General features: G+C 36.1%; 3 protein-coding genes across 6 annotated transcripts; 2 read left to right on the plus strand and 1 right to left on the minus strand.

Annotated features, from left to right (window-relative positions):
- The first annotated feature begins 3056 nt into the window (after positions 1 to 3056).
- On the plus strand, positions 3057 to 26749 carry ACTR6 (actin related protein 6). 2 transcript variants are annotated; one of them, XM_032416602.1, is made up of 11 exons: positions 3057 to 3183; positions 5191 to 5308; positions 5720 to 5788; positions 7376 to 7499; positions 8782 to 8917; positions 9009 to 9065; positions 16917 to 17015; positions 17110 to 17188; positions 22275 to 22446; positions 23902 to 24040; positions 26061 to 26749. In XM_032416602.1, exons 1-11 carry the CDS (start codon positions 3116 to 3118, stop codon positions 26188 to 26190), a joined length of 1191 nt encoding a protein of 396 aa, XP_032272493.1. In that variant the 5' UTR covers positions 3057 to 3115; the 3' UTR covers positions 26191 to 26749. The 2 variants fall into 2 exon arrangements, with proteins under 2 accessions (XP_032272493.1, XP_032272494.1); XM_032416603.1 differs by having other exon boundaries at positions 3092 to 3345.
- A 6148-nt stretch (positions 26750 to 32897) lies between these two features.
- On the minus strand, positions 32898 to 57939 carry DEPDC4 (DEP domain containing 4). Its single transcript, XM_032416906.1, is given in 19 exon segments — positions 32898 to 32995; positions 39686 to 39736; positions 39739 to 39763; positions 42631 to 42756; positions 42843 to 42901; positions 44165 to 44295; positions 44297 to 44347; positions 44349 to 44385; positions 45812 to 45814; positions 46662 to 46838; positions 53306 to 53338; positions 53809 to 53954; positions 54526 to 54581; positions 54583 to 54756; positions 54759 to 54909; positions 54911 to 54932; positions 57167 to 57223; positions 57226 to 57382; positions 57745 to 57939. Coding segments are annotated over 19 exon segments (1749 nt in total).
- On the plus strand, positions 57403 to 114406 carry SCYL2 (SCY1 like pseudokinase 2). Of its 3 annotated transcripts, none has more exons than XM_032416347.1 (19): positions 57403 to 57646; positions 71087 to 71291; positions 78771 to 78928; positions 82794 to 82938; positions 88380 to 88529; positions 90092 to 90313; positions 90758 to 90874; positions 91462 to 91587; positions 92517 to 92693; positions 93998 to 94009; positions 94123 to 94245; positions 97315 to 97428; positions 100719 to 100851; positions 102643 to 102761; positions 106619 to 106719; positions 108512 to 108578; positions 109334 to 109429; positions 110419 to 110538; positions 111560 to 114406. In XM_032416347.1, the coding sequence occupies exons 2-19, from the start codon at positions 71115 to 71117 to the stop codon at positions 112202 to 112204; spliced, it is 2802 nt and encodes a 933-aa protein (XP_032272238.1). In that variant the 5' UTR covers positions 57403 to 57646; positions 71087 to 71114; the 3' UTR covers positions 112205 to 114406. The 3 variants fall into 3 exon arrangements, with proteins under 3 accessions (XP_032272238.1, XP_032272240.1, XP_032272239.1); XM_032416348.1 differs by lacking the exon at positions 57403 to 57646 and adding an exon at positions 57668 to 57751; XM_032416349.1 differs by lacking the exon at positions 93998 to 94009.
- The last annotated feature ends 13437 nt before the right edge of the window (positions 114407 to 127843 follow it).

Below are 127843 nucleotides of genomic sequence, written 5' to 3' on the forward strand. Positions count from 1 at the left end.
CTGGGTGGCTCAGTTGATTAAGCGGCTGCCTTTGGCTCAGGTCATGATCCCAGGGTCCTGGGATTGAGTCCCACATTGGGCTCCGTGCTGAGTGGGGAGCCTGCTTCTCCCTCTGCCTGCCACTCCCCCCTGCTTGTGCTCTCTCTCTCTCTCTCCCTCTCTGTTAAATAAATAAATAAATAATCTTTAAAAAAAAAAAAAACTTCCATTTTTGTACAACTCCTCTCCTAGGAGTTCCCCTCTAGTTGGTAGATTAGATATTGCCTGGGTCATGAATCTTTCAAGAAAGCCAAAAATTTTTTTTAGGAAAGCCAATTAAATCTTCAAATTTACTCAATTGAATTGTATTTTAATAAAAGTAACACATGCTTGAGATTACTTGTGCTAAAATCTGGCAGGGAAGAGTGCATGGTGTGAAGGTGAATAGACTCAGAATTTTTACTGAATAGTCTTGTGCTGAAAGTTGGCTCACACTGGCTCATGAGAACCAATTACATATATCTCTTCCCAACTCTGTGTTCAGAATTTGGTGACTTCAGGATAGCTGGAAATCAGCCATTGTGACAGTATTTATAACACATAAAGTGATAAGCCCTACAAATCAGGGCTTCCCCCCCCCCAAGATCTGGTTGTTGAACATTTACCAGCACACACTGTAAGATATAAGATTGCAAATATATGGACATTTTATCTGATTTAGAAAAATACTTGCTGATAATTATGCTAGCAGTACAGAAGACAGATCAGAATGAGAAGAGAACGGAGGCAGAAAGGGCATTGAGAAGGCAGTGGCATTATTTCATGTGAGAGATAAGGCAGTATCAGGAGAGACGAAAGGCCAAGGGCAGATTCCAGAGAGTAAGTCTGGGATTGGGGTTGAAGGTAATTGAGGTATTTAGCTTGGGGTTTGGAACACACCATTAATATAGATAAGTAATTAGGTGGAACAAACTGTTTTGGAGAAAAAATTCAGTTTTGGATTTGTTGCTATTAAAGTTATCTTAGGATACCTGCGTAGAAACATTCAGGTTACAGTTGGGGGTGGAAATTCTGCTTTAGGATTTGTCATTATTTAATGGCAGCTGAAACCAACAACAAAAATGATCTTGATCAAGGAGCATGTAAATGTTGAGGAAAGCAAAAAGAGAAGCTTAAAGGAGAAAGGGCTGATAACCAGAAGGAAAGAGCATATTTTAAAAGACGAGAGCTGGACAGAAATGATGGCAGCTCTATGACATAAGTTTTATAAAACACTCTTTACATGTTTGTAGTAAGAGATCTTATCGATTTAAAAATAAATTAGAGAAAATACAATGACTAAAATTGGACATAATTAACTTTGGACATTCAATGACTTTTTAATACAAAGGATAGACACCAATAGAATAGAGTGCTTGACTTCAAGGAGTTTGCCATCTGTGCATGTTAAGAGACTGATTATATGTGGGCACCTGGCTGGCTCAGTTGGTGGAACGTGCGACTCTCGATCTAGGGGTTGTGAGTTCCAGCCTCACCTTGGGTGTAAAGATTACTTAAATAAAATCTTTAAAAAAAGAGAATGATTATATGACAACAAGATGACAATGATGATGATGATTACTACTACCAGGGACTTCACTTTTGTCATTTGCTATTCATAAAACAATTCTGCAAGGGAGTGTTATTAATATTACTCTATTTTACAGATGAGGAAACTAAGGCATAGAGAGATTAAGTAGCCTGGCCACAGCATCTAGTAAGAGCCAGCATTTGGCCCAGGAGTTTGAATGCAATGACTGCACTATTAGTCACTATCTCTTTGATTTCAATACTAGTCCATAAATTTAAAGATTAAGTTATTTAATATATGTATAAACGTCTTAGAAAGTTTACTCGCAGGTATTAAGCACTTTGTGTTAACCATTATCATCTTCATCTCGCAAGGTTACACAGCCAATTTGTGGTGGAGTCTGTATTCTGATAAAAAATTCATTTTCTTATCCATTATTATATATAGGAGTTAACCCGGGGCATTACAAGAACACATAGCAGCACCTAATTTTAAGAGTGAGAACAAAGTAGTGTGAGATGGCAAGAAACCTTTTTAGATAGGAATGATGGAGCAGTGTTATGAAGAACAAGTAGGCAGAGGAAGAATATGAATGAGTAGAAAAGCAAGGCAGTTGATGGAACAGCATGTTTGTAATTTAAGGGTGGCTGGACCCTACAGTCGAATGGGCATTGGCGGGAATGAGGCTGAAGAGACTTCATGTCCAATTCCATGCTGTTTATGGTTTTGCACTTTATTCCTTGGGAAATGTCACTGAACAATACGACTCGAAAACACACACACACACACACACACACACACACACACAGGCACAAAGCTATAGGTTCACCACGGAGATTAGAAGAAACTTTTTTTTTAAAGATTTTATTTATTTATTTTTTAAAGATTTTATTTATTTGAGAGAGAGAGACAGAGATAGCCAGAGAGAGAGAGCAGGTGCGGGGAGGAGAGGGAGATGCAGACTCCCCGCTGAGCAGAGAGCCTGACATGGGGCTTGATGCCAGGACTGCGGGATCATGACCTGAGCCGAAGGCAGAGGCTTAACTGACTGAGCCACACAGGCGCCCCTTAAAGATTTTATTTTTGACAGAGAGAGACACAGCCAGAGAGGGAACACAAGAGGGGGAGCGGGAGAGGGAGAAGCAGGCTTCCTGTGGAGTCAGGACCCCGATGTGGGCCTCCATCCCAGGACCCTGGGACCATGACCTGAGCCGAAGGCAGACGCTTAACGACTGAGCCACCCAGGCGCCCAGATTAGAAGAAACTTGTAGGAGCGAGTCAGTATACGAAGTAGAGGACAAATACGCAATGCAATGGGCGAAAAAGCACTGAGCTGTTTCCACTCTTGTTGGATCTCTCCCCGACGTAAACCGTTTAGACTGAGAACTGCACAACCCCCAGACCCGCAGCCAGAGAGGGGAGTCTCTGGCTTCCGGCGTCCTCAGTTGCTAAGGGAGACCGGAAGCACCCTTACGCTCCGCCCCGCAAACCATAGAGTACCGGAAAAAGCGGGAGCGGAAGTGTCAGGAGGAGAAGGCGGCGGCCGGCCGTTTGGTTCACGTTAAAATGACGACCTTAGTGCTGGATAACGGAGCCTACAATGCCAAAATCGGTTACAGCCATGAAAATGTGTCGTAAGTGTTCTCTCGGTCCTTAGGACAAGACAGACGCCTAGTGGTTTCACAGACTACCCTTCATCTCAAGATCACAGTAAACTGCAAATGTCTCTACTTGGCCCTAACCTGCGCCAGAGGGATGCTCGGGTTGGAGCTGGCCGACTGTAATGCTTTCAACTGGTACTTTGGTGTTAATTTAGGCTACGCGGCGCCGGAAGTGGGACATACGTTTCCTTTCGTAACAGGAAATAGCTCAGGAAAATAGGCTTCTAGAGAAGCGGTTCCTGATGGAGGGTTGCGTACAGAGTTGATGAACCCTCAGGAATCGTGGACATTTATGTGTATATACATATTCTTGAGGGCGCAGTTAGGGCTTTCATCATATCCTCAATGGGTTCTGTGACCCCCAAAAAGTTAAAAACAGTTCTTACTGGTTGGAGACGTTGAAGGCTTCGTGTCTAAGCCTTTCGTAGTGCTCATTGGCTGACCCGGTTGATAGAGTTGATTTAACAGAGTTACTACAATGGCATTCATTAAATATATATGTTATATATGTATATAGAGAGAAGAAAAGATGCTTTTCTTCTGTAATGTTTACAGAGGATTCCCCCCTTCCTCCTTTCCTTTTTTTCTTTTTTAAAGAGGACAATCAAACCGCGTAGGAATGTAAATTGTTAGTCTTCTGGAAATGTTTTGGCAATGTGTATCATTGTTTTTATCCTTTGACACAGTAATTCTGTTATCAGTCACCTAAGGAATAAGTTAGAAGTGTTTGATAAGAGTAAATACAGGATGCTCTATATTATAGGCATTGTGTATGGTAAAAAAAAAAAAATGGAATGCAAGCTGAATAATCAATAGAAATTTGACTAAAATTATAATATAACCATAAGATTGACTACAGTGCAGTTTTTAAAAATCACGTCCCCCTGTCGCCGGATGGCTCAGTGCATTGAGCATCAGACTCCTGATTTCGGTTCAGGTCATGATGTCAGAGTCTGGGATTGAGCCCGGTTGGGGTCTGCACTCAGAGGGGAGTTGGCTTGAGATTCTCTCTTTTCCCTCTGCCCCAACCCCTCCTCGCCCCTGCACTCTCTCACTCTCTCTCTCTCTAAAATAAATCTTTAAAGAAAAAATCATGTCCTCAAAGAATATTTAAACATATAGAGAAATGACAGCATAGTAAATGAAATAAGCAGATACAAAACATTTTTACGTTATCCCAGTATCCTTTCCCTTTCTCTCTCCTCTCTCTCTCCCCCTCCCTCCCTCCTGCCCTTCCTCCCTCCCTCCTCTCTCTCCCCCCCCTTCCCTCCACACACATGTGCACATGTATGGTTGATGATGACTCTAGTTTGTCTTCCTAACCAGATTGTAAGCCTATGGTGGGCAGCAACCATATTTAAAACTACTTCTTACTTCTGTAGCCTGTAGTGTCTGCTAATTGAAAATCTTTGGCATCCTAGAGACTTAGTTTTAATGGCAAGAATTTTGAACCTGTAAATCTTTTACCAGAGTGGTATTAAGATTTCCACATTAGAGGGGTGTCTGGGTGGCTCAGTCAGTTAAGCATCTGCCTTCAGCTCAGATCATGATCCTGGGGTCCTGGGATCAAGCCCCACAGGGCTCCCTGCTGGGCGCAGAGTCTGCTTCTCCCTCTCCCTCTGTGTGCTTGCACTCTCTCTCTCAAATAAATAATAAATCTTTAAAAAAAAAAAATTTCCACATTAAAGCCAGAAAGACCAGGAACTTTACCTAAGCTCTGACTGTCATCTGTGTGATAGCAGGATCAATACCCACCTGGAAGGATTTCTTAAGGATTACTTGAGAAAGATAAAGGGTCCAGTGTAGAGTCTAGTGCATATTAGAACTTAAAAAAAAAAAAAAGACATTTTTTAATTATTCGAAGACAAAGTGGGAAACACTGGTTGTGGATATTTTTTGTCACGGAGGGGGGTGGTTAAGTAATTGTATTTTTTGGAAGTGAGTATTTAGGGAATAATTATATTATTTCTTTGTTTATAGGGTAATTCCTAACTGTCAGTTCAGGTCAAAAACAGCACGTCTTAAAACTTTTACTGCTAACCAGATAGATGAAATAAAGGACCCTTCTGGACTCTTTTACATCCTTCCTTTTCAGAAGGTAATTCAGTTATATGTCATTTCTAGCAATGTAGACCTAAATGTAAAGACAGTTTTTAAATGTATAATTAGGATTTTGTATGTATGGAAATATTTTTAGATCTCTGAGAAAAAGTTATTTAAATTTTAAATAAGATCTTATTAAAACCAAAAATTGAAATTAAGTTGTCTTCTTAGCAATAAATGACCATGACTTAGTTACTGATTGTGGGTACTGAATTTTACTTCTTTATGTTAAAGCTAAATGAGATGAACACATTAAAAAAAAAAGTAAGTATGGAGTGGCATCTCCTTAAACAATGTTTGAGTAGTGAACGTAACCATAAAGAGAAATTAGTGGTTTAGACTCTATTAATATGATTTTTAAAAACTATTCAAATATTTGTGATCATTTATACAAGAATTTTTTTAGGGCTACTTGGTGAATTGGGATGTTCAAAGACAAGTTTGGGATTACCTTTTTGGAAAAGAAATGTATCAGGTAACAAATTGGAGTATGTATTCAAATTTCTATTTCCATGTCTTATTCAAATGAAAAGTTACAGCAATAAGAATTAGTAACTCATGTTAATGCAAGAACCAACAGGATAGGATATAAAGCTAGTTTATGCCTTAATATGACTTAAATAAATCTGTTGCACATGTTCACTGTGTATTTATATTGGTCATATTTTTAACTTTTAAAAATTATATATACTGCCAAAATATACATATATATGAAAAGTAGTACATGCTTGAGATTACTTGTGCTAAAATCTGGTAGGGAAGAGTGCATGGTATGAAAGTGAATAGACTCAGAATTTCTACTGAATAGTCTTGTGCTGAAAGTTGGCGCACACTGGCTGATGAGAAGCAATTACATGCGTTTCTTCCCAACTCTGTGTTCAGAGTTTGGTGACTTCAGGATAGCTGGAAATCAGCAATTGTGACAGTATTTATAACACAGAAAGTGGTAAGCCCTACAAATCAGAGCTTTCCCCCCGCCCGGAGATTTGGTTGTTGAACATTTACCAGCACACACTGTAAGGTGGGTTGAAGGGGGGGATGAGATTGCAAATGTATGGACATTGTTTCATAGGCAACGTCAAGTCATGGAAGGGAAGACTTCTGTGGTGAGAGATACGTTTGGGGAGGATGATCAGATTTCTGATTTAGAAAAATACTTGCTGATAATTATGCTAGCAGTACAGAAGACCGAATGAGAAGAGAACGGAGGCAGAAAGGGCATTGCGAAGGCAGTGGCATTATTTCATGTGAGAGATAAGGCAGTATCAGGAGAGACGAAAGGCCAAGGGCAGATTCCAGAGAGTAAGTCTGGGATTGGGGTTGAAGGTAATTGAGGTGTCTAGTTTTAACTTTTGAATATGTTTCTAGTATACATTTAAGTCCCTAATATACTGTTCTTAGTTTTGATTTTTTAAATATTAAATAAGTATAAATGAATAGAAGTGGAATTTGAGGTTAAGGGAGTTTGTGTGAAACTCAAGATTATTCATGTCTACTAGTAGACCAATTCACTATCTCATTTTTATTTTCACAATAAAATATTTTTGTCCACATAGCTGAATTGTGAATATTATGTGAGAATTTTGTGCTTTTAATGTCTGTAGTGTAACTTTAGGTATAGTGAATGAATATTCAGTTTTTAATGCTTCTTAAGAGTGTGGGAGAGAATTATGTAAACATTAAATATGCTAAAGCTTCTGGCCTTTTAACTTTGAAAACAAAACATCTAATGCTTGAAGTTATATTGTTCATTACGTTTGCATACTGATCTTCAAACAATCTGATAGTACCATTTTATTAATGCTATCATTAAGAGACTTAAAATTAAATAATAAAGTGATGAATTCTGTAATCAGACTTCTGGGTTCAAATCCTAGCTATGACCCTAACTAGTTACATGAACCTTGGTAACTTACTCAACTCTTTTGTACCTCAGTTTGCCAGTTAAATGGGGTTATTGTGAGGATTATTGTGAGGATTTAATAAGTTTGTTTATATATGTAAAACAAGTGTTTTATAACTACAAAATTATAAAACTTGTGGGATTTTTTTTCTCTCATAGGTTGATTTTTTAGATACCAATATTATTATTACAGAACCATACTTTAACTTCACTTCAATTCAAGAATCAATGAATGAAATCCTATTTGAAGAATATCAGTTCCAAGCAGTCTTAAGAGTAAATGGTGAGTTAAAGTTTTGATTGGAGTTAATTAATGGGAATATGGATATGAATAGGGTAAAGAGAAACACTTAAAATTGAAGAATATTGGGTGACATTCTTTTAGATTTCAAGAAAATAAAACATGGAATTTAAAAATTAGATTGACTCTTAGAGATTATCTAATCAGACTTTTCTTCATCTTAATACTAGTACAGTATTTTCTCCCTAATGCAGTTACTAGCCACATATATATTTTTTTAAGTGATCTCTATGTGGGGCTCAAACTTACAACCCTGAGATCAAGAGTCACATGCTGTACCGACTGAACCAGCTAGGTGCCCCACTAGCCACATATTTTTAATTTCTAAAAGATTATTGTTTCTGAGGTAGTTACCTCTTCTGCCACTGATGTGTTTGCTATCATTATTATTATTATTCATTGAAATAATGTTAATAGCTCAGCCTGCCACTATGTGGAAAAACAATCTGAAAATAACATCCAGAAGTAAGTTTATGAAAGACTAGAACTACATTACATGACTGTACAATGAAAGTATTCAAATATTTAGCTTGCATGATTTAAGTCCATATGAGTGATATTATACTAAATGGTTAAGAGCACAGTCTCTAGAACAGTGTTCTTCAAGGGTGATTTTGCTCCTTGGGGACATTGGCAATGTCTGGAGACATTTTTTGTTGTCACAACTGGGAGGGTGCTATTGGCATCTAGTGGGTAGAAGACACAGATGCTGCAAAACATCTTAAAATGAACAGGAAAACCTCCAGCAACAAGGAATTACCTGGCCCAAAATGTCAGTAGTTTTGAGGTTGAGAAGCCTTGCTCCAGAATCACACTGCCCAGGTTTGAATCTTGGCTCTGTTGCTTTCTAATTGTATGACATTGGGTATATTATTTAACTTCTCTGTGCTTCAGTTTCTTCATCCATAAAATGGAATTGTTGTGAAGATTAAAACACAAATACTCGTGGAGTTTTTAGCATAGTGCCCAGCATGTAATAAATGCTCATAATTAAGTTATAGTGTTAAAATAATTAAGTCATGAATATTTACCTTTAAAGATTGATCACAAAATTTTAAAAATCACATTTACCACAAAAATGTGATGTTTTAGTTTAAATGCTTCAGAGGGTTTGTGACAATTATGAATATTATTTTAAATTAGCCTATAGAAATAAAGGAAAGTTTTTGTCTTTGTGCTTGCCGTAATTTGTTGCCATTCTTTATTGCTTTAAATTAAGTACACTTTTATTTAATGCAGTTTTTTTTAATCTTTTTCTAAATAGCTGGTGCTCTCAGTGCACATAGGTATTTTCGAGATAATCCTTCCGAATTGTGCTGTATCATTGTAGATAGTGGATATTCCTTTACACATATAGTTCCTTACTGTAGAAGTAAAAAGAAAAAAGAAGCAATTATTCGGTGAGTTGTATTCAATTTTCATGTTTTTCTTAGGTTAAAACCGAATGAAAGGTATGATAAACTGAACCAAATTTGAATTCTCCCTTTTTAGGATAAATGTGGGAGGAAAACTCCTAACCAATCATCTAAAGGAGATCATCTCTTACAGGTAATACATAGCTTTGATTTGGGGGTGGGGGGGCAGGGTTTGGGTTGACTGCTGTTGATGAACTTTTTAGTAATTACAATTATTCTTTAACCATTAGTTGTAACTTCAGGCAACAATTCTATATTATTGCTTTAAAAATCACATCACATATATAAATGCAAATAAAGTTCAAATTGAAAAGCTTTCTAGTCAGGTGCCTGGCTGGCTCAGTCAGTGGAGCATGCAGCTCTTGATTTGTGGGTTGTGAGTCTAAGCCGCAGTAGGTGTAGAGCTCATTAAAAAAAGAAAAAAACAAAAAACAAAAGCTTTCTAGCATATAAAATGCTAGTGTCCACCAAAATTTGGATATTTCCGAATTCTAGGGAGTTTAATATGTTTAATATTTTAAAATTATAGAAGTTATAAATATTATACATTATAAAACAAATTAAAAATGCATTTAAGGAAATCAGGGTTTCAAAGGAAAATAAATCTACCTCCCCTTTCTGTCTCTCATGTCAATTCCATTCCACACAAAGTATGGTCTTTACACTGTATTTATCTATTATATTTTTAGTCTCTATGAGCCTTAATAATATTGATATTTCTGTTTGTGAATTAACCAATATTAGTTGACTATCCATCGTTAAAAGATGAGGAATTAGTGTACTTAGCCACATCCCAACTCTTCTCCCTTTCCTAAATTTTGTTTATGCTATTATTTTAATTTTGTTTAAAAACTTAAGTGAGATTTTTTGTTTTGTAAGTAAAATTCTTAAATCTCAATTTTTCACTACATTAACTTTGGCTGGTATGACCCCGTCAGTATCTCTTAGCTCCCCTCTATGTCATGTGAGAAAATAAGTGAATCTGCATTTCCTTCCGCCTTTCCTTCCACGTTTTCCTTCTTTCTTCTGTCAGATGTACCATTATTTTTTGAACAGCTCTATTGAGATATAATACATATCCACACAATTCACGTATTTAAAGTGTACATTTTCAATGGGTTTTAGTGTATTAGAACATTTTCATTACCCCCAAGAAAGACCCACTCCCCTTATCCTTCCTACCCAGCTTTAGCACATTGTAAAAAACTTTTTATTTTGAAATAATTACAGACTCAGGAAGTTGTAGAATAGTACATAGAGCCTTGTGTAACCTGAGTAACATGTTATATAACTAATACAGTATCAAAATGATAAAATTGACGCTAGTATAATTGTTTCCAGTTTTCACCATTTTTTACATGCATTTGTGTGTATTTCTATGCAGCTTTATCCCATGTATAGATTCATGTAAACACCACCACAGTTAAGATGTAGAACTATTCCATCACTCCAAAGGAACTCCTTTGTGCTACCCCTTTATATTTGCTTCCCCACCACGTCCCTCTCCCCTAGCAATCTCTAATTTGTTTTCTACTTCTGTAGTTTTGTTATTTCTAGAAACAGAATCCTATCATATGTAAGCTTTAGACAGTGACTTTTTTCATTAAACATAATGCTATACCATTTCTTCTTAATTATTGAGATAACATTTGCATATGATTTTTTACTGTAGTTAAGTCTTGCCTTGCTTATACATTAATTCTAAAAATGGAAAGCTCATAAATAGCATATACAGTGTTAAGGTTATATGAATGTTATTCATTGTAGAACCAAACAGAATTGGGCTCGGTTTTAAAAGGTTTAGATACTTAGTTCCTGTATCCCCATCAGATTAAAAGCAGCAAATTTGAAAGGCAGAGAAAGTTGAGACAGATGAGAATGTTAACCAAAACCCAGGCAGTCTGAGACTAGAGCCTGTGCACTAAATCATTCATTCTTCCATGCTGACTGAAAAAAAATTCATATATATTAAAAAGGGTAGGTGTTGAAGTTGAACTTGGAAAGAACAACCTGGCAAGAATACTTAGAAATAGTTTTGGGAGGGGCGCCTGGGTGGCAAGGTCGGTTAAGTGTGTCTGACTCTTGATTTTGGCTTAGGTCATGATCTCAGGGTCTTGAGATCAAGTCCTGTGTAGAGCCCTGTGGTGGGCTCTGCGCTGAGCATAGAGACTGCTTAAGATTCTCTGTCTCCCTCTCCCTTTGCCCTCCCTCCCGCCCCCCACCGCTCACACACTCACACTCTCTCTCTCTAAAAGAATAAAAATAAAAAGTTAAAAAAAATAGTTATAGGGTGCCTGGGTGGCTCAGTCGTTAAGCGCCTGCCTTCGGCTCAGGTCATGATCCCAGGGTCCTGGGATCGAGCCCCGCGTCAGGCTCCCTGCTCCGCGGGAAGCCTGCTTCTCCCTCTCCCACTCCCCCTGCTTGTGTTCCTTCTCTCACTTTGTCTCTCTGTCAAATAAATAAATAAAATCTTAAAAAAAAATAAAAAATAAAAAAATAAAATAAAAAAATAGTTATGGAAAAGAATAATAGTGAAAGGAGACTTTCTCTAGTGGATGATAAAGGATTTTAAAATTGTAATAATTAAAGTGATACTTAGATGAGAATTAAATAATAGATCAGACAGACTGAATAGTTAATTCTGAATCAAACATTGTAAAAAATATGTATATAAATATTGATAATTCAGGAAAGGGTACAGGGAAAGTTGGTTATTTGGAGAAAAATTTTCCTTTGCCTCATACACTAAAGTCCAAATGGGTTTAAGACTTAAATATAAAAATAAAACCACAACAAGAAAATATTTAACTGAGTTGTTAAGAATAAAAATAGTAGAAGCAATAATAAAGGATATAATTTTCCTACATCTTTTTTTTTTTTTTTAAAGATTTTATTTATTTAGGGGTGCCTGGGTGGCTCAGTTGTTTAAGCATCTGCCTTTGGCTCAGGTCTTGATCCCAGGACCCTAGGATAGAGGGAACCTGCTTCTCCCTCTCTCTCTGCCTCTCCCCTCTGCTCATTCTCTCTCTCTCTCTCTCAAATAAAAAAAAAAAAACTTTAAAAAATATTTATTATTTGAGAGAGAGAGAGAGAGAGAAAGTGGGAGCGGTGGGGAGGGGCAGAAGGAGGAGAGGCAGAGAATCGAGCAGACTCGGTGCTGAGCACAGAGCCCAATGTGAGGCTCGATCTCATGACCCTGAGATCATGACCCAAGCAGAAACCAACAGTCACACGCTCAACCAAGGCACCCCGGTGCGCCCCACATACAACTTCTGGCTTGGTGATGGAGCACTGGGTGTTATACGCAAACAATGAATCATGGAACACTGCATCAAAAACTAATGATGTCCAATGACTGAGCCACTCACGTCATGATCCCAGGGTCCTGGGATCGAGCCCCGCATCGGGCTCCCTGCTCTGCGGAAAGCCTGCTTCTCCCTCTCCCACTCCCCCTGCTCGTGTTCCCTCTCTCGCTGTGTCTCTCTCTGTCAAATAAATAAATAAAATCTTTAAAAAAAACCCAAACTAATGATGTACCGTATCGTGACTAATATGACATAATAAAATTTAAAAAAAGAAAAAAGTAAACTTTTTATTAAGGTAAAACATACAGAAAAATTTACAAACGTTGAATGTACAACTCAGTGAATTTTTAAAAACCGAATACACCCAAGTAACCAGAACACAGCTCAGGCAGAATATTACCAGCACTCTAATCCCTCTTTGTCCTCTTCTAGTCTGGAAAACCACTGATTTCAAGCATTCGTGAACAAAAGTAATATAAACCTGAGAAATAAGCTTGAAACAAATATGACACCAGGTTGTTAATCTTTAATATATTAAGGGCTCTTATCAATCCTCAAGAAAAGCACTACCTTGGTATACAGTGGCTACTAGATGATTCTCAGAAAACAAATGGCCAGTGGCACAGATAGATAATCATTAGAATTACATACAGTCAAAGGATATAAATGGATAATTCTCAGACATAAAAAATGTTAAACATCTGTACTAATTACAAATTCAGTTAAAATATTGAGCATTTATTTAGGAGGTTGGGATATACGAGTTAACAAATAAGAATTTCTCTTTTTTCATGGCACTTCCTAGTAGAAAAATGCAAATTAAAATACCACAACTTTTACGATCCAAATTAATAGAATTTTTTTCAAAAGATGATGTTGCAAAAAAAGATAATGTTGCAGATTGTGATGCTGGCTGCTGATTAGAGCATAACTTGAAATAACTTTTCTGGTAAACAGTTTGGCAATACACTAAGATACTAACAGTATTTCAAATTCTGTGTCCTAGAGTATGAATAAATAATGAGATAGTCTGAGATACAGATAAAAATACCTGTATTGCATCAATTTTGAGTTTTCTCACATCTCTAGTTGGGATGGATCTTCCAGTTGTTGGTACCTTAGAATTGTCATAGTTAAATTATCATCTTTTCTTCTCTTTGGTGCAATAGTGAATCTTGCGGTAGAATATGGCGTATATGAAGATAACAAAAAGCAAAAGGAAGTAATAATGTTTTTTACTTAGTGTAAGGACTATGCTAAACACTTTACATGTGTAATTAGAATCATTTACTTCTTACAGATGTGTTAAGTTGGTGATCTTATTATTATTACCCTTTTAGAGTTGAAGAGATTGAGTCCCAAAGAGGTAAAGTAACTTGGTTGCTAGGTTGTGATTCAGCCAAAGTCTCTGGGGCACCTGGCTGGCTCAGTCGGTAGAACATGTGACCCTTGATCTCAGGCTCATGAGTTCAAGCCCCATGTTGGGCATAGAGCCCACCTAAAAAAAACCAAAAAACAACAAAACCAAAGTCCACGTTTATAAACACACAAGTATCTTTCCTCCCTGATCTAAACTTCCAACACTAGGAACATTAATAAATACATTTTAATAGATCCTCTAATAAATATTATGGGGCAGTAAATAACCATATTTTTAAAGAACGGTAGCATAAGAAAATGTGAGATGATATTGAGTCTAAAACAATAAGTATATGTAGTATATATGTGTAGAAATAAATATTCAGAGGGAATAACTTCACATTTTTGTTGTATCTTTTTTTGTATGTTTTTTATTGAAGTATAGTTGATACAATGTTAGATTAGTTTCAGGTGTACAACATAGTAATTTGACTACTCTATACTTTATGCTGTGCCTGCTATGAATGTAACTACCATCTGTCACCAAAAAATGCTATTACAATACATTGACTATATTCTCTATGCTGTACCTTTCATCCCTGTGACTTACTCGTTCTGTAACTGGAAGCCTATACCTCCCACTCCCCTTCACCTATTTTGCCCATCCCCCTACCCTCTCTCCTCTGGCAATCACCAGTTCTCTGTATGTATGGGTCTGTTTTTGCTTTGTTTTGTTCCTTAGATTCCATATATAAGTGAAATCCTGTGGTATTTGTCTTTCTCTGACTTACTTCATTTTGTATAAAGCCTTCTGGGTTCATCCATGTTGTCACAAATGGCAAGATCTCATTCTTTTTTATGGCTGCTTAATATTCCATTGTGTGTGTGTGTGTGTGTGTGTGTGTGTGTGTGTGTGTGTGTGTACATACCACATTTTCTTTATTCATTTACCTATCATTGGACACTTGAGTTGCTTCCATATTTTGGGTATTTTAAATAATGCTGCAGTAAACAGGGGTGCATATATTTTTTCAAATTAGTGTTTTTGTTTTCTTTGGGTAAATACCCAGTAGTGGAATTACTGGATCATATAGTAGTTCTATTTTTAATTTTTTGAGGAACCTCCATACTGTTTTCCATGGTGCTTACACCAGTTTGTATTGCCACCAACAGCACATGAGTTTTTCTTTTTCTATATTGTTACCAACACTTATAATTTCTTCTTTTTTTGATACCAGCCATTCTGACAGGTGTGAGGTGATATCTCATTGTTTTGATTTGCATTGAGAAGATGCATTGAGCATCTTTTCAGGTGTCTGCTGGCCATCTGTATGTTGTCTTTGGTAAAATGTCTATTCAGGTCCTCTGCCCATTTTAATCAGATTATTTGTTCTTTTGGTATTGTGTTCTAAAATTTATGTATTTTGGAGATTAACCCCTTATCAGATAAATATTTCAGATAAATCATTTGTAAATATCTTCTCCCATTCAGTAGGTTGTCTTTTCATTTTGTTAATGGTTTCCTTCACTATGTGAAACACTTTTATTTCAGTTTACTTCCAATAGTTTATTTTCGCTTTCATTTCCTTTGTGTGAGGAGACATATTTAGAAAAATGTTGCTAAAGCCGATGTCCAAAAGATTACTGCCTATGTTTTCTTTAAGGAGTTTTATGGTTTCAGATCTCACATTTAGGTCTTTAATCCATTTTGAGTTTGTTTTTGTATATGGAGTGAGTTTTCCCAGCACCGTTTATTGGAGAGACTATCTTTTCTCTGTTATATATTCTTGCCTCCTTTACTGTAGATTAATATAAGCATGGGTTTATTTCTGGGCTCTATGTTGTTCTGTTGATCTATATGTCTGTTTTTCTGCCAGTACCATACTGTTTTGATTACTATAGCTTTGTAGTATATCTTGAAATCTGGAATTACGATACCTCCAGCTTTGTTCTTTTTTTTTTAATTTTATTTTATTATGTTATGTTAATCACCATACATTACATCATTAGTTTTTGATGTAGTGTTCCATGATTCATTGTTTGCGTATAACACCCAGTGCTCCATTCAGTATGTGCCCTCTTTAATACCCATCACCAGGCTAACCCATCCCCCCACCCCCCTCCCCTCTAGAACTCTCAGTTTGTTTCTCAGAGTCCATCGTCTCTCATGGTTTGTCTCCCCCTCCGATTTCCCCCCCTTCATATTTCCCTTCCTACTATCTTCTTTATTTTTTTAACATATAATGTATTACTTGTTTCAGAGGTACAGGTCTGTGATTTCAACAGTCTTACACAATTCACAGCGCTTACCATAGCACATACCCTCCCCAATGCCTATCACCCAGTCACCCCATCCCTCCCACCCCCCACCACTCCAGCTACCTTCAGTTTCCTGAGATTAAGAATTCCTCATATCAGTGAAATCATATGATACATGTCTTTCTCTGATTGACTTACTTCGCTCAGCATAATACCCTCCAGTTCCATCCATGTCATTGCAAATGGCAAGATGTCATTCCTTTTGATGGCTGCGTAATATTCCATTGTATATATACACCAGATCTTCTTTATCCATTCATCTGTCAATGGACATCTTGGCTCTTTCCATAGTTTGGCTATTGTGGACATTGTTCAGCTTTGTTCTTTTTCAAGATTGCTTTGGCTATTCAGAGTTTTTTGTTGTTCCATATGAATTTTAGGATTATTTGTCCTACTTCTCTGAAAAATACTATTGGCATTTTGATAGGGATTACATTGAATCTGTAGATTGCTTTGGGTAGTATGGACATTTTAATAACATTAATTGTTCTAAGCCATGAGCATGGAATATCTTTCCATTTGTTTGTGTTGTCTACAGTTTTTAAAAGTATCTTTGTTTTGCTTATTAACCTTGTGTTTCTTGGGTTCACTCATCAGATATTTATTAAACATCTAATATGTGTCAGGTACTGTGTGCTAACTCACTATTATGATCAGAAAAGAAAGTGCAGAGAGTTAAGTCATTTTAGCAAGATTCTATTCAGAATGGTTGGAGGAGGAAAAAGTTTGCTCTCTAATAAATGTTACCTTATTTAAAGCCTTTGTTTTAGTTTCTTTCTGCAAACTGGATTAATATTTGCCCTCAGAGGGATAATGTGGAGATTAAATATAGTGGAAGTGTGATTATTCTATAAAGTTGAAAATATTTTACACATTCAAAAATTTAATATTTTAAAAAATCAGTTACCCAAAGATTTAACTCCAGAAAAAATATTTTAAGTAATTGTAAATTATACTTACATTTTTCCATTTCAAATTTTACAGTTTTTATTTCTGTTTAGGCAGCTACATGTTATGGATGAAACACATGTGATTAATCAAGTGAAAGAAGATGTGTGCTATGTGTCTCAGGATTTTTATAGAGATATGGATATTGCAAAGTATGTATAATAGTAATCTAAGAATTAGAAAGTTGATTCTTGGGTAATGCTATACATAGTTAATTATTTCACAAGTCTCTATTTTATTTTCCAGGTTGAAAGGAGAAGAAAATACAGTAATGATAGACTATGTTTTGCCTGACTTTAGTACAATTAAAAAGGGCTTTTGTAAGGTAATTTTAAAAATCCTAAATGACATTGCTTGAAGTGACCACCTCAGTCAGATCTGAAAAACATCTAGCTGGATTTGGTAGAGTCTAACAGAGTTGTTGATAATTGCTTTTCTGCTGACCATTTCTCCAGACACAAGTGTATAAATAATTAATCAATATCTCATTAAAGTTATTTAGAGAAAGAACCATCAGCTGAATGATAGCACATGGGAAAAATCTGGAGATAGATAGTATCATTATTTATATTATGGTTAATCCTTTTCTGTTTTCTTAAGAATTAGTTTAAATCCAGTTAGAAGTTGGTTATTTGCCAGTTGTGAAAGTTATTGACATAGCTGACGTGGCTGAATTTTACTTGTTTGGTCTGATATGATCAAATTATAGTTGAAAAGGGCAAAATCCAGTGTACTTTCAAAGTGTTGAGAAGCAGTTTTTCTTGGATGTCAAAATAATTTCTCCTTATCTTTGATCAGCTCAGGTAAACTGTCAGTTCTGTTTGGGTAAATGTGAAGTTTGCCCTTTAGCTGACTTGTTGGAGGACTATTGGGAAGTTAAAAATCTTTGGTCAGAAATGTAAGCATGTTTCCATAAGGAAATGTTTATGATATCATTCATTGTGGTATATTTTAAAAGAGTGAAAAATTGAGAAGAGCCCAAATATCCACTAATGGAGGAAAATAAATAAATTTTGATATATTCATATTATAAAATAAGCGGTAGTGAAAATGAAGTGGAGCTACATGATAATCATGTATACATCTCAAAAACATGTTTCTGTCTAAAATATCTAAGACATGATGATGTCTTTAAGCAAGTTTTAGGAAGATATGTATATTTTCAGGCTGTATGGAATAATTTATGTTGCTTAGAAATAAAGTATGAAGTAAAGGTATAAAACTGTATTGTGAGTGATAACACCAAATTCAAAGGGGGAGTGTTAATTTATAAAGTTGTATCAAACTAGTTGATGAATACATGGGTTTTATACTTCTTTAATTCTATACTTCTTTTAATTATACTTCCTTATATGCCTAAAATTAAAAAAAAATTTTTTGGACATATTATTGAGGTGAAATACAAATCAGAATTCTGAGGAGGCCTCATAAAATTAAAATCACTCTGTAATGTACTTAGAGACAGATACTTGTGGAAGGACCTAGGTTGGGTTTCAAAAGTGGGTGTTGGGACAGATTATGAGATCAGGTTGCCTGTTCATGAACGGGAAGCCCAAGTCCTCTGTAAGATATTGAAAGTATATATTTTTTCTTTACAGGACAATGAAAACTGCAAATAATAGATAATACCATCTTCATATATTATTGCTCATCAAAACACTCCAGTTATATAAAACACCTTATGGATAATTTGCAGCATTTTGTAGAGATAATGGTGGTAATCTGTATTTCACAGGGATGGGCCCTGAGTAAAGTCTCAGTGATTCCCAATTTCTCCAAACCTGACTGATCATTGGACTCACCCAGGGTACTTGAAAAATAATCTGTATCTATGTTCTCAATTCCTGTCCCTGGAAATCCTTGTTTGAAAACTTAGTCTTAAAAATCTCTTCCAGATAATTGTACTGTCAGCTAAGTCTGGAAATTTTTTTTTTTTTTTAATGTAGTTCCCTCCTGCCCTGCAAATAACACCTTATCAGTTTAGTGGGCTAAATGCAGCCAGTTTTCTCCTTGCCAAAGTATAAACCCTGTTTTCTCAAACCTGTACCTTACATAGTGAGCCAGTAGGAATGTGGTTATTCCTCCAAGTGACCATTGTTTTATTCATCATCTTTGGAGAAAAAGGGCAGAAGCCACATAATATTGTTTGCAGCTCTTTTATTGGCCTTTGGCTTTGTGATCAGTATCTGGTTATAGGTTAAGCTTCATTAACTCAGTGTAGACTCCTTGTTATCAGTTGAATGAACAGAGTCAGTTGGCCTGGACTTTTGCCAGATGATGGAATGTTACATTGCGTTTTTATTTCAAAAATAATAGTTTAATCTTTACTTTGTCAATTAATGTTAAAATTTATAATTTTTTCAGTGTCCTTGACCTTGAATAATGTGGCAGTTAGAGGTGCCAACCGACATCCCTCCCCCCCCCATGCAGTTGAAAATCTGCGTATACCTTGACACCCCCCACCCCCACAAAAAACTTTACTACTACTAGCCTACTGGTGACTAGAAGCCTTACTGATAACATAAAGTTGATTAACACATATTTTGTATGTTATATGCATTATATATTATATTCTTGCAATAAAGTAAGCTGGAGAAAAAATGTTATCAAAAAAGTCATAAGAAAAAGAAAATACATTTACGGTACCATATTATAAAAAAAATCTGTGTATAAGTGGACCCATGTAGTTCAAACCCATGTTCAAGAGCTACCTATACATGTTAAATCATGTGTATATTGAAAAAAAAACCCCAAAAAATACAAACAAAAAAAAATCATGTGTATATCTTAATAATTTTAAGATTTAGAAACAATTTTATTTAGTATATGTTAGGATTAATCCTAAAATGTGTAATTTTCAGAAGAGTAAAAAAAAAGTTATTTTGAATTTAGTACTTCATTAACTTCATTTTTGCCTGATATGCAACAACTCTGATGAAAGTTGATATATGTTTATGAAATTAGAAAAACAATAACTACATAAAATGAAAAAAATTATTATTTGAGTGCCCTTATCCTTAGGATATTGTTAAAACTTGGATTTTGATAGTTTATTCAAGAATATTTTTAAACAATTGGGAAAATGTACAATCTTCATTTTCTAGTACTTATGATAGTAACAAAAACAATAATAAGCTCTGTAATATTGTTACTGATTACAACTGATACAAATTTCAATTTTATCTCTTATCAGAAAGGGGATGCCTACTGAAATGTAATGTACTTGATGGACTTAAATTGAGAAAATCTGGCTCATGATTAATGATTACAGGAACAGTTTCTGCAGAGCCATTGTAATTTAAACTGATCATTTCTTTTATAGTACTGGGCCAAATTTATGAGGCTGTGTAGTAATCATGGCCTACATTGACTAACATAGCAACTCCCAGTAGCCCTTATAAATTCCTTCTTTTGTCTATGTCTAAAAAAATCTTTTTTGGAGTTGTACTCTTAAAACAGAAACTGCTTGTAGTTCCACATTATATATTGATGATTAATGGTTTTAGAGCCAATATTCAACAAGGATATCTGGTTCTGGCTCTTTCCCCTAGTTTAGATATTTGAGCCTGGGACAATCACATGATCCTCTTCTGTAAAATCTGGGTAATGGACTATATAATCACTAATGTTTGTCAACTGAATTTCTCCCAAGTGTGCATCTGTTTCAACTTATTTTGAGTGTTGACAAAGTGAGTTATATCCTTTAAACTCAAGCCAGTATCACTTTTAAGTGAATTTATAAATTTATAGGAGATATTTTCCTTTCTGTCCAAGAAGGAAGAATACTCTGAGAGGATACTTTCCTCTTTGCTACTGTAACAGTAGTTTATTGGGTTAAAAGTTTTCCTTTCTCTTCCTTAAGTATTATGAGAATTGTGTAATTTTTGGATATTCTTGTTTAAGAATAATGTTTCGAACTTGGACTTTCCAGATTCCAGATGATAGAATTCAGAATTATAGCCAGGTTAAGAGAGGCAATGTAGTGGAAGGAATATATTGTATGTGCTTTTGATTATTAGATGAATGATCTCAAGCAAGTCATGTAACCTTGCCAAACCCAATTACATCATTAATAAAAGGAAAATAGGCCTACCTCACGGGGTTATGTGAGAGTTCAATGGGATAATGTATATAAAATGCCTAATACAATGAATGGCACATTGTTGACTTACATGCTGTTATTCAAGAATTTATTGAGTACTCATTATGTGCTAGGTAGTAGACATGTGATGGTGAACAGTATAAACTGTGAAGGATAATATAGAGTGATAGTGGAGAATAATGGAGGGACCGCTTATTTGGAAGTCAGCAAAAGCCTCTTTGAGGAAGCAGAAATCTGGACAGAATAGATGACTGATTATATTAAGGGATCTGTAATATTCTTTAAATACATTACTCTTTAGTAATTATTAATATTTTTATATATTTTAAGTATTTTTTACTTATATAAAAGATTGGGTTATGTGCTGTTTCAGGAAGAAAATTGCATATATAATTGCAAGTGAATGTCTATAATTGAACCTAGAAGAGCTGATGATTCTTAGTAAAATTGGAAGGACCATTATTTTAATGATGTAGAGTGTTGTAGAAGATTATTTTTTCTGGCCCCTCAGGAACACAGCTCAGCAGAATATAAATAACAAGAAAATTGCATTGATGAAGTCCATGGATTTCAAAATTGATTTCTGAAGATTGAATAAATGAATTTAAATATTTAGGTTTTTTGTACAAGGGAAAAGGGAAATCTTTTGGGGGGACAGGAAAGCAAGGTTTATTAATAGCAAAGTGATAGTACAAAGCTCCCAAGGAGGGAGGAGACCTGAAGGGCTTGCCTGGGAAAGGGGAAATCTTGATAGAATACAGCCACAAGATCCACTAAACATCTAGAACAGGAAAGTGGGGGTACCTGGCTAGCTCAGTCTGTAGAGTATGCAACTTTTGAACTTGGGGTCATGAGTTCAAGCCTCATGTTGGGCGTAGAGCTTACTTAAAAATACATACATACATACATACATACATGCATACATAGGAGAGTGAAAGTAGGTAGTAGTGATAGAAATGTAAGACATACTACATGTTTTTTGGAGTATGTTCTTTGTTCTCTAGGACCTGAAGTTGGTCTGTTATTATAGGCAGGTTAAGAAGTTCCCTCTCCTCTGTTCTCCTTTCTTTCTGTTTTAAAATGTAAGGAATAAGGCCAGATCATCTTTTGGAGAACAGCTGCATTAGAATGAGCAATTATTTATTCGTGTGGTTTAGGCAACAGAGAAGGCCACATTTTTCTAACTTTTGAGAATCCTGAAACTTCCAAGAACATGGTTAATACATTAGTAATAACATGTTACTAAATGTTATTAGTCATATGGACTAGATAATGTAGCTTAAACTTTTTTATCTTATTTTTCTTTAAGCCAAGAGAAGAGATGGTGTTAAGTGGAAAATATAAATCTGGGGAACAAATTCTTCGTCTGGCCAATGAGAGATTTGCTGTTCCAGAAATACTCTTTAATCCTTCTGATATAGGCATTCAAGAAATGGGTATTCCAGAAGCTATTGTCTATTCAATTCAGAATTTACCTGAAGGTACATGAATAAAGTATTGAATGGGAATGATATTTCTAAAAAAACTCATAAGCTCTGTGAACTATAGAGAAATCACCTGAGTTTTCTAAGTAATTTCAGGCACGTGGCAAGCCTGTTTTATTTGCAGAGATTTCAGGTCCCGTAGTGCACTTGAATAATTCTTTATTGGTCCTAGATTAGAAATTTGATACAGGTAAAGTTATGGTTTGCTTAAACTTGAAGAAATTAATCTCTTCATGACTATTAAAGTGCTGTATCTGTTTTAGAAATGTTTTGATTTAACTCAAATTACACGGAATAGAAATTTATGATTTAACAAAGTGATGGTTTTTAGCTATTGATGGGACTGGTTTGTCTTTTCAGTTTTATTTGGACTAATATACAGGAAGTTAATTTAATGAGGCTGAAGTATGGTGCTTCTCAGTGATGTGTGGGTTCTCCTGAAGCAGGATTCACCTAAATAATTTTCTAGAGTGCTAGAGAGAACTTTTATATCTTGAAAGTGTCTTCCTAGTTCATAAGGAACAGTGCAGGCGTTGGAGAAAATCTAGCTCCTGCAATTTTTTAATGTCCCATTAAAAAAAAGAAAAAGAAAAAGAAAATCCCATAATGCCATCACCTTAATGTAGTTATTTCACAACTGTTTTCGTATTAATGTCTCATCAATTTCGTGTGTTATATGAAGTTGTAGGTGGTGCTGTACAGCATTTTATACTGCACTGCTTTAATGCCGTGAGACTAAGTGTCAGTATAAGTGGACTGTGTGCTGCTTTTGTGAACAGAAGCCTTAGGTGTGGCAGTCATTACTTATTAATTCCTCATAGATTTCCCCATGGTGGCTTTTAATACCAGCTAACCATATGGCACCTAATAAGGTTTGCCATCTTGTAACTTTGAGTGTAGAACATAAGCTCCTTTATTATTATGGATCATGAGTATTTTTCACTGTCAAATGTAATGTTGCACAATAAATAGGTCTGTCTCAGTGAGATCACATGGAAGTTTGGGCTTCCAAGTTAAAATGCCTTGAAGGCCCTCCTTTTTAACCTTACCTTAGCTCACAGTCTCAGCCTACAGACAGACCTCCTCCATTTTAGGGAAGAACAAGTATAATTACCAAACTTCTGCTGCTAGAATGTTACTCATTTATGTATTAGCTTACATGTGTATATAAGTAGTCAGTAGTTCAACCTCTTCACCTTAGCCTTTCTTTTAAAGATCTCTGAGGTCATATTTCACTCTGTTTAATGGGTCAATTTTTGTAAACTTTAACTTCATTATAAAATCTTATAAATTATAAATAATTTCTATGGTTATTAAAAAGTTATATGGTTTCCCAACTGGTAACTGTAACTGTTTGCTCTTGCCTAAGCCCTCATATCTATCTTTCTGGAAAGATAAGTAAACAGGTTTTCTGATGCCTTTTCTTCTTCTTCTTTTTTTTCCCTCTTAAAGAAATGCAGCCGCATTTTTTTAAGAACATTGTTTTGACAGGAGGAAATTCCCTTTTCCCAGGATTTAGAGATCGGGTTTACTCAGAGGTTCGATGTCTCACTCCAACAGATTACGATGTTTCAGTTGTGCTGCCTGAAAAGTAAGTGTTGGCTGATACAGAAATAAAACATGCAAGTCATTTTGTAGATAAAATGGTCAATAGGTAGACTTGAGTTTAAAGCCTGGTTCTAGCAGGTTTATTTCACCTTTGGAATCCTTATTTTCCCTTTCTCAAAAATTAAAATAATAAACCTGACATTTCAGTGGGCAGCTTGATGCTAAGATGCTGAGTGTAGTTCCTGAGGAAGGAGCTTAGTGGGGCCACATCCTGTTCAACGTTTTTACCTTGTAAATAAAGAAACAAGGGCTCATGACTTGGCAGAGGCCTTATAATAAGTTATAGGCCTTAAAATAAGTTAATAGCAGTGACCAGGCTAAAATCTAGTTCTCTTTATCTTGAGTTGGGAACAAATACATGTCTCTTACCAAAAATATGTCTAAATAACACCCCCCTCACCGCTGTCCCAGTCTTAAGTTGCCAGGCAGAGTTGCAAATAAGACTCCATATACCTGACTTTTTTTTTTTTTGAGAGAGAGAGCGTGAACAAGGAGAGGTTGTGGGGAGGGGCAGAGGGAGAGAGAGAATCTTAAGCAGGCTCCATGCCCAGCACAAAGCCTGACACAGGGCTCGATTCCTTGACCCTGAGATCATGACCTGAGCCAAAATCAAGAGTCAGACACTTAACCGGACTGAGCCACCCAGGCGCTCCCCATATACCTGACTCTTAATTTTAGAGTTTTTTTTTTTTTAAGATTTTATTTATTTATTTGAGAGAGAGAGAATGAGAGAGAGAGCACATGAGAGGGGGGAGGGTCAGAGGGAGAAGCAGACTCCCTGCCGAGCAGAGAACCCGATGTGGGACTTGATCCAGACACTCCAGGATCATGACCTGAGCCGAAGGCAGTCGCTTAACCAACTGAGCCACCCAGGCGCCCTAGAGTTTTGTTTTAAAGTAAAGTAGAATTTTTCTAAATCAGTAGCTGTAAATAGAAGGCCCTCATCTGCTCACTTAATTTATAGCTATCAGATTAAAGAATAAACAATTGTTGGAATAATATTTGTCAGCATTAATGTTCATTTACTTTGTAGAAAATGAAGCATACTAGATTTTTATCCTGTGTATTTAATTATTATTTTTCCACCATGTTTCATTATTCCCCACGAATATTTTTTTTTTTTTTTTGCTTTCTTTTCCCCCCCTACACACTTTTTATCCTGCATTTGAAATGCAAGTCATGCATACATTACAGGCCAAGGGATCCACAGAAATAATTTTTATTCTTTTATTCATCAAATCTTTATTGTACAACTGTTTTATATATGTATGTATGTTATATGTACATAGGTAAATATATGTTTAAAGGTTAGGAAATACAATGAATAAAAACATTTATTAACTTTTCATTATTTTTCAGATTTTAAACTGATTTGGAGGAGAGGAACAGTAGAAATAGAATTGAGTCATAACACAAAGTATAACCTTGGTTGAAGATAAAACCAAACTAAATGTTTTATGTGTTCTAGTTTTACTTACCATGTCCTATCATGTAAATGTTTCATTTATTAGAGGTAACAGTGTAGCAGCAAAAGCACAGACTAAAAAAAGTTCTGGGTTAAAACGTAGTCCCACACTTAACCTTTCTGAACTTCATTTTCCAAATCTGTAAAAAGGGAGAATAGTTGTAGTTGTTTCATGGGTTGTTGTGCAAAATAGATGACATATCTTTGCCACATACAAAATTTAGGTCCAGTTATGACAGTGTTTTTCCTTTTATGCATTTTTGACCTATTGTATTCTTGTTTTTAATTAGAAGTAGAGGGTCTATAAATTCAGGGCACAGGGGAAAAAAAGAACACTTAGTTGTACTAGTGACCAAGGTTCTTTTCTTTCTTAGTTTACCTTATTCCTATGAAGCTTATGCTTATTTTCACACTTTAAGTGATTTTCTGTTAAATCAGGTTGGGTAGAGATTGCCACGTTTTAGTTACTAATGAATGTTTTCTGGCATTTCAGTTCTGTAAAATCATCTGGGTTCACTTATTTTAACTTTATTTTTAGCCCTATTACTTATGCCTGGGAAGGTGGAAAATTGATATCAGAGAATGATGACTTTGAAGATATGGTAGTAACAAGAGAAGATTATGAAGAAAATGGACATAGCGTCTGTGAAGAGAAATTTGATATTTAAGAAACATTCTGAATTAAAGGTTTAATTTCAATTATCTTTTCAAAGTAGGTTAAGGACCTGTGTTACCTTTGATCCTAAGATAAGCTCTTAAACTTATGTAAATACTTTGATCCTTGGCTAATTTTCAAAGGTTTCTTAGCTACGTTATTACAGTAAACTGTATCTCAGCCATATTTTCATTTAGGAGTTAGACTACCATAACAGTGCTTACATTGTTCCTGAGCGTAGGTTATCTTTCATTAGAAGATGAAAGAGTGAATGTATTTTAAATTTAATTCCTTATAGCTGAGAGCATGAACATACCTGTCTCACTGGTCAGTTTTCCTTGGAAGGCTGTTTTGTGTGACTTTGAGTTGGGAGGGATTGGCTAAAGTGTTTTCTGGCTGATATGATTTCTCTTTTATAACTACGTATTTTATCTAAAAATTGTCATTTTTATTTATACATACTAAAGTTGGGAAGACTAATCTTATTTGTGTTTTACATTTATTTTTTATTTAGAATAAGTTGGAAAGGGTGGAAACCAAAGCCAATTTATTAAAGTGCTTTTTGATCAGTACTGTGTTGGCAGAAATGTATTATTTCATTCATAAAAATACTGTACCGTTTTTTAGGATGAAAAGAAATTTGAAGTTAACTCAGGGTTGGTCAAAAACTCTTGAAACAAATGTTAGTGGTTTGTTTTAAAAATGCTTATACGGGGTGCAAAAAAAAAAAAAAACCCTCATATGACTCACAGTAGACACAGTAAGGTGTTAAAAGCTACAGATTTCCCATTTAAGGGAACAGCTGGTAATGACGTTAATGAATGGAGCAGGTAGGCTTCTGTGCTTGGCAAACAGTAGGAACTCATTTGGGCTATCCTAAGCAAAACAAAATTTATCAGTAGGACAGAGTTTGTAAAATTAGAAGAAAAGACTGGACCAACAGCCTTAGGAAGGATAAAAAACCAGGATAACCTTAGGAATCTAGGTTACAGAAATTGAGAAACAGTCCTTTTAGAGCCCTGCCATCAAAATAGCTTCTCTATTTTCTATCTTAATGTCATTATGTTCATGAATCAAATCCCTGCCAGTTTCTTTATCCTAGTTAGGATCATGCATTTACCCCATGCCTTCAGGGACTTTGATAGTGCTACTAAGATAGCATAGAGTAAAAGCAGGTAGTTTCCCAAAGGAAAATTAAGGTGAAGAGACAGATGCTGATCAGAGTGAAAGAGATGTCAAGTACAATTTCACTTGGATTTTGTTGGGTTGGGACTTGGTCAGTCCTTCCTAGACTTAGGCTGGAAGTTGCAAATTAAGTGTGTGTTACCCAGTTACTAGCACTTAATCTGTGGGCAGTGTAGCAAGAAGGTGCTGATAGCATAAAATAAGGTTTTGCAGCCATTCGGTGTAACTGTTAGAATTTCAAGATGATGTGGTGGAGGTAAAAAGGTAAGTCCCTATTTAAAGGGCTCTCCTTGACTTGGCAGGATCTCATGTTGGACAGGCAGAATACTTAATCATCACCAACCAGGTGTTTTTCCTGTGAGGAGCAAGCATTCCTCAAAGCTGCATTCCCAAAACATGCCCCGGCCTTGAAGTCTTCTGTTACATTTTGCTGAGAATGATGTGTGTGTGTGTTCACATGCTTACGACAGTAAACTAATTTCTGTATGCAGTGTGCGTCTCATAGTGGTCATCTTTGAGACACAAAAAATTCATTTCTGAAATTAATGAACATAGATCTTTATCCTCTGTCTCTAGAGCATTAAAGCTCCCATCCATTTCAACACCTATCTAATTTAGAAACTTTATTGCTAGGGATTTTATTTTAATATTATACAGTAAGTTGACTTTAAAGGGAACATTTACCATTAGTTATAAATAATAACATTGAAGTGATATATTAAAGATATCAATTATTTTGGAAAGATACTGATAAAATCCTAATTTAAAATTCATTAAAAGTGGGGTGAGAACTTAGCTACATTAGAGTTCATAATTTTTAACTGTAAATTGCATACGTGGAAATATGTTCCAGTGTTGGCCATGCATTGTATACCCCTTAAGACAATAAATAGTTAGGATTTACATCAATGATTAATTAAGACAGAGCAGTCCTCTCAAACACTTTTCTATCTTGATTTTGGAAATTTTTTTTTTTTTTTTTAAGATTTTATTTATATATTTGAGAGAGAGAATGAGAGACAGAGAGCACGAGAGGGAAGAGGGTCAGAGGGAGAAGCAGACCCCCTGCTGAGCAGGGAGCCCGATGTGGGACTCGATCCCGGGACTCCAGGATCATGACCTGAGCCGAAGGCAGTCGCTTAACCAACTGAGCCACCCAGGCGCCCCGATTTTGGAAATTTTTAATTTAGTGGTGTTTGGCTTGGAATAGCAAACTGATCATATTCACCTACTTCATGTCCCAAATCCCTTTAAACAATTCTAGTAGAGAAGGGAAGAAAGTAAATGAGATCGGGAGGAATACACAGGGAACACTTCAGTGCTATTTGTGATAAATTCTTTCTCAAGTTGGATGATGGGCACATGGGTGTTCATTGTAGTAGAATCTATACTGTGTGCGTGAAATAGTTCATACTGTATCTTGATAGAAGAGTAAATCCTTAAGTGACTCTAGGAAACACAAAGGGTGCTATTGATGAGCAAAAGTGGAGGAATTTCTAAAAGAAGAAAAATAAATGAGGTTAGATTGTTAGAGAATCAAGAACAAGAAAGCCCATGTCTCAGATCAGAGCAGGAGAAAACTACTAAATACATAAAAATTCCAGAGATATTTTAATCTTAGGACAAATACAGAGAATAGGAGATCATGGGCGAGCCATTAAAAGAATGAATTGGAAACAGCTGAGCCTTACTTTCTTGGAATTGAGGATCAGCAGAAAGAGTTGAAGTGTAAGGGTTGGACAGGGAAACAATCTAAAATAGTTTTATATCCACTAAAGACATCAGAGTAAAAAAAAAAATCTTAAAGGGAACAGCTGATTGTGGCACTGATCTCAGGCTAAAAATAAGAGCTCATGCTTCATTAGAAAGAATTCTGACAAGGCAGGACCCTAGGGCACTTAGCACCATAGGTGCTCCTACCGAGGAAAGGCACCATAATTTGATCTTAGATTCAACAGGTAAACAGGAATTTGTAAAAGAAAAAAAAAAGGACAACCAAACATTAAACATTTGAGGGATACTTAAAACACCACAATGGTACACCAAATCCAACAAACAAGAATGAGCCCCTAAGGGAATAAAATAAACTTTGTAATAGTCTCTAAAAGACTAATGAGGCAATTGCATCTATCACAACAGGTTACTATAACAAAGACAGATCCTAGAAATTTAAAAATAGGATTACTTATGCTTAGTTGATGGGCTGAATAGCAGAATGGACACTACCAAAGACTAAAAAGCCGAGGGAACTTTCCCAGAATGTAGCACAATTGAGCAAGCGCTAGGATGGCTGGGGCAAGAAGCTAGCCAGCATTCACGGTATAGGCTACGTTGTCCCCTTGATACCAAGAGCCTTCCCTATAGAGAGGCCTTTTGATGAGATTTCACATAAAACACAAATATCCTCACACTTGGGGACTATTCTGAGACATCCATCCATATACTTCTTTCCTAAAGTTTCTAGTTGCCAGGTTTCTTGTAGTTGTCGAGTGTCTGATCCTCTGGTCAAACCATTAGACATCATCTCCATACATATGTTCATGCAAATTGAACAAGAGAGACTGCTCTCGGTTCTGCTGTCTGGGCTCATTGCCCTGCCCCGCTGCAGGTTAAGCATGCACAGCAGCACGTTAGTGTCAAGAGGAAGTGGTATCTACAAGATTAGACTCAGGCTGGACAAGTACATTTCATGAGCTCAGGCTCAGAGCACTTACACTGCACACACTGTTTACCTTCCCTCAGCCCACATCTGTGACCTTATGGAGGTTACCTAATAACCAGAGAAAAAATTCAAACCTCGTTTACAGGTGGTTCCCTGTGGTATGGCGGGTCCCAGCCAGAAACAGAGTGCTGGCACAGATCAATTATTATTATACTCATGAATAAATCAGGCAACAAAAGAGTTGCCTAGTATCACTGGTCAGAGTCAAGTGACAAGAGCTGGGGTTGCGATACTAACATTTTGGATTTTATGGTCAAAAATCTTTCTAGCACATAAGCAATTGTATACTAAAAACACTTCCAAAAACACTTGTAGAGAGTACAGGGAAGAAAGAATGCCAGAGAAAAAGGTCTCAAGAATGCCTTTTCAGTCTTGAACGTTCTTTATGTATATAAATTATGAGAGAAAAGTTTTGTCAAAACATTTATTTCTTCCAGTTAGAAAATCTTTCTTTTTTTTAGAGAGAGAGAGATTGGGGGAGGGGCAGAGGGAGAGGGAGAGAGAGAATTCCAAGCAGGCTCCAGGCTCAGCAACACGGAGCCCAACATGGGATCCATCTCACGACCCTGAGATCATGACCTGAGCTAAAACCAAGAGTTGGATGCTTAACCGACAGCCACCCCGGCACCCCAAAAAAAAAAAAAAAAAAAAAATCTTTATTTACGTGGGTAGTACCTGAGAATGTGCCTGAGAAGTTTAAGCAGAGTCTTAAGCACTAATGAATCAGGCTGTTAATTTTCACAGAAATTTACTGAATATTCTCACAGGAGGTAATCTTTTTGATGACTGGAGCTGGACTTTATTTGGGGGGGGGAACCCTTTGTTTATAAGTCCTCCCTCAAAAAGGAAAAAGGTTTAACCTAAAAATGAATGATAATACCCTTGGGAATTCTTAAGCAGGGTAACTGTAATTTGTGCACCTGTCACTAGGGGGAGCGGAATTGTTGGGTTAGGAATTCACGCCTCAACTTCCAAAGACCATTCAGTAGAAGTCAATTTTTCTTTGTAAACAAGTTTAATTGAATAGTAGTATATATATGTTGATCAAATAAGTTTTATTAGGGAGTGTTACAAGAAATTTTCATTAACTTTATACAATAGTAAAACATTTCAAGCATTGCTGAACAATTCTTAGTAATTCTAATTCTAAATTGGATTTCACCAAATCTAGGGAGCTCATTTGCTAACATTTTCCCTTTTGAACTCAAATAGGGCAAGTAGTAAATCAAAGTCTCTGACACCAGACCCCACATCCTCATGTTACCTACCATACCACACACCACATTCGCCTTTGTATCTTTGATATTTCTGTTCCAATCTTAGAAATACAAATCTATGCATGTACGTTTTTATTCTAGAAATTAAAAACAAAACAAAACAGGCTCAGAGGGAAGATGTTTCCTTAAGGTTGTATATAATCCTCTGAGCAGCAGATTCGAGGACATGGTGATATCCTTCATGCATTTCTCAAAGTACCAGCCTTTCACAGTGATGGTGAGCAATCCTCCTACCTGATTCACATAGAACATTAAAATGGAGACTTTCCTAATAAGGAGACTCTCCCCTGTACCCACTCCAATAAAGAGTATTTGGCTCCATGTTTCCAGTGTTTTCCTGATCTCTCTAGAACCATCCTTTCAGGTCTTCTAGTGGAGGTATATTAATTTCCTCCTCAACTCAAAAGAACCACACACAGATTAGGGTAGTTATATCTTGTGTGTCATGAAATTATTTTACTTTGTTTTTTGTTTTATTTTAAATTGGCAGGAACTTAGAATTCATCCAGCTAATACCCTTATTTTAACATAATATCTGAATGTTGAGAATAATGGTTTAGCCACAAAGCAAAAGCAAAATTTGGAAAACATATAAATATATATCAAAAAGGCCTTTAGTATATTCTCTGAAGACAGAATCGATAGTGTTGATTTTCTAATTTGGTGGTTCTTAATGTGCTTAGATCATAATACCCTTTGAGAATCTAGTGAGGCTATGGATTACTTCCTAGAAAAACACCATAAGCACATATACACAAAAAAATTGCACATGATTTTAAAAAGTACACTGTATTTCAGCCCTCTGAAACCTTTTCATGATGAATTAAGAGAGAAGGCAAAATCATGGTTTTAAATATTGAAGAATTTTAAATTTGTGACTTTTAAAACATTCTACTTTAAAAAATCTTACCCTATCTAGATGATTCACAGTAGCCTAAAAGAGTAACTTAAAAATAATACATACTAAGGAAAAGTGCATGTTTTCTTCAGAGAACAAATGCATGAAATGATCTATTCTGTGGGGAAAAAAAATTAAGAAAATTAACTGTACCAGTCCCCCAATAATAGCACATTTAGTGAGTGATTTTAATGGCATAATAATTAAGTGAATCAGCATACATGAACTTAATTTGTATTCCTCTGTAAAGTTAAAAACTTTCTTAACTTTTTAAAGGTATACTCTCTCAGCAACTCTCAAATGTGCAATACAGTATTATTAACTATAGTCACCATGCTGTATGTTATATCCCTGTGACTTATACAAGTAGAAGTGTATACCTTTTGTCCACCTTCCTTAACATATTTTAAGCATAATCACACTTACAATCTTTAGGCTACCCTGTCTCTGAAGTTTAAGTATAGTAGTTTGAGACAACCACCAGAGAGTTGTTTATATTTACAAACTGTAGTTTCTTGCCCCAGAAATGTTAAGCTTCTGGAGTGTGTTTTTGAAAGCTTCTGGAGTGTATTTTTGAAATTCCTTAATTAATTTCTTTTTTTTTTTTTGCTTGTTTCAAAGAGATGCTGAGGTTACTATTAATCTGAAGAGCCAATTGGTGAAGATACTGAACTGTCCTTACTGTCCTTTCCTTTTTTCTCCAAACTCTTTGTCAAGTGTTGGCAAAATGTGAAACCTTAAAAAAAAAAAGGTTGGAAAAGCAAGTAAAAAAAACAAAACAAAAACCCTGAAATGTACATATCCAAACTGGCCTTATGCTGGACTTGTTTTTTTCCAGAATATGGTGGATGATATTTCTTATTTCTTCTTTGCCTCAGAGTAATAAAACTGCTTCTTTACAAAGTGCTTCATAGCAAAACACATACTGTCTTATTTTACATACATTGTTTCATTTGATCTTCAAAATGTCTCCATAAAGTAGGAGAAGCAAGGAACTCCTACCCCAGTTTCAAGACAAATACACAAGGAATTTAAGTGATATGGCTAATAAATTGGAGGTATATGGGAGGAAAAAGTTTTCCTTGACCCTCTTAGGGTCCCTGGGCTGGGTCTCAAAAGTAAACTGGTGAAGACAGATTAAGAGGAGAAAAGCATACAAATTAAGTTTTGTGTGCCACAGGAACCTCCACAAGGAAATGAAAACTCAAACAGTCCTCTGCACTTTTATGCTAGGTTTGATGACAAGTGGACCATTGTGGAAGAATATGATAGGCTGAGTATTAGATAATTGTAATAAACTGGGGAAAACTTAGCACAGCCTGTTTGTTCCAACTCTTCTTGGTGTCCCTTTGTTTTCAGAGATAAAGATGCTCCTTACCTTGAATGTAAGGAGGGCACCTCTAACAGGATGGTTTTATGGCTTTTATCAGGGGAGATGGGCAAGGGGGGAGGAGGTCAGGGTGACTTTCGTGCTTCTGCCATGTTCTCAGACTCAGTGTAAAGTATCCAATATGCCAAGTGTCATATTTTGGGGTGGCATGTCATGAACCCCATCAGAGGCATGATCAAAACACAAGTAATTTCATGAACATGAGCCGTGCTTTTTTCACTATTCTGTGAGCTGTCTTAGCATGTACAACTAAGCCTCTCCTGATGCTCATCTACAGGTGAGGACACCTTTGCCTCGACATACACCAAAGCAATTCTCAATCAGAGTAGGCTTTGAACTCCTGAAGGTCATCAATTTTAGGGTTTTTATCTATCTTCACTATAACGGCTTTTACTTAAACACACCTATGGTGATACCCTGGAATTATACTGCCTTTGAAAATTTAAACTCCTGCACCCAACTCTCTATCCAGAATCTACTGTCCTTCAAATAACAATATAGTAGTAGCTTAAAATGAGTGTATACCATGTGCCGAACTTTTTGTACTTTTTCCTCATTAAGTCTTCAGTAACCTCAGTTCTAGGTGTGTAAGTATTACTAGTATCAGCCCTACCGTAGTTCCCACTATTATATACTGGCTTTAGAGCTGTCACGATTCTTGTCATTCTCAGAATGTCAAATCCTCACGTGCCACCTTTCTTTGTCCATCACCTCTTCTTTCCTCTCCCGAGTTAGACACAGAATCGAACATTTGAACCACTTTCTCACGAACCCATGTGCTCCTGTCCTGCAACACCTGATGACCCAAAATCCCAGCTCTTCATCAATGCTTGAATCTGCCTTTTCCACTCTGGCATTCAAGTCAGTAAGTGCTGCCGACAAAATCATACTGTACAAAGTGGCACCACTAAAATTTGTAATCTATGTCATCCGGGTGCTTAGAATTCCTCATCAGTTCATTTACTTGTCCTTTCTCAGCTGCTTTTCCCATTCGCCTGACTATTTCATACCATCCCCCTCTTCTCACAGGATCCATTCATTGGTCCAACTCCTCAGACAATATCTCCTCTTCCTACTTTGTCAAGGAAAATGAGTGCATCACTTGACGATCTCTCTCAACTTTCCACCTTGAACCTACACATTTATTTACATCCACACGCACTGTCATCTTTATTCCAATATCACTCCTCCTGTGCCAGGCACACCCATGGTCTGTGCCCTTGAGCACATGTCCTCTGCTCTCTTCTCAGCAGATCAGTTTACTGGAACCTCTGGCTTGACTCAGCACCACCCCAATTATTGTCCACTTTTCTCTCTTCCCCTTATCATACACCCACTCTTAATTTCTTTATCCATTCATTCCCTTTCATCCCACTACAGCCTGGTTTTTGTCTCTCAAACTGCTGAATCAGCTCTCCACTAATTGGCTCCAGAGAGTTGGTGCAGTCCGAATCTGCCACATGGAGTCCTCCTCCTTAAAATGCTACATCTCCTTGGTTTTATGGGCATGACTTCACTCATTCCCCTCCTCACATTGCTTCTCTGTCTCATTCATAGGTTCCTCTTTACTCACCCCTTGACTATTGGTATTCCTTAATGTTTTATTCTTGGATCCCTATTTTACCCAATGTACTGCAAATGACCTCAGTTTCCACATGCTCCCAGGTATTTAGTTTTAGCTCTTATCTCTCCCCTGAGTTTCAGTGGTGCACATCCAACTACCCTGCTGAAAAGCTCAACCAGGATGTCCCACACGATACGTATCTTAAATCAAAAGGCCAAGCCGGATTCAATCATCTCCCTGGGGGTGCCTGGGTGGCTCAGTTGGTTAAATGTCTGCCTTCAGCTCGGGTCATGATCCCACGGTCCTGGGATGGAGCCCCACGTTGGGCTCCCTGCTCAGTGGGGAGCCTGCTTCTCTCTCTCTCTCCACAGCTCTCCCTGCTTGTGCTTTCTCTCTCTGTCAAATAAATAAATATATAATCTTTAAAAACCATCTCCCTTAACACGTTCCTCTTCCTGTTTTTCTGTCTGGATTGGCAGCAGTCACCCCACCTGGAAGCTTGAGAGTCATCTTTGAGTCACCTTTCTTCCTGAGCCCCAGAAGCAGTCAAGTATTGCCAATTATACTTCCTATATATTTCTCAAACCTTTTATTTAACTTCAACTAGCCAACATATAGTACATCATGAGCTTCAGACGTAGAGTTCAGTAATTCATCAGTTGCATATTACACCCAGTTCTCATCACATCACATGCCCTCCTTAATGCCCACACCCAGTTACACCATCCCCCTACCCGCCTCCCCTCCAGCAGCCCTCAGTTTGTTTCGTAGTTAAAAGTCTCTTATGGTTTGTCTCCCTCTCTGATTTCATGTTATTTTATTTTTCTCTCCGTTCCCCATGATCCTCTTTTGTTTCTTAAATTCCACATATGAGTGAAACCATATGATAATTGTCTTTCTCTGATTGACTTATTTCGCTTAGCATAATATCCTCTATTTCCATCCATGTCGATGTAAATGGTACTATTTCATCCTTTTGATGGCTGAGTAATATTCCATTGTGTATATATACCACATCTTTATCCATTCACCCGTCGATGGACATTTGGGCTCTTTCCATTGTTCGGCTATTGTGGACATTGCTGCTATAAACATTGGGGTGCAGGTGCCCCTTTGATTTATTACATTTGTATCTTTGGGGTAAATACCTACTAGTGCAATTGTTGGATCATAAGGTAGCTCTATTTTTAACTTCTTGAGGAACATCCATACTGTTTTCCAGAGTGGCTACACCAGCTTGCATTCCCACCAACAGTGTAAGAGGGTTCCCCTTGAGAGAGAGAGTGTCTTAAACAGGCTTTACGCCCAGCACAGAGCCCTTGCAGGTCTCTGTCTCACAACAGTGAGATCATGATGTGGAGATCATGACCTGAGCTGAAATCAAGAGTCAGACACTTAACCAACTGAGCCACTCGAGTGCCGCTAGCCATGTCACTGTCTTAAAAATAAGTTTCGGGGCGCCTGGGTGGCTCAGTTGGTTAAGCATCTGCCTTCAGCTCAGGTCACGATCCCAGGGTCCTGGGATCAAGCCCCGCATTGGGCTCCCTGCTCAGTAGGGGGTGTGCTTGTCCCTTTCCCTCTCCCTCTGCCTGCCACTCCCCCTGCTTGTGCTCTCTCTCTGTCAAATTCTTTAAAAAGAAAATAAGTTTCAATGCCTCCCCAACTGCATAGTGAATTTTTTTTAGAACTTTTTTTTTTTAGATTTTATTTATTTATTTGACAGAGAGAGAGACAGCGAGAGAGGGAACACAAGCAGGGGGAGTGGGAGAGGGAGAAGCAGGCTTCCCGTGGAGCAGGGAGCCCGATGTGGGGCTCGATTCCAAGACCCTGGTATCATGACCTGAGCCGAAGGCAGACACTTAATGACTGAGCCACCCAGGCGCCCCTGCCTAGTGAATTTCTTGGTTGCTAAATGAAACCCTTCAATATCTGACATCTATCTGTTTCTCTAGTTTCAATTCTTCCCACCCCTTGGCTGCAGTTACTAGCACTTACCTATTTTTGTTCACAATGTTCCATTGTCCAGAATATCCTTCCCTTCTCTACTCTTTTGGTTTAATTAACATCTAATTATTTAAGACTCCTACTAAGCACTATCTCTTCCACAAATCTAGCCTGATCCCCTCAAACTAGATCAGGTAATCCTCCTCCAGTCTTCCATGATTTCCTCTGGCTTGACCATATCCCTATTATATTTTATTGTGATTGATTTATAATGGTTATCTCTCTCATACATCAATTCTTTCACTGAATTAATTTATTTGACAAATATCTAGAGTATCTACTATGTGTCAGTTACTTTAAACAATGGTACATGAGCTTATTGCAAGCAGGGACATTATCTTACACATCTTTGTATTTTTTGGTGCTTATACAAAGTCTGGTACATAGTAGATAATTCAAAAAATGTTTAGTGAATAATTGAAGAGATGGATGCGTGAATATTTGATATCAGGAGCATTTTAAAATAACACTCATGGGGTGCCTGGGTGGCTCAGTCAGTTACGCATCTGGTCATGATCAGGTCTTGATCCCAGGTTTCTGGGATCAAGCAACATGTGGGGCTCCCTGCTCAGCGGGGAGTCTGCTTCTCCCTCTGCCCCTCTACCCATGTGTTCGCTCTCTCAAATAAGTAAATAAAATCTTTAAAAAATAATAAAAAATAAAACAACACTCATGAATTTAAGTAATAAATTCAAGTATGGGGAAAAGAGCGTACAACATAAAACAGAAAGACAATTTAAAAATTCAAGGGACACCTGGGTGGCTCAGTCAGTTAAGCATCTGCCTTCAGCTCAGGTCATGATCCTGGGGTCCTGGGATCGAGCCCAGCATCGGGCTCCTTGCTTGGCAGGGAGCCTGCTTCTCCCTCTCCCTCTGCCTCTCCCCCTGCTTGTGCTCTCTCTCTCTCTCTGACAAATAAATAAAATCTTTAAAAAAATTCAATTAATTGTATAATGATATAATCTGACAGTTTTACTCAACAAGGGATAAACTTCAAGAAGAGACAAAACAGTTAAGCTATTTGGGGGAAAATACTATGAAATCATTTCTCATTTTCCAAATGTTTGCAGCACATAGCACTGTGCGAGCACTTATATTCATTATCTCTCTTCAAAGCATGTTGTTGAACAGAAATAAATATTAAATGCCTACAACTCCTCCACTTCCCTCAAAAGCCAAAAGTAATGAGAAATTGAATGTAAATAGCTAATGTAGTAATGGCAGCCAAATGAAGTTTAGTAAGATATGATTGAATTAATCCCAAAAGATTCCAGATGCTAAGTTCAGAATACTTCCTTAGTATTGCTGTTTAACTGCATCCAACAGACAGGATCCATGTGGCAATATACCTGTTGTCATATACTTTGTGTTCAAAGAAGGGAATGAGAGAAAATCCGTTAGCTGAGAAGTTCCAAGTAAGTCAGGCAAATAAATTTATGTCCTACTCTATAAATGCTTTTCTAAAAGTTAGTAATGCCTCAGAAAATTTTTTTAAGGAAAAAAATATTAACCCACTTTTCTAGTTGGCCAAGTTAATTAACTTCTCTCTAAAGCTTCAGTTACCTTACCTATAAAAAGGGGTAATAATAATGCCTACAGAAAATATTGTGTAGAAGAAATAATTTTATAAGTCCATGTTAGTGCTCAGCACAGTGTCTGACACGTAGTAGGACTCAATATTAGTATCAAGTAATAGTAAATGTTAATAGTATTTAATATTTAAATAATAATACAATTTAAATTTTTGTAATATTTTAAATTTACAATGTTAATATTGAGTATAAATATTAAATATTTAGTAATTACCCAGTGGGGTAGATGCCATTATTATTCCCATTTTGTCAATGAGGAAGCTGAAGCACAAAGAGGTTAAGTGACTTCCCTGGGCAATTTGGCCCCAGCACCCACAGTTAGATAGATCTATTATGTTATTTTGTCTCTCACATGACAATCTTAGGAAATTCATACTGAAAATATTTGATAGTTTAAAGAAAATCTAAACTAAGGAATTAGATCAATTGCCACAAGACATCAAGTGAAACAATTCATGGCATCTATTCAACTGGGAAGGTCAGGTTCCTCTATAAAACTAGGTCATTTCCTAGAGAAGGGAAGGGGAGAGAGAGAATGACACAGAAGAGAAAAAATCTGAGAGAGTCAGAAAAAGAGACGAGAAAGAGCCCAGGAGCAAGGAAGCAGGCAGGTAGGTAATAGGCAGAAAGGGAGGTGAGACTTGGAAGCAGCATTGAGAGAGAAAATTTTCACCTTTTTAGATGAAAGGTAATCAGACAAAGGGCTTTCAAAAAGAACTACAGAAGAACTTGCTCTGGAGATCAAAAAAATAACCTTCATGTAACTACTTTTTATAACATTATATATTTATTACATACTCACCCTTGGCTCCTTTCCAACTTACTTGGCTATAATAGTCTCCTAATGATAAAGAAGGAAAAAATCTGAATCAATACCTGATATGGCATCTGGATCTTCTCCATGTAGAAGCTTCTTAAGTTTCTTACAACCAGATCCAATAAAGTAACTGGATTCTACACAAAAACAGGTATTTTCAAATATTTAATATGAATTTTTTTCTAGCCAGGAATCCAACATAAAAAAACTCTCAATATTTTTGACCAATGAGTAGGGGAAGAGGATTGCAGATGGGGAGAGGGGGCGGGTAGCAGAAGGCCTCTGAATTATAAAGGGTATAAATACTTGAAACTTTTTTAGAATTCTTCAAATTCTATTTTCTACTTTCATGTATGTACTTTAACTGAAACTAGGTTAACCAATCCTTAGTGTAATGCTCTCCTATAATAGTGAAAATTATTTGTACTTCCATAATAACAGTGGTCTAAATAATCTTACATTGTAATTACATGGTCCATATATAAATGGTTGCTTTAAAATACATTAAAACTTTATTATCTTAAAAAGATAAATATCCTTTTTCAGTTTGGGTTACACAAAAGTAATCCTAGATTATGTATCTGGGGTAAATAATCCATCAGCTAATATTGTTATACAGGGCACTGTCTAGACATACTAATGCTGAACCTCCATGTCCACGCAGCTCTTTTATCCTGGACCCTGGAATACCTACCCATTAGCTTCAAGTATACTGCCAATTTCCAGTCATGGAGCTGTCCCCATTAATTCGTTCTGTCATTCAGTGAAAATTCCAGGCACTGTCCTAGGTGATGAATAAACAGACCAAGTTTCTGAAGTAAAAAAAAAAAAGGAAGAAGAAAAAAGAAGAGCTTCTGAATTCATGAAACTTACATTCTCTTGGGAGAGAAAGACAATTAAAAAAAATCAGCAAATACATAATATAATTTCAGGCAGGGTTAAGTGCCATTAAGAAAGCATAAAGCAGGGTAAAAAGCTAGAGCGAAGAAGATGGGTAGTTTAGGGAAGGCTTCTGTGTTTCTGAGAGGGTAACATTTTAAGCAGAGGCCTTAACAGGTGTGAAGGAATAAGCCATAAGAAGGTTCGGGAGAAAAATGTTCCAGACAGAGTAGACAGCATAGGTAAACCATGTAACAGGGAAAAGCTTAGCATGTTTGAAAGCCCCTATCATAAATAGCCCTATCTCAGCCTCCCTGAAATACCCCATCCCCGGTCTCCAGAAGCCCTTCCCCCTGCTTCCTGAATCCCACCCCCACTTCCTCCAGCCCGTGTCAAGTTCTTTTGTGGCTTGTTACAAAATTTGAACCAGTGAGTTTCTCTATGACACTGCTAGTTCTGACAAGACGGGGAAGTAAAAAATGAAAAACTTCTTTTGTACTTCTCGGCCATAGGTAGGAAAGATAATTTATTTGCCCAGAGGAGGAGGCAGGGTGAGAAAGAAGAACGTGCAGAAGTTAAGTGATAAGGAAGAGGAGGGCAGAGGAAAATTTCATTCTAAATTCCTAGTTGGAATCTGGGGGCTATTTTACAAGTAAATCATACACATGAATTTTGGTTTAGTGACAGTAGAATTAAAGATTTATGTAACCTGGGCCCTAACCTCCCTTTGTTATTATTTTGATGAAAAACTAGGTGCAGAATAACAACTGACTTAAAAATGAGTTTTTAGAATATATTTCATTCAAAATTCATAAATGGGGTGGGGCACCTGACTGGCTCAGTCAGCAGAGCATGCGATTTTTGATCTCAGGGTTGTGAGTTTGAGCCCCACACTGGGCATAGCATTTACTTAAAACAACAAAATTCATAAATGGGGGACAGCTTCCATTATATATACTTAAAACCATCTTTTTCTCTGAAATAATGGGAAAGAAGCTTCAGTTAAGGTTGACAGAACTGCTACAAAATTTGAGCTAACAGAATTTGTTTAAACAGAGAAATTGAAGAAGGAACAATTCTTGTAGAGGCTTTAGAGACATAACACCACTAAAAGTGTCACTGCCTGGTACTAAAATACAGAGTGAGGCTAAAAGACAATCTTTTTCTAAGATATTTCAAAAGACATCAAGGATCTGACCCTATCTTACTAACTCTATTGCTACTCTTCTGCTTCAAGTCACCGTATCTCTTGCCAGATTATTACAACAGCCTCCGAAAAGGTGTTCCCACTTCTACCCTTGCTGCTGTACAACACATTCTCAACATAAAAGACAGGATTATCTTTATAAATGTCAGTCAAATCAGGCTGCTGTTCTGCTCAAACCCTCCAGTGATTCCCCATTTTATTCCAAGCAGAAACATCTCTCCAGTGACTTATAATGGCCCCCACCTCTCTGACCTCATCTCCTACTACTCTCCCCTCTGCTCACTGCTTCTTGCTGTTCCTCAGCACCCAGGCATGCATCACCCCCAGGTCCTCTGCACTAAGAACCATTCTCTCTGCCCAAGGCCACTATCCTACCCTCCCAGCCATTTGGCTGATTCTCTCTCCCCCTTCCAGTCTTTGCTCAACTCTTACTTTCTTAGTGAGGTCAATCTTGGCCACCCTAATACTGTAAGTTCCTGCTCACCCTCACCCTAGCACCCTAAATCCCCTTAACCAGCTCTTTTCCCCTTTTTGTTGCAAGTATTGCCTTCTATAAACTATGACTTGATTTATTGTGTGTATTTTTTTATTGTCTGTTGTCCCTCACTTGGATATAAGCTCCTCAAGGGCCTGCATCATTGTGTTTTGTATGCTTACATATTCTAACCACCTATAACAGCATCTGGCACATAGTAATGCACCAGAAATGGGTTGAAGAAATGAATCAATATGCTTGCAAATATTGATAGTGTTTTAAGTCTGCTTCCTTCTTTTTAGTGGGTATGGGAAAACAGCATTCCTTCAAACTTTGCACATTACAGGCACTCAGTAAATTATTTATTTAAGTGAATGATTTGCCTTTTTGCTGGACGAAAATAGCTTAGTAATAAATGTGCCCAGGCAAAATGCCAGAGATACCTTGAATATCTCAGAGTGATACTTCAGTAAAAACCAGACTAGTTGTTCTGCCCATACTTTTAATAATGATCTCGTTTGCAAAACTGCTTTGACAAGAGTTTTCAGGACCACTGTTTTGTTATCATACTGTAAACAGAAAGATTAACCTTAACTTGAATGATTTTTTTAAAAAGACCAGAAAATTGTAAAACTGTTATTGTAATTTTTTTCACCTGTTTCTGTAACTTGAGGGTATTAGGTTCTGATACAATAGGCATAAAGGTAAGTAGCCCTCATAATTCTCTAATGTTCTCTAATGTAACAATCTTAGATACAGTATGTTGCTTCAAGTGTTTCAAGTTGCTTCATGGGATACAAAAAAATGGAGATTGTAATACTTGGTAGTCAATTATAACACTATGATGCTATATTTGGTTTGTGGATTCTTTTTTCACTAAGAAGTTTTTATGGTGAAATATTTCAAACACACAGGAAATTATTTTTATAATTCTATAGGCCAGGGGTGCCTGGGTGGCTCAGTCGGTTGAGTGACTGACTTTTGGTTTCGGCTCAGGTCATTGATCTCATGGGTCATGGGATCGAGCCCCCTGCCCGGCTCAAGCTAGGCAAGAAGTCTGCTTGGGATTCTTTTCCTCTTCCTGTCTGCACCCCCAGACCCCACCCCACACTCTCACACGTGCCCACACACTCTCTCTCCTCTCTCTTTCAAATAATAAATGAATAAATCTTTATAATTCTATATACCAAACACCTGCATAATTACATCCAGCATTATCAAATAGTATTTTGTTTTTAACATGAAATTACATGGCTACCTACATAGCTAAAAAAGTGACATGATTTATGTCACTCAATTTTTATTTTGGTAAAAGATCGCCAAATTAATACTTCAGAAATTAATATTTCCAAATACCTCAGCTCTCTAATCCTATGCTATATTAAAATATGTTTCTTACAATGCCCCTGTGATATAGTTACCTTAGATCTAATGTCCTATACTACATTAGTTACATTTGATAGTGCAATTTACATGGCAGATAACATTAGTGAAGTGAAAAAAGACTTCATGAAGCACTTGGACACCACTGAAGAAAAATATTAAAATGTAGTACTCAGTTTCTTAAATGTTCTGCTATTTGTTTTTGTTGTTGTTGTTGTTTGTTTGTTTGTTTGTTTTTTTAAGTAAGCTCTACGCCCAATGTGGGGCTTGAACTCATGACCCTGAAATCAAGATTCATATGCACCACCGACTGAGCCAGCCGGGTGCCCCATGAAACTTGTATCTTTAAAAATATTTTAGGCACACCTGCGTGGCACAGTTAAGGGTCTAACTCTTGGTTTCAGCTCAGGTCATGATCTCAGGGTCATGAGATTGAGCCCTGCGTCGGGCTCTACGCTCAGCTCAGAGTCTGCTTGTCCCTCTCCCTCTGCTCCTTCCCCCACCCCTGCTCTCTCTATCTCTAAAATAAATAAATAAAATCTTTAAAAAATATTTTATTATACAAAAAACTAAAGTTTAAATATCTTCTTTTACCTAAAAGTTCAATAATTCCTAACTGAATATCAGAATACTCATCAGTTAATAGGCAATCTCTCTCTTGATTATAGTATTTTACTACAACATCAAAGATTATCTTCTTCTGTATACTCAATCCTGTCTTTTCCATTTTGTACTAACTGCTGAATAACTGTAACTATAACTGGTCAGGGAAATAGCCAAACATTTAATTGCTGCATTAATAAACCAGTTGTCAACTCCAGAGGTAAAAACAAAACAAAACAAATCAATAGTTAACATTTCCATTTAACTACCTAAAAACTGTTTGATAAAATATAATAAAGTCTAGCTTATATTTAACCAAATCTAAAGAGACTACTTTTGAGAGAATAATTTTAATAATTTTTGCTGGATGATTACAGGAGTAAATTAGAGGGAATAGCTTTTTTTCTTCACCAAATACCACCACAGCTTTGTGCACCTTTATTTTCAAGGAATTAAAATATTTTTTGCCACCTTTTCATTATTTCTAGTTTTCTTTTTTTAAAGATTTTATTTATTTATTTGACAGAGAGAGACAGCGAGAGAGGGAACACAAGCAGGGGGAGTGTGAGAGGGAGAAGCAGGCTTCCCGTTGAGCAGGGAGTCCAATGCGGGGCTTGATCCCAGGGCTCTGGGATCATGACCTGAGCCGAAGGCAGACGCCCAACGACTGAGCCACTCAGGCACCCCTCTAGTTTTCTTAGATTTTGTTCAGAGGAGTTCATCTGCACTGTTCAATTCCATGAGTGATTCCCTTGCTTTTCCCACTCCAATAATTAGGTGCATGTGGTTCTATTACCATTTGAAATAAAGATACCAAATATTTCCCCAATCAAGATGCACTTCTATTCCACCACATACTGTTTTCTCTTTTTTATCTCCCCACATGAGTAAAATAAGAAATTCAGAATCCTTTCACTCCTCCCTCTCTTCAGTGATGCCTTTAATTCCTCCTTTTCCTCATGGGCCACTATCTGAACACCAGCTTTTATACAGATAGGTTGGTGTTTATTCTAATTTCCTTTAATACCAGGTCCCTTTTGTTTTGGCTTCTTATTTAGCACTTGTATTTTATACATCCTTCCATAGTCTTACCATGTCAACTTGGAATTAATGTGTGTGTGTGTGTGTGTGTGTGTGTACACATACCGCATGTGGGTACACAGAGAAGACAAAACAGTAGGAGGTCACAGATTAAAGTTCATTGCCCACGCTGTTTTCTTCCTTCTCCATCTGTCTCCATTTGCCTATTCTTTGCAGTCTGATTGAAATCTTTTCTCAAATATTTTCTTAGGTGTGACTAATTATCTTCTAGATCCTCATGTTGCAGATGAAAAGATTAATGGCAGTTGAATTACCTTTCTCTTGCAGATAGCCTACCCTTTCTGCCTGGAAGTGCCAACTGATATGAGGCCAACTGACTGGTCTTCCCTGCGGAGGTGTCTAAAGAAATCCTGTTTCTCTGATGGTGTCCCTATACTCTCCCTGTCTCAAGGGCTAGGGAAGACTCAGTCATTTGTGTGGGTCTTTCTTGGCCTATTGTGAATTAGGGAAACCAACCATGTGCAAATAGGACCACAGCTGACTTTATAAGTGGGCCCACAGGTCCCTGATCACCGAACTCCTCCCAGGATCTGAAACTTTCTGGTTCTCAGCCTTGGAGTCTAATGTTCTTTTCTTGTTTGGCCCATGTGGGAGAAGGCATCAGATATCAGGGTCTCCCTGAACAGTACCCAAGGTTTTAGACTTAGAATTCCTAGAAGCTGGTTTGTTCAGGAGCGACAAATACTTTGGAGATAGGAAGGAAGGAGAAGGGAGCCTCATTCAGGTTATATGGTTCCCTGAACATCTCTACAAATGAGGCTGATTTTATGATAGGGCTTATCTCATTGGACTGTAATGTTTTGTTCCATGAATATCACTCCTACTAGATGATAGATTCTTTTAGGGCAGGGATAAACAAACTGATAGAAACTGATGGTTATATTATTTTAGGGTCATAAAACAAATGATGAAACTTTGGAAAACACTCAGGGTGGCGCAGGGAATAGATGATTGACAAGTCATTACTGAATTCATATGAATTAAACCACTCTGATTTTCAATGATCGTCTCACAGGTCATAACCAGTGATTTTCTATGTTAGATCAAATGAGAATTCACAGTGATTAATTTATAAAACAGAGATGTCAGCTTATATGTATGGATATGTTCTTACAACTTAACATATGAAGGGCAAAATATGTGAAAGGATTTCTTAGTTATAAATTATTTAACAATAAAAATGATCACTTACAGGGGCACCTGGGTGGCTCAGTCGGTTAAGTGTCTGCCTTCGGCTCAGGTCATGATCCCAGGGTCCTAGGACTGATCCCCACATCAGGCTCCCTGCTCAGCAGAGAGCCTGTTTCTCCCTCTGCCTGCTCCCCCTGCTTGTGCTCTCTCTCTCTCAAATAAATGAATAAAATCTTTTAAAAAAATGATCACTTACCAGGTAAACATAAGCTTAGAATAACCTCTTTGTCTAGACAAGTGTTTGAGAGAATAAGATCCTCCTCTTCACTTAATTGAAGATTTTGTGTTTTAACGGGAGGCTTCAAAATATTTTCCAAGAATGGAAGGTGAATGGGTCAAAAAATACATAGAAATGTCTGTTGTTTCCAAACATCTTCCACAGCTTAGAAACAAAAGTAAGTAACCATCAGATTGATAACATACACAAGTTCAACCAATATTATAAAATTCTTCCATATCTAAATAATATAAAAGAAAAGTTACCTTAATATGATATAATGGATGAATTTAATGGTAGGATAATTTAAATTTACTAAATTACAATTTTTCTTTTCGAAATTAACCTTTAAATAGACATCAAAGTCATGATGCCACACTGTTAGGGGTATTGATTTTATTATCTTTGTTATAAAATAATATGATCTAGTTTTTATTTATTTATTTATTCATTTATATTTTTCTTAAGTAGGCAGCATGCCCAGCATGGAGCCAAACATGGGGCTTGAACTCACAACCCTCAGATCAGGAGTTGGCTGCTTAACTGACTGAGCCACCCAGATGCCCCTGATCTAGCTTTTAAAGCCAACAGTAGGTTAATTCCAAATACAAAAAACTGCTAGTCAAGCTTATGAATTATTGTACCTGAGAGAACATGAGATTACTAATTACAATTTTATTCAAGCAGCACAGATAACTGTATTTCTTATTTTTAAATTAAAATATACTAGTAGGTTAATCTTAACTTGGGTTTTTTGGTCATTCCTTTTAAGAGTTAATGAAATTTTTCATTATCCTAATCATGAGATCATAATTGATGTTTTGTTTTTCCTATAAATCAAACAAAATTATAGAAGTAGTAGCTATAGTAAATCTCTTGCAGAGCTCCCAAGCTGGTAGCCTATGCATTAAATTTGGACCACAGCTATGGTTTGTTTGGTTATAAAGTATTTTGAATAAAATTAACTTGTATAAAAATGACAGATTTCATGTAAAATGTTGAGTTTCAAGCTTCCCTATAAAAAAATCGCAAGATCTCATAAAACATTGGGCTTGAATTCAAATGCCTGACCACAGAGAGTTGATATGAATTAGTGGATACCCCTTTTGGATTGGCATGTCATTTCCAGTTCACCACAAACCCTACCACTCCATTGTACCCCTAATAGTGTGGCAGGGTCTCAGTTACCATTTTCTTGATACTTTCCTGTTGGTTTTACTATAGTAAAAATCAATTTCCCTATACATATTTATATCTTTGTGTTAAGTGGGAAAAGGAAAAATAGCCTGAGAAGGCCATACATTTCAAGCAAAACAATGGTACATATATATTTACATGTTTGATAATTAAGTACTCCCTGGATCTCTGATCTGTCTGGCTCCTAAAGGCATCTCAGTTTGCTACCTTCGAGTTAATGACCAAAAATAAATCAAATTAACAATCTTTTAGTAAAAACTTGAGATCATAAATAGCCTCTAATCAATCAGTCCACGTTTGTTAGTACCAAACTTTCGGCATGGCACTGAACAAGTGTTAGAAAAAAATACATAAAAACTAGTGGACCTTCAGCAGCCATACCGTCAGTAAGGAGGCTAGGATAGCCACTTATGAAATGGGCAAAGGCAAATTTTATGAAGTCACCGAGAAATACAAATAGATATATTATAAATAAGTCCAAATCTGGAAAAAGGAGTATTCGGCAAGAGCATCAAGGCAGAACATTAATTTATTCAACAAATATTTATTGAGACCTATTTTGTGCTTGGCACTGTTCTAGGTACCAAGGATATAATGGTAACCCAAACAGGCAAAAATCCTTGCCTTAATGGAGCTTATATTCTATGGTGGGGAGGGGGGCAATAAACAAACAAACAAACAAACAGAAAGTGAAATATGTAGTGTGTTTGTTAGTGGTAAGTTCTATGGAGAGAAATTGAGCAGAAAAGAAGAGAAGCAGTGCAAGATGGGGTAGTATTGTAATTTTAAATAAGATGTGCAGGAACTATCATTGGGAAGATGATATTTAAACAAGGATCTGAAGGAGACAGAGCAGAGAAATGTGCATGTCTAGAACATACTAGCCCAATGCAGTGATGATAAACAGAATAGCTAGTTCTGTGTAGAGAAATCAAACTCAAGATGGATATATTTTTTTAAATATTTATTTATTTATTTGAGAGAGAGAGCAGGGGGGTTTGGGGAGAGGGGCAGATGGAGAGGGAGAAGGACAAGCTGACTCCCCACTGAGGACAGAACCCAACACGGGGCTAGATCCCAGGACCCTGAGATCATGACCTGAGCCAAAATCAAGAGTCAGCTGCTTAACCAACTGTACCACCCAGGCCCCCCCCGCAAACTCAAGAAGGATATTGTGGCAACACATACCATCACCATGGTTATCTTTATGAAGCACGTCATCCTCAGTGATCATTGTGCTGAGTGGAGGATACAAGGGGGGATAGACTCTGCATTTGATGAATGTATGATCTATCCAGTGTTTAGGATAGCCTATATACATACGTATATATGTGCATATAGGTATGTATGTATAGAATGTATATATAACTCTGAAAAACAAACTGAGGGTTCTAGAGGGGAGGGGGGTGGGAGGATGGGTTAGCCTGGTGATGGGTATTGAGGAGGGCACGTTCTGCATGGAGCACTGGGTGTTATGCACAAACAATGAATCATGGAACACTATATCTAAAACTAATGATGTAATGTATGGGGATTAACGTAACAATAAAAAAATTAAAAAAAAAGAATGTATATATAAAAAGAAAATATTTATTCAATGAGGAGACTGTACTTGCACCATTCATCCATTAAACATTTACACACCTTCCAACAGCTAGGCCCTGTGCCATTCAATGGGGATACAATGGTGAACAAGAAAAGGACTGTCCCTAAGTACCTCATACTCTAGTGGGAATAAAGACAAGTAAGTAAACAGGCAATTTCATTAAGTGTGCAAATGTTTTGGTAGGAGGAGTACAGTGTGTTCAGTAGGATGCAAACTGTTTCCACTGAGGAAGCCTTTGTCCAAACATATTCCGGAAGTCAAGTAAAACATATTAACAGTGGAGTTGCTCTAGCTGATACACGCATTCCTGAGACCTACCCCACAGAGATGAGGGAGAAGTTCTATTCTGCACCCTAACATTTCTAAAACAACACATGAAATATCAGTCATGATATTATTAGTAAAAAACCAAATAACTGTAAAAAGCAAACAAATGTCAGCAAAGGTGGTTCACCTTAACTGTTCATGCCAAACAGATGCAAATTTGCAATGAAACCTGCAGGGATCACACTGCTTTACCCCTGCTGGCAGTCCTCAACTCAAGTGAAGTAGTTTCTACAGTTATTTGGAAATTAAGAAATGGCTTTTCTCAAAAATTAGAGGAACTAATACTTCTATTTCTTGGATGAAATTTATATAGGTGCATTGCCAATTGCATACCTTTAACCAGCCTTTCTTTTTTTTTTAATAAGTTCTACACCCAACGTGGGGCTTGAACTTACAACCCTGAGATCAAGAGTCACATGCTTTATTTATTTATTTATTTAGATTATTCATTTATTTACTTATTTGAAAGAGAGAGCGAGCGCGAATGAGAGCACGAGTAGGAGGGGAGGGTCAGAGGGAGAGAGAGAAGCAGACTCCCCACTGAGCAGGGTGCCCAATGAGGGGGGGGCTCTATCCCAAGACCCCAGGATCATGACCTGAGCCAAATGCAGATGCTTAACCAACTGAGCCACCCAGGCGCCCTAAGAGTCACATGCTCTTATCAACAATAGCCAAATTATGGAAAGAGCCCAAATGTCCATTGACCAACGAATGGGTAAAGAAGAGGTGGTATACAGATGCAATGGAATATTACTCAGCCATCAAAAAGAATGAAATCTTGCCATTTGCAACAGTGTGGGTGGAGCTAGAGAGTATTATAATAAGTGAAATGAGTCGGAGAAAGACAAATACCATATGATTTCACTCATGTGTAATTTGAGAAACAAAACAGATGAACATGGGGGAAAGAGAAAAAAGAGAGGTAAACCATAAGAGAGACTCTTAACTATAGAGAACAAACTGAGGGTTGCTGGAGGGGAGGTGGGTGGGGGGGATGGGCTAAATATGTGATGGATATTAAGGAGGGCACTTATTGTGATGAGCACTGGGTGTTATATGCAAGTGTTAAAACACTAAATTCTTCTCTGAAACTAATATACTGTATGTTAACTAACTAGAATTTAAATAAAAACTTGAAACATAAAAAAAAGTCACATGCTCTGCCAACTGAGCCAGGCTGGACCTCTAACCAGTCATGTTTTGCCAAATAGAAAGTGGCTTAAATGTTCTTGTTGGCCAGCTAATTATTTAATTTTATTAAGCCAGATAGTGTCTATATTGTTTTATTCCTAATTTTATGTCTGTAAATATGTCTGATGGGGTTGTTTTGTGCTTGAGGATCACAGAAAAATCAGATTTCAGTGGATAACAACAACAGCGAAAACTCCATTCATGCCTGATTTGTTAGAAATTGGAGAAACTTCCGAATGCACTTTCTCCAAAAAATTTTGGTTTGAAAATTTATCTTCTAAGCAAGTGAATTTTTTTTTGCATTAAATACAAGAGCAGTCAGTCAATTTTAAAGTTAGTTCTCTTTTGCAAGCCTTTTACAAACAAAAACGAAGAACAACAACAACAAAAAAACCCCAAACTACTAGATTTAAAAGGCTTTTGAAGATAAAGAGATTTCTTATTAGTAACCTATTAAAAACTCCTCTGAAAACTATGCTTTTGTTAGAAAGAACAACTAAAATAATTTTTGTTTTTCTATTCTGAAGGCTGACACATTCAGTTGTGACAAAGAGCAAACATACCAAATACATTTCACTCATTCTCATTTCATGTTAACAATACTTTGCTGCAACAATAATGATAAAACACTGATAAAAATATGGAAATCTAAGTCTGAATCTTGTTGTCATTAGTTATGTGTGGAAACTTGGCAAATTATCTAATTTCTCTAAGTCTGTTTCCTTATCTATAAAATAATCAGTCTAAACTAAAGCAGTGGTTCCCAGACTTGGCTGATCTTTGTTTTAATATAAAAACTCTCTTTTTAATTTTGACAAATCTTAATAGTTTATTCTTTTGTGAGTTAATGCTTAAAATTACTGGCTAAATGCAATAGTATTAAATCTACACATATTCCTCCTAATTTCATCTAACATTTTCTGTTAAATATATCACATATAAAAGAGTATATAAAAACATATGTACCACTTAAAGTATTTTGGGAGGGCCTGGGTGGCTCAGTCGGTTGAGCGTCTGACTCTTGGTTTTGGCTCGGGTAGTGATCTCAGGGTCGTGGGATTGAGTGGACTCTGCACTCAGTGCCAAGTCAGTTTGAGATTCTCTCCCTTTCCATCTGCCCCTTCCACCACTCGAGCTCTCGCTCTCTTTAAAATAAATAAAATAAAAAAAATAAAGTGGGAGATATATATTAGGGAGGGAAGAGACCTAAAACACCATTCTCCTCTGTAGAAAATTAATAGATGTACCTAAAACTGAAAGATCGTGAGATGACATTATAAGCATGCTATTTAGAAATATGAGATACAAGTTGTAAATTGTTGTCTCGGGGAGGGGAGGGGAAATGAGTGAGAGGAGAAGGGTAGCGAACTCCTAGTTTTCATTAATAAAATGCGTAGGACTATTTGAATGTTTCACATTCAATAATAATAACATTTCAAAACGTACATCAGAATGCCAGCTTTCTTTTCCTACTGTGTCTTAAGTATTTATTTATCCTTCTGAGTCTCAGTTTCCCTAACTATAAAATGAGAGTTTTAACCCTTACTTTACAGACCTATTGTTAGATTATAAATAATACATACAAAATGCATAATAGATTGCTTAGCAAGGGAAAGGCCCAGTAACTGGAAACTATTTTTATTAACATATTTACTGATAAATTACGCCCATCTTTAGTTAAGAATTTCTAGAGGTACCCTTTATCCTCAAGGGTAAATGATGGGACAACTTTTTTTTTTTATTTGTAGTAGATAAGAATCACTTTTGCTTGGCTCCTCTTCTTCTGAGTGTCTATTAGTATTCCTCAGAGTTCTCTTCTAGTCCCACTTCTCTTCTTATTGCCGTTTCTTTGGGCACTTTGTCTTTCCCTTATCACACTTCTCCTAATTATTGTTATCTTTTGCTCCTCCAAGGTGCAAATCATTCTTGTCTTGCTTCTGTAATGGTTTGACCAAATACAGTAAAAGATGCAACCATTAATGAATTATGTATGCATCCCTCTTAACTGCCCTGGGTAGGGGGCTCTTCTTTCCACCTTTAGTGGCATCATAAGGAGAAAACCACAAGTAGATGAAGTAAATAGTAAAGAGAAGTAGAGCAACAGATTGCTTAGTTTGTCCTGAAAGGTAAAGGGTAGGGAGATGTTTGGGAAGGGTCGTAGAAGATGGTCTTGGATTATAAATAGTAAGGACTGGTAATGAGTCTACATGTCTTTTTTCTGGTAGTATGGACTATAGCACCTCAGTTAATCTGATCATGGTCATTGTAAGAAACAAATGTTATTGGATCTATGTTGCCTCACCTGTCTTGTGTGATATAATGTAGAAGGAAACGCTAATAGAGGTGTAGAGAATCAATACACCAAACACACTACTTTTATCATATTTGAAAAGTCAATTTTTGGAAACAGTAAAGAGATCAGTGGTTACCAGCAGTTAGGGGGAAGGAAAAAAAGATAAGTGAAGCAGAGAGGATTTTTAGGGCAATGAAACTATTCTGTATGATTCTACTGGCGGGTACATGTCATTATACATTTGTCAAAACCCGTATAATATACAACGTGAAGAGTGAACACTAGTGTAAACTATAGGCTTTGGGTGATAATGATGTAGCAAAGTAAGTTCACAGATTTTAACAAATATATCACTTTGGTACAGGATGTTGATACCTATGGGGGCAGGGGATACATGGGGACTCTACTTTCTGCTCAGTTTTTTTTGTGAACCTAAAACTGTTCTAAAAATAATTTAAAAAATCAGTTCTTCCTTACAAAGTTCTGGAAAAAATAATGAAAACTGAAATTACCTTTTTTTGAAAGTGAGAGAACAGGTTTATCAACTATGATATTTGGAGGTAAAGCCATATTCCCACTCATTGTATGAATAGGTTCCTCCATTCTTTCCTCACCAATCTCTTGTGCTAGAGGATTTGAAATCATTTCATCTCCTGGTCTGTTAAGAAATAATATGTGGACTTTTCTATTATATTATATGTGGGATCAAATTTCAAATATACATTTTAACTTATTAAAACTTATTTAGACATTCCCTATTTCCACAAAGGATTTCAGGGAGCTTACAATAAAAAACACAAGTAATAAATTTATTAGATAATAGAATGTCACCAGAAGAGGACAAATTAGGATTGTAAATAAAAAGAAAGAATATATACTAATTCTAAAGTTAACATGATTACTATGATGTAATAGAAAATTTTTACTGTGAGTTTCCAGATAACCTTGGCTATTTTTACTTTGGCTAAGTCACTTTTCAAAATTATAAAGCATATAATTCATCGAAGAAGATACAAGTTCTTCCTTGTATAAATTCTGAAAAAAATTTATGTGGTAATGTCTTCCATAACGGTTTTAGAGCAAACACAGACATGGATTAATTTTCACATGGCTTTTCTTTTATTGGCTTCTGAATAAAACTGAAAGCATAATATTTAAGTTGAGCTCAATGAAGTCTGTTCTGTCAGAGTCTAAACACAATATATTACAGTATATTGGCTAACACTAACCTTAAAGATTCCTTTGCTTTTATTTCATCAGTTAACCCATTCCCAGAATCCTTTTCTTCTTTTGCAAAAAATATAAGATGATTTATTGTCTAGAAAACTGTAGAGACTACTGTTTGAATCTTCAAATTCTAATTCCTTTTCATTTTTCAATAGCTTCATTCCTACTAGTTCAAATACTTCATGATTCATTAGAACGTGGCAAAGACAAACTCCTTTGAGAGAGGTGTCATTGCACTACTTACGCATGTATTTTGCATAAGATGACTTAATACTACATCAACAGCAACAGAACCAGTAAAATAGTCTTTGTATGTTCATAAATGATGTCTCCTTTTTATTTCCACTTGAGTCTGAAGGGAGTGAATAATACCACCCCATAACTGATTGAAAAAGACCAGAGCATCCTGAAAAGAAAAAAAATTAAACATGTTTCTTACAAATTTAGATCACACAAAAATATGTAGGTTTCCCAGTTTTGACAACCTTATGCTTTTATATGGCGTATCTGTTGCCAGTCTCTCTCAAGTTTCTTCTCCTCCCATCTTATGTAAACCATAATCTATTTACTAAGACTGCACCATGTTTGTCAGCCAATAAAAACAGAGTAAACCCAGGAACTTGCTTCACTGATATGAAATATATTATTGTGTGAATTTATACACCCTTAGTGTTACGTGATTAACTACTAGCTACAGTTAACCTTGAAGAATATTATTTTAGGGCATATTTAAAAGGAATGCACGCACACATTGGAGTCTTGATTATTAGAGTTGTGGCTTCATGAGGCTTTTTGCTTTTTCTTTCTTCTTTTTGCCTTTCTTGACCAATGGCAAGCTCTTATGAAAGAGATCTAGGTCAAGGAGCTGAACAAAACTAATCAATTTATCTGCCAGTTGTTCTGTAAGGAAAAGTTTGTGAGGAATAATGAAAACCTGAAAACAATAAAAATATTCATCATCTGGGAACATTTAAATAAATTATGTCATAGCCTTCCTGTGGAATATTAAACAGCCAATTTGGAAGAACGAGATTTATAGCATGGAAGGATTTCATTAAATAGGAAAAACAAAACAAAAATGAAGAGCAAGTAGAAAATGTATATACTATCATCTTAGTTATATAAAAATGAATTCCTGAATTATACACAAATATATGTAAATAAATAGAAAGGTCTAGAAGGCTAACTTTCAAACAATTAACCTTTGTGTTCACTTTTTATTATATATATTTGTGAACTTTTTAATATACATATATACATTTTTTCAATTAATTGGAGACAGTAAAATTTTTTCATTGATATATATATAATTCACATACCACAAATTCACCTTTATTTTTTAAATTTATTTTTAAATTATTTTTTTAAAGATTTTTTTTTTATTTATTTGAGAGAGAGAGAGAGGGAGTGTGAGAAAGAGCATGAGCAGTGGGGAGAGGGAGAAGCAGGCTTCCCAATAGCCCAAGGTGAGACTGGATCCCAGGACCCTGGGATCATGACCTGAGCCGAAGGCAGCCGCTTAACCAACTGAGCTACCCAGGGGCCCGTATTTTTAAATTATTATTATTTTTTTAGTAGGCTCTATGCCCAAGGTGGAGCATGTGAACTCATGACCCCATGATCGAGAGTCACCTGTTCTAACAACCAGGCACCCCGGAATTCACCCTTTTATAATGTAGAATTCAATAGTTTTTTTTTAGTACACTCACAAAGTTGTGCAACCATCACTATTATTTAATTTCAGATCATTTCATCATTTCAAAAAGAAACCCATACATTAGCAGCCACTCCTCATTCTTCTCTGCCCCAGTGAATTTTTAATTAAACAATTTTAAGAATAAGGGAATAAGTTGAAACATCTAGACTGTTGTTTCTAGGTCTTTTGTTATTAGAATCCAAGAATTTAAGCTCTCTCCTCCTTTGACTGGAAAGGGGATGCCCAATTTTACATAATGTTCTGATGTTATGACAAAATGACAGAAATAAAAGCCCCATCACCTTCAAATGTCTTTGGTAACAGAAACTGTCCATCTGTTTATCCTTGAAATATTAGCCGAAGACCCTGTGAATCGTGCGGAGACAGGAGTAAGGGGTAGAGGGTGAGGAGTGGAAAGGGAGGAATTAGAGGAGGAGGCGAGGGAGTGATGGGCGAGTGGGTAAGAGGGTAGGATGGAGTGGGGTGGAAAAGGCTGAGTCTATGATCGGTGCAGACAAGGGTATGACCATCTGTGTCTCTAACCTTCATTAAACAAGTAGGCTGGGTTAAGGATATGATTCTCATGCTTGCCACCTCGTCCTTTAACCCTTTGTTGTTCTAAGCGTAGCCTGCCGACCAGCAGCATTGGCATCATCTGGGCACTTATTAGAAAGGCAGAGTATCAGACCCTATTCCTGAATCCAAAGTGCATTTTAACAAAGTCCTCAGATGATTCGTGTGCATATTAATGTTTGTGAAGCACTGCCTTCCTGGACAGCCCAGAGAGAGTAGCTCGGGAAAAAGCGGAGTACGATTCTTCACCCAGGACAAGGAGCGCAGGTAGGCTGGGAAAGGGCCGACCCTCAGGAGCCAAGCCCAAACCACCCGCTTCTGAGGACTGCCCTTCCCTTCAGGACACATTTGGTTAGGATCTATAGGGCTCTCTGTCCTCTTTTTCCGGCAGAAGGCACCGTTACGGCTCACAAAACCCGGCCAGCTCAGTCGGGCCCGGGAAGCCGGCTCTGGCTGCCAAGGTTACCGAACCGCGGGGTCGAAAAAACCGCCACCAACTCGCGCTCCGGCCCCTCCCCTGACTCGTAACCCCGCCCCCGAGTACCAGGTTGGGGCGGGGCCCAAGGCACATAGGCCCGCCCCTTCCGAACCTGCCGGAAGTGACGTCATGCCCAGGCCGGCCGGTCTTTAGGTCTTTTACCCCCTCCCGTACTCTTCTTCCCCAGTCCCTCCCCTCCCCTCTCCCTTCCCTCCTCCGCCTCCTGCCTTTGAGGCCGCTCGGATGCAGGAGGCTATGGAGTAAGCCGGCGGCAGCGGCCAGGCTCTGAGGCTGAGCAGGTGCAGCTAGGAAGCGTTTGGGGGGGGGCGGGGGAAACAAGCCCCAGCACCGCCCCTCCCGGGAAAGAGGGGAAGAGGTGAGTGACCGCCCACGGGCACCGGGCGATCTCCTTCACCTGCTACACTCCCTCCTGGGCTCTTAAGGCTAGCGAGGAGGGAATGGGGAAGGACCCACAACCGAGGTAGGCCTTCCCAAGGCCCTTAGAGCTGGTGACTGTTGCCTGGTGACGGGCCTGCCGGCTGCGGGCCGGGACGGTGGGCGCCCGCGCGAAGCCGGGCTGGGGGAGCGGCGAGCTCCGGGGAGCAGATCCGAGAGGCCCGAGTCCCCCAAAGAGGCCTTGAGGCGACGGGAGACCAGGGCCGGAGTCATCTGCGGGAGGGAGAGCCCTTTACTCAGGCCCTGGAGCTCGGGTTTCCGCGGTGGAGATCTCGGTTCCCTTTTGGGAAATTGGACACTACTCCGCGACTGGGTGAGACAGCTCCAGTCAGTTCTGAGGTCTGCACCTGATTACCTGGGTTACCGAACAGCGCTCTACCGCCAGGCGTCCTTTTCAGACAGTAGCTATAGTTCTGGAACGGAAGGTTATTGTGTGTGAGGTGGGTGGGGCAGGTGTTTTGTGAAGACTTAACACCTCCCTCGGTGGCTCCTGCACTCTTGTTTTTCTAAGCGGGAGAGAAAGGGTGGAGGAAGGTTTAGAGCGATAAAGCTTGCGAAACTTCTTGGGATCCGACTAAATACGTACCTCTGATCACTGATTAAGGAGACCAATACTGTCAGGTCAACCCCTATAACAGTCTTCAGTGAGACTGGACTCGAGTGACTTAAAAGTGCCATGTCAGTAGTGACTTAAAATTGTAAGTGCAAACTAGTTTTTTGTAGATCAAATTCAGGCATTATTTGTATGATGACCTTTTTTTTTTTTTTTTTTTTTTGATTCTGTGAATAATAAGTTTTATCCATTCTGGAAATCTAACATAGTTTAACGAGAATGCTCCAAACCTGTCTGTCACTTTAAAACCCGATCATTTTCTGGTAATGGCTTTAAAGTCAGGTACTTGAAGCTTCCTTCTAGACTTTGCAGGCTTTTTTTGTTTGGCTTCCTGTCTTATTCTTTAATATAAATATTAATGTTAAAGCTTAAAAATGGTTTATCAGCTGAGTATATAAGTAGAATTCTTGAGACAGTATTAGTCATAAAAGACACTTGGAGGATTTTGTAAAGGGAAGGAACCTAGTGGAAGGTAAAAGGTAAGGACCTTCATTCTGTTCAGATCCATTTTACACACATGCCAAAACCTACCTATTCTTTTGTCGCTGGGATCCATAAACACTCAATAAAAACAGACACATTGTACTTCTATACAATAGAATACCTCTGAACAATACCTTCTCTTTGAAATTCATTATTTACCCCCCCCCCAGGTCCTTTTACTGTGCTTAACTCAAGTGACTAGCTTCATCATCCCTTTCTATAGGAGTAGAAGTGTGACATCTTCCTGTCTTGCATGACTCATATTCATCTTTCTTGAAGTCTATTAATTTGCCTCTTGAAAATGTCCACTCTTCCTTGTCACTACTAGTACTCTAGTTCCAGCCATCATCATGTCTCATCTGAAGTATAACCAGCTTCCTAATTATGGCTTATTTGCATTTACTGTGGCTGGATCTGTAGTTTTCCACACCAGATTGAGTGACTTTTTCAAAAATGCAGAGCTAATCACATTGTCTTTATGTGTAAAGCCCTTCAGTGACTTTCATTGTTTTTAAGAGAAACTAACATCCTTAACCTGTTTGGGTCCCTGGTTACCTTTCCAACCTCATCTCCACAGTGTGTTCTGGCATTCCTTTCTCCCCTAATTACTCTGTTCTTTCTGTTCTGCTTCAAGTACGTGGCTTTTGGTTATGATACTTTCTCTGCTTGGAAATGCACTTCTTTTCCTTTTCATCCACTTACTACTGCCTGTTCAGTTCAGGGAAGACTTTCCTGGTTAGGAGAGATTCGTATAATTATGTTCACATGACACCATTGCAGAGTTGCCATATTTATTAATACTTAATAAATTAATGAGATGTTTCTCATGTGATACTGTGTAAGTGCTAAATAAATGTTTGTTAAAGGAATTCGTTCAGTGCTTACTAAATGTCCTAGAAATTATATTAAGCATTTTATGTGTCGTCATCCTTAATCCAACAGCCACTTGATATATTTGGGTGGCATGTCCCCCTTCTTATGGATTAGAAATAGTGTTAGGGAGATAGTTGGTGGTCCCAGTGCTAGTACGTATTAGAACAGGCATTTGAAATCAGGTTTCCTTGCCACTGAAGATTGTGTACTTAATCACATAACATTTAATTCTCACACTGTGCATCAAAACACCTGGGAAGGTGCTCAAAATACAAATGCCCTGACTGCACTTTATAGATTCTGATTCCAAAGGTCTGAAATAGTAGGTAGGCATCTATGTGATTATCAAGTTGGCCAGTCATTTGGATGTTACTAGATGTATTTAGATGTTCATCAGTGTTTGAAAACCATTGCCTTAGACAACAGTTCAGTGCTTTATGAGTTTCAGTTTTCACACATTCACTGTATTTCAGATTTTGTATGTTCTTAAAGCAAGGAAGAACTGTAGACCTAAGGAAGTGAGCTTAGTTGTCATTCTAATTTCCTACCCAGTTATTCCTTCTCCCCCTTCTCCAGCTGAAGGGGCTGAATAGTGAGATGCTGCCCCAATGCTACTTTTTTGAAATTATGGTAATTTTAAGAATCTGAGTGAGTTGCTGTAGTAAAAACTACGCTAAGTACGTGGGCTTGAAGTGCCTTCAGAAGAGTTGGATGTGATTTCTCCTCAGATCTTATTGTTCAGATTACTAGTTTGATATTTGAGCATATGTTGCCTTATAATTTCTCATGTTACTTTTTTAAGTCTTATGGTACAATGGTCTTAAGTTTGTAAATAGTGATGGAATGTTTTACTTCTTGTTTCTCCTACTGCACCTAGTATGGTGCTTTACATGTAGTAGGTAACCAGTAATTTGTTGAACACATGTGTGCATCACTGTTCATTCCTAAGGCTCTTTAGTGTTTTGTGTTTTTCTTAAATAGGTTTGTCTCCTGTAAGTAATCTGTTCTAGCTCAACTGATAATTACTAGATACTTTTTGTAGTTGTAAAGAGAATGGTTGTACTCGGCTGGTGTAATCTTTGTTTTCTGAATAAGATAAAACATGATGGAAAGCCAATGTTAACCGTTTTTTTGAAAACTGTATCTTTTTAAAGCTTATAGTATTCTCTGAGTGCTCTCACAAGAAACAAAAATGTATTTCAAGATTATATCTCAGAATCATCTTACTTTAGACGTAAATAGATAAGCACTGCATATGGGAATGTAAGGTACGACATTTTCCCCAAATTTTATGAATCACTTTGCCAAAAGTATTTGTGTCATGTTAATGTAATTCTTATTTTGAATCACAAAATTTCATTTTATGAATACTTAGCTATATAAATCACTGTAAGGTAGTATTCTTTTATTTTCAGGCATTTACATAGAAAGAAATCTCAGACACTTGTGCCTCTTTAAGGAATAAAACAAACTATTTTGAATTCATTGGTATTTATTTGTATTGTTCATTAGTGGTCAGTGTGTATTATTTTGTGCTTATTGAAAGCCTAGTTTCTGCTAGGTGCCATGAGACTAACAAGTACTAAACATAATTTCATTATCAGATATAATTACAGTAACTATTTTATTTGCATTACAGTATTTACATAATACATAAATGTATAAATGCAAACTAATTCTACTTTTTAATATTTTATTCTTGGGGAAGTAAGGGACTCTTTGCAGTTGTGTTACTTAAAAATGCAGGAATTTTTTTAGCATAAATCTGATTTTACTGACTATATTCCTGCTATCTCTAGAGTTTATGAGTAGGCAGAACTGAAGGAATTGCCAATTCCTTTCAGCTACCTGCCATTAGGTGCTGTAACAGTCAACCCACCTTCTGGCAGGTGCATGTAAAATTAAGTTTGCATCAGATTTACCTTCTGGTTCTACCAAAAACCAAGTGATGGCTGAGCCAGATGGTAGAGAGATATAGTCTTGGAATCATAATTAAGTTGTCCCAAATCTTACTTTGACTGAGATTTAGGAGGGAAAGATGATTGAATTTCAAGTAAATTCTGCTAAATGGTGTACAAGGGGAAATGGCTTATATGAATGGACATTTCTGTCATTTATAGCTTTGTCTTTGGAAAAGATGGGCTTTTTTCTTCAACAATCAAGTGAAAATTTGAAAAGCTATCATTTTAGGAAAAGATATTTGGACTCATATAAGGTTTCTTTTATGTCAAAGGGATGTTGCTAATAATTCAAAATCTCATTTAAGTTCAGGTCTTCTTTTAAAAGTTCTTCCAGTTCATCTGTCTTTAGCCTTCTATTACTCTCATGATATTCTTTGGTCTCCTTGGCTAACCTTTTTCAAGGTTACAGCCTTAACTGCTGTACTGCTTATAAGCTCATGGTACCCAAAGTTTTGTCTTCAATCAAGACTTTTTTTCTAAGTTTTTGGCCTGTATATCTAAAAACCTACTAGATGTATCTCCATGTGAATGTCATTCAGGCAACTCAACTTCAACATGTCCAAAACTGAATTCTTCCTCTCACAAAACCAAGAGTTATCTCCTCTAAGTCCTGCCTGGATAAATGGCTTCACCCTCCACCTAGACTCTGAAATGCGAGACCTGATTGGGATTCCTAGTTTTGTTCCTTTCCTTTATCTAATTGGTCACTAGGTTCTCTTAGTTCTAACTCGTACTTGTTTCTTACTTTTTCCTTTCTTTTCCTTCCTTCCTATTACCTTACTTGAGCAACCTCTCCCTCTGTTAAAATTTGTTTAAAATTTGACATATAGTACATAAAAATACATAGCAAAGTTTAATATGTAATTATAAAATAAATATCCACATAACATCTTTGAAACACCCCCTCTTCCCACCATCTCTTCCCTGTCTTCCCTGTCTCTAATTCCAAGTGTCCTTTCCTTTGTCTTCTTGCTTTGTATACATTCTAAATTATCTATATCTATATCTATATCTATGTCATCTATATCTATATCTATCTCATCCCTGAACTACATATTGATGTTCTCTTCAGTCTTGCCATATTCCCTGCTTCCAGTCCTAGTATATCTTTCATTCTGCTTGATAGAGTGATTGATCTTACTCATGCTTGAAACCGTTCTGTGGCTTATGGCTTGATTGTTTACTACTAATTGCTCTTGGTGATCTGGCTTTTCTGTTTCTTTTGCCATATTTCCCTGTTTCCTCCGGCTTTTATCGGAATTGCTTTGTTTTTACTTTGTCTTTACTTCTATACTTCTCCCATTCTCTGTCTACTTCATTCCTGTTCACCTTTAGAGACATCTGTAGCATTACTGTTTTGCTAAAACCTTCTTCTCTGTTCCTGGTTTTTTGTTTGTTTGTTTGTTTTGTTGTTGTTGTTCCTGTAAGACTTTGTATATATATTTTGTAGATTTTATCACTGTGGGCTAATGCTATGGTTGGTTTACCTCTCTGTCTCTTGCCCCTTTGATGGTAAGATCTCATGGCTTATTTTTCCTTCTTTCTCCCACATTTCTTATATAGTATCAGGTACACAGTGGGTTCTCAATAAATATTAAATAATTTACCAGGTGAATTTCCATGTCTATTCCTACCATGTGTACGCTTTACTCTTGGCTCTGTTTGGATGACGGATGAGCTTCTCAAATTTGAATATTACCTCTGAAAGTATCCTTTGTTTTCATACTGAGCTATTTGTAGTTCTCAAATCACATCATGGTCTTTCTCCCCTACTATAGCATGGTATGTACCTCTCTGTTAATTGCTGTAAATCTTTGCAGATCTGAGTCCATTGGCTACAGATTAAGTCCCTAAAGAGCAGAAATGTTTCCATTTACATCTGTATTCCCAGTGTGTATAACTAGTGCATGGCATATAATATGTAGCTACTCAGGCAGAATTAGAGGAATGGATATGTAGGTTTTAAATAGGGTTTTTCTGTCCCTTCAGCTCCCCCATCAAAATCAGCAGCAGATGTTCATAGAGAACAACTTGGCATAGCAATAAATATTTTCATAATGCCAATAGCAACATTTTCTAACTGCTCACAGAAATGCAGCATTAAATTAAAAAGGGAGAGTCTCTATTTCTGTTTACAGACAGTTCAAATCTTTCATAGAAGTAGGTCATATTTATATAAATATAATTTAATTAACAGAGAAAACTGGATACAAACTAGTGCTACCTTAGTCCAGTGACCTTCCAAATATTTTTGCTTGTGTGTTCTCTAAATAATTTTGAAAAACAATGTACTCCTTTGCATGTTTTTAAGTTGATGGTATCTAAAAATTTTTTGTCAAGGGTTTAAAAAGGATCTAATTTCTGGGCGCCTGGGTGGCTCAGTTGGTTAAGCGACTGCCTTCGGCTCAGGTCATGATCCTGGAGTCCCGGGATCGAGTCCCGCATCGGGCTCCCTGCTCTGCAGGGAGTCTGCTCCTCCCTCTGACCCTCCCCCCTCTCATGTGCTCTCTCTCTCATTCTCTCTCTCTCAAATAAATAAAATCTTTAAAAAAAAAAAAATAAAAAATAAAAAAAAAAAATAAAAAGGATCTAATTTCTAGGTTGTTGTATATTGTGATTATGTTTTACTTTTATCAAAACCTTGGAGTTTTTGCTTATTAATTGAAATAAACTTGTTCTTATACATCCATATGACAGCCATCTTATTTCTTAATTGTAATTCTGTGATAGATAAGGCATGGGGTCTCGCTGTTAATATCTGGAAGAAATAAAGCACAGCCTCTTTCAGTAATTTTTTCCAAATTTCTTTTTGCTTTATTTTATTTTTTTTAAAGGTTTTACTTACTTACTTGACAGAGAGAGAGTGTGCGTGAGTGTGAAAGAACAAGCAAGGGGAGGGGTAAAGGCAGAGGGAGAAGCAGGCTCCCCGCTGAGCAAGGAGCATGATGTGGGACTTGATCCCAGGACCCTGGCATCATGACCTGAGCCAAAGACAGATGCTTAACCAACTGAGCCACCCAGGCACCCCTCTTTTTTGCTTTATTCTTAAGAGACTTTCAGTTAATGCATTCTTGAATTGCATTTGCCCCATTCAAAGTTTTTTATATCCAGGGAAATGGCATGTAATAAGATTGTGATGGCTGAGAAAAATACTTTTCTTTGGTCAAGTGGGAAAAAATTGTGAGGAAAGAGTTGGTTAAGGAAGATTTGTAGGACACAGACTTTGTCAGACAAATCAGTTTTAGGAAGGAGTAAACATGGAAGCGGAAGATTTGAAGAGTGAGAGGGTTTTAGACCTCTTTTTGTGCCATGGACCCTTCACAGTCTAGTGAAGCCTGTGGACCCCTTCTCACAGAGTAGTATTTTAGGATCAGCTTGTCAGTTTCTACAAAAGCCTCTGGGATTCTGATTGGATTGTATTGAGTCCATAGATCAGTGGGGAAATTGGTATCTTAACAATATTGAGTCTTTCAATTCATGAACACAGTCTTTCCTTTTAAGTCTTTGTCAGTTTTTCTCATCATGTCAGTTTCTCTCATCAATTTTTTGTTGTTTTCATTGTGGAAGTCTTGTATATCTTGTTAAATTTATCCATGGGTATTTCATGTCCTTGAAATGGTATTTTGAAATTTCAGTGTTTGTTTCTAGTATATCAAAATAGTCTTTTTAAAAATGTTCCATTCTTGTATTCTATAATGCTAAACTCATATTCTAGTTTTTTTGTAGATTCCTTCTGCCTTTCTGTGTACAAGATGTGAATACTTTTTATTTTGTTTTTCTTAATTGCTTTGGCTAGGACCTCCATTAGAATATTGAATTAAGGTGGTAAAAGTAGATATTTTTACTTTGTACCCAAACATAGGGAAAAAGCAATCAATTTTTTTATTTTTAAATATAATATTAGCTGTAGGTATTCAAAGATTCCATTTATCAGGTTGAGGAAGCCCTGCCCTTCCCTTCCCTTCCCTCCCTCTTTTTTCCTCCCTCCCTCTTTCTTCTCTCTCTTTTCCTTCCTTCCTTCCTTCCTTGTAGGCATCATGTCCAATGTGGGGCTTGAACTCACAGACTCAGATTAAGAGTCACATGCTCAATCTACTGAGCCAGCCAGGAGCCCTGAGGAAGTTTCTTTCTGTTCTTAGTTCGCTGAGAGTTTTTATTGTGGATGGGTATTGAATTTTGTCAAAATTTTTTTCTGCTTTTATTGAGATGATTGTATGTCCCTCCTCCATTATTCAGTTAATAAGGCGAATTACATGAATTTGTTTTTGAGTGTTAAATCAGCCTTGCATTCCTGAGATAAATCTCTCTTGGTCATCGAGTTGGGTTTATTGGACTTGATGTACTAGTATTTTGTTCAGGATTTTTACATGTTGATGAAGGATATTGGTATGCAGTTTTCTTTTGTGTCATTTGTTGGTGTCAGGGCAATACTGACTATATAACATGACATGGAAGGTGTTCTCTTCTGTGTTCTGGAAAAGCTTGTACAGACCTGGTTATTATTTCTTCCTTAAATGTTTGATAGAATTCAGCAGTGAAGCCATTTGAACCTGGAGTTTATTTTGTGGTAAAGGTTGTAGTTATGAATTGGATTTCTTTTTTATAGGACTATTCTGGTTTTCTGTTCCTTCTTGAGTCAATTTTGGTAGTTTTGGCTTTCAAAGATTTTTTCCATTTCATTCAAGTTGTTGAATTAATTGGGATAAGATCATTTATAGTATACCTTATTGTTTAAAATCTTTGGGATTTAAATAGGATTAAAATCTGTAGGATTTCCTCTATTTCCGATATTGACCATTTGTGTCTTTTAAATTTTTTCTTAATGTAGCTAGAGGCTTATCTTTTTTAAAAACTGGCTTCATTGATTTTTCTTTTTTCATTTCTCTACTAAATAGAGTATTACATTAAATTCAGTCTGTTTCATTGATTTCTACTCTTTATTTCCTTTTTTTCTACTTATTTTGCATTGTTTTCTTTTTTTTTTTTTTCCTAGCTTCCTAAGATGGAAGGTGAGACCACTGATTTTGGCATTTCCCCCCCTCATATAAACATTTAAAGCTGTACTTTTTCCACTAATCACTGCTTTACCTACATCCCATAGATATTTCATTTTTAGTCACCTCAAAGTATTTAAAATTTTTCTGTGATTTATTTATTTTATCTGTTGGGTTATTGAGAAGTGTTTAATTTCCAAATATTTGCATTTTTTTCCTAGATATTTCTCTGTTACTGATTTCTAGTTTAATTTCATTGTGGTCAAAGAACATGTTTTATATTTCAGTAGTTTTAAATATGTTGAGATTTGTTTTATGGTCTGGAAGAATATAGTTTGTCTTACTGAGTGTTCCATGTACACATGAAAACAAAATGCATTGTGCTGTTGTCAAGTGGGGTGTTTTGGGTCATGTTGTTTGATAGTGTCATTTAGGTCTTCTATATCCATACTGATTTTTTGTCTACTCAGTCTAGTCCATCTGTTACTGAGAGAGGATCCTTGAAGTTTCCAATTATAATTGTAGATTTGTCTGTTTCTTTCAGTCATTTTTTGCTGTATTTATTTTAAAGCTCTTATTCAGTATGTACACATTTAGGATTTTATGTTTTCTTGATGAATTGACATCTTTGTTATTATGAAATGTTGCCTATTCTGTTTGTTATTAATATGGCCACTCTAGCTTGGTATATTTTCACATTCTTTTAGTTTTAAGTCATCTTGTAAAGTGGGTTTAAAGTGGATTTCTTTAAAGCAGCATATAATTGGATCTTGCTTTTTAATATAGTTTGACAATCTCTGCCTTTTAATTTGATGTTTAAATCATTTGCACTTAATGTAATCATTTATAGGGTTGGATTTAAGTCTACTATCTTGCTATTTTCTACTTGTCACAATTATTCTTTGTTCCTTTCTTCCTCTTTTCCTACTTTTTGTATTCATTTTACTTTTAGGATTCCATTTTATTTCCATTATTGACCTTTTAGTTGTATCTCTCTTATTTTACTTATTAGTCTAGGATTTATTATATGTCTTTAATTTGCTATAATCTATTTTCAAGTGATATTATGCTACCTAACATAGAAGAGTCTTTCAAAAATATACTTCCATTTCCCCTCTCCTGTCCTTCTTTGTCATATTTTTTACTTCTTCATAAGTCAATATGTTTTTGTTTTTGTTTTAGATGGTCAGTTATCTTCTAAAGACAACATGAGAAGTTTTTTTTAATATACCTGCATAATTTTTATTTCTAGTGTCCTCCATTCTTTTTGTGGATTCACATTTCCATCTGGTATTTTTGTCCTTCTGTTTGAAGGACTTCTTTTAATATCTCTTGTAGTGAATATCTGCTGGCAACAAATTCTCTTAGATTTTGTTTTCCTGAAAAAGTATTTCACATTTATTTAATTTTAATTTTATTTTATTATTTTTAAAGATTTTATTTATTTATTTGACAGAGAGAGAGAGTGAGAGAGCACAAGCAGGGGGAGCAGCAGGAGAGGGAGAAGTAGGCTCCCTCCCCGCTGAGAAGGGAGCCTGATGTGGGGCTCCATCCCAGGACTCCGGGATCATGTGAAGTGAATGAAAGCAGCCACTTAAGCTTAACTGACTGAGCCACCAGGCGCCGCTCACATTTATTTTTGAAAGTTTTTTTCCCATGGCTTATAGAATTCTAGGTTGATAGGTTTTGATTGTTTGTTTTTTGTTTTGTTTTTGTTTTAGCACTTTAGAGACCTCCATTCCTTTGCCTGACTTGTATAGTTTCTGATGAGAAGTCTGGGGAAAATTCTTCTTTTTTCCCCTCTATATGTAATTTTCCTGTTTTCTCTGGCTGCTTTTAAGATTTTTCTCTTAATCACTTACTTTCAGCTACTTGATATGACATGTCTAAGCATGGTTTTCTTTGTGTTTATCCTGCTTGTAGTTTATCGAATTTCTTGACACCTTGTATAGTTTTCATCAAATTCAGGAACATTTGGCCATTATTTTTTCAAATATTATTTCTCCTTTTTCCTTCTCGTTTTTGGGATTCATTTATATATGTTATATAGATATTATCCCACAGGTCACAGAGACTTTGCTCATTTTTTTTCCCTAGCCTTTTACTCTATCTTCAGGTTTTACTAATTTTTTTTTTAAGTAGGCTCCATGCTCAGCATGGAGCTCAACATGTGGCTTGAACTCATGACCTGAGATAAGACCTGAGCTGAGTTGGACTCTCAACCAGCTGATCCACCTAGGTGCCCCATGGTTTTTCTAATTTTATTTCCTACTTTGTCAAATTTGTTAATCATATCCTCTGAATTTTTTATTTGAGATATTTTATTTTTCATCTCTAGAATTTTTATTAGGATTTTTAGAAAAAGTATTCCATTTTCTTTCATCATGTTCATGCTTTCCTTGAAGTACTTAGATATACGATAGCTTTCTAATGTCTTTAATGTCTGTAATCTCTCATTTTGGAGTCTTTATTGATTGATTTTGGTCTTGATTATGAGCACATATTCTTGTTTCTTGGCATGTCTAATAATGGCATACTGAACATTGTGAATGTTACATTGCTAGATATCTGAAATTTTTTTGTCTTTCATGAGTATTGGGTTTCATTCGGGTAGGCAATTAAGTAATTTATGATTAGTTTGATCATGTGAGCTTGCTTTTAGTTTGTTAGGGCAGCTTTAGAGTACATTTTATTCTAAGAACAGTTTATCCTACTACTATGGCATGGTCCTTGTGGGGTTTCTGCTGAATGCCTTTAGTGATCAATGAGGACTCTCCAGTCTAGCTTGTGAGATATTAAGTGATTTGCAGCCCAGTGTGAACTTGAACTATTCAGCTTATAGCTTTCTGGTTGGTCCTTGACTGACCTGGTTGAGTTTCACACCATGTATGGGCATCTTAGTGTTCAACAAAGCATCGAATTTCTGGCTCTTTTTCAGCATAGTTCTCTCTCTCTCTCTCTCCCTGATTTTCCCTCTTCTCCTTAGAATTCTATCCCAGAACTCCTAGCCACCTCTGCATCCTTGAATTCCAGTTTGTCTCCTCAGCTCTTCTAACTCAGGTAGACTACTGCTTGGCATTCTGCTCTCTACTCCCGTTTGCAGTGTACCTCTAGGCAGAAAGGTGGGGCAATCCTAGGGTTCCCCCTCTTAGTTTGGTTTCTCACTGGGATTATATGCCTGTGCTGCCTGTTCAGTGTCTGAAAACATTTGTTTCATATATTTGTCCAGCTTCTAGTTGCTCAAGGTGAGAAGATAAATTTCAGTCTTTATTTCTGCATCATGACTAGAAGTGTGTAAAATTTAAAAAATATTTTATTACCTGTTGTTTGTGCATGTTTTACTGTTCTTTTGCCACCAGTGCTTTTCTTTTAGAAGATATTCTCAAGTGATTTCATAGTTCAACAGTAATTATTTTATTTACTTATTTGTTATTATTATTTTATTTTTTTAAAGTTTATTCATTTTTTAAGTTAATGTCTATATGCAGCATGGGGCTCGAACTCAAGACCCCAAGATCAAGAGTCACATGCTCTTCTGACTAAGCCAGCCAGGTGCCCCCAATCAATTCACTATTCATTATTTTAGTGGTGAATAAAACTTTTATAAAATACAAATTTTTTTTTTTTTTTAGATTTTTTTAAATTTATTTATTTGACAGAGAGAGAGACAGCGAGAGAGGGATCACAAGCATGGGGAGTGGGAGAGGGAGAAGCAGGCTTCCAGCTGAGCAGGGAGCCCGATGCGGGGCTCGATCCCAGGACCCTGGGATCATGACCTGAGCTGAAGGCAGATGCTTAACGACTGAGCACCCAGGCACCCCTATAAAATACAGATTTATTGTTGAGTATAGCATTAGCTCTTTTCACGTTTTTTTTTTTTAATAAAACTTTATTTATTTGTCAGAGAGAGAGAGAGTGCATGCCCAAGCAGGGGGAGGGTTAGGCAGAGGGAGAAGCAGGCTCCTCTCTGAGCAAGTAGCCCGATGCAGGACTCGATCCCAGGACTCTGGGATCATGATCTGAGCCAAAGGGCAGAGGCTTAACCTACTGAGCCACCCAGGTATACCGCTCCTTTCAGGTTTTATATGGTGGTTTTTAGTGTGAGGAAAGATTTAGACCCTCTACACCACTAAAGTCTTGAGGGTCCATGTTATATATAGTTGAACAACATTCATGTCAGTGTCAAGTGTGAATATGTTTTTTCCTGTTCTGTAATAATTGAGGTTGAAAAGAACAATTTGGTTCCTAGATTTAAATTTATATTCAAGTGTGTTGGGTTCTTTGAAGATAAAACCAACATGTAGCTTTCGTCTCTGTAGGATTGTTTTGTTCACTGTTTGGGGTATATTAAGTTTTTCAGACTAAATAATGAATGTTAAGTGCTTAAACAAGTAAAAACAAATGATCAGTTCTTCCCTGTCCCCCTGTGTTTCTAGGTAACTATAACTACTCAATATTGCAGCCATGGAGTCCATGCTTAATAAGTTAAAGAGTACTGTTACAAAAGTAACAGCTGATGTCACTAGTGCTGTAATGGGAAATCCTGTCACTAGAGAATTTGATGTTGGTCGACACATTGCCAGTGGTGGCAATGGGCTAGCTTGGAAGATTTTCAATGGCACAAAAAAGTCAACAAAACAGGTAAGTTTCAATTCAGAGTCCATTTGGCAAAAACACACATGCTAATTAAGTACCATAATGTGCATATGCATTTTTATGTTAAGAAATGTCAAAAGTAATGGGTTCTTTTTTATTTATTTATTTATTTATTTATTTGAGAGAGAGAATGAGATAGAGAGAGCATGAGAGGGGGGGAGGGTCAGAGGGAGAAGCAGACTCCCTGCTGAGCAGGGAGCCCGATGTGGGACTCGATCCTGGGACTCCAGGATCATGACCTGAGCCGAAGGCAGTTGCTTAACCAGCTGAGCCACCCAGGTGCCCCAGTAATGGGTTCTTTACTTCTCATTTCTATCTAATGAAGTCATACAAAAATACTTTTAAACATGCCCTGAATCTCCTGGTTACAAATATATTGTTTGATATATCATCCCATCTTGTAATTTAATTTTGCTTACTTAATAAAAATTAATGTCTCTGTTGAGCAAGGAAGCATATTAGATTTTTAATTTTTAAATTTAATTTTTAAAAAAATTTTTAAAGATTTTATTTATTTGTCAGAGAGGGTGAGAGGGAGAGAGCACAAGCAAGGGGAGGGGCAGGCAGAGGGAGAAGCAGGCTCCCCGCTGAGCAAGGAGCCCAGTGTGGGACTCAGTCCCAGGACCCTGGGATCATGACCTGAGCCGAAGGCAGACGCTTAACCGACTGAGCCACCCACACATCCTGCATATTAGAATTTTAGTGTTTCTTTTAGAATAAAAATTGTGTTCCTTTTCAAATTTGTCAATATGCTATTGGCAAAATACTCCATTAAATTTTTCCAGCATTAAATGCATTCTTATTTAGTGCATTCTTATTGCGCTTTTATTTTATAGTCTTCTGGAAAATAGACTTCTGTAACATTCTTTTGTGTTTAACTTGATAGTTTTTATTATCAGAAGGGAGTAAATTTGTGGAATAGTAATGTGTTTTACAATATATTGATTTCAAAGTTATTTTAAAACTGTTCTTTCAGTAGAGTCATTTGAATGAGTTGTATTTTTATTTTTATTTTTTTAATTTGACCTAAGAGACCAACAGATGGTTCTTAGAAATGTGGAGGATTGTTAGTGTTAAATTTTACTAACAGTTTTCTGTTGGAATTGTTAAAGAATTGAAAAACCTCCAGGTTTAAAACCTCTGTAGAAATAATAGGTTCTTTAAAAAGAAAAATCACTGTTTCCAAAGGTACTTTTATTTCTCTACAAGTGAAACATATGGATTATAAGACGTTTGGGATTAATTACACATATTTTCCAGTGACTCTGTCCCAGTCATACAGTTGTGGATATGCATTATTTTTGACTTTTCCAAAGTCAGCTTATTTCCCAAACAGCAAGTGTATTAAAGACTGAATCGGCTTTGGTTATCCTTTTATGAAGTAGGAATCTTGGTCTTGTGATAGATTGCTGGTATGTAGTTTATATCTGACCTGTAAATCTTGTTTTTATTGCCATTTGGTTGAAAGTCTTTAAGTCCAGAGCTGAACATAATAGTGTCTTTGCGCTTAGCCAAAAGAGTTCTAGTTGTGTTTGTATCAGAAGTCCATATGTGGAAATTCTCTGATAATGTTGAAGCTTCTGTTACTGTTCATAGAACATGAAAACCAGGCACAAAAAATAGGTAATTGATTAGATATTGCACAGTAATACACCAGTTCTCAACTGCTGAGTGCCAGAATTGGGTTCTCTTAGGAGACTACTATATTTTTCCCCCCGAATTTATTGCTTTGCGGAAAAAGATAGTTTTGGAATATATCTGTGCTCTCTCTGGATACAGTTTTGAATCTTCTTTCTTTACTTCTTTCAGACCTAAGGTGTCTGACCTGAGTATCTGGACTACTGGCTAATTCCTTAAGGAACAGCTAAGTCTTTAACCACCTTGGCATTGAAGCCTCATTTTAATTTCTCCCTTAATTGTAGTTTTAATTCTTTTTCAGTGATCTCATTTTTTAATAAAAGGGAATTATAGAAGATAGATAATCTAGAGCTGTGCTATCCACTGTGGTAACCACAGGCTACATATGCCTATTTCAATTAGTAAAAATTAAATTCAGTTCCTTAGGTGCACTAGTCACATATTCAAGGTTCCTTAGCTCTGTGTGACTAGTATTACCATACTGGACAATGCACATATAGAACTTTTGATCATTACCGAAAGTTCTGTATGACAACACTGATCTTAGAGAAACCAGGAGAAAAATAATGGAAAAGGATATTCTTCTTGGTCCTTTTTTTCCCCCTCGCATAAAGGGACACTGAGAGCATTTTTCTTAACCCTCTCAGCCTTTCTTGATCTAGTATACAGTGTACTTGATTGCATTTGTGTTTTATAACAGATTATATGATCTTAAATTTGACTTTGAGGTAACATCAGGTTAGGGATTTAGGGGTAGGAGATTCTCTCTGTGTACTTTTTTGTTAGGGTTATTTCAAGTTCACAGTAGTACATGATGAATTATAATTTTCAGATCATATACAACTTTTGCCTTATTAAAGTAAATGTTTGAAAGCCTCTGAAAGGAGTGGAGTAGTAATAAAAGCACCTACAGAACAGATGAAAAAAGTACATATTTATGAAACTTGAAATGTAGCAAGATAAAAAGAATTGGTAAATAAAAATTTACTTGTGTGCCTGGTAACATCATTGTACCTGATTGGACATCTATATTATTATTATTCTGGGTTTATGATTCCAAAAACCAATATCTCTTGTTTTTGTTTTTGTTCTTGAAAGATATTCTTTGAAGAAACATCTCCTAATAAGTAATTTATGAAAGTTCAAATAAGGGGTGCCTGGGTGGCTCAGTCGGTTAAGCGTCTGCCTTCAGCTCAGGTCATGATCCCGGAGTCCCAGGATCGAGTCCCGTGTCGTGCTCCCTGCTCAGTGGGGAGTCTGCCTCTGCCTCTCCCTCTCCATCTGCCTCTCCCCCTACTCATGCTTTCTCTTGATCTCTCTCTCTCAAATAAATAAATAAAATCTTAAAAAAAAAAAACCACAACGAAAGTGCAATTAAGAATTCCAGGAGTTTTCAAGAAAAGTGTAGAGTTGATTTTTTACAGTTAAATAAGGTGTTTAGGCCAGTTTTGTATATAAAATTAAGATTTTTAAAAGTTATTATTTGGGTAAACTTAACACAACATGTAAACGTGTTGAAATGGATAGATCATTAATTATAGCCTATGAGCATTTGAAGCTACTATGTAGGCTTATGTATTATTTAGTTTCCTTTTTGAGTGTTCATTTAGAAGCGACTCTTGGTTCCTAACCCTTACTCTTTTTAGAATTTTAGTAGAGATGTTATAAGACATTTCAGGATGACATTTAGGGAATAAAAATTGTGTCTATTTAGTTTTTTAAATATAAGCATATTTTTAAATTATGTGGAATAGTGCACAAATCATGAATGTACAACTTGATGAATGTTCAGTGTGAGCACACCAGTAACCAACATCCAGATCAAGGAAACATTGCTAATCTTCATCATGCCTTTTCTTAGTCATTACCTCTCCCCATCTTCTCTCCAGTGGTAACTGCTATCCCGTCCTTTGATTCTTGAGAGTAATTTTTCCTGTTTTTGAACTTTAATTTTTTTTGTGTGTGTGTGTTTGTATTGCTTGTTTGTTTTTGCACTTTATTTAAATGGAATCATGGTAGGTGCTCCTGTGTTTGGTTCCTTTTCCTTAAATGTATATTCATGGGATACATCTAGGTTGTTGAACATAGCAGTTTTTCTTTTCATTAAAACACAGGGTACTGCTATGAACATTTGCTGGCCTGTTTCTTTTGCCCTGACTACTGCATAAGCTTTAAAACCAGTTAAATGACTGTTCCTATGAGGATAATGAAGATAGATTGATTTTTTTTAAATTATGTAATAAATATTTAACTGATACTCATTATTATAGCCACTCTACTAGATGTAGTCTTGGACGTGTCCCTTCCTTACTGCAAAATCTACATTATATTATCCAAATGCCAGTATTTAGGTGAGGCTTGCTGGTGTTGTGTAGGCAAAGGCATAATTAAATTATTATGAAAAGCTAAAGTATAATAAATTAGAAGTTTTAAATAAAAGAAACCAAAAAAAAAAAAAGGAAAAAAGAAACCATTGTGCAAAGCTAAATGTGTTAGTCAAGTAGCTTAGGTCAATAATGATCATAGACTATCTTTAATAATTTTAAAGGGTATATCTTGTTACTCCTCAGTCTTCTCAAATATCAGGTTGTTTTAACTTAATCTAAATAAAAATTTAAATTTTTTTATTGTTTTAAAAAAGGAACTTTGCCCTGAAATCACATGAAAAATGAAGAAGAGTATGATGTTTGCCAGTCATCACTGATCAGTCATGAAAGGTCTATAAAATAGAGTTCACAGGGAATATCTGTGTCTCAGAAACCATCCCTGGTGGCTTTGAGGGATAGGTTAGTGGAGGTCATGATTACTACTAGGGAATCCTAGACACATTGGTATATATCTACTTAGATTTTATTACTTAGACTGTCTTGTTTTCAGCAAGAGTTCAACTTTGTAGTAAGCTAAGTAGCTTTAAAAAGTTATAAATTAGACTTGTATCAAAAGGTAGTCTCCATTTTGACAAGTATTAGTTTTTAGAATAATTTATTTTATAGCCATTTTTGTTTAAAGATAGGCAGTTGAGAAAAAACACTTTTTAGTAGGTAACTTCCTTTGCCAATGTGTTTTCAAGACTATGAAGTGAATAAAAGAACAAAAGAGTGCCAAATACTCTTACATTTTGTTTTAGTAATTTTTGTATAAAAAAAAAGAGACTCCAAATTTAATTAGAATTAACAGTTGACTCTTAAGTGGAAGATATTTCGGGTAATTGCACTACCTCATCTTTTCTGTATATTTGAAAATCTTCATAATAAAGAGTCAAAAAAGGTTTTAATTTGGGATGATAATGGAAAGCTTCCAGTAACTGCTTGTTTTTATTGACCACTAGGCAATAAACATCTGAATGTCATCTAGGTGTAGATCCTGTAGTGGATACAGAGACACTTAGGTCATGGTTTCTTTGTTCTTGGGAGGGGGCATGGTTTCTTTTTTTAAGAAGCTTGTAATATGCGTAAGGTAACAGGACTTTTACACAAGTGATAGGTGTTAACAGAGTGGGTAGTGAAGTAGTAGAAGGAAAACAAAAATTAAAAGATGATAGTCTGTTCTGACGAAAAGTTTTGAGGTGCAGGCTAAGAGTTTTTAGGAAGTCAGTATGAGGTCTGAGGGTTAGTTAGTTACAACTTTATTGAAATTGGTTTATTTTGTTTATTTATTTTTTTAAAGATTTTATTTATTTATTTGACAGAGACACAGCAAAAGAGGGAACACAAGCAGGGGGAGTGGGAGAGGGAGAAGCAGGCTTCCTGCGGAGCAGGGAGCCCGATGCAGGGCTTGATCCTGGGATCATAACAGAGCTGAAGGCAGATGCTTAACGACTGAGCTACCCAGGCGCCCCGAAATTGGTTAATTTTAATTAAACCAATTGGAACAAAGAGAAAATCTTTTTAAGATGGTTGATAATCTTTTCTGATCTATGTAAGAATCTTTTATCTGTGACTTAAAATAATAAATGAATATCTGAGAGAATTTTGTGTTGTTTCTTTTTCTTTATAAACTATAGTGTTTTTCCTTAAGAGTGGTGAAATTGCAAGAGCTCAAGAACCATTTCATATGATCCTTTTTGTAAGGACTTAAAACATCTTGAAAAAATAAACACATTTAAATTAGATGCATTTATAAAATGTGTTATAGCAGAACACTTACTAAAATAAGATTGTGTGCACGAATAGTGAGATAGGAACTTGAACTTCTAGGTCATTTGTTTTTAGTTCAAATTAATATTACATAACACTCTTAGCTCTTGATAGTCCTTTGTCTCATAATGATCAAAAGAGCTAAGATTATGTAAAAAAGAGCTAAGATTATATATTTATACATGGGTGCTATTTAAATATCTCAAATGATTGTTTTCCTGAAGACATACGTTGTGTTTTCCTGGGGTGCTCTGTATTTATTGTCCCTGTATTATTTCTGGGGAGACAGAATGGTGTATTGGCTAAGCATGTGGTCCTCAGAGTTAAAATGACTGGATTTGAATCTTGATCTCACCAATTGTGAGATTTTAAATAATACATATACCTTCTCCACAGTGTCTTCATCTCTGAAATGAGGATAATAGCTTGTCTTGTAATTGCTGTGAGAAATGAAATCACAAATGCTTTGGGAATGGGATGTTCAAGTTGAGTTACTAAATAATCCCTTTGTTATCACTTTTCAGAGACTGAATCCTCTAAAATCCTTAACTTACTTATATACATTTAAGGAGCCTCCAACTTAAAACAAGTTGTGTTTGAGAAATTTATTGGTTTGGGATTCTGCAGTGAATCTCTGTTAGGTAATTAAGTTGCCAGGCTAACTTGTAAAAAACAATAATTCCAATGTAGCAGAAATAATAAGAGAACAATAAAATGGAAAAATATTGTCTTGGATATTGATAGTTGAGTAGTAGTAGGTTTGAATTAGAGACTTTTGAAAGATACTTGTATAAAAATTCTGAAAGTCATTCAAAATCTTTCAAGGAATTTTGGTAGGCCAGCATTGATTCTTTGCTAATTTTGCTTCCAGCTTTATCATTTTTCTTTCCATTTATGATGGAGATCTAGCATCACTGACGTGTTACACAGTGGTAATATATCAGTTGTCAATACAGCTATTTTTTTATTGATTTGTTAAGCTTGGGTAACTGGACAGGAACTATTTTTCCTTGGGTAACAGAGAAAATGAAAGGAAGAAGATGGTTAAGGAGGATGTGTGCTTTTAGTAGTATAAATAAGCTGTGAATGATCTAAAAGAGAGACAGTGGGAGAGCAGCTTCCAGTACTGGTACCATTCATTCCCAGTTAACTGCCCATAATAAGACAGGGGTAGGCTGGAAGGAAAGAGTGAGTATAGGTTATTCATATGTAAAAGTTGCTTACAAAATGGGTTTTTGTATAAACAAGCACTTCTTGACATACACAACTTTTCTTCCAAAAAAATGATTCAAGATTTTGTAGGGTTATCAGGTTATCCAGGGTTATCATTATGAGTAACATTTTGAATTTTTAAACATTTTAACTTTTATGTGAATTCTGGTTAAATAAGAGATAACTACATAGGGTTCAGCACATTACATACACCTTGTGTGTATCAGGGTTCAAACATGGAGATTTTCCTATGTTCTCCTTAGATAGGGTTCTAGGTCTCATACTTTTCAAAATATTTAGATTTGCTAATAATGAAGGAAACAACTTTTTGATATCAGAAAAGTATTACAATGGTGCTATAATTTCCATGACATTAGATTTTAGTTATTTCTATTTGTAGACTGTTGTGACACTTGAATAAAATCTTATTACTTTTGTATATTCTTGATTAAAATTAGATGCACAATTCTTTCATTAGGAAGTGGCTGTTTTTGTCTTTGATAAAAAGCTGATTGACAAATATCAAAAATTTGAAAAGGATCAAATCATTGATTCTCTAAAACGAGGAGTCCAACAGTTAACTCGACTACGGCACCCTCGACTTCTTACTGTCCAGCATCCTTTAGAAGAATCCAGGTAAATTTTTATAAAAACTTACATAAATGACTTGTTGAACAAATAGTTAATAATTGTATGTTTAAATTCTGTCTGTGGAGCATGCTGTCAGTGAAAAATTCTTAGAAACTGAGTGTTGAGTTAAGGATTTATTATTTCTGTAGAATTTATCTGCATATGCTGTGTATTTGCCTCTTTTGAAATATTAGTAAAGGTTTTCTTCACGGTTGCCATCAGTCTGTGCCATCAGTCTCTATGCTCAGCACTACAGTGGTCAAAGTGGAAGATACAGAAGTGTAGCATACAGTCCATGTCTGAACGTAGCTCTCCTTGTGTATTTTATAGAATATTTTGTACCCTTTGCATTGATTACATATTTGTGGGCTCTTTTTATGTGTGTTTCAGGTACTCTTCTAAACATGTAACCTTCTGATATGCTGAGCATATCATATATGTAACCTGCAGTTACTCTACCGTTTATTTTTCTCAAGGATGAGCTTGGGAACTGTTGCTGAGAATGACAAGAATATGAAATTTATGTCGTGTAATCTTAACTGGATCCTCAAGCCTGTGGTGCTTTTACTAGTACATTAGATACCCTAGCTATATAAACTTTTCTCACATTACTCATAACCCCTAATTTCCTTCTTTCTTCCTTCCTACCTAGCAGACTGTATTCGTCTCTCTTAATTCAGAAGATCTTAACGAAATGGTTTGTCATTTGTGTTCTATGGACCCTAGAATTTTAAGGATAGGGGAAGAACAGATAGGTGAACAAACAGAGCTGGCAGAGTTCTAGGTTTCCAATCTCCCTTCAGCCAGGACACTTTTACTTTTATCTTTTTATGTATTGGATTTCTGTATAATTCTTACTTTGGAATCTTCAGTAACCCCCTGTCACTTATCCCTCTCCGCCAAGAGCACGAGTTACTTTCTTTCAACCTAAAAGAAAAAAACTAATATTTACCATGAAAACTGTATTAAATGCTTTACATTTGTTTAACTCATTCAGTTCTCAGAGTTACATGGGAGAAATGAGGATCAGAGACATTACTTAAGCCACATAGTTATGACACCTTGATTCCTCAGCCCATGTTTTTTTTATTCTACTATATCATGGTGTGCCTACCCAGAAATATGCCCATATATCTCTTATGATGATAATATTTTTATTGCTCTCCTTTTCATGAATAAACCCAAAAGAAGAGTATAGTTGTTGACTCTTACATAACATTCACTATTGTGAACTCTCTATCCTGAAGTGGGTAAGTTTTGTTTACCACACTTGTCCTGAGCATTCCGACCGATGCTGTTTCCTCTGGAGTGTTTTCTATCAGCGTCTACCATGTCACCTATCAGAATGCCCACCCATCCTTGTTATTTTAACTGGTATCAATGTATCTTACATTTCCTCATTACATTCCAAGACTCGTGAGGGGAGAAGCTGTCCCTGCAGCTTCTTTTATAGTGATATAAATATTATAGAACTAGGGATTTATTGGTGATCATTAAGAGAGAAAATTAAGATTACTTTAAGGCATCTTCACTGTTAAGTTGTAAAACTGTAAAATTAATAGGAATAGGACAACTTTAGGGAAGGAAAAAATGACTTCCAGTTTTTTATGAGTTAATAATGTAGAAATAACACTGGAATTATCCAAAAGAAATGTGCTATAGTAAAGTCATCCAGGTGAAAGCTCGGAGTTGGTGATATGTTTTGAGGGTAACATGTAGGCAGTAATTAAAACCATGAAAAAAAGAATTTTTCAAGAGCATGAGTTGAAAGAGCAGAGTACTGAGGACAGAACTTGAAATGTAGAGGGAAAAGAAGAGCCAGGAAAAGAAAGGAGCGATCATTGTTACATGGCAGGAGAAAAACAGGCAGCTGAAGGTCATGGAAGCTAAAGGAGGGGAGAAGGGACCCACTAACACTGAGCACCACTGAGGAAAAAGAAAATAAGGACTGAGAAGAGTTTGTTACGTTTGACTAGTGAGAGGTTGTTACTGATCTTTAATAATATCAGTAGTAGGATGGTGGTTTGGAAGCTAGAAAATAGATACTGAGGAGCCCAGCAGAGAAGACTTCATTATGTGAATAAAGTCCCAGAGGAGGAACTGAAAGGAAATATTGGGATGATAGTTTAATCACTAATATGGTGAAGTTTAGGGAAATGAGGTCATTCATGTTAGATGAACTTTATGCTTTTTTAAAGTAGAAAGTGGATAATAGGTGAGTAGTGGGTAAAGGGGGCCATGGAATGAGGAGCTAGGAAGAGGACAATAAAGGAATGTTCTTGAATGTTGAAAAAGCAAGGTTGAAGTATACTATGTGACTTAACACTTAAAAAGACTTGGGCTTTCTATTCTTTGCTGGTGCTTATGACATAAGCAACAGAGTAAAAGAAACTTGTAGTGGTTATTACAGGGTTAGTAGGGGTTTGCTCAGTAAAGGGTAATTTGGGTGATAGTTTATTGTGATAGTTGGGAGAAAGAAAGGAATCAAATATGTATGGTCAAGACTGAATACTTTGAATTTGGTTAATAAAGGTGTTGCGGAGCTAGATTTGGTGGAGGTAGTAAAGGGGTAGGAGATAATGGCTAGTAAATAGCTGTGGTTGGGGAAGTGGTTCTTGAGAAGAGGATATAGCCCTTCTGGTATGTGACTGTAATGTTGATGGAAGTGAATATTCATGAAAGATAAGAGGGCTTCCAGCTTGAGGAATAATCATACGGATGTTGACGTGGCCAAGGATGATGTTGGGGTCAAGACAGAGAGGAAACAAATAGGAGTAGCTCAAATGCGTGAGTCATGGGAATTATAGAAAACTGGAGAAAAGACTTGAGAGTATTTGATCAATTTTCCTCCAGTACAGTTCAACAAATGGAAACCTGGTGTCCACTGTGTTTATGAGCTTGGTGAGAGAGTAAAGAACAAGGTAGCATCTTTTTTGATGACTGAGCAGGTGTAATAATTCTCTCCCTCAGCCTAAGCAGCTCTGTGTTAATCTTTCATGTATATTAAGCTTCTGCATATGCTTTCATTTGAAAAATGGGTTCAAGGTGAAAGAAAAGTTACACAGGTATAGTGGACAGATGAAACAGCAAAAGGTGTACTTGCCATTAAACAGTTACAGTCCAGGTACGTTTGGTCTAGCTTTGTTACACAATAACTTGTATGTAGTTCTTCATTGCCAGAGCCTAAATAAGCCCAAGGCATAAAATGTTAGGACTTGAGTCTCAAACACTTGGTAATTACAACAGCAGTAGTAAAGATTTATTAAGTTTACATGCTAGTGACTCTGCTATGTACTTTACATTCATTATCTCCTTTGATCTTCACAGTAACCCTTCAAGGCTGTTTTTTATCACCATTTTACAAATGGGCAAAGTGAGGCTCAGAGCCGAGGTGTCCAGGTCACCTAGTCAGGGAATAGGGATGCTGGGACTTGAAGTTGGGTATTTGTCTTCAAAGCCTGAGCTCTTTATGATTACTCCATGAGGCCTACTGAATGTTAATATCTAACATTTTCTAAATTTCTGAATATTCTTACACATCAAAGAGCAGTAACTTAAAAATTTAAAAATTGTGACGCCTTTTAAAATTATATATAAAATAGGTAAAATCAGAGCTGCTCTGATTGAAGTAGTTACAGGGGACCTGGAGCTGTGCTCTTTGCCTCTTTCTGACTCCTCTTGCTCCAGAGGGTCTGGGAAATCTGCAGGTTCCTTTGAGCGTATTCTGAAAATGGTGGTTTAAATGTTTTATTAATGCTGAAAGCAAATCTAAGTCTATCTTCTTGTTGACTACTAATATTTTATGTATATTTGACTTTGATAATGTGGAAAAAAAATGATGGTAAATAACTCTTTTTCTTTTTTAAAACAGGGATTGCTTGGCATTTTGTACAGAACCAGTTTTTGCCAGTTTAGCCAATGTTTTAGGTAACTGGGAAAATCTACCTTCCCCTGTATCTCCAGACATTAAGGATTATAACCTTTATGATGTGGAAACTAAATATGGTTTGCTTCAGGTATGTATTTTTATTCATCACGTGAAAAGAGTTTTATCCTTCAAAATTGCTTTTGGCTATTTAAAACTTCTTAGCAATATCAACTGCTTTATGTAAACCTTTGGATCCTCTCAGTAATTTAAAAATTATTTCTATGTTCTGCAGTTTTTCTACAGTTTATTGTTAGGTTTAAATTATATTTTAAATTTATGAAACATAACATTGGTAACCTTTGTAGAAGGGTACTTATTGACTGGTTGATGGGTTGGTTCCCTTTTGATTTTTTTTGAGTGCTAAACCTTGTGAATGCATTTCATAAACAAAATATTAAGTTGAAGTACTAAAGTATTTAATAAAAAATAAAAATTACATCTTTAAGGAAATTATTTAATAGGTATCAAGAGATCTTGTTAGACTTTTCTTATATGTCCACTTTTTCTGATTTTCCTTTTTCTGCCTACCAAAATATCTTCAGCTCTATAGAGTAAATTTATACAGTAGATTCTTAGTTCCTTGGGGACAGAGATCATCTTATTTATTATTTTTTAACAGCTTTATTAAGTTACTAATTGACATACAATAAACTTCACATATTCAAAATACTATATGGTTTTATAAATTTGACATGTATACCGGTGAAACCGTCACTATAATCAGAATAATGCAAAATGCAAATATTCATGGACACCCCCCCCCAGTTTTCTTATATCCACTGTAATCCCTCCCTCCTACTTCTTGCTTTCTTTCTATCTCTTGTCCCAGAAAACCACTGACCTGCTTTCTGTCACTGTGAATTGGTTTGTATTTTCTACAGTTTTATAATTAGAATCATATAATATGTACTGTTTTTTTCTGTCTGACTTCTTTCACTTAATTCTTTTGAGATTCATCCATATTGAGTGTATCAGTACTCTTTTTATTGCTGAGTAGAAGTTCATTTTTTTGGATATACCATAATTTGTTTATCCATAATCTGTTGATGATCATTTGGGGTGTTTCTAGTTTTTGGTTATTGCAAATACAGCTGCTGTGAACAGTCATATACAAGTTTTTGTATGTACATATGCTTTAATTTCTCTTGGCTAAATACCTAGAAGTGGAATGGCTAGATCAAATGGCATGTATATATTTTGGCTCTTTGGGAACTACAAACTTTTCTAAAGTGGTAGTGCCATTTTATATTCCTATTGCAATGTATGAGAGTTTCATTTTTTCCACATATTTGCCAAAAGTTGGTATGATTGGTCTTTTTAATTTTAGCTATTCTAATTGGTATGCAGTGTTACTTTGTTGGAGTTTTAATTTGCATTTCCCTGATGAAAAATGATGTTGAACACCTTTTCATACACTTGCATATTTTTTTGGTAAAATATCTGTTCAGCTCTTTTGCCCATTTTTTGAATGGGTTGTTTTTTATTAGCGAATTTTGAGATTTCTTTGTATACTGTTGACATAAATCCTTTGTCAGACACATGATTTACAAATATTTTCTCCTAGTGTCTGGCTTATCTTATTCTCTTCACAGTATATATATTTTTAATTGTGGTAAAATACACATAACATAAAATTTACCATCTTACCATTTTTAAGTGTACAGTTCAGGGGCATTAAGTACATTTATATTGTTGTGCAACCATACCACCATCCACCTCCAGAACTCTTTTCACCTTGCAAAACTGAAGCTGTATCCGCTAAACAATAACTCTCCATACCCATCCCTACCACTCGCCAGCCCCTGGCAACCATTCTACTTTTATTCTCTATGATTTGACTACTTTAGGTGCCTCATGTAAGTGGAATCATATCTGATTTTTCCTTTTGTGCGTTATTGCACTTAGTATGATGTTCTTGAGGTTTATCCATGTTGTAGCATGTGTCAGAATTTCCTTTCTTTTTAGAGCTGAATAATCCATTGTATGTATTTGCCACATTATGTTTATTCATTTGTCTATGGACACTGGGGTTGCTTCCACATCTTGGCTGTTGTGAGTAATACTGCTCTGAACATGGGTGTAGAAGTTTCTCTTCAAGATCCTGCCTTTAGTTATTTTGGGGATGTACCCAGAAGTGGAATTTCTAGATCATATAGTAATTCTATTTTTTTATTTTTTGAGGAACTAGCGTACTTTTTTCCATATTGGGTATCCCATTTTATATTTCTACCAGTAATGCAGCGCAGAGTTCTAATTTCTTCATGTCCTCACCAACATTTATTATTTTCTAGTTTTTGATAGTGGCCATCCTAATCGGAGTGAGGTGGTAGATCATTGTGGTTTTGATTTGCATTTTTTTAGGAGTTAGTGAATTTAAGCATCTTTTCATGTACTTATTATCCATTTGTATATCTTCTTTGGAGAAATATCTATGCAAGTCCTTTGCCCATTTTTTAATCAGGTTGTTTGTTTTGTTGTTGTTGAATTGTAGGTGTTCATTATATATTCCAGATATTAACCTCAGTATATAATCAGATATATGATTGGCAAATATTTTTTCCTATTCTGTGGGTTGCCTTTTCACTCTGTTGATTTTGTCTTTTGATGCATAGAAGTTTTTATTTCGATATATCCAATTTATTTTTTCTTTTGTTGCCTGTGCATTTGGTGTCATATCTAAAAAGACTTTGCCAAATCCAGTGTCATGAAGATTTCCTCTATGTTTTCTCCTAAGAGTTATATAGTTTTAGTCTTATGTTTAGGCCTTTGATTTGAGTTGATTTTTACATATGGTTTAAGATAAGGGTCTAACCTCATTGTTTTGCCTATGGATATCCAATTTTTTCAGTACCCTTTGTTGAAACTTCTATCCTTTCCCCATTGAATGCTCTTGGTACCTTTGTCAAAAATCATATGACTTTTCTAGACTTGAAAAACTTTGTATATTTTATGAATTGTATTTGAGGAATAAGCATTTTTTAAAATGCAAATCTTACGTGAATTTCATAGGTTCCAATGTGTTAGAACTGGAGAACGTTCATTTGAGAAATATTAAGCCCCTAAATGCTTATTATACTAGTCGCTGAGGATAAATATTCAGGCAGTTAGAAGTAGCAGATTGCATCTCAAGGAGTGGTGAAAAATGAAACTGGAAAGATAGAGAAAGAACACTGGAGGATTTTTTAAGTAGAGTAAATGACCTGGTCTGATGTGCATTTTAGAAGTGTCATTCTAGAAGAGTGGAACTTGGGCATAGGGAAAATGTATGAGAAATAATTACTACTATGTAGGGTTATTTTCAATGTGTAAATTTTAAGTACTTAGCGTAGTGCCTGCATGTAAAAAATAGTTAATGATATTTAAAAAGTCTTGCTCAAAAATCACAGGAAGTACTAGAGGGATGAATGAAGTTATGTGGTTAGAATAGGCCCTTTTGACTGACTATGGGGATGGGATTGGGAGTGATGTGGAATCTAATATGATTTCCCACATTTATTAAGAGGTTAATATACCATCGTTTGAAGTAATTTACCAGCTGGGACCTAGATAGGTTCAGTGACTTGCTCAAAGTTGCGAGGCTAGTAATTAGTGAAGTTGGGACAGGAATCCAGATATTTTCTAAAATAGTACTCTTTACATTCTTTACTGTTGAGTTAACTTGATGTTGAAACTGTAAGGGATTTTTTTTTTAAAGAGAATTCATTCTCATATCCATTCATTAAGTGTATATTTATTGGATAGCTATATTTCTGGCATAGTTCTGGGTGCTGAAGATATGCCAGGGGAAAAAACGGACACAAATTACTGCCTTTTAGAATTTATATTCTCATGGGGGAAGAAGGACAATAAAATAAGTAAATATATAGTGCATTAGATTATGATAAATGCATGTGGAGAAAATAAGGGAAGAGGGAAGAGAGAATAGTTTGGATGGGGAGGAAAAGGTTGCACTTTTGAATGGGGGTAGTCAGGAAATCTGTAACTGAAAATTGGACATTTGAGTAAATATCTGAAAAAAAAAGCAAAGAAGCGAACCATGTAGATACCTAGGGAAAGAATGGTCTAGGCAGAAAGAACAGAAGGTGCAAAGTCCCTGAAACAGAATCATGCATGACTTGTTCAAGGAATAGTGAAATACCTGGAGTGGTGGAAAGAGTTAATAAGATGAGCAGTAGGAGACAAGGTCGGGGAGTTAACGAGTGGCTAAGTCCTCTTATTCCCTAAAAGCCAGAAAAATACTTTGAAGTTTACTCTGAGAGGAAGGAAAGGCCTTTGGAAGGCTTTGAGCAGGAAAGTGACATGATCTGGTAGCTGCTTATTGAGAATTAAATTATGTAGAAGGGTATGAGCAGAAACGAGGTGAAGTAAGTGGCTGCTCTAATAGTATAGGCCAGAGATGATCATGGTCCAGGGTAGGGAAGGTGGTAAGACAGGATCAAAATATATTTTGATGGTGAAGGTATTGGAATTTGTAGATGGCTTTGTTATATAAGAAAAATAGAGTAGTGCAGGATAACTCAAAGGTTTTTGAAAAATGGAAAAGTGAAGTGGCCATTAATGGATATGGGGAAAAGACCATAGGAGGAGAGAACTGAATTGTAGGGGAAGCTCAGTTTTTGATTCTTCTAAGAATGAGATGCTTATAAAACATTCAAGGGGAGAGAAGTCAAGAGGGCAGTTGGATAATCAAGTCTGGACTTTAGAATAGAAGCCCAGCCTGGAGATAATTTGGGAGCAGTCAACCTCTGGATGATATTGAAAGTTGTGAGAACACTGAGAAAGAGTAGATGGAAACTTCAGCTGTCCAAACACTGAGGTTGGGGTACTGAGGAGGAACCAGCAGAAGAAATAGACTGAAAAGCAATGACCAGTGGAGTTGGGGGAAAGCCTGGGAGAGTGGTGTCCTGGAAGTCAGGGAGTGTTAGTTTGCCAAAATCTACTCCTGGAAACAGAAATCAGTCTTCGTTTTTGGTTAACAAATTCCATGGTAGTCTCAGGTACACATGTCAAAATTACCAAATACTAATCCAATTTGAGAATGAGTGAACATCAATTAATATATGAAAACTGAGCAAAATACGATTCAGAAAAACTGAATTTCAATATGAAGTGTAAATATATTAAAATATTAAGAATTAGAATCAAATTGACAAGGAGACCCTTGATATTTACTATCTGTAACTCGGGAACTGAAGATTCCTTCACATTTCAAACACAGAAACAATAAATTTGGATGGAAAAGTGGTTTTAAATTATCTTTGACTTTGCTTATATGCATAGGGAAAGGACATTTAATAAAGAGTTGTATTCTGGTTTTATAACTGGATTTTTCCCACTAATGCTTAGATCATTGTGGCAACTGAGAATATCTACTCTTTTGCATTTATGATGAAATTTAATTATTCCCTGGCATGTAAAAAAATCTTTTATTGGGAGAAGCAGCAATTACGATTTTCAAGAGACATTTTATTATAATTGAAAGGAGTTTTATTTAATGTAAAAGTGTCTCCCCCCTCCCCCCATTTACAGGTTTCTGAAGGATTGTCATTTTTGCATAGCAGTGTGAAAATGGTCCATGGAAATATTACACCTGAAAATATAATTTTGAATAAAAGTGGAGCCTGGAAAATAATGGGCTTTGATTTTTGTGTATCATCAACCAATCCTTCTGAACAAGAGGTAATGAAGGTTTTAGGTCTTGTATTTTTTTTTTTTTTTTAAGATTTTAAGTAATCTCTACAGCCAATGTGGGGCTTGAACTCACAACCCTGAGAGCAAGAGTTGTGTGCTCTATTGACTGAGCCAGCCAGGTGTCCCAGTCTTCTAATATTTTTAAAGCTGTGGAAATTTGTGATGCATCTGGAATGGACTAGAGAATTTGCAAGTCTGATAAATGTGTAGAAATAGGTTATGTGGTACAATGTATGTTTAAATGTACAGCTTTATAGAAAATTTTTAATGTTCATTTTACCTGAGAGTATTCTTCAGCTTGTTAATTCCACAGTAGTGTTACTTGAGTAAAGGATGCTAGAGTTAAACAAATTTAAGAACTATTGGGTTAAGTAGGCTTTTTTCCTCAGGCTGTCAAATACACTACAAACATTGTGAATCTCTAGCAGTGTTTTCCCAACATCGGACCACAGAATCTTCTTTAGGGAGCATGATAACAACAGTAGCAGTGATAATAAGAGCTAACATTTATTGAAGTACTTTTCTAACAAAGCACTTTGTAATGTATTTACTTATTTAATCCTCACCACAATCTGTGAGATACGGGAATAATACAGATGGGTAAGTTAGGCTCATAGAATAAAATAATGTACCTAAGTTTAGGCAGGTGGTTAAGTGGTAGAGGTAGGATTTGAACCTGTTCTCTTTGGTTCCAAAGTACCTGTTACATAGTGATTATGATATCTGCCTATTTATACTTGGGAAAATACTGCAATATTTCAAGTTTTTAATATACATATATATATATATATATATATATGTAGCTGTTAAAGGCACCATGATTTGACCTAAGATATATTTGTAATTTAAGTAAATACATTTAAGGGAAGCAGAAAGAATTAGTATTGGTTGAGTATGTACTATGGGTCAGACACTGTGTTAGGTCCATTTTTTCCCATACATTTGTTTAATCTTACAACAGCCTTTTGAGCTTATTAACTAAATCACACAGCTAGTTAGTGAAAGAACGAGGTTTCAAATAATCTGAGTCCATAAAACTTGAAACCTATGTATCATAGAACATAGGCTATACCTTTTCATATTCATACTGCATCTTACAGTGATAATTTGTCTTCTGGGAGAAAGCTTTGATAATCTGAAGGTTGCAGGATTCTTTTTTTTTTTTTTTAATATTTTATTTATTTATTTAGAGAGAGAGTGAGTGAGCAGGGGGCCAAGGGCAGAGGCAGAGGGAGAGAATCACGGAGCCCGTCATGGGGCTTGATCTCAGGACGCTGAGATCACGACCTGAGCCGAAATCAGGAGTCAGGCGCTCAACTGACTGAGCCACCCAGGCACCCAGTTTGCAGGAGTTCTTATTCATATCTCTCAGTTTGTTTAGTGCCCTTTCCAGATTTGAGAATTTGGGAATTTCAGGATTGAAGGTGGTAGTGATATTTTTACTTGCATGACTGAGTATGATTTAAAACTAGGTTGCTACTGCTTGATAGTGTTTTTTGCTTTAATTTGAAATATTTAATCTATATAATCTCTTTTCTGTCTTCTTATAGCCTAAGTTTCCTTGCAAAGAATGGGACCCAAATTTACCATCATTGTGTCTTCCTAATCCTGAATATTTGGCTCCTGAATACATACTTTCTGTGAGCTGTGAAACAGCCAGTGATATGTACTCACTAGGAACTGTCATGTATGCTGTATTTAATAAAGGGAAACCCATATTTGAAGTTAACAAGCAAGATATTTACAAGAGTTTTAGTAGACAGTTGGATCAGGTAATTTGCCTTATATATAAATAATTGCTTACATTAAAAGTATTAAATGTTTCTTTGATTTAAAAAATGTGTTCAGAAAATTCTCTAAAATGAGATGATGTCTCATATTTTAAGTTTGCATAAAATCAACTGAACAAAAGTAATTCTGTAAATAATGAGGATTAAAGTTTGTTACCACAGCTTTAATCGTGGCATTTATTTACTAGAGTGATACTGAAATCTGATCTAAAATGCTGGGCATTTGTTTCAGTAATAGAAATAATTTCAGGTATTGAAGATAAGTGTTTTAATTATCTTGCCACAGTAGAATTAGCAGTTTGTTCACTCTAACATATATTTTTGAGTAAATTTCAAAAAGTTTTTTAAATAGACTATTGACTACAAATGCATTGTCTTTTTGAATATTTTATATTTATATTTAATATTATCACTTTTTTTAAATAGTTGAGTCGTTTAGGATCTAGTTCACTTTCAAATATACCTGAGGAAGTCCGTGAACATGTAAAACTATTGTTAAATGTCACTCCAACTGTAAGACCAGATGCAGATCAAATGACAAAGGTGAGTACACATGAATTCCTGTCTTAGGTGGAGGGACAATGAGTTAAAGTAGGTTAAGTGCTTCTAAAGCAAGATTTAGTCAGATAGAGTCCCCAAATAGCATCTCTATCCTTGAATGTGTTAAATATTCAACTTCTTTTAATCTTAAACAGTTAAATAATTTATGTATATAATTGCTCTGATATAAAATTAAGATTTCAAATAATCAGAGTCTTAACAGTCATGTAGGTATAGAAATTCTGGACACAAGAATTCATGGCCCTCTAATTTACTCGTGTAAGGTTGGATTTTAATAGATAAATGGTACTTATTATGCCTTCAAGATATTTTACTTAATTTTTCAATATTTACTAGTTAGGTAAAGAAAATGTTACTGCCCAGCCAACTTACAGGTAGTCACTGAAAATTTGAACTTGCAAAGAAATTTGGTTATTACTTCCTTACTCTGATTTTTATGATTAGAATTATTAAGTGATCTTTAGCATTTTGCTAAATGTTTCTGAATATTATTTCACTGTATTATGGCAGTTTGAGGTATGAGAAGTATTTTAATATCTATCAAAATAATTTTATTTTCCTGTTTTTAGATTCCCTTCTTTGATGATGTTGGTGCAGTAACGCTGCAGTATTTTGATACCTTATTCCAAAGAGATAATCTCCAGAAATCTCAATTTTTCAAAGGACTGCCAAAAGTTCTTCCAAAACTGCCCAAGGTTTGTTGTTGATCAGTTTTTTATCATAGTTAGGATTTTTATTTACTATAATAACTCTTCCAGAGAAATAAATGTAACTTTTGTCTTAGGTGCATAAATGACTATAGAAGGCTGCATACTGAAGCTAAAAGTTTAGTGAACCTTTTTTGCAGGGTCCAAAAATAATTTAATAAATTAGATAGGTAAGAAAATTAGAAGAATATTACCTATGCAAAGGTAGCACCGGGACATTAAATGTCAGAAGAGAAGTCCATAAGCTGTCATTGTGGAGATCATTGCCTCACCAGCAGTTAAAGGGGTACATCTATATTGATACTAGCCTCTCCAATTCCTTTAACTCCCCTCTCTGGCTTATTAAATCATGAGTGTAATATAGTCTAAAAAATGTTGGTGAATGCCTTGGAAGTCAGTGGTTGAAAACTGGTGATTCTTGGTTATAAAAATATCTCCAGTGTTTAATCTGTCAGATACTCATTGATTAGGCACTCTTTGTCTAGCCCTTTACTTGGATGCTGTGGAGATAAAAAAGGAAACAAAATACTGTTCTTGCTCTCAAGACTCTTAGAGTATGTGTAGATAGAGTTAACATGCATGAAACAACAATTAACAATACAGAACAGTGTTTGTGTGGTATGACTCATAAGTAATGAAGAAGAGAAACGTATTAGTGAAGACTAATGAGAGAATGTTTCCTAAAGGTATGGTGACCATATGTCCCCCTTTATCTCTAACATTCCCGAGTTATTTCTTTTGTCCTGACATAGTTAGCAGGAGCACCTCATTTTACTCTCAACAATGTCCCAGTTTCAACCATAAATTATATGGTCATCTTCCCCAAAGAAAATTGGAGATTTAAGACTGTAACTTCAATATTAATACTAAAGATCTGAAATTAAATTTAGTTTTATGAAAACATTTTTGCCTTTCAGCGTGTCATTGTGCAGAGAATTTTGCCTTGTTTGACTTCAGAATTTGTAAACCCTGATATGGTACCTTTTGTTTTGCCCAATGTTCTACTGATTGCCGAAGAATGCACCAAAGAAGAATATGTCAAATTAATTCTACCTGAACTTGGCCCTGTCTTTAAACAGCAGGAGCCAATCCAGGTATGTGTATAGAGACTCTTTCCTATTTATCTGCTGTTATTTAATGATGTTAGTCAATGATGACTATCATTGAAAACGATAGGAATGGATATGCGACTTTTTAAAAATTGAGGTAAGTTTAAGATAATTTTTTTTCCATTAGAAGCTATTTTGCATATGTTTGAAGTGAACCATTCCTAAAATTATAATTAAGCTTTGCAAGTAAATGTCTGTAGCTCTCCATAACTTACCCTCTCAGAAAATAAATTGTAACGAGATTTGGCATGTGTTATACTGTGTATTCTTACTGGCCTTATTAAAAGTTATAGGTTTGGGAAAAGTATTTCTTTTTCTCCTGCACCTTTAAGCACTTGCTTTTTGTTTGTTTTGTTATTTAGGGTCTTTAATTTGTAGAAAGTTTATGCCGGTTGTTTCTCTTTATTTTACTGGTAATAAATAGTTTCACCAGAAGAGGGGAAATGGTTACAGCATCACAGAAGTAATATATGTGTGTATTGTAACTGAAAATGTAATTAGTTTCTGATGTAGACTCTATTATAATATTTACTTGTCAGATTCTAGGTAGTCTTGGATTTAAGAGCAGTAGGGTTACACACCTGGGTTTGAATCTGATCTTCATCTTTACTAGAAGTATGACTTGGACAAGTCTTCACTCTCTTAAAGCCTCTGTTTGCTCATTTCTAAAACAAAAGGGTAGTTGAGATTAAATGAAATTTCTAGGCACAGTAAATATTATTACATGTTTCTGCCACTGTAGCCCAGATGTCCATCGACAGATGAATGGATTAAGATGTGGTGTGTGTGTGTATATATATATACACACACACACACACATATACACACACAGTGGAATACTATTCAGCCATCAAAAAGATGAAATCTTACCATTTGCAATGACGTGGATGGAACTGGAGGGTATAATGCTAAGTGAAATAAGTAATTCAGAGAAAGACAATTATCATATGGTTTCACTCATATGTGGAATTTAAGAAACATAACAAAGGATCATAGGGGAACGGAGTCCCTTTCATTTCTGTACGTTTTCTTCCAAAACTTAGAAGCCAAGTGAATTCACTGCTTTGGAATATCTGACTTTGCTGTTCTCAGGCTTTTTTTTTTTTTCTTTTTCTCCAATTCAGTCGATTCCAGATAGTGGTAGTTATGGGTGAGTGATGCATTACTGAAGATGAGAGTTAGGAAATTAGTCTTCATTTAAATATTTAAACTGAGAACAGATATTAAATATTGTGCTTCTGGAAATGTAAGAAACTTGATTTGTATGTTTTTGTCTTCCATGCCTTCAGGCTAGCAACATGGTGAGTGTCAAAATATAGAACTTACTCTTATGAAGATACTTTAAATTTTGTCATATGTGAAATCTTACAAAGATTCTAGACTTTAATACATTGTTCCCCCCTTTCTTACACAGATTTTGTTAATTTTCTTGCAAAAAATGGATTTGCTACTAACCAAAACTCCTCCTGATGAGATAAAGAACAGTGTCCTACCAATGGTTTACAGAGCACTAGAGGCTCCTTCCATTCAGATCCAGGTATAATATTTGATTTTTTTCTTTAATAATGTCCTTGATTTATTTTTATTTTTAAAGCAAAAGAAAGAAGTACATTTTGGGTTTGAGTTATAAAATCTTTTCTATAAAAACTCAATAGTGATATATATTAATCCATTGAATTGGATTGTATACTATTACTAAAATGTATCTAATCCCAACTAATTTAAAGAATCAATTGACAAATACCTGTATTAATGAAGTAAAATTACTCATTACTTTTATTTATGAAAAATGTTCTATCCTGGAAGATTTGATTTATGGTATGGTAGTTAGGATCAGTATATCTTCTTCCTGAATGAGTAACTAACATAGGAATGAAAATGTCAAAGATACATGTGCCTTTTTCTTATGAAAACATTAAGTAGGTACTCCCATACTCATAATTTTCTTTCATGCTTGATAACTCAGTCTTCTAAGTGTTCCTTCTATACTGAAGTTAATTTGTATAGCAAATAGATAGAAAGCCAGACAGTAATTTAGTGTGACCATTCCTAATGCATTTATAGTCATGCTTGTGTGTCACGAAGGTGATGTTAAAACATCGTGTATTTTGCCAAACTTTCAGTTCTTTAGTTTTGCTATTAAAAGTTTGGTTCTATATGGCTGTCTGTCTAGAAAAAAATTTTGGATCACTGTTAAAAGTGTAATTTATTTTTTTGATTTTTTACTTTGGAAAATAAGTACTTATGTTAAGATCATCTCACTGCTTAATGGTTTTATATTTAAAGTTTCTTTGCCAGTATAGAAATTCTAGTAAAGAAAAACAGAATTTTAATTTTTTTAAAAGATTTTATTTATTTATTTGGCAGAGAGAGAGAGCACAAGCAGGGGGAGTGGCAGGCAGAGGGAGAAGGAGGCTACCCGCTGAACAAGGAGCCTGGTGCGGAACTCAATCCCAGGACCCTGGGATCATGACCTGAGCCAAAGGCAGAACGCTTAACCGACTGAGCCACCCAGGCATCCCTAGAATTTTAATTTTAAAAGTTATTGACCAAAACCTTCTTTTTCCTAATGTGAACCTAATATTGGGGGCGCCTGGCTGGCTCAGTCAGTAGAGCATGTGACTCTTGATCACAGGGTTGTGAGTCTGAGCCCCACGTTGGGTGTAGAGATTAGTTAAAAATAAGTGATGTGAACCTAATACCACATATATAAGCTCACTTTTTTGGCTCATTTTAGTCTTTTTCCTAAGGGGGTTCATTTAGCTAATAAGTATCAGCCAATAAGTATTTATTGAAATAGTTAATATTTAATCCAGATTGACCTGTGCAACTTTACTGAATTTTACAAACCAACATTTCTTGTATCATTCAATATAAGTCTTTAGTCACCAGTCCAATTAATCAGTATCAGCATTGCTTGGTAGAGTCTGATAAAGTTAAAAGACTATCTCAGCTTTGGGAGAGTACTAGAACAAGAGCAAGAAACAAAAATCTTTTCAGGTTTCATGCAAGTAGAAGGCTGTAAGGTAACTTCTGAAATTCATTTTGGAGTGGTATTTTTAAAGTGAAGTTTGATTAGAAATATAATTCATACCTGCCATTTGGAAATCTGGGAATAAAGCAAATAAAATAGGTGGCCATTATTTTGATAACAGATTCTTAATGGTTAATTCATTTCTATCTGCTAACTACAAATTAATGTCTTTAAGTATACCAAATATTGTTTAACTCTTTCCCTGATATATATTTATGCCTCCATTTTCTTCAATAATCCCTTCTATACTTTGCTACAAGGATCATTCTGCCCTTATAAGGTATCTGAGATATATGTTCTTCAGCCAGTTAGTTCTCAAGCCATTTCTTGTTCTTTTCCTTAACTCATTTAGGTCCTTTTTCCTTAGTCATCTCCCCTTTTCCTCTGTTAGCCTCATTCAGAGTCCCAGTTACAGTCATTTACATTATGGCCAGCATTAGTTGTGTTTTAAATAACTTTGTCCTGTTTCTTTCTCTTTTTTTAAGATTTTTTATTTATTTATTTGAGAGAGACACAGCGAGAGAGGGAACACAAGCAGGGGGAGTGGGAGAGGGAGAAGCAGGCTTCCCACCGAGCAGGGAGCCCCATGTGGGGCTTGATCCCAGGATGCTGGGACCATGACCTGAGCCAAAGGCAGACGCTTAACGACTGAGCCACCCAGGCGCCCCTCTTTTTCCTGTTTCTATGAGTTATACTTGCTTAAGTTTCAGAATTTGGAAGTACTTAAAAATATAAAGAAAATTAAAATCCTTTCTCAGAGATGCCCAGAATTAACATTTCCAAATCTATCCTTATGTCTTTTTCCCTAAGCCTATAGACAGACACATGTACCTACACATTTTAAAAATTGGGATTATATAATAGTGTCTTACTGCATTTTCTCCCTGGTATTATTAAACAATCTTTTAAAATATATTAAAGAGGGACACCTGGGTGGCTCAGTCGGTTAAGCAGCTGCCTTCGGCCCAGGTCATGATGCCAGGGTCCTGGGATCGAGTCCCACATCAGGCTCCTTGCTCAACAGGGAGCCTGCTTCTCCCTCTCTCTCCCTCTGCTTGTGCTCTGTCAAATAAATAAAATCTTTAAAAAATATATATATATTAAAGAAAATGTTTGTATTATATTCTGTCATAAGGATATATGTAACAGCTAAGAAATCCCTTATTTAAGACGAATAGTTTTATGTCACTTTGTACTTGATTTTCCCTCATTGTTAAAGATAGCAAAACTTAAGTGTTCCCATTCTTAAATAATAAATGATGAATTGTGTTGTCAGGGAAAGAAATTAGGTATGACACCAAGGAATGTTGTTTCCATATGCTAGGTTATATGACCTGGCATGATTTTGCGGAAGGTCTTTTGGGTCTGTTTCCTCGTGTAAAATTGAAAACTAGTGATAAGTATTCTTCTTTCAAATAGTTGTTGAAATGAGCAAATGATATAACATACATAAAAGTTTATTTCAAGCTGTGTGACAAATTAGCCATGCAAATGCAAAATGTTTTTTAATATGTGGGAGAAAAGGTGAAGAGAATCTTTCCCTAAGATTGAATCAGTGTATTTTCTTAATAGGAACTCTGTTTAAACATCATTCCAACCTTTGCAAATCTTATAGACTACCCATCCATGAAAAATGCTTTGATACCAAGAATTAAAAATGCATGTCTACAAACATCTTCCCTTGCTGTAAGTAATTGCATATTAATTTTTGCTTTTCTTTAACTTCTCATTGTTTTAAATTATTTTCTTATTGTTAACCCTTTTATAGTTTGTTCATATATTTCATCTTGGCTATAGGTAACCTGTGTATAGTGCTATAAAAGTGATCAATAGCTGTAGTTTTCCCTGATACATACTTTTGCAGTATCACTTACTCCCATCCCCTAACTTTGAGTGTTTCAATAGAAAATTGGAGTAATTTTTCTTTCTTAATACTTTCCTGCTTTAATTCACAATTTATTTTGTTGTAGTTTTAAAATCATGAGAGTTTAACTTGGTGTATTAGCCTAAAAACTTTTTGAACAGCTTCCTTTTATAAACTGCCTTTACTATTAGTCATCTGTATTTTTGTATCTACCACTTACTTGCCTACTTTCAAAAAAAAATAAGGGTACAGTAAAATAATACATTAATAAGAACACAAGTGGGGGGAAATAGTTGTACTCAAAAATCTAGGCCAAAGGCAGCTGATTCCTTTGAATACAGAATTTTAACACTTACAGTTGGTAGTCAAGGAACTAGTAAATACCAGTAAATATCAGTTCTCATTATCTCATATTGGGAGAAATATATATTCCCAACCTTTTCTCCAACAGTAGATCATAAGAATTTATTCCACAGATAATTCTTTATAGAAGTGACATCAAATAATCTCTTCAAACAGCAGCTTTAGAAAAGAGGAAAAAATGTCCTTCATTCATCTGATCAGTTCTTTATATTGATGTTTGATAATGGTCATGTTATTAAGTTTGCATTTTGTAAATATGGTTCTTTGGAGAACTCTTCCATCTTTATTAGGTGAAATGTAAACTTAAATAAATATAAGCATTTGTAGCTTAAGCTTTTGCTTAAGGCAAAAGCAATTTATTTATTTATTTATTTATTTATTTATTAAGATTTTATTTATTTATTCATGAGAGACAGAGAGAGAGACAGAGGCAGAGGGAGAAGCAGGCTCCCCGCGCAGCAGGGAGCCCGATGCGGGACTCGATCCCAGGACCCTGGGATCATGACCTGAGCCGAAGGCAGACACTTAACCGACTGAGCCACCCAGGCGTCCCAAGGCAAAAGCAATTTAAATGACATGATTTTACCTTATAGCGATCCAATCCATTTTAGTTCATGGTTTCTTTTTTTTTTTTTTTTTGGTATAAAGGCTCTGAGATGGAAAACAACACCAAAATAGGAAAAAATATCATTGTTTACCAAAATGAACAAGTATGAAATGAAGTCAAGAAACCCGAGTTCGTATTCTGACTCTACTACTAACTGTCCTGTGCCATTGGGCAAGTTAATGTACCCCTCAGAGTCTTTGCATAAATATTAAAAAGATTTGAAATCCAGTTCTTTTCTTTGAAATTTTCTAAATTTTATGATTGAATTTTCAAAATAGATGGTAGTATACAGCTAAAAATTTCATTTTCAGAATGTCCTTTAAAAATCTGCAGGCGCCTGGCTGGCTTGGTCATAGAACATGTGACTCTTGATCTTGGAGTTGTAAGTTCAAGCCCCACTTTGGGTGTAGAGATTACTTAAAGTAAAATAAAAAATAAAATCTTCAGAAAAAAAGAAAATAAAAATATATAAATATATAAAAATAAAAATCATGTAAGTCACACTGTATTTATGGCAGTATAGATTTATTTTAGCATACATTTTGTCAAAGTACATGTTCTAGTTCAGTTCTAAGTATTTATGCAGAGTGAGGTGGGAAGCACTGATACTTAAATGATGTGTATTAATGCCTGGGGATGTTTATATCTCTTTTTAAGATGCCAACTGAGCCATTAAAGACATGATTACAAAGAGTTATAATGAATGTGTTTAGAACAGTAATTCTGGAATGGATTTGCATTTTATATACCACGTACAGTTCCTATCTTCAGAGGGGCAAATGTGAATTCTGAATTGTATTCATAGACATGGACCTCTAAGGTTAAAAAATTCTAACTGGGAAATTAGTGAAACATGAGTTGTGAGTTAGAATTGTATTTTAATACTGTTTCCTGAAAATAAAAATAAATTCTACATAGAGGTAGGTAAAATGCTCCAAGAGTTCTATTTCCTCATGACTTACATGACTAGTATTTTATATTAAAAATAAAAAAATTAAACTAGTATTTCTAGCATCTCTTGACACACATACACACACTTACAAAAAATGTAGCACTTCCTTTTATAGCACTGATTCTAAGAGCAAATTAATTAGATATCTTTTTGAATTTGTAATATCCCTTATGTTTGAATTTCAGAAAACAATTATACTTATTTTTCAGAGAATTTTTTCCATCTTTCTTGTAGAAATATGATGCTTTTTTTAACCAACTAAATTATTTCTGCTTTGCTTAGTTTTTTTTTTTTTTTTTTTGAAACTGCAGTTCTATTGATAGGATCCTGACTCAAAGTATTCTTTCTTGAAAAATTGAAATATAATTAATGTGCGGTGTTATATTAGTTTCAGATGTATAATATAATAATTGAACAATTCTATACCTTCCTCAGTGCTCATCACGATAAGAGTACTCTTAATCCCCTTTATTTCACCCAGCCCCCTACCCATCTCCCCTTTGGCAACCACCAGTTTTTTGTATTTAACAGTGTGCTGTATTTTTTTGCTTTGCCTTTTTTCTGAATGTATGCTATCTTAACATATTCAAGCTAAAAAAATAGGGTGTGAAATATTTATCAAAATTGTCAAGTGAATATAGATAAAATTTTGATAAAAGCCCTCCTAAGTATCAGGTTTTAGTATCTGTGTTAAAGATATATTTAGAAATAGGAAACTTTTTGTAGGGTAAAATATAGATAGTTTTTACATGTTGTTGAAATATTTAATTTAAGAATGAATTAAGCCTGGGTAAGAGAAAAGTATTGGAAGCCTAGTAAAATCCTCTCACTTGATAGGAGAATGTAGTCCCTTTTATAATTCAGATGTCCCCAAAGAAATATTGTTAGTAAACATATATAGAAAAGCTTCTCAAATCTTAATCACTTCATTTAGAAGGATACAAAATTGAAGTCATTCCTTACCTTTAGCTAACTAGTGTCCTGGTAAAGCAATCATGAATTCTTTCTGAAAGAAGTCCAGGGGAATTAGTAAATACCTGGATTTCCTATATTATTAAGGGATGAGAGCTTTTAAACCTACTTTTATTCTTGAGATTTTAACATATCTATAAGATTAAATTTGTAGTTAAACATTTTGTTCTAGATTGCAAAAGCTTTAAATGACTAATGCAATTTACCTCTTTTAATAGGTTCGTGTAAATTCATTAGTGTGCTTAGGAAAGATTTTGGAATACTTGGATAAGTGGTTTGTACTTGATGATATCCTGCCCTTCTTGCAACAGATTCCATCCAAGGAACCTGCAGTCCTCATGGGAATTTTAGGTAGCTGAAAACTTAATGTCATTTGATGCAGCTTTATTATTTTATAGTCATGCAAATGAATCTTCCAAATTACAAAACCTTTGTATCCTTTTTTCAAGTATATAGCATTCAGTAATTGAGGAATGGTGGGATAAATACCACGATATAACTTTTCTTTGTGTTAATTTTAGCAAAAACTGTAGAGTCTTCCTTGACATTTACAAAAGAATTAGACATTTGGGAATCCTAGCTTCACAAATATCATGATCACATGTAGTTTTCTCTGTAAAATGATACCAAATAAGAGAGGCAAACAAAGCTACTTGAAATGCTGATACCAGTCGTAATAGTAATACTTGATCGTTATTTGGTACCCAGTTTGTAAAAGGTGCTATGCTGAGTATTTTTTCTGCATTATCTCATTTTGTCCTCTCCAAATTCCAATGAGATAGGTACTGTTATTTCTGTTTTACAGTAAGGAAATTGAGGCCCAGAATTTAAGTAAGTTATCCAAGATAACACAACTGATAAGTGGTAGAGCTGGTTTTTAATTTATATATGTCCAAATCTTAACAAGTATGTTTCACTATTAAGTGATGTGCTTATGAAGCATATTAGCCTTACAGCACATTCTATTATATCAGCATAATTACAAATTACTCTGTCAAGAAACTCTGAAATTGTTTATTATTAGTTAAAGCTTTGACAGTCCAGTTTGGAAATTCTGAGGTTCTGCTATACTCATGGAAACAGACATAATTGTAGAATCACAAAAACATTAACAAGTTTACTTTTTACTAATTTTAAAGTCTGTTAATTTTGAAGAAAAAGCTCTCAGTAAATATTTGTAAGAATGGTCAGCAAATAATTTACTGTGGACCTCTGTAGGCATAGGATGTGGTATGAAACTTTTGGGCTCAACGAAATTAGTCTTCTTGAGAAGGAGTTTGACAGTGGAAAGAGCCCTAGCTCCAATCCTGGCTGTGTCAGTTCTTGGACTGACTTTGAAAAGTTGCTTCATCTAACAAATGAGGATGAAAATGCATCATTATGGGAGTCTTATGAGAATTCAGTGAGAAAATGGGAAGGGAAAAGTAATGAGCATAGCAATTAAGTGCCTAGAGAATAAACATTTAGTAGGTGTTCAATAAAGTTACTCTTTGAGTATTTAAGTGAAGTGTACATTAACAGCAAAATGATGGAATATGGTGTGTTCTAAGGCTATGGATCATATACAAAACACAACAAAAGCATTCAGAGAATGAGAAACAAATGTGTTCAGTTTACCAAATGAAGGCTTTGTGGAATAGGTGTAATGAGCAGGGTCTTGAAGTTTGAGTAAATAGGTGAGACTATAGGGAAGGATTGTGTGGAGTTGAATTAAATTATTAAAGTTTCAAACATGTTAAGTCTGATTAAAGAAGTGAATAAAGGTGTAAGACCTATACTCACACACTTGTGAAATAGATGTCTCAAATTTGAGAAGTCTGAACTATATATTCAGATGTTTTCAGGATAGAGGGTCATTCTGTAACCTTGCTGCTGCATTGTGGTAAGGCTTTTAATGTTGTGCCTACAGTAAATGTGCTCTTAAGCCAAAAGAATTCAGGATAAATATGTCATGGTATTTAAATCTAAACTGGTGATAAAACTGAAATCATTCTGATCCATATGTAAGAACATCCTCAGTCTAGGCGCTGACAAGGAAAAATTTGTAATTATATTAATTATCAAGAGATTTCATGTAGATATAGTAATGTCTATTTATTTGTGGCATTGAACTATACAATTTGTCTCATTCTTTTCTATCAGGTATTTACAAATGTACTTTTACACATAAGAAGTTGGGAATCACCAAAGAGCAGTTGGCTGGAAAAGTATTGCCTCATCTGATTCCCTTGAGTATTGAAAATAATCTTAATCTCAATCAGGTAGGAACAGTTTTGTGTTTTATTCAGTTTATTCAGCTTACTGTTTTCTTGGCACTAAATATATAAATATATTACATTTAAGTGTTGCTAAAACAAGGAAAAATAGCCAAAGAGTTCAAAAAAGAAAGTTTGTGGATTCAAAGTAAGGAGTATGTGAGTTGGAAGGATTATTGAAGGCCTCATTGGGAGATAGTAAATGACTAGAACATAGAAAGATATGTAGGATTTTGGGCTACTTCAAATTTGGGGCTGGGAAGTTGACATGAACAAAGAAAAAAATCAATGTAATGTGTCTGTGGTGTATATCTGTTATTTATTGCTACATAACAAATTACCATAAACTAGATGGTTATTTCATTGTTTCTGTGGATCAGCCAAGCCAGGGCATGGATTATCTGTTCAGAGTTTTCACAATGTTACAGTCAAAGGCTGGCGTCTCATCTGAAGTCTCAATTGGGGGAAAGAAGGATCTGCTTCTAAGCTACTTACATGGTTGTTGGCAGGATTCAGTTCCTTTAGGTTGTTGGACTGAGGGCCTCAGTTCCTAGCTCTCTGTTAGCTGGATGACTGTCAGTTGTTTGCTTCATGGGCCTTCCAACATGGCAACTTGTTTCATCAAAGTGGGAAAGAGAATCTGCTAGACAGATGGAAGTTACAGCATCCTGTAGTGTAATCAAGGAAATGACATCCATTACCTTTGCTGAATTCTGTTGGTTACCAGCAAGTCACAGCTCCTGCCCACTCTCAAAGATAGGGAGTTACACAAAGGCCTGAGTAGCAGAATGAGGAGATAATTGGGAACCAATTTAGAGTCTATCTGCCATAGGAAATGATTATCCAGTTTGACTGAGAGATACCTATAAATACAGTAGGGGAGTAATGGGAGAGAGGTAAACTGAGACTAGTATAAGTAGACTTTAAATTGCTCTCTGATTTAGGTATTTGCTTTTTTTGTTGTTGTGTTTTTTTATTTTAATTCCAGTATAGTTAACGTACAGTGTTATATTAGTTTCAGGTGTACTGGTTTAGGTATTTGAAATTTCAAGATGTGGTAAACATTTGATGAAAGAGGTAATGTATTCAAAGATTATTATATAATTATCTCTCTGCATAGCTCTATCACTGTAGTTATCACAGGTATGTACTCATGTGTCTGCCTTTCCCAGAAGGCTGGTTATTATATCTTATACTTTATTATATCTTATACTTTATTATATCCACAGCACTTAGTGCAGTGCTAAAACCAAAAATATTTATTGAACTGAGAGAAAATTTGAGTTAGAGTAATGACAAGTCATTTTATTCACTTTAGAACTGGTGTTTAATGGAGTAAAATGGAAAAAAGACTAGGATTGGTTGGTTACTGTTTATCAGGGAGTGTCAGAAATGGATAGGCAGGCAAGATTGGGAATTAAGTACTGAAAGTGAATTAGAGCAATTAAGGAAGCAGAAAGCTGGGAGTTAAGCAGGAAAGCTTTTGGCCTTAGAGGAGAGTGCTGAGTGAATAGAGTTTTGGAGTTAGAGAAATTTATAAAATTAATCAGACCCAAATTTCATTTGAAGTGGTAGGGTAAGCCTCTGAAAGTTTGTGTCCCTAAATTTCAGTTTTTGGTTGATAGTTTTTTCATATCTTGGAAGGCAGGGTTGAAGTTACAATTGGAAAAAAGGGAAACAGTGAATATTGGGGAAAAATAGGATGATGATATAGCTAAGTCCAACTTTTGGTCATTTCTGTTCTTAGTTCTCACATTTATGATTTAGGGTGTTTTTAAATATTCCCAAATGCTTATAATATATAATTTCATTTGAAATGTGATGTTAGTTTTCTTCAGCTTTATGGTTTGATTTTTTTAGGGGCCTATTTTCATCAATAGAAATACTTTGATTCATATTTTCTGGTATTTTACAATAGTTAACATGGGTGTGGTCTTCTTTCCTATTCACTTCATGGAGAGGGTTCCTAATTTAATATTCTGATTTAAAATAATCTAAGTATATTTTGCATTATGGAAAATGATAACTTGATTTAAGAAAGTACATTTTTTATTTTGCATTTGGTTATAAAACAGGAAATACTAAGTAGCAATCAAAACATATCACAACTTGTGTTGGGTGAGGGTTCCAAAGACCAAAGGTTCCAAAACCTTCCAAAGAGGGTTCCAGATTCATTGATTCACTGGAAGGAGTCACAGGCCTCAGCATATAGTTGTATTCATGGTTATGATTTTTTATGGCGGAAGGATATAAAGCAAAATCAGCAAAGGGAGAAGGCTTATAGGACAAAGTCTGGAGGAAACCAGAGTCAGCTTTCCAGAGTCATCTCCTCAGTATACTTACTCTCCCTGGTAATGAGTTGTGACAGTATATGTGAAGTATTGTAGCTCCATCTGCCTGTCATGTACTCAAATTCCAGACTTCCAGAAGGAAAGCAGATGTTAGCATAAAACAGCCTTTGTACAGTTTAGTGAGCCACTGTCATCAGTTAATGATGGGAACTCTCCTAAAATCTGAGTTCCTGGACACCGGCCAAGGGCCAGCCTTGCAAGCAGGCCTTTTCAAAGATAGCAGTCTAGGCCCACTGTGTTAATTCTTCTGAACCACTACATGCAACAGTATGGATGAATCTCACAAACATAATGTTGAGCAAGTGAAACCAGACACACAAGATCTGCCGAATGATTCCATTTATATAAAGTACAAAAACAATCAAAACTATACTACTAGAAGTCAGACTAGTTTTTACTCATAGGATAAGGAGGTGGGAAGTAGCTAGAAGGGGGCACAAGGAAGCTTTTGGGGTGCTGCCAGTGTTCTTTTTCTACATCTGACTACAGGTTAAATTCAATTTGAAATTTTTGGTATGTGTGCTTATATATGTATACTTTTCTGTTAGTATGTTATACTTCATTACAAAGTTAAAAAAACTAATCAGAGTGTCCATCCAGGTAAACTGCTAAGGAGATAATGCCTTTTGTTACTCTCATGGTAAGACAACAGATGATTGAGCATGGTGAGAAGCAGTGTCAAGTAGAAATGAGCACAGGCTCTGGAGACAGACTTAATGAATTCTCATGCTGCCATAATGTTATTTAGTATCTCTTACCAAGTTGCTTTCTCTCTCCCTGAGCCATAGTTTCCTCATTTATGGAATAGAAATATTAATAAACCAACTATGAAGAGTTGTATAAGCACCCAGTACAAAAAGATAGAAGATTTGGGAGGGAAAGAAAGCAGTTTCTAGATTCCACCCGTGATATATGATATTGTTAAATAAACTGTTCATGATGATCTGAGATACCCTAAGAACCATCATTTAACCAAAGCTTAAACTACATTATGACATAGTATTAGATATACTTTAGGAACTATAATTATTTGGAAGTTAAACTATGTACATTTAATATTTCTACTAACTTTAAAAAAGATTTATTTTAGCCAAACATGTCATTTTTATAACAATCTGAATAAACTGATTTTGTTATGCATTATTAAATGGGTTGTTTCCAGATATGTACAAATTCAGATGGTCAGTTTTGGACTATTCTAGGAAAATCAACATGTAATAACTGCTGGGGGTAAATTTATAAGACCCCTGAATAATAGCTGTTAGAGAACTCAGGCTATAAAACTAATTGAGACATATATTCTGGAACTTAAAATCCTCATCAGAAATACTGTAAAAACTTGCTCTGATATGCTGAGTTTAAATATACTATTCTTGTGACATCACTACTATGAGTGGGTCATATTCCGGTAAAAATAGAGAATATTATGATTAACTTGTTGAATTATTTTATTAGATTACATTTGCTGCTAACCTGAAACATTATAACTGTATCAATTTCTTGTTGTACCAGTTCAATTCTTTCATTTCCGTCATAAAAGAAATGCTTAACAGATTGGAGTCTGAACATAAGACTAAACTGGAGCAACTTCATATAATGCAAGAACAGCAGAAGTAAGTAGGTTGCATATGAATTGTACATGGCCCCGGAGTGAGATTAAAGTTACTTCATGATTGCTTTTCTGGAATAAGTACTAGAAAAATTGATGGATTTCTGTTTGTTTTTTTTTTTTCTTTTAAGATTAAGTTTATTATTTTAATTTCAGTATAGTTAACGTGTAGTGTTATATTAATTTCAGGTGTACAATATAGTGATTCAACAATTCTATACATCATTGCTCAGTGTTCATCATTAATCCCCTTCACCTATTTTTACCTATCCCTCCACCTCCCTCCCCTCTGGTGACCATCAGTTTGTTCAGCATAGTGAAAAATTGATAGATTTCAATTTGATCACATGTAAAACATTTAAAAATTTTCCAACATGTTAACTTGAACTGAATGAAAATAGAATGTTGTAGAAAATCTAATGTCATTTCTGAGTACAAAAGTGTAATATGATATAATCTTAGCATTTTCTATATATAAGGAAAATTCTATTTCTGAGACAGTCTCTTGTTAGCATTAGCTACTAGAGGTGTAAATTCAGGGTGATCGCTAAGAGCACCACTTAAAAATATTTTTCAAATCTATGAAACCCTGGTGTTTTGATTTCTCCCTTTTCCTTTTCCCTGATTCCAGAAATGTTTATAGAGCATTCATTTCATATTTAATACCACAAATGCACTTTTTTTTTTAGGGAGGATTTTCTAAGTTATTTGCAAAATACTAGTATTCAAAGGAAGAAGGGAAAGGTGAAAATTACTGGAGTTTATTAAACTCCAGTTTACTAAAATAAAATCTCCACTATATTTGTTTCCCAGAGAAAAACACATGATTTTAGGATGCCCGTTAAATCCTGAGCCAAAAGACATCAGTAAAAAGAGAAATTAGGGGCACCTGGGTGGCTCAGTCGGCTAAGCATCTGACTCTTGATTTTGGCTCAGGTCATGGTTGTAAGATCGAGCCCCACATCAGGCTCTGGGCTGGGTATGGAGCCTGCCAAATACTCTCCCTTTCCCTCTACCTCTCCTCTCTCTCACTCCCTCTTCCCCTCTCCCTCTCTCTCTCAAAAAAAAAAAAGACATCAGAAATCAGTAAAATTGATACCAATTATGAGCTAGGTTCCCAGATAGAAATTTTTTAGCTTCTGCCCCAGTGTAAGATGAAGGCTAATGGAAATAAATATACCAGGTGTAGAAAGACATGAAATAGCCCTTTGTATGCTGTAAATACTCTGTGATGTATATATTTATGTTTGATGGATTGACTATTAACATAAGAACCCTGAAAAATAATTTTTAAAAATTTATAAGAGAAAATTTTAATATCTAGTATTTATACTTCAGGTGTAAATGAACCTTTTTTCTTTTTCCTGTCTAAATCTTACCTATTTTTCAAGGCTTAGATCTGGCTCATCATAGTGATTATAGCATTTATTGTGAAAATCAGATTCTGAATTTAATCACATCAAGTTCCTCATATCATACCTTGTCTCTCAGTGAGCTATAAGCTCTCTGATAGTAAGAATCATGCTTGCCTGGTTTTATGACACACTGAGTAAATTCTCCAGTAAATCTCAAATATTGAATTAAAAAAAATGACTTGTATATGCAGTGTTACTTTTTTGGGGCAAGCAGACATTAATTATAGGAAATAATAAAAAAGATTATGACTGTCCTTAAAGAATAAAGTTGCAGTTTGTTTAGATTCTAATAAACTCCATGGGGATTAACTATTTTTGTATGAATATTTCAAAAATAAGCATTTCTTTTTATTGTTTTGTCATAATTCAACTCTCCTCCAGATCTTTGGATATAGGAAATCAAATGAATGCTTCTGAGGAGACAAAAGTTACAAATGTTGGGTCTCAGGTAAGATATTTAGATTATTTATTTATTTATTTTCTTCCAAAATTTTATTTAAATTCTACATATAGTGTAGCATTGGTTTCCGGAGTAAAATTCAGTAATTCATCAGTTGCATATTAATACCTAGTGCTTATCATATCAAGTGCCTTCCTTAATGACCATCACCCATTTAACCCCACCCCCACCCCCTGCAGCAACCCTCAGTTTGTTCTCTATAGTTAAGAGTCTCTTATGGTTTGTCTCCCTCTGTTTTTACTTACTTTATTTTTTCCTTCCCTTCCCCTATATTCATCTGTTTTGTTTCTTAAATTCCACATATGAGTGAAAGCATATGGTATTTGTCTTTCTCTGACTTATTTCACTTAGCATAATGCACTCTAGTTCCATCCACGTCATCACAAATGGTAAGATTTCATATTTTTTGATGGCTGAGCAATATTCCATTGTATAAATACACTACCTCTTTTTTATCCACTCATCAGTTGATGGACATTTGGGCTCTTTCCATAATTTGGCTATTGTTGATAGTGCTGCTATAAACATTGGGGTGCAAGTACCCCTTCGAATCAGTATTTTTCCATTCTTTGGATAAATACCTAGTAGTGCAATTGCTGGGTCACAGGGTAGTTTATTTAGATCATTTTAATTTTTGTAAATAAAGATTGACAGTGTGCTTCATTTGAGGGGCTTTTGCTCTTTAAGCAGTAAAATCACAATTTTTTGATGTCATTCAAGTGGTTGACATTTTTCTTTTTCAGCAAATTGACAAAGTCTTTAACAACATTGGAGCAGACTTTCTGACTGGCAGTGAATCAGAAAATAAAGAGGATGGGTTACAGAATAAGCATAAAAGAGTAAGTTTCTTTACTTGTTCTTATAGTGCACTGATTTATATTATAGGACTTCCTGTAAACTACAGATTTTAGTTGGGAAATACTACTGTTGAGCATCTTAACAAGAAGCATGCTTTAATAATCTTTATGAAGTTTAAAAATTATCATGGGAACATGACCTGACTCACATTGAGAATAAACAGGCTTGAGAATTTTAATTTCCTTTATTACTCAGCCTCCCACGTGGTAACATTTCTAGATTCCTGCCTTCTTTGTTCTTTTTGTTGCACTTTGTCAGTCACACCTCTTGATAAATTCCAATGTGGCTCTTCTCTGCTTCTGATTTTGAATGATAAATTATAAAGTGATACTTTTCAGTTGAAGTATTGGTTAGTATGCAATATAATAAATATGTCAAATTTGAATTTCTGCTGAGGGCAATTTTTCTTCTGTTCATCTGACAAATACTGGTACCTATATGTGCAAAGCCGGGAGCTACTGGGCGTTGGGTTTACAAAATTGTAAGAACATACTGTGAACTTATAGTTTAGCAAGGTTGATAAAAGAAAAAGATAAATGTCAAATTTGATTCGGATATTAGCAGTGAAAGAAGCTGTTTACGTTTTCCTTAGCTTTTTGTTGAGTTCCTGAAGTATTTTTGGAGTGAGATAGATTAGAGTTGAACAAAAGTCTCCCAGTTTTATAAAGTGAAATCACCAAATCATATTCCCCTTGCCTGGAAAAAGGTCAATCTGATGAATGGTTTTAAAACAGTAACTTTCTATGCTGGAAGTATTTTAGCAGAGATTTTGTGAGTTTCTACCTAAAGTTAAATCTTATCATAATTCCAAATATAATTTACTTGTGGCAGTCACCAATACAGGAGTAGTTTGCAAACTACTTGGTGTTGTCAAACATACCAAGACATACTTTACAAAAAAAGACATCTTCTGTTTAACAAGTGGAATTATGAAGTTGCCAGTTGATGTTTTGTTTTGTTTTGTTTTGAGGCATCACTTACACTTGAAGAAAAACAAAAATTAGCAAAAGAACAGGAGCAGGCACAGAAGTTGAAAAGCCAGCAGCCTCTTAAACCCCAAGTACACACACCTGTTGCTCCAGTCAAACAGGTCAGAATTCATTTCTTTTGCATAATTTCAAGCATACTTACTTTCAGGTTATACTTTTGTATAATTTCAAGCATACTGTACTGAAGAAGTAAGTATATAATTTATTCTGCCTACTAGTGTCTATATAAAAATAATGCAGTTTCTAAGAAGTATGGGCAGAAAGGATTTTCCAACAACTCCTCAATAGCTTGCCTAATGTATAGTGTTTTATGATAGTGATTGTAACCAATAAAGAGAAAATTATATGAATAGGAGGGTTTCTTAAAAAATACTAGGTTTAATAGTACTAAGTAACTCTGTCTACCTTGAAATGATCAGGAATATTATGTTTATGCATTTATGTATTTTTGAGCAAAAAGTAATTTTTAATTTTTGACTTTTCAGTTATAGTCAGGTCTGTAACTTGATTTAGGAATACTTAACTATATGTCCAGACCAATATTTATTTCCTGTTATGTCAGGCACTGTTCTAAGTTCCTGCTTGTAGAGAGTTTACACTCTTACTGGCTGCAGAAATAACTTTATCTTAAAAGCTTTCTTTCAATTATTTTTTGTTATCTCCTAATCACTAAAATTCTTCTTCCGAGAAAAATCTTTGTGGGCCAAGAGGCAAAATAAAAAATATTTTGTAGGTACTTATATAAGAATAGAGAAAACAAATTTCCACAAAATTGTGATACAATTCAAAATATAAAAGTAATAGAATATCCTTTTTGCAATATAGATCTACCAATGAGAAGAGCACATTTCTATTTTGGGGAGCATTTTATTTAATTGGAATTCAAATTTAGTGTTCCCTGTCATCAAACTGATTGCAGGTTGGTTTCATGTTCAGCGTTCATGTTCAATTCAATGTTCATCTGTAAAAACCATATAAAAATATGTGGCCGGCTGGATTTGGCCTGTGGGCTGTGGTTTGCTAACTTGGTAAAGACTGTTGAGCTTAATTTTAACTTGTCATTTACTGACTTTAATTAATTTAGAAATCTTGGAGATAAAGTAATTCCCTCATATTTTTCAGACTAAGGACTTGACAGACACATTGATGGATAACATGTCATCTTTGACCAGCCTATCTGTTAGTACCCCTAAAATTTCTGCTTCAAGTACCTTCACTTCTGTTCCTTCCATGGGCCTTGGCATGATGTTTTCTACACCAATTGATAATACCAAAAGAAATTTGACCAACGGCTTAAATGCTAACATGGGCTTTCAGACTTCAGGATTCAACATGCCGGTTAATACAAACCAGAACTTATTTGGTAGTCCAAGCACACCTGGAGTGACCAAGATGACACTGGGAACACCTTCCACTTTGCCAAACTTCAGTGCTGTGAGTGTTCCTCCTGCTGGTGCAAAGCCAACTCAACAAAGACCCACAGATATGTCTGCTCTTAATAATCTCTTTGGCCCTCAGAAACCCAAAGTTAGCATGAACCAGTTGTCACAACAGAAACCAAATCAGTGGCTTAATCAATTTGTACCTCCTCAAGGGTCTCCAGGTATGGGCAGTTCAGTTATGGGAACACAGATGAACATGATAGGACAATCTGCCTTCGGTATGCAGGCTAATCCTTTCTTTAACCCACAGAACTTTGCACAGCCACCAACTACTATGACCAATAGCAGTTCAGCTAGCAATGATTTAAAAGATCTTTTTGGGTGAGGTGTCTTGCTCTATTTTTGAAGAAATACTTCAATTTTAATCATGGGTTTGCTGATTTACATCTTTATATAGTTGGCTTGGAGGAACTACTTCTATGGGGAAGTGACAGAAAACACCTTGTTTCCATGCCAGCATAGTAGTTGTATGGACTCCTAACAGCTGAGTTTTTAAAAGCATTGAGGATTTTTTTCCTCTTACCACCTCCTCTTCAGGTTTTTAAAAGACCCAACCCTTACCAATCTCAAAGAGAAAAAAGACACCTGAGTATCTTGAATAGCAGAATTTTTTAATCAAATGTTTATTTTAGCTTGTAAATCTTGGTTTATTTAAAAAATTGAGTTGCTGGTTAATGCAAGTTTCATATGTTAAAATGAATATGAACATGGTACACAGTCTGCCTTCACAAGTCATTAGTCTTCATTTTAATGTGTGAAAAATCTTGATGCTCTGTTGATTTGTTTGCATTTAGTATGACTGAGTGAGATAATGATAAACTTAACGAAAAGGATCAGGTCACTTGCTTTTTCCAATCTTATTTACTTCTCAGATGAACTAATGTTCAATACAAAAGACTGAGCAAATACTGCAAAATTTTACTTAACGTTGATTTCATTGGTTCGAACTAAAGGCATTATTAACCATCTTAAATGCAAACTAATCATTGTAAATTATATTTTAGCATGGTCTGCCTCAAATAGTAATGTATTTTTCTGCATTTACTTCGATATATTTAGAATCACTTTCTTTCCTGCTGTATCACAGACAGAAGAATGTGTACTGATCTGTATAGATATTTGACAAAGCCCCTGACATGATTTCTCTGGCTCTTGCCTTCATATTTCATTTTGAATTCAAACTTCTGAGGTTGCAGCATATATGAATTGCATTTTCAAAAGGATATTTGTAAGAAACTATATTTAATGAGTAAACTTTTGAGATTTCTGCTGTATTGTTTCAAATGTAATAAACTTTACTTCTCTAAAAACGAGCAGTTGTATCTTCTCGCTACCAACAGATTAATTTTCAGCTTATCATGGTAAAGTTGGACCTCATCAATTATTGCAACTAAAGTTTAATTGTTTTCTAGAAATTTTAGGAGCTTTTTGTTTGAACATTTTTATGTCCACAATTAGCCATTTTTAGGAAAGAAAGACAAAATTCTTCTAACAGGAAACATGCTTTATTTTTTAAAGCCTTTCTCTGATACTTTTCTTTGATGTGCTGATTGTTCAACCACAGAGCCTTATGCTGTAAATGTCATTTGTATTTTGTTTAAATTATATTTCACCATTATGTGATAACTTAAAAATGATCTTTCAGAGAACTATATATGCATTATAGTTGCTGCCATAGAGTTTGTGGTTTTTAAGTCTCTGAAACCAGCAATCATTTAAAATAAATCATATGAAGTTTAGTTGTGTCATTGGTATACACACACACACACACACACATACACACACACTAAAAATATACATGGAATATACATTACTTGATTATAAAATGTAATTTGGTGATAGTATTGCTGGCATTATTCAGTAAGGGGGTACTTTAAAAAATAAAAGGTCAGCTTTGTATCTGGTTTCTGTATGAGCTGTGTTTTGTTATTATATGGTTTTAGAAAAAAGATTTATAGGAATGTTGAAGAAATTTATCCAAGAAATGAAAGGCACTAGGAAGATCAAATGTTTCTGTCAAATACATTCACATCGTGACCAGATTATCTGTCTTGTTTGTAACACAATACTAATTTTCTCTTGAGAAAAGTTCACATATGGAGTAAATGCCTAATGTTGAAGAATTTCCTTAGTAACAATTTAGTAGTCACTGTTTATGAGGAATTTGCTTTTTATTTTGTAAAATAACTTGATGTCAGTGTTGAGCTCCTAATTAGAAGGAAAGCTGAATATAACAACATATAATTTGAACTTCTAAATATAAAGATAGATTATTTGAAAAAATATTTAATTCTTAGATAATTTTCACATCTTGAAATTTGCTAATTCATTCAGGTAATGGTGCTACATTTTTAGAAATTTTTTCCTACACTTTTTCTGTTTTCTTGAAGTTGTTTTATCTAAATCATTTCCATCAATTGAACTGTTACCATTGCCTGTTGAAAAATTACATCTGAGGGGTGCCTGGCTGACTCAGTCAGTAGAGCATGCAACTCTTGATCTCAGGGTTGTGAGTTCGAGCCCCACATTGGGCATACAGCTTACTTAAAGAAAAGAAAAAGGAAGAAAGAAGGAAAGAAAAAGAAAGAAGGAAATTACATCTAAAAGAAATATAGTGCCATTTTTAGGCTTGTATTTCTATGTGAACAAAATTTTCAAAATATTAACATCACTTTAAAATTATTTCAGATATTGACAGCATTTATTAAGCCCTTGTGCTTAGAGTAGAAAGTTGGTGGGTTTAATAAGTACCTGTAGACAAAAATGACAAGAAAGATTCCCTTTATTTGAGTTGGTTCCCTATTCTCCTAATGCTAAAATGTGTGAGAAGATGTATAAAAGGAGATGGAAATGGACTGTGTACTTGGCTGGTTTTTGTTTGTTTTTGTTTTTATTTTGGAGTGCTTATAATTCTTCTTTTCACCTGAACAAGTTGAGGAAGTGTAGGTTTTTGTTATTTTTTTGACCTGTAAAATACCTGACATGGTTGCTTTTACAAGATTAAAAGAAAAGGTATATGTGAAAATACCTGATAGCAGCACAGAGTATGCACCAAATAAATTTTAGCTTTGATAAAAATCTCCATATTAAGTTGTGATTTTATGCTTTGTGATTTACTGGTCTTGAAATAATTTTTGAGCAAAATGAATCTAAGAATTTAAACTATATAGGATTTTAAGAGATCATTTACGTTGGTGGCTTTCAAACTGTAACTGTGACACTTAGTAAGTAATATATCTTCCACTGCAAACCAGTATATAAAATATATACCTGAAACAAAAATTTCAGAAAATGTCTTTAATACATGTGGTATATTCTGATTTTTTAAAAATTCTATCCTGTTCATTACACACACACACACACACACACACACACACACACACACACACACACATCTTTACAATCTCCAAAAGAATTTCATGATGTAGTTTGAATAAAACTGGAATAATTCAGCCCATTTTCTAAGCAGATGTAGAAATAGAAGACCAGATACTTACATGGCCTCACCCAAGGAGGTCAGAGCCAGGAATAGAAGCTAGATTTTTTTTTTTTCCTAATCTCCAATCTGATACTCCCTACCATGTTGCATGTTTTATATCGCTTATTGTACGAATTCTTCTGGAGTTGTTGAGACTATTCTATGTAGCAAGTATGTGTTCAGTACTCATTTGATACCGGAAGTATATTTATGTTGGAAAAAATTAGCATTGAAGAAGGAGAGGGAGATGACAAAACAAATGTTTGTGGTCAGAATCAGCCTCTCTGCTTCTCTGAATTGTGGGGGAGGAGGGGAGGAGGGCTGGGGGAGCCGGGTTAGCAGTGCTTGCAGTACCCAGACATGTAGCAGAATTAAAGTATGTAACCTTGAGGAGGAGGGGGTGCAGTGGGAAAAACCATTTCACCAAAATGGAGCTTGTTGGATATTAGAAACTTTTTCTGTCCAAAGCAGCCAAGTTTCTCCAGCCACTCACTTGAGGTGCAAGCCACGTATATAATTTAAAATTTTGTCGTAACCTCATTAAAAAGCAAAAATAGGTGAAGTTAATTGTGATAATATATTTTAACTGAATAGAGCCAAAGTATTTCAACAAAGAATTGATATAAAATTTAATGAGGTATTTTACGTTTTGTTTTGTAACCTAGTCTTTGAGCTGCAGTATATGTTTTACACTGAGCACATCTCAATTCAGGCTAGTTACATTTCAGGGACTCAGTAGCCACGTGTTGCTAGTAGCAACTGTATCACATTGTGTAGGTGTATACAGAGGCTAAGTAGCCCTAAGAGTGAACCATGGCAGTTACCAACTTAGCTCTCTCCCAGCTCCAAACCCATCCTTTTCTGCCCTGCTTTGTGATGCTGCAGCTGGACCCTATAAACTTGTCTCTTTCGACAGCTTGGCAGAATGTTAGGCTTCATTGATAGAGGGCCCTGAAAGTGGCACTGCAAAGGAAGAGCTGCAAGAAGACACTTCACTTCTGGGTCCGGGTTCTCCGTTTTAATTCACCATAGGAGCTCAGCAGCCCCAGCAGGAGAGTTCCAGCCGCGTGCCCGTGAGGCTCTCCCAACCTTACTCCCCCTGGAGCAGCTCCCGTGGGCTGCTTCCGTGACAGCTCAGCCATTCCCTCAGGCAGCTAGCTGTCTTTAGTTCCTTAATTTTTTTCACTTTCTCCCAGCCTCGAGGTAGCTGCTTTTTTTCTGCAACTGCTCCTTCTGTACTCAAAGGTTAAAGTCCTCTTTTATCCCTTTAATTAGTTAACCACCTAATACTGGGTAACAATTATTTTATTTAAGTTTCCCCATTCAGATACCTGTGGGTTCTCTCCTGACCACCCTTACTGGTAGACTCCTGAATCTACTATGCCATTTTATTTTAAATTTTAAAATATTATTAATTTTTTTATTGAACTATAAAGTTGACACAATGTTACATTAGTTTCAGGTGTACACCTGAATGATTTGACAACTCTATGTTATTACTAAGCCATTTAAAAATGGGGCCATAGGATATACATTTACGCTGCTAGCAAAAGTGATAATGGGGTTGATTATATATACCTAGCCTATATGAAAACTTTCCTTCCTAAAAGTTCTTTTGAAATGTGCTCATAGTGGAAATATGGTTTAGCTACTTTAATTATTCCTTTTTGATGCAGTTCCAATTTTTATCTTTTTCCTTCTACTTTTTCTGTGTTCCTTTGTTCAAGTGGCCTCGGTTGCTTGGAAAGTCACCTTATAAATGAGTCAGTGAGACTGAGACTTTAATGTCTAGAGTTTGAAGGTAGGAATCAACATTCATACAGGTCTCTTCTAAGTCTCTGTCCTTAAGCTTGCCAGTTTTTCTAAATGCAATGATCAAATGAAAGTCTGATATGGGGCATTTTCAGGGGACACTAGAAGCATAAGAGTGCATAGGACTGGAGCCAGATAAAGTTGGGGTTTTTTGGGTATGCTTTTAAAAAATTTCAAGCTAAAATGATAGCATTCATGCTGTATGGAGGTGGCATGATTTATACATTTGTTCATGTGTTGAAACAGATCCAAACTTGTTTTTAAGAAAATCTTGTCTCTAGCAGTAGGTACTCTTTTTTTTTTTAATTTTTATTTTATTATGTTAATCACCATACATTACATCATTAGTTTTTGCTGTAGTGTTCCATGATTCATTGTTTGCATGTAACACCCAGTGCTCCATTCAGTACGTGCCCTCTTTAATACCCATCACCAGGCTAACCCATCCCCCCACCCCCCTCCCCTCTAGAACCCTCAGTTTGTTTCTGAGTCCATAGTCTCTCATGGTTCGTAACAGTAGGTACTCTTAAGATCACTTTTGTGAAGAGGGGGCAAGGCCTCTCCCTGAAGCAATATCCTCATTAGACTGCTCCACTTTCAGAAGGGATGTCCTCTCTCTCCCAGCACCAGTGATTATGCACGTGCCCTTAATCAGCAATAATACCTGTGCCCCAGGTACTTGTCAGAGAACAACCTTTAACTAACTCTATTGCCCAATGTTCAGAATCTCATTTTTGAGAAATGTATGGAAGAGGCCAAAAAATTGAGTAATCAGTCCATTTCTCTAGAAATTGTGAATGAAATTAAGCCCTCTATGGAGACCTTTGTGTCTGGGCACCTTTGGCTACACATCCAGTTCCTTTACCACACTTAGCTTTGGACTGTATTGTGAAACTTAAATTCATGCCAGGGATGACAATGGTTCACTCTTAAGATACAATAGCTTCTTTGAGGACCCACAGGAGAAATTTCAGGTTTCAGTTCAGGAGTAAATGTGCTTCTAAGTAATTGGTTTGCCTTTATCTTTAAAAGAATGTCTCTGAATAATGTAACAAATCACATATTAACAGCTGGGAAGTTAAGCCAAATTTGCAGTCTACTTGTAGCAAATGTATAGTATGTTAATAGTATGCACTGTTTAGTGTTTACCTTCTGGTTCTGATTTTTTAAATTCTTCTTTCTCCTTTGTTCTGATTTCCTTTTTTTTTTTCTTTGCAGTTTTATAACATTTCTTTAGAAATTCTCATTTTGGAATAAGTGTATAAATAAATATATGGAATGAATGAGTTTAAGTCTTGTCTCTTTCACTAGCTGACCACAATAAGTTTTCCCAGCCATAAAATGAGGATCATGCTTTACGGGCTTATTAGGACTAAATGAAATTAAAGTGCGTGAAGTACCTGACAAGGCTCCAGGCACATAGTAGGTGTTCAATAGATATCCTTATCTTCCTAATGATGGACATAGGCCTCTAAAATATCTGTTTGAATGAAGAACAGGTACCTCACCTAGCATGGTTTGAATGCATTCTTCAAAAAAGAAGTCAAAAATAGGTTATAGGTTTGGCAAAGTGAGATTTTTGGGACACAAATAGTAATGAGATATAGGCCTTGCCCTCAAGGAATTTACACTGTAGTTATAAAGATAGCTGAGTAAGCAGACAATCACAGGACAGTAACGTGACAGATCTACATAGGAGACAAGCCCAACCTAGACTTAGGAGTGTGGAAGGCTTCCTCAAGAGATGGGACACGAGGTCAGCCTTGCATGCTGCCTTTTTTTTTTTTTTTTCAACATGCTTACAGTGAGTTGTTTATGCTGTCCTTTTAAAATTGTTTTTGAGGCTATCAAATGATTACTTTAGGGATCACATTTTCCCAAATTAAGCTGTATACACTGTGGAGGGGAATAGGGAGCAGGTTTTTTGGAATTTGAAGATTATATGCAAATGCTTGAATTAAGGCAAGTCTGGTTAAATGACTTTGATTACCAGGAAAAGTGGAATTAACATTGGCTGCTTAAAACCGTCCATATTAGATGAACCCAGGGATGACAAGGCAAGGAGCAAGTGAGCTATATAATGTCCTTTTTTAGCTAATTTATGTTTCATTCATTTCAGAAATTTAAGAATTTGCACTTATGGGTACAATAAAGGTATATCAAATAGGTAAGTAAATCTATTCCTTTAAAACAGTGGCTGGTTTCCAAGGAAAAAAAAAGTCTGGCATAAATGTATTTAGTCTATAAACTACCAGAAGATGTCACTGTCTCCCAATTAATGGTCTACTCCATTGGCACTTTTGCAGGTATGTTTGTTTGAACACCATCAGGCTGTGATAGATTGGTTAGACTATTTGGCTTCTAGTATTGAATTTATGAGGATAGCACCTCACAAGAAATACACGTCCAAGGTGTAAAGGTTTGTTTAATCTTGATTCTTTATGCCCTAAATATGAAGCCTGTTAGCTGCTCCATATATTGAAATTATGTGGACACTCTGGGTTCCATCTGAACTTAAAGTGAAGGTGGTGAAAAATTCTTCAAAATATCCTCTCTGATCTTGATTTCTGCTCACATTTTCACGTTGCCTTATTATGATGCAACTGCATTTGCTAATTTATCAGATTTTCTAGGATATTTTGGCCTTGGACACAACCTAAGCTATTGAATCTTATTTTCAAGTCACCATTCATTGTGTGTGTGTAAAGCAGAGCTGGAAACTGTTTCCATGGATGAAATGAACCAGTATTTCCCCAATTACTTACAAATAGGGATTTCAGACTGAGTCTGAACCATTATATACTCAAGAGTGTCCAGACAATAACACATGTTAAATAAGTTCTCTCGTCTATAATATTTATAGCCAGAAAACAGACTTGAGAGTTGATAATTAAGTGTCTTGTGCTGGGGGCTGTGGGGAATGGGATTCTCTAAGATGAAATGATAAGTAATTTGTTAAAGGCATCCAGTGACAGCCAGCAGATGAATATATGGGTATGATTTCTAGTGCAATTCTGCCCAGTACCTCAAAAGAACTAAGTACATTATTGGTCTTCTCCATGCTTTTGGCTCCAACAGTAGATGAATATATGGGTATGATTTCTAGTGCAATTCTTCCCGGTACCTCAAAAGAACTAAGTATGTTATTGGTCTTCTCCATGCTGTTGGCTTCAACAGTAAAGTGGGGTAGTCTGCCCAACCTGATCCTCTAGGTAGTTATAAGGATCAAAGAAGCAGTTAAGAATGAAGTTAGAAGTGCTTCATAAATACAAGGAATGCATGTCATGAATAAATTCTTCTATGAAAAATGTGAAACAGTTAGAAATTATTCCATGCTGTGTGGACATCCTGCCTTTCTATATTTTGATTATTTGACTGTCTTTTAAATTTTCATTAATTGGGAAAAAAAATTAATGACACCTAATATCTAGGCAGTTACAGTGATGAACCAAAAATAGAATTGGATATATTTCCAAGGTGTCCATATATGCAACCTTATGTTTGCAAAGTATATGGAGATGTGTTTTATTTAATAATGGTGTAAAATTATATTCCTATGATTTAGGAACATAGAGCCAAATTAATTGAATTCTAGTACCCAACTCATAGTGAGCTGAAATATAATGGGACCAACAATGCTTTATTGATGGACCTGAATCAGCAGGGCATAATGAACATTTGTAATCAGATAGGTTTAAATCCTGCCCCTACCACAAACTGAAACTTTGAACAAATTACTGAGTTTCAGCCTCAGTTTCCTGATTTGTAGAATGGAGATAATATCTGGTCATTCTACTTTGTGTATATACTTTATCATTCTACTTTGTGAGAATAAAATGCTATCAGGAAACTCAAGTCAGAAAGACAGATAAGCAATTACTATAGAATGGGCTAAAGGTTCCCATTAACCTTAGAAAGGATATCTTATCACACTTGGGTGAAAAGTGGCACTCTCAACCCAGGGGCTAGTATGTCAGTGTTTTATGTCAATTTCTCTTGATTTTACTACTGGTTGGCCCTACTTTTTGGTGGAATTTTTAGTGAAAGCCAACAATTTAGGGTGTAATTTTAAAAATCAGCACCCAACTTTATTTATTTCTAAAATTTCCACAGTAGCTGCACAAGCTTACCTATAGTTAGGTGCTTAATGATGTTATATTTATTTATTTATTTATAATTAATTAATTAATTAATTAGCTTTTTTTAAAAAAAGATTTTATTTATTTGAGAAAAAGAGAGCATGCGCGAGAGAGCACCAGCAGGGGGCGGGCAGAGGGAGAGGGAGAACAGGCTCCCTGCTGAGCAGAGAGCCCAATGTGGGGCTCAATCCCAGGACCCCAGGATCATGACCTGAGCACTTAACTGACTGAGCCACCCAGGCACCCCTTTAATTTTTTATTTACATTCAATTTAATACTAGTGTATTATTAGTTTCAGAGGTAGAATTTATTTTTTAGAGAGCTCAAGATGGGGGAGGGGTGGAGGGAGAGGGAGAGAGAGAATCCTAAGCAGGCTCCATGCTCAACGCAGAGCCTGACTCGGGGCTTGCTCTCAAGACCCTCAGACAGTGACCTGAGCGGAAATCAAGAGTCAGATGCTTAATGGACTGAGCCACCCAGGCGCCCCTCAATGACGTTTTTAAAGGTACAAAGATTTTGAGCACACCTTTCCTGAGTTATGTTAAAGGCAGTCTTCAGTACCCACAGTAGGATTATAGGATCACAGTGTGCTATGTAACTGTGGTATTATGAACTCAGGAAATGGGTGTAAGGACCTACCCCCAGATCCCCACATTCTACTTGTCAGGTTGCCTTGGGCAGAATTGAGTCTGATATCCATACGTGTTCCACAGGGTTGTGAGAATCAAATGAGATACTTGAAATTGCTTTGTATACAACCTTGATTATTAATAAAAGAATGAATGTTAAATATGGAAGTGTGATGAAAAAAATTGTTTTATATACATTCTGATTAGTACTGATAGTTATCAACAATATAATTTTAAATTGTAAAAGGTTGAGGGAAGTCCTGGAAAAAATAGAAATTTTTATGCTGGTCTCAGTATGTAATGGAGGATGGGTAGGAGGAGTGTGGAGCTAGGGTGGAGAAAGTGATCGGCTGGACAAGGTGACATAGAATTCAGGAGAGAAGGGACCACAAAATGATGTTTTCTTCATTACCTTTGTTTCCTTATGAAGTTTCTTATCTGAAAGGGTGAATAACTTTTGGTCATAAGCTTAAGCCTGGTTAAAATTCTCCACCTAACACTTTGATTGGATTTGGTGGAATTAAGTTCTTGAATAATTATCTTCAGGTTGTTTGGGATTTGTTTGCTTACCCGCCCTCTCCCCGCACTCCCATCCCAGGTAGATTGGAATGTCGGCTCACAACCAGCCCAAGAGCTCTACCCCTTTCACTGTTGGGGACTAGAAATCCTACCTGTCATTAAACTGGACAGTCAGGCTTGCCGGTATGGTGTAGGTAAAGGCACTCTTGGCATTATAGGATTTGAGTTTTAATTCACTGCAATGGTCAAAATTCTTTATCCGTGAGGAGCAGAAGCTGTCTTTAACTAGAGTAGGCTACAAAAGGTCAATTTGTTATAAGGGTGTGGGTATTTCATGAAACCCAAGGGTAGAAGGACAGCTGGGTCTAGACACACAGGAACTGGAAGGCCATTACAAGCAGAGCCATACTCACCCTAGTAGTTTCATTCTGTTTCATTCCTCTCTTTGCCAGAGCAGTGTTCTCTGCATCTCCAGTCCATAGGTGAATGTAGCCACTTCACAGTTACAGCCCCGGGTTCTGCACAATTAACTAGCAGTCTTTCAATTCCAAAGTTAAATTACCAGGAGAATCTGGCATCTGACTGCCTCAGCTTGGTGCAGGGGCCCAGCCCTGATCCATCCAGCAGTGGTCAGGGGAGCTGGGAAACATGATAGTGTATACAAAGGCCTATCACCATAAAAGGCTTGGAAGTTCCCTGAGAATGAGGAATTGCTGTGATCTGGACAAATATTTCTAAAGAGGTCTTAGTCTAAGGTCTTCCCTTAGACTCTAAGGGAAGAGTCTTTTTTGGTACAGGATGCCAGGAAGTCATCTAATACATGTCGGCTGGAATCTTTTCTAATAAACATTCGGTCTACCTATCCCAAAACAAGCCAAAACTTTCGTTTCATGGCCCTCAGGGGGTTCTGTTCTACACATCATTTCCTGTATCTTTACACTATTCGATATTTTGAGATGGGGATCCAGTGTTTAACAGCTGAATTATATAAAGCTCATGATCATCACTCTGGCTCTGTTTTCTACCACATGGCACACTCACCCAACTCTGCAGGTAGGCAAGTTTCCCTCAGATGCCACGCTTTCTCATGTAAGTCTTTGCTCCCACATTTTTTCTCTCGTTTGCCTTACTCTCTCATCCCTGAAAAGTAACACTACCACCCCCTCATCTAGGAAGCCCTGTCCTGCTCCCCATCAGCAAGCCGAGGGCGGTGTCCTTGCTTGCACTCCCCTAACTCCATACGTGGCACTCGCTACGCAGGACGGACTCATTTTCTGGTTGGTTTGTTTCTTCAAGAGGCATTTCACATTTCAGCCTTTCACAGTGCCTCAAAAGGGCCTGCCACATAGTAGGTCTTCAAGAAAAACAAGTGAATAAAATGAGCCTCAATTCTTTAAAGTCTGGTTTTATATTTTCTTGTTTCTATTGTTCACAGTTCTGGTGTGGAAGCTAAAAGTACAGGTTCTGATGCCAGACTTTCTGGGTTCATCTCCCAACTCTGTTTAGTTTCGTAGTTGTGTACACTTGAGCAAGTTTACCTCACCTCTCTGTGCCTCCATTTCCTCATCTGTAGATGGCATAATAATGAATGGTACCTATCTCAGAGGGTCGTTGCGGGGGTTACATGAGTTGAGTGCTTAAAGTCTGACACAGAGAAACTACTCCACAAAGGTTAGTTATTACCATTATCAACCATCTAAATCACCACCAAGAAACTTCTGTAGACTTAAGTGTGTTTCATGAGCAACATGAAAGCCAACTCTTTAGGAATGGTTAGTGTTTCCAGCCACCATTAACCCTTCAGAAAGAGGTTCTTGTGGTCTCTGTCTAGTACTGCTTCCATTGTGTGCTCTAAGAGATAAGCAACCTAAGAGTATCTAGGGACTGAGATGTGGGTTAGAAGTTCTACCAGTGGATGCTTTCTGCAGCGAGAGAGTGTGCTTATCATATTGTGATTGGATTTGCTTTTTTAAAAAAATTTTTTTAAAAATTTTTAATTAAAAATTAAGAGTAAAAAAAATTAAAAATTTTTTTTAAAAATTTAAAAATTATTTGATAGAGCGAGACACAGCGAGAGAGGAAACACAAGCAGGGGGAGTGGGAGAGGGAGAAGCAGGCTTCCTGCAGAGCAGGGAGCCCAATGCGGGGCTTGATCCCAGGACCCTGGGATCATGACCGAGCCGAAGGCAGACGCTTAACCGACTGAGCCTCCCAGGTCCCCTGGATTTGCTTTTGATGAATGAGTGAGCTTTTTTGGAAACAGGTAAAGACTTGGTGGAGTGATCGGATGTGTGATGTCCTGGGGTCTTAGCATTCTCAGCCTTGAGGGTTTGTGGGTGGCAAGTTTGGTGGCTAGAAACTATCCTTTTAAGAGCACACGGCTGACAGGAATTTTTGCAGAAACTGACAGGCTGCTTCTAAAATTTATATGGAAATGTAAAAGACTTAGAATAGCCAAAACATTTTTTGTTTTTTAAAGAATAGGGGCTTTCATTTCCCAATTTCAAAGCTTATTATTAAGCTATAGTTAGGGCATTGTGATACTAGCATAAGGACAGACATGAATATCAATAGAAAGAATCGACAGTCCAGAAATAGATCTTTATGTTCAACTGATTTTTTGACAAAAGGTGCTAAGGCAATTAACCCAGGATAGCCTTTCTAACAAATGGTGCTGGGACAACTGGATATCCACATGGAAAATGATGAATTTAGATGCTTACCTCACACCATATATAAAAATGAGCTCAGAATGATCATGGACTTAAATGTAAGAGCTGAAATAAAACCTGTAGAGGAAAAAATAGGAGAAAAATCTTTAAGACTTCAGGTTAGTCAAAGATTACTTAGATATATAAACAAAAGCACAGTCTATAAAAGAAAAAACTGAAATCGGACCTCATCTACATTAAACATTTTTTGTACTTCAAAATACAGCATGAAGAAAATGCAAAGACAAATGGCAGACCAAGAAAAGATATTTGCAGAACACAATCAGAAAAAAGGATCGAAAACATATATGCTTCAGTAATAAGACAAAAATCTCATTTAAAAAGTGGTTAAAATACTTGAATAGAAATTTCACCAAAAAAGACATAAAAATGGCTAATAAGCACACGGAAAGGTGGTCAGTGTCATTAGTCATCAGGGTAATGCAAATTAAAACCACAATGAGATACCATTTCATACCCACTAGAATGGTTATACTAAAATAGATAGCAAATATTGGTGAGGATGTGCAGAAATGGGAGCCCTCATACATGCTGGTGGGAATATAAAATAATGCAGCCACTTTGGAAAATAATTTGGCAGTTTCTTAAGAAGTTAAACATATACCTACAATATGACCCTGCAATTTCACTCCCGGTATTTACCCAAGAGAAATGAAGAGATATGTCCATGAGAAGACTTGCACGGGTATGTTCTTAACAGTTTTATGCATAATAACCTGAAATTGGAAACAACCTAAATGTCCATCAACAGGTCAATGGACAGGCAGCATGTGGTAAGCCCATATAGTGAAATATTCCACAGAAAAGAAAAAAAGAAGGAACAAACTACTGATATGAGCTGTGACTTGGACAAACCTCAAAATTATTATACATGATTATTATACTTATTACTATAAGTGAAAGAAGCCAGTATAAGTATTATATATAGTATAGTAAAATCTACTATAGTATAAAGTAAAGCATGAGTATTATACTAATATTATAAGTGAAAGAAGCCAGACACAGGAGAGCATATATTGTATGATTCCATTTATATGAAGTGTCCAGAAAAGACAAATCTATAGAGACAGAATGTAGACTAATGGTTGCCTGGGACTGGGAGTGGGGATGGGAGATGGGGATTAACAGTGAATAAAAGGGATCTTTTGGGGGTGATAGATCTGTTCTATCTGCTTTGTGCTTTAGCATAAGCACATAATAACCACCATTATTGCACAATTTGGTAAATTTACTGAAAATCATTGTCCACTTGAAATGGATGAACTATACAATATACAAAATATCCCTCAGTAAAGTCAGAGGAGGCAAAGCGGAGGGTGTGATAGGGAGGAAAGAGAGAGAGACACACAAAGAGAGACAGGTGAGAACACCTGTAGCCAGGCTGTTTGGATCTGACATCTGGCAAGTCTAACTTCTTTGCCTCAGTTTCCTGTTAGTGAAATTAGGAAAAATGAGTTACTAATCACAAAGCAGTGTTGGGAGGATTGTGATAATACATGAAGCGTGCTTAACAGCATTTGGGCCATAGAGCTCGATAAAATATTAGCCATAACAATAATAGTTACTATTGGTAGTAGTATTTAATCTACCAAGGATCCGGCTCTGATTTAGATAACTTAATTCAAATCTTGAAGAAGGATCGGACTGCAGCTTGCAGATGGCAGTGACCAGTCCTGTGGATGTGACTTTTGGGGAATCTGAGAGCCCACAGCACAGGACTTGTCAGGTGTGTGCAGGCTGGGAGATTGGAGCACTGGAGCCTTGCAGATGAAAGCTGTTTCTTCATGGCAGTGTCGTTTACAGAGGTGTCACCTGCTGCCCATAAATGTGGGAGCAACATGTGCTATTTTAACCCCAGTCCAACTACCCTTTAGGTTATACCCCACTATGTGCCAGGTCCTACCGGGGTAGAGGCCAGGTGATTTGGAGGTGTGGAGGAGGGACACCTTGTCGCTGAGGGTTACTAGAGGAAGAGATGTCTTGGTGAGACTTAAGAATCCCCTGACACTTCCCAGATGAAGGGTGTGGAGTGTTACCTGGGCAGAGGGTACGGCTTGAGCAAACCCTGGAGGCTATATGGGGCTCGATGAATTCGGTGAAGGGCTGATAGGAAGAGCAGAGTGACAAGAAACAAGGCTGGGGTCCCATGGAGGGCCTTGTGAGCCATGATAAATAATAAAGAACTTGGATTTCTCCTGCGGACAGTGAGGACCCATGAAGAGGTCTAAGCACGTACCAGGACCGGCTCAGATGCCTTCAGTTAGGCGGTCCCAATGGCACCTCCACACCTCACCTTGAGAGATCCTGCTCTGTTGATGGGGAGCAAACGAATGCCTTCCTTGATATTTGCAGTCAGCCTCCTGGAGGGCAAGTGTTCCTCCAAGGACCACATCCACACTAGTGTCTGGCTGAGAGACTGTTTCATGGCTCCCACGAGGGCATATGAGGTGTAATGGGGTGGCTGAGAGCCCGTCTGTAAGGCTAGACCTCAGAGAAGCAGAGGACTTGTAAATGCTTCATTCACTTCACCCTGAGTGTCTGCTCTGGCTGACAGCCCATTAATAAGCCCCAGCGGCTGAGGGGCAGGCTGAGGGGCAGGCATTGTGTCGGTTACTATAGCATCACCTTGGAAAGGATCACTCAGTGAGAGCCACG

This window comes from Phoca vitulina, unplaced genomic scaffold (assembly GCF_004348235.1).
Source record: "Phoca vitulina isolate PV1807 unplaced genomic scaffold, GSC_HSeal_1.0 scaffold19, whole genome shotgun sequence".
Taxonomy (NCBI): Eukaryota; Metazoa; Chordata; class Mammalia; order Carnivora; family Phocidae; genus Phoca; species Phoca vitulina.

Coding starts and splice junctions, on each gene's coding strand:
- SCYL2 (XM_032416347.1), top strand. CDS start 71,115: ATGGAGTCCATGCTTAATAAGTTAAAGAGTACTGTTACAAAAGTAACA. Junction 100,852..102,642: donor AGTCCTCATGGGAATTTTAG/GTAGCTGAAAAC, acceptor CTTTTCTATCAG/GTATTTACAAATGTACTTTT. Junction 108,579..109,333: donor TTACAAATGTTGGGTCTCAG/GTAAGATATTTA, acceptor TTTCTTTTTCAG/CAAATTGACAAAGTCTTTAA.
- ACTR6 (XM_032416602.1), top strand. CDS start 3,116: ATGACGACCTTAGTGCTGGATAACGGAGCCTACAATGCCAAAATCGGT. Junction 7,500..8,781: donor AGCAGTCTTAAGAGTAAATG/GTGAGTTAAAGT, acceptor TTTTCTAAATAG/CTGGTGCTCTCAGTGCACAT. Junction 22,447..23,901: donor AATTCAGAATTTACCTGAAG/GTACATGAATAA, acceptor TCCCTCTTAAAG/AAATGCAGCCGCATTTTTTT.